The sequence below is a fragment of the Carcharhinus amblyrhynchos genome, chromosome 13, assembly GCF_965287045.1.
Source record: "Carcharhinus amblyrhynchos chromosome 13, sCarAmb.v2.hapA, whole genome shotgun sequence".
Taxonomy (NCBI): domain Eukaryota; kingdom Metazoa; phylum Chordata; class Chondrichthyes; order Carcharhiniformes; family Carcharhinidae; genus Carcharhinus; species Carcharhinus amblyrhynchos.
In genome coordinates this window covers 41287105-41431283 of record NC_137336.1, presented here as the reverse complement: position 1 = coordinate 41431283, position 144179 = coordinate 41287105, and positions in this window count along the sequence as shown.

Here is a 144179-nt window from a genome sequence, read left to right as displayed (position 1 = left end):
ACATTAAATGTGTTAGATAAATGCATATTGTTATTAACAAACAAACAAAAAATTAATAATATAATGCAATCATCTTTGAATGTAAATATATCTGTTAGATATAACAGTAGCTAATTGCAGACTTATGGGAAGAAGAAGGCAATGAGACTCTCCTGTCCTTGCCCTGCCGGCTGCAACTCGATAATATGCAAAGATCTTCTGATAGGTTTTTTTGCTTCAGTGACCCAAATTGCTTTTCAATGAAGTTTGATTTGACCAAATTAGCTCATTGAGTTTGCTCCCTCTTGCATGACTGGCACTGGTTTTATCGGTTGTAGCTACATAGGATATCCCATATCCCTGAAGACCCTGCCTTCTGGCCCCCATGTTAAGCAACATCATATATTGTCTTAGAATGAAAGAACTGTTGGTATTTCCTGGAAATCACGCTTTATGTTCTAATGGGAATCACACGTTGTGTTACATTGATCAGTCAAGGGCCCATTGGATTTAGGCAACCTTAGAATTTTTGAAATATACACAAATAGTGATGTGCATATGGTCTGTATCTTTACCCAGAGGGTGGTGAGGGATTGGAATGCCCTGCCTGCTGCAGTTGTAAATGCGCCTAGTTTGGGGGTGTTTAAGAGATCCATGGATAGGTTTATGGATGGAAAGAACATAAGAACATAAGAAATAGGAGCAGGAGTAGGTCATCTAGCCCTTCGAGCCTGCCCCGCCATTCAATAAGATCATGGCTGATCTGTCGTGGCTCAGTTCCACATTCCCGCCCTCTCCCCATAACCCTTAATCCCCTCTCTTATCAAAAGCCCATCAACCCGCGTCTTAAAAATATTTAGCGAGGTAGCCTCCACCACTTCAATGGGCAGAGAATTCCAGAGATTCACCACCCTTTGAGTGAAGAAGTTCTTCCTCAACTCCGTTCTAAACTGCCCCCCCCTTTACCTCGAGGCTGTGCCCCCTAGTCCTACTGTCCTTTCTGAGCGGGAAGAGTGGTTTAGGTTAGAGGGTCATTGCTTTTTAACTTGTTGGCGCAACATCGTGGGCTGAAGAGCCTGTTCTGCGCTGTAATGTTCTATGTTCTAATGTGAGGTGAAGGGAATACGGGGGAATAAGGGAATCCTCCCCTTTCCACCGGGATGATCTTCCGGTCCTGCTGAAGGTGCCCCCTTTGCAGTGGATTCCTCAGCAGCCAGATGGGTAAGCCACAATGTTATGGATAACATTGGAATAGTTTAGGTTAGAGGGTCATTAGATTGGTTCCACTGGTCGGCGCAACACCGAGGGCCGAAGGGCCTGTACTGCGCTGTAATGTTCTATGTTCTACTCCCCTCCAACTGCTCATCACCCAACTTCCATTCCTGGCTTCCATGTCAGCTTATATTGTTAGTGGGTCATTGTCCTCAAGTACTGTCTCCTACTCTTCAAATCATAAAATACATTAGTATTGAAATATCACTCTTTGGGTGGACTTTTCCTGTCCCGCCTGCCACGGGAATTGTAGGGGGCTGGACAGGAACATACAAATGTCTGTTGACCTTGGGCGGGATTTTCCAGTCTTGTGACAAATGCAGTCAGAAAATCTCGCCCTTTATCTTTTGACCTGACTGCAGCTTTGGACCTGATTGGCTACACCATCCTATTACACCTCACTGCCTTTGCCTGATTCTATTCTTCTGTTGAGTCATAGCCAGATGATCACTTGCTTCTCTTCCTACTCTTTCTCCAATACTGTTGCAGTCACCTTAGGATCTATCTTCTTTGTCCCCATGCTGTATCTTATCTCTGTGCTACCCTACACCAACATCATCTAATAGCACCAGATTATACACTGATGACATGTAGCTGAAATTCACCACTGATTTGTCATGCTACTTGTTGGACAACTGGATGAGCAGAAATTTCCTCCCGTTACATGTTGAGAAAGCAGAAGCCATTGTCACAATGGGCCAAATGGCCTCCTTTTGTGCTGTAACAATTCTGTGATTCTGTCTTCAGTTTTCTGGTCGCTGACCTCATTGACCTCTGGTTACAGTATGAGGCTAAACAGGATTTCTGTAACCTTGTCATGTTATGGGACTATGCCTCTTCATTTAAAAAAGATTTTTTGACTTTCAACTGATGGGAAATTGTGCAATTTGAACGGAGACAGAACAAACTGCTTAAAAATATAAGGCTGCAATCTGAGGTGAGTGTGAGGAAACAAAAAAAAATCACCTCAGGGGAGTGTGAAGAGAGAGACATTTCCTATAATCCAGACACTGATCAAAACTCATAACTGTTGAAGGTATAGGCATTAAAAATATAAAGTACTGGATATTGAAACAATGACTGCCACAGACAGACACATCCACAATCTCTTGAAAACATACAATGGATGAAGTATTTCAAGGCAAGACTGCTAGCCACGAGAGAGAGATTGTAACTGACACTAGTAGTGTCCAGAGATCCTCCAGCAAATGAAACAAGTTGAGGGTAGCTCGCTGTCTCCTTCTATTTTGGAATAAGTGGGTCACTTGGTTTGAGAAGCCAACTCTACCAGAAACCTACCAGCAAACATAGATCTTGTAATAATTGCAACATATCTTACATCTGACTGCATCCAAGAAACCAGCTAACCCAAATTGGCTGCAGTGTTTCAAAAAAGCAGCTCACACCATCTTCTCAAGGGCAACTAGAAATGGGCAATAAATGCTGGCCTAGCCAGTGACATCCACATCCTGTAAATTAATTTTTAAGAATCTATGTTTCAAGATTAATCAAGAACACTTAATGGTATTTTTTAATAATTGTATTGAACTTTAACTTCTATTATTTCTGATTTGTGAGCATGCCACTGTGTGTGTATGCATGCATACACGCGTATGTGCACAAGCCATAATCACTACATGAGGACCTAATGCACGATGTCATGTTTTTATTATTGGTTTAGGGGTTGATAAAATCATTTTTTTTTGACTCAAGAAAACCTTGTTTGATTGGCTCTTCATTGTTCAAAGCTTTGTTAAATACATTCTGATTTGGGAAAGAACATATCCTTTAGAAACAGAATCTTAAACCTTTGTTTTGAACAAACAAAAAACTTGGATAGAGGGGAGCCAACTCACCCATTTCTTACCTCGTCATAACAAATACTCTATTTGACCCTGTGATAAGCTTCTGACCAAATATCCATTCTATCACTAAGACTGCATACTTCACCTATGTAACATCACCAATCTCTGTGCCTGCCTCAGCTCATCAGGCAAAGTTTTGGTCTTTCTCAACTTGATTATTCCGGTGTTCTGGTTGACCACATATTCTCCACTCTCATGAAATTGAACTCATCCAAAACTCTGCTACCCATATCCCAACATGCAGCAAGTCTTGTTCAATCATTGCCCTTATGCTTTCTATGATATTCATTGGCTCCATGTCCTACAATTCCTTGATTTAAAAACACTCATCCTTATTTTCAAGTCCCTCCATAATCTGAACCCTCTCTGTCCCTGTTACCTCCTCGAGCCTCACAACCCTCTAAGATTTCTACAATCCTACAATTCTGGCCCCATGTGCATACCCGGCATTAAATGCCCCACCACTGGCAGCTGTCCCAGGCTCTGAAATTCCTTCCCAAGCTTATTCTACCTCTTACTTAAAGAGCTCTTTAAAGTATATCTTTTTGACTCCTAATATCCCTTTCAGGGGCTTTGTGCCAAATTTTGCTTGTTGAGACTCATGTAAAGCAGCTTAGCATGTCTTACTGCATAAAGGTGCAATATAAATGCAAGCTGTTGTTGATTCCCATGCCTTGAGAAACTGTCAGCCTAGTGAAACTGTATGAATTATATATTGGCTGGTGGGTAACAAAGCAGTTACTTCATTTGTGGAGAAATGGCTGGTAAGCAACTAATGGTGTGATGGAATTTGTGACAACTGAGGGCAGCTGTGATCACTGCTATTGACGTTGTAGCTGTCCTTTATCACACATCTTAACCACAGCTTTTCCGGCCATTCTGAATGTTCTGAGCCAGTCTTCCTTTGTCATAGCTAGATAGTTGGTACAGCAATATTAGTATTGGCATCTGTTTCAATCCCACGCCCTCTGAACTTTCAGGCTGTCCTCCACACTGGCTGCAATAATGGGCTGTAATACTGACAGACGCACACATGCTGAAGGGTTGAGAATTCCTTTGCTCACTCTCAGCAAAATTAATTGTCCAAAAAATAAGTCCCATTTCAATATACTATTCACCGTGTGGATGGAGTCAATGGTTGGGGGGCTGGTTTGTGTGATGGGCTGGTCTACATTCACAACCATTTGTAGTATTTTTAAAATTACAATATATATAATTTTTTCCCTATCTCTTAAATTTACATAATTTTACTGTGCTTTTTTAAAGTGCCTTTAATTGTCTTTAATTTAGTAAACATCCTAAGGTGCTTTATAGGTGTGCTAAAAAAGAAAACTTGATACCAAGTTGAATAAAGAGAAATGGGGGCAAGTAGTCAAAAACGTGGTCAAAGCCTCAGGTATTATGGAGTATTTTAAAGGAAAGAAGAGAGTTGTAAAGTAGGATGGTTAAAGGGGGAAGTCCCAAGCCTTCAAAGCCTGCTGGAGGGTGTTCTGCAAAGGTGCAATGAATTTTGAAGGGTTGTAGATCTGGAGAAGACAAAGGGCAGTAGTTTTCTTGCCAGAAATTACATTTTGACAAATTCTGCTAAGGTTCCTTCCCCCACTGACCTTGGTCTTTGAATAATTTCGTTGGACGAAATTTCAACACCTCCAGTACTGGATGTCAAACAAATAATCTGATCATTTAGAGGCATTGAGTGAACGTTGGTGGTGATAATGAGCTGGGTCCTGTCAGGTTACGTGTGGAACCTGATGTTATGGTTTCGCTAAGCGGCAGCCTGTGGATGAGCTTGTAAGAAGCCAAGAATAGGTCTTTAGTGAGGGGCAGGGTGGGAACGAGGAAGAGAAGCAATTGCATGCAATTCTCTGCCTATGATTACCTAGATAAGAATGGAATTAGATGAGTGTGGTTTTACCCAGCAAGATTTTGGTGGAGAGCTGTTGCGGTCAAGGATATCAAATATTTGTCAACTGCAAATAGGTGAGAGGGCATGGGATCTGAGGGCCTTTGGCCTTGTGGATCAAGAACTGGCTTGCCTGCAGAAGGCAGAGAGTGGTTGTGGATGGGTCTTTTTCTGAATGGAGGTCAGTCACCAGTGGAGTGCCCCAGGGATCTGTTCTGGGACCCTTGCTGTTTGTCATTTTCATAAATGACCTGGATGAGGAAGTGGAAGGATGGGTAAGTAAGTTCGCTGATGACACGAAGGTCGGTGGTGTTGTGGATGGTCTGGAAGGATGGCAAAAGTTGCAGCAGGACATAAATAGGATGCAGGACTGGGCGGAGAAGTGGCAGATGGACTTCAACGCGGATAAATGCGTAGTCGTCCATTTTGGCAGAACCAACGGGATGAACGAGTACACTATCAAGGGCAGGAGTCTTGGTAGTGTTGAGGAGCAGAAGGATCTTGGGTCCGGGTCCACAGGACTCTTAAATCGGCCTCGCAGGTGGAAGAGGTGGTCAAGAAGGCGTATGGTGTACTGGCCTTCATAAATCGAGGGATTGAGTTTAAGAGTCGGGAGGTAATGCTGCAACTTTATAAGACCCTTGTCAGGCCTCATTTGGAGTACTGTGCGCAGTTCTGGTCGCCTCACTATAGGAAAGACGTAGAAGCTATTGAAAGGGTACAGAGGAGATTTACAAGGATGTTGCCTGGACTGGGAGGCATGCCTTATGAAGTTAGGTTGAGGGAACCGGGTCTCTTTTCCCTGGAGAGACGTAGGTTGAGAGGCGACCTGATAGAGGTTTATAAAATGTTGAGAGGAATAGATAGGGTGGATTCTCAGAGGCTATTTCCCCGGGTTGAAATGGTCGCTACGAGAGGACACAGGTTTAAGGTGCGGGGAGGAAAGTACAGAAGTGATGTTAGGGGTAAGTTTTTCACTCAGAGGAATCGGCTGCCGTCAGTGGTGGTGGAGGCGAACTCGCTGGGGTCTTTTAAAAGACTTCTGGATGAGTATATGGGGTTTTATGGGATTGGGGGTTATAGATAGGTGTTGATGTGATCGGCGCAACTCGTGGGCCGAAGGGCCTGTTTGTGCTGTAGTGTTCTATGTTCTATGTTAGTAAACAGGTTCGGTACAGCGGTATTTTTTAAAATTTAAGTTATGCTGTTTGCTTAATTCTAAGTTTGAGTTCAGGACAAAGTTATTTTATGTCCCCCTTTCCCCACCTTATTCTGCACAAGTTTATCAGGATTGCTCTTTAACAGAAATAAAATGTTATGAGAACTAAGGACAGCACGACAAAAAGATGTGAAGTCTACTGGTTTAGCTCTGCTATTTACATACATATACGATTTATCGAAAAATGAATGCTCTGGGGAAATATCCCCCTATATTCTATAATAAGAAAGTGAAACACAATCCCAGCTTGCTTCTGAACTCATTTCAATTTTATATTAGAAGCAATAATGCATCAGCAATGAAATGAGTCATGCACAGAAACAAGTGACCAGTGTCTATGTAATGGCAGTAAAATGCCCAAAGGCACTTTACAGGATTCCTATCAGGTAAAGTTTAACACTGATTTACATCAGGGGACTTGAGGACAGGTGGCGAAATGCTTGGCAAAAGCAGTAGGCTCCATGGATTGCTTTATAAAGAGTTTAGGAAGGGAATTTCAAAGCTTATAGTCCAGACAGTTGAAGGCCACAGTCACCAATGGTGAGACAAAGAAAATCAGTGTTCTATAAGAGGTCTGAGTTGGGTGAAAGCAGCATGCAGTGGAGGATTTTCAGGCTGGAGGAGATTACTAAGATAGAAGCATAGAAATTAGAAACAGGAGTAGGCTATTCGGCCCTTGAGCCTGCTGCACCATTCATTTCGATCATGGATGGTCATCAAATTCAATATCCTGATCCCACCTTCTCCCCATATCTCTTGATCCCTCCAAAGGTGATCTTTTTATTTGAAATGTTAACTCCTTGGGTGGGACTTTCTAGCCTTCGCTGCTGCGTGTACCTCTGGAAAACACATTGCTGGGATTGGGGTGGGGTGGGTTGGGGGGTAGTGGGGAAAATCATAGGTCGTAAAATCCCATCTCTTGTTTCTGTGTTGTTTCCAGAATGATCAATGTCATATCAGAGGACTTTTGCACAGTCACTACCTTTAGTTTAGCTGCTAGCTTCTGATTTGTCTAACTTTTAGAATCATACCAGGAGGTGTGCACCTGCTGACATGCCCATCAAGGCCAGGGAAGTATGCAAGCAATCCACCACAAAAAGGCACGGCCACTGGGTGAGAAGCCCACTTGCTGACCATGTTAGCTGCAGGTGCCATGTGATTTGGGGATATCTGAGGGCTGAAAATAAGATAGCAAAAACTACAAGGATAATTTCTAAAAAGATAAACAACGTCATGACAATTGGAAGCCCTCTGAGGTTTAATCTAGTCAATGCACTGCCATTTTAAGGGTGGGATTTTCCAGCTGCACTCACCGCAAGACTGGGAAACTCTGCCTGAGCTCAATGGACCTGTGCATGGTCTGCCTCCCTCCTGCTACTACTCCCGTGGTGGGAGGGACGGGAAGATTCCAATGTAAGCAATGGTGCCCAAATTAGTGATTCTGAAGTCCAAACTTAAAATCAATCTCTAAATTGCAAGGCTTTTCAGTATTTCATTAGCTTTTGCTACAATTTGTCATTTTATTTTTAAAATCAAACTTATAATTCACTAAACTTTGACTTAAAATGGAGCAAATCGGTCTTTAATCAAGTTACACTCTATCTGTCCCAAGCCCGCTGACTTTAAATTCACATTGAATCATTAATAACTAATACCATATATAAATTTAATGGCAAGTTGAAAGTTTGAATCACTTCAAATTTCCATTCCAATAAAAATATATTTCGTTATTTTAAAAATTAAACCTGAGCTATGCTTTCCAGAGACTAAGGAATTAAAGGAATCTTTGTTTTAAACTGGTCCAACCAGCCTAACCACATTCAAATAAGATTGATTTGTGGTTGAAGGTCTCTGGTTGATTGATGCTTCACCCAAAAGGACCCTGCACAATCCACTAGACTCACTTTATATTCCTCTGCTGTAACGATTGGTACATGAACAAAAGCACTTTCACACAAATTTATTAGATCATCTTACTGCTGTCTCCACATTACTGTGGAATCAAATTTAATATTGCTGCCTTATTCTGACAAAGATGTGCGGGCACGCCAGATGCTGTTTGATATATCTGCCGAGGTTGAAAAGTCAATTAGTATTTGTTGAATAGATATAAAGTTAATTTCACAACAAGCAGAACCTCATGTTTCATTTCCACAATTTTACTTGAAATATTTCACGTTTTGAAATGGTCAAATAAGCATCATTACATTTTGCCGCCTCTATATATTCATCCTCTACTTGCCTGGGTAAGAGCAGGTCATTTGGTTTCAGCATCCCCGCGGGTCATCATTAAAGCTATTCCATTATCAAGGTAGAGAAATGGCTGGAAGAAGTCGACAAGGCTGTTGAGACTTCTGCAGAAGAGACTGGTCCATTTGAATTTCCTCCAGGAAATAGCAATGATATAGCTGGCTGGTTGGAAGTGGGTGAAAGAATCAATCCTGTTTTACCTGTGCACTGGTTCTGGGAAGCAGAATATTGCTTTTGAAACGTTGCCAAGACAAGTGTGCTTACATCTTGTTTAATCTTACAATGCATCTTAACAGCACTTTACTGTAAACGTGATGCAGCATCACAGACAGAAAATGCATCTGTTTTTTTCACTTAAGAAGAAGAAAAAGAAATATGGAAGAAAACTGATAAGCAACATCAAGTGGAATGGAAATTGTTTTTATGAACACAAAAGGCAAAAGCGTAGTTAAAAATGGATGGGATCACTTCAAGGTAAAGGAAGTGAATTGTGATTGCCAACAAATGTTAAATATGACTAGAATGTATTTTTTAAATGACGAAGATGTAATAAATGCTGTAATATTGGAATATGTGAAAAAGACACTGTTATGACCAATCACCAAAAGGATGCGCTGTTTAATATATAAAATCTAATGAAACTGGAAATGCAAAAGGCACCAAGCCCTCAGTATAATTCTCTACAGCGCTGAAGACAATTCTACAAAAATATCTTTTGAAATAGGTTTGTACCAAATGAGTGGTGGCTGGGAAATGTTCCCTTGTTCAGAAAAAGGTAAAATGACAAGCTGGGAAAATATAAGTGAATAAGTATTAACTTCCATGGTGGGCAAACCTTAAGTTCATTATATGGAATGAAGTTAATTGGAATGCCATTGCCAATCAGGAACAGATGCAGAAAAAATTGTGGTGTTGCTGTTTATCTGGAATCTCTGAAGCTGTTCCATGAGCCATCACATTGGAGTCTTTTCGCTGAAAAATAAGAAATAAACAATAAATTGTCTTAATAGAGCACCTTCAACATTGTAAACATCCCAAACTGGTTCACAAAAGTAGATGTTGGGGTGTGGAATGCACTGCCTGCTGTGATAGTGGAGTCGGATACTTTAGGAACGTTTAAGCGGTTACTGGATAGGCACATGGAACACACCAGAATGATAGGAAGTGGGATAGCTTGATGTTGGGTTTGGACATAGCTCGGCACAACATTGAGGGCCGAAGGGCCTGTATTATGCTGTACTGTTCTATGCTTCTACGTTCTATGTTCTAAACCAAAAGGAATGCCAAACTGAAGTTGTGACAGAGATGATCAAACTTTTGGCAATTATTGGACCTTATTGATGTTCTATAAGAACATAAGAGCATAAGAACTAGGAGCAGGAGTAGGCCATCTGGCCCCTCGAGCGTGCTCCGCCATTCAATAAGATCATGGCTGATCTTTTTGTGGACTCAGCTTCATTTACCCGCCAGCTCACCATAAACCTTAATTCCTTCACTGTTCAAAAATTTATCTATCCTTGCCTTAAAAGCATTGAATGAGGTAGCCTCAACTGCTTCACTGGGGCAGGGAATTCTACAGATTCACAACCCTTTGTGTGAAGAAGTTCCTCCTCAACTCAGTCCTAAATCTGCTTCCCCTTATTTTGAGGCTATGCTCCCTAGTTCTAGTTTCACCCACCAGTGGAAACAACTTCCCTGCTTCTATCTTATTTATTTCATTCACAATCTTATATGTTTCTATAAGATCTCCCCTCATTCTCCTGAATTCCAATGAGTATAGCCCCAGTATACTCAGTCTCTCCTCAGAAGCCAATCCTCTCAACTCCAGAATTAACCTAGTATTATGACCTAGAATCAACCTATACTAAGCAATAATACATACATGCAATAAGACATTCATACTTTGACAAAGGGTCATCTGGACTCAAAACGTTAGCTCTTTTCTCTCCTTACAGATGCTGTCAGACCTGCTGAGATTTTCCAGCATTTACTTTTTTGGAATACATTCAGGGACCTTTGAGGGAAAAGGAACATTAAAGATGGAGACAATACTTTTCAAGAACATGGGTCAAGAGTGTATTTGCTTCAGGAGGGTTTTGATGATAGCAATTTTGACATAGGAGAGGGCAAGATTGGATGAGAGGTAACTATTTAGAATATCAAGAATGGCTTCAGTGAAAGAGTTTGAGCTTTCAGAAATTAAGTGGGACTGGTCTTCAGGGAGCAAGAGTTGGGATTTCAGGGTATTGGAAAGGTAGAGACAAATGAGAGTCAAGAGTTTAGGGCAGGGAAAAAAAAACTTTGTTTAAGTGCGAAGGTAGAGGAATGACTGAACTGACATTTTCAAACTTGTAACTGAAAGAAATCCAAGGATTCCTTGAATTTGGCGACAGAAGTGGCCGTTGGTGTGGGGGAGCGGGGGTGCACTGGTGGGGAAAGGATTTAAGAAAGCAGATAGTTGTGAAGAAGAGGAAGCAAAGATTATCAACACTCTGAAATTTAATCCTAGAATAGGAAAAGTGTCTGGCTGTGGAAAGCAAGGTTTAGTACAGCTAGGTGTGATGAAGCCAGATCTAGTAATGTTTATACCAAGTTTGCACTCCTTAGGGTACTCTCATAAGTTCATGGAGCAATTGGCAAAATGTATGCCACACGAAGGCTACAAACGTGTTTTGGACTGGGATTTAAATGTACTTCTGTTAAAAGTACAAAAAGGCGTAAGTAGCTGCTACAATCCATTGGTTGACATGCAATCTGCTTTGAATTTTCTTCTTAATTTATTTGTTGGTGCTGACTGGCCATCATTTATTGCCCATCCCAATTTACCCTTGAACTGAGTTGCTTCTGAGCCATTTCAGAGGACAGGTGAGAGTCAACCACATTGCTGTGGCTCTGGAATCACATGTAGGCCAGACCAGGTAAAGACACCAGATTTCCTTCCCTACAGGACATTCGTGAACCAGATGGGTTTTTCTGACAGCCGGCAATGGTTTCATGGTCATCAGTAAATTCTTAATTCCTGATATTTTTTATTGAATTCAAATTCCATCCTCTGCTATGGTGGGATTCGAAACCAGGACTCCAGAACATTAATTGAGTTTTGGATTAATAGTCTAGCAATAATACATGGCCTCGCCAGATGGAAATGAAATACTACCTGCAGCTTATAAAGGGTATCTGGTTTTTCTGTTTCAATGGATTCCACTGTTTGCATTTCCAAGGGATTGTTTTAAAAGCTGGAGTTATGAATTCTTGGTTTAATTTCAAAGGATGCAGAATCATTTAGCTCAGCAGAGGACTGTGTTAGTTAAGGTTTATTTATTAGTCACGAGTAGGCTTACATTCATACCACAATGAAGTTATTGTGAAAATCCCCCTGGTTGCCAAATTCCAGCACCTATATAGGTGCACTGAGGGAAAATTTAGCATGGCCAATTAACCTGCATATCTTTTGGACTATGGGAAGAAACCAGACCACCCAGAGGAAACCCATGCAAACACAGGGAGAACGTGCAAACTCCACACAGACAGTGACCCGACCAGGAATTGAATCTGAGTCAATGGCACCGTGAGGCAGCAGTGCGAGCCACTGTGCCACTATGCTGCCTTATAAACCAAATCAAAACACGCAAGCACCACACAGACAGTCACCCAAGCTGGAATTGACCCTGGGTTCCTAGTGTTGTGAGGCAGTGCACACACACACACACACACACACACACACATATTCATGCTTGGCTGGCAGTTTTATCAGGGGATTAAAGGAATATTTGGTTTTGCTGTAGTAAGTGGGTAAGTGTTTATTTGATTTAAATCAAATTGACCACTTGAGGGGAGTTACATTTTCAGTTGCTTCTATGAATGAATGAGGTTCAGTAGGAAATATTTTGAATATAAAAGCTCAATTAGGTAATTTCGAAGATGTCTTGAGATTTGCCAGAGTGGATACTTGGTGCGTGCTTATTGAGGATATATGAGGGGCACCACCTTTGCTCTCTCTGTCCACCTCAGTAAAACAAGGATTTTCTTGACTTAACTCAGCTCCACTTTGCCAACATTTAGCCAGGATCTTTTAGAAACTTAGCACAGATTGTACACATCAGGATCAGATAATTATGGGTTGTGCATCAGAATAGAAAACAGATTAAATGATGAATGGTGCCAGAACTCACAAAAACACAGCCACTCCTCTGAATACATCATGTGGCCCTGTGTCCTATGTAATTTTCAATCATAATTCTGTTGTCAGATATCTATCTATAGGGCAGCAGGATGGCACAGTGCAAACACTATTGCCTCACAGTGCCAGGGACCTGGGTTCGATTTCCAGCTTGAGTTTGTACATTCTCCCCATGTCTGCATGGGTTTCCTCTGTTGATCTTTCCCACAGCCCAAAGATGTTCAGGTTAGGTGGATTGGCCTGTTAAATTGTCCCTTAGTATCAGGGAGATTAGCTACGGTAAATGCATAGGGTTATGGGTATATGGCCTAGGTGGGATTGTGATTGGTGCAGACTCAATGGGCCAAATGGCCTCCTTCTAAACTGTAGGATTCTATGATTCTATGTAGCACAAACAAAGGAAGAGATTTTGATAAAGCTGTACTGAAATAAAAAGTGTTAATGCATGGACCAATTAGATTTCAATCTTAAAGCAAATCTGTACTCCAGTTTCATTTAATCTCATTTTGAATAGAATAAATTCCAGATGTAGATGAATGTTTCACAAGGGACAATCCTCATTTTATTTCTATTCTCCTGAAAATGTTACACTTTTGCATGATATATGGATTAAATGTTAACAGAACAAAGGCAATGTTGAAATTGCTTATAGCAAAGTTATATTTTATCTAGTCATAGAGTCTTGGAGGTTTACAACATGGAAACCGGCCTTTTGGCCCAATTTGTCCATGCTGTCTTTTTTTTTTAAAACCCCTAAGCTAATCCCAATTGCCCGCATTTAGCCCATCTCCCTTTATACCTATCATACCCATGTAACAATCTAAATGCTTTTTAGAAGACAAAATTGTACCCACCTCTACTACTACCTCTGGCAACTTGTTCCAGACATTCACCACCCTTTGTGTGAAAAAATTGCCCCTCTGGACACTTTTGTATATCTCCCCTCTCACCTTAAACCCATGCGATCTAGTTTTATATTCCCCTACCTTTGGGAAAAGATATTGACTTTCTAGCTGACCTATGCCCCTCGTTATTTTATAGATCTCTATAAGATCATCCCTCAGCCTTCTACACGCCAGAGAAAGAAGTCCCGGTCTATCAAGCCTCTCTTTGTAACTCAAACCATCAAGTCCCAGTAACATTCTAGTAAATCTCTTCTGCATTCCTTCTAGTTTAATAATATGCTTTCTATAATAGGTTGACCGGAACTGTACACAGTATTCCAAGTGTGGCCTTACCAATATCTTGTAAAACTTCAACAAGACGTCCCAACTCCTGTATTCAATGTTCTGACCAATGAAACCAAGCATGCCGAATGCCTTCTTCACCATTCTGTCCACCTGTGATTCTACTTTCAAGGAGCTATGAACCCGTACCTCTACATTTCTTTGTTTTGTAACTCTCCCCAATGCCCGACCATTAACTGAGCAAGTCCTGCCCTAGTTCAATCTACCAAAGTGCATCACCTCACATTTATCTAAATTAATCTCAATCTGCCATTTGTCAGCCCACCAGCGCAATTGACCAGTAACAGAGCAAAGGGATCTAGGGATACATGTTCATAGCTCCTTAAAAGTGGAGTCTCAGGTGGACAGAGTGGTGAAGAAGGCATTCAGGAGAATAAAAATGGTGTAGTCTCTTTTATAGTTCATCCTTAAATATGTAGTCAGAGTTATATCTATGTTCACTAAAGTAAGTTATAACAGTGTTATGGCAGTGAGAGCATGTTCATTAAATAATGTGGTCTGCCAGGTTGATATTTCTGACAACCAGCAAGCTGTCAGATGAGAAACAAAACAATGGAAAATCTTCAGATTCATTAGAAAAATTATCAGCTGGATAAAGTGCTATACTGCATTGCACAATATGGAAAACGTTATCCAATATTATTTCCAGAGTTGATTATTTATACTCTCACCATGATTTAACTAAAATTTTAAAAGAACAGTTCAACCATCTATTTAATTGCTTCAAAACATTGACAGATGTCCAAGATTTTAGCTGTCTTCAAAGGTTCTAATGTACGCTGCTCTGCATAGTTTGTTTACACAAGTGATAAGAGGAATGTGAACCTGTTTATTTTGTCAGATTCATGAACTTCTGAAAAGGATACATGTTTTTACATGGCTTTTCAAGCAATGTCTGTGCATTTTGACAGATTTGTGAGATTTTCAAAGACTCCCAAATGAATTTACATGTACCTCAAGTTCTGCTTATGGTGGAACTGGGTGAATTATGAGGGCAGATAAGGGTATGAAAGGTGTTCGGAGTTGAACAGGATATGATGCGAAAACAAGGTGAGGAAGTGAGGAGGTAACAAGAGGTTAGGGGTGATGGAAGATAAAAGGGGTGAAGGGGGTAATGGAGGGTGATAGACAGGCGGGCTCCCAAATGATCTCAGTCGATGTGGGCCTTTTAACCTGCTCACTTTGGCATCACCCTACCTTTCTCTCCACCTCTGGCAGCAATGTCTTGCCATGCCTGCCTCTACCAGATGAAAATCCCATTGGCAGGTGGTACTGGGACTGAGGTGGGGTTGTGACGATGGGAAAACACTCGACATTCAATTCCTATTTGCATGATGAAAATCTGGCCTTAGGTCTTTGTATGGGAATTGATAAAATAGCTTAAAACACATGTAGTTTCGCACAGCTGTATTTGTGCAGTGTTCAAATTTGAACAGAACACACATACATCTGCAATTAAATATTATTTGTTATAAAGTCCCACTCAGCTTGATTCATAAATCCAGTGCAAAAATACCAACAAAGGGGCGAAGTCAAGATTGTTTGAGAGAGCACTTTGCAAACATCTCTGGGCCATACGTATACGCGTTTAATTTTGCATGGTAATGGCAGACGTGGTATTGATGGTTTTGTTGATGCGATATCAATAAAATATTTGACAACTGCAGTTACATTTTATAGTACAATTAAATTTACATCCAAGCTTATATTTGAAAACAAATTACATTTATTTCCAAAGTACAATTTTTTTTACAATTGTTAATATTTCATAATATAGTGTAAATAGTTGACAAGTTATTTAAATGTTAAGTATTAAAATCAAATTTCATAACACACAATACCCTCAGTTCAAACCTCTCACCCGTGACACAATTTTATACAGCTATTAATGCCCGCTCACATTTTCTTGTTGTACATAAGGACATTAACTATAGTATGCAGTTCATTATAACATGCAAATACCTCAGGTCTCAAGAGCAGCATTGTAATTAAGGTGAATTTTATAACACATATCGAAGTCAGAGCCACTAAGAATAAACAAGTCTGCACTCCCAAACACATTATTAGTATGATGTTTATTTTAAATGACTTGTTGACTTCAACCGAGTCCAGCCACTTCTAATCGCCTCCTATTAAGCGATAGTAATATTTTAATTCAGATTATTGGTGACTGGTGCCTAACTGCTATTGCTACTCTTGTTGAATTATTCCAGCATCATATCCTGTTGCTACAACACCAAAACATTGTGAATATTGGAAGAGTTCTTCTGGATCTTAAAACTCTTAACTTGTAAGACTTCACCCACTTAATATTAATTTTCCCTTCTGAATGCAGTAAGAGATAATCTGGTGTCAGAATATCAGGAGAAAATTATTAAACTACAAACTTTGCTCGCTGAACCCAAGTCTTGCTTCCCGATTAAACCTTGGGTGCAGGTGGACAAGAGGGTCTCCTCACTCTGTCACTTCTGATTCAGTAATCTCTTTATTATTCACAGCTGGATGTGCAGTCTCTCGTCTCTGCAGGTCTTCAGTTTCACATTCTGCATGAAGTGTTGCTGGCTGCTTCTGTCTTTTTAACTCTTTCTGATGCACTGCCCATACTAATGATCAATAATGTCCATGGACTCTGTTTAGCTCAGGCAGTGCGTGATCAGTTTCTAATTGTTTTCTTTAGAGGGTGGCAGTCACCTTATAGATGTCACTTCTTTTTGCTTCCCTGAGGTTTCAGTCACTTATGGAACAGAACTCCTTCTTACAACAGCACTTCCACTGACTATGGCATTGCTACAGACTACAAGATGAAGGCATGTAAAATCACCAGCATCAATGCACCCTGCCCTCACAATGAGCTCAACACATTATATGCCCATTTTGAGCAAGAGGTCAGCGAGAGCATGCCCTTCATCCCGGAAGTCTCGGATGAACCTATTCCCGAGGTCACCATCACAGACTTTAGAGCGGTCCCTCGAAAGTCAACCCACGGAAAGCAACTGGCCTAGATGGGGTACTTGGATGAGCACTCAGATCCTGCATGGACCAGCTGGTGTGGGTATTCACAAACATCGTTAACCTCTCTTTACACCAATCTGAGGTCTCACTCTGCTTCAAGAAGGCAATCATCATCTTGGTACCAAAACAAAGCCAGGCAATGTGCCTCAATGACTATCATCCGATGGCTCTGACATCCATCATTATGAAATGCTTCAAAAGGCTGGTCTTGGCATGAATCAACTCTGGCCTCCCAGATTTCCCAAATCCACTACAGTTTGCCCACCGCTGTAACAGGTCCACAGCAGGCGCCATCTCCCTGGCCCTGCACTCAACCCTGGAACAGCTTGGTAACAAAGACCCTTATGTTGGACTCTGTTTATTGGCTACAGCTGAGCTTTCAACACATTATTTCTACAAAACTCATCTCTGCACTGATCCCTGAGGCACACTGCTGGTCACAGACCTCCGGATTGAAAAACAACCCTCTACAACCACCTTTTGTCATCAAGCCAATTTTGTATTCCATTGGCTACCTCACCTGGACCCCATGAGATTTAATCTTATGCAATATTCTACTATGTGGTACCTTGTCAAAGGCCTTGCTAATGTCCTTGTAGACAACATTAACTGCACTGCCCTCAGATATCTTCTTGGTTACCCCTTCAAAAATTCATGAGGCATGATTTTCCATTCACAAAGCTGTGCTGACTGGTCGTATTCAGTCCTTGCATCTCTAAATGCCTGTAGACTCTGTTTCTCAGAATACCTTCTAACAATTTACCCACTACAGATGTTAGGCTCACTATTCTGTAGTCCCCAGGCTTTTCCCTGCAGCCTTTTTTAAACAAAGGCACAATATTTGCTATCCTCCACCCTTCAAGCATCTTACCTGTGGCTGTCAATGATCCAAATAATTCTGCTAGGGGACATGCATTTTCCTCCCTAGCCTCCCAAAACGTCCTGGGATACATTTTATCAGGTCCTGGGGATTTATCGACCTTGATGTGCTTTAAGACTTCCATCACCTCTTTCTCTGTAATATGTACACTGCTCAAGACACCACAGTTTCTTTTCCCAAGTTCCCTAACATCCATGCCTTTCTAGACAGTAAATACTGATGTGAAATATTCATTTAGGATCTCACCCAGCTCTTGTGGATACACACATAGATGACCTTGTTTATCCTTAAGATGCCCTACTCTCTCCCTAATTACTCTTTTGCCCTTTATGTATTTCTGAAGCTCTTTGGATTCTGCCTTATCTGCCAAGCAATCTCATGTCTTCTTTTTGCCTTCCTGATTTTTCTATTAACTCTATCCTGACAACCTCTATACTCTTTGTAAGATCCACTTGATCCCAGCTGCCTATGTATGTCATATACCTCCTTCTTCTTTTTGACCCAGGGTCTCAATATCCTGAAGCATCCAGGGTTCCTGGAGGTCCCTATCTGAGGTCCCTTATTCGGGTACCTAAGAGAAACCAAGCAGCGTGCCTCCATGATTATCGTCTGCTCTCTCTGACATCCATAATTATGAAGTGCTTCGAAAGGTTAGTCATGGCATGAATCAACTCTTAGCCTCCTGGATTATCTGGATCCATTACAGCTTGTCTACTGCTGCAAAAGGTCCTCAGCAGATGCCATCTCTCTGGCCCTGCACTCAACCCTGGAACATCTAGATAACAAAGATACCTATGTCAGACTTCTATTTATTGACACCAGCTCAGTTTTCAACTCCATATTTTGGGCCTCGAGTCCTCCCTCTGTGACTGGATCCTGAACTTCCTAACTCACAGACCATAATCAGTAAGGATAGGCAACAACATCCCCTCCACAATCATCCTCAACACCGGTGCCCCACAAAGCTGTGTTCTCAGCCCCCTGCTATACTCCTCACACACCTATGACTACGTGGCCAAATTCCCCTCCAATTTGATCTTCAAGTTTGCTCACAACTCCACCGCAGTGGAACAGATCTCAAACAATGACGAGACAGAGTATAGGAATGAAATAGGGAATCTGGTGGACTGGTGCGGTGACAATAGTCTCTCCTTCAATATCAACAAAACAAAGGAGATTGTCATCAATTTCAGAAAACTTAGAGGAGAACATGCCTCTGTCTAAATCAATGGGGATGAAGTAGAAAGGGTCGAGAGCTTCAAGTTTTTAGGTGTCCAGATCATCAACAATCTGTCCTGGTCCCCCTGTGCCAACACTGTAGTTAAGAAAGCCCACCAATGCCCCTACTTTCTCAAAAGACTAAGGAAATTTAGCATGTCAGCTATGACTCTCACCAACTTTTGCAGATGCACCATAGAAAGCATTCTTTCTGATTCTATCACAGCTTTGTGTGGCTCTTGCTCTGTTCAAGACCACAAGAAACTATGAAAGGTTATGAATGTAGCCCAATCCAGCATGCAAACCAACCTCCTATCCATTGGCTCTGTCTACACTTCTCACTGTCTTGGCAAAGCAGCCAGCATAATTAAGGACCCCACGCACCCCGGACATTCTCTCTTCCTCCTTCTTCCATCAGGAAAATGATACAAAAGTCTGCGGTCACGTACCAACTGAGTCAAGAACAGCTTCCTCCCTGCTGCCATCAGACTAAGCTGATCTTTCTTTACATCTTAGCTATGGCTGTAACATTACATTTTGCACTTTCGTTTCCTTCCTAATGAACGGTATGCTTTGTCTTATAGCATGCAAGAAACAATATTTTTCACTGTACGCTAATACATGTGACAATAATAAATCAAATCAAATCAAATCCCTACTTCTACCAGCCTTGCCCTTCACTCTCAAAGGTGTGAGCTTACCCTGAACCCTGGTTAACACACTTTTGAAAGGGTCCCACTTACCAGATGTCTCTTTGCCTGCCAAAAGACTCTCCCAATCAATTTTTTTGAAAGTTCCTGTCTAATACAATCAAAATTGGCCTTAACCCAATTTAGAATTTTAACTTTTGGGCCAGACCTAGCATTCTGCATTGCTATCTTAAAACTAATGGAATTATGGTCACAGATCCCAAAGTGATCCCTCACTAATACCTCTGTCAACTGCCCTTCCTTATTTCCCAAGAGGAGATCAAGTCTTACCCCTTCTCTAGTTGGGCCATCCACATTTTAATTGAAAAATTCCTGCTGAATACACTCAACAAATTTCTCTCCATCCAAGTCCCTAATACTATGGTTGTCACAGTCAATGTTGGGAAAGTTAAAATTCCCTACAATTACCACTCTTTTTCTTGGAGCATCTGTAATCTCCTCACATATTTGCTCCTCAATTTCCCTTTGCAGACCTGTAGTACAATCCTATCAAAGTGATCTCTCCCTTCTTATTTCTTAGTTCTACCCATATAGACTCAGTGGGTGAACCCTTGGATATATCCCCTCTCATTACTCTTGTGATGTTCTCTTAGACTTACTGGACCCATTCATTGAATTCTCCACAGTCTCTGTATTGTGTACTCTGGCCCTTCTTGATTTTTGTCTTTGGTTTCTCTGCCTTCCACTTTTCTTCCTACTGCCTTTTGTTTCTATCTCTACTTGACTTCCTTTTGACTTCCATCCACTTGCCACATTTATTTAAACCCTCACCTTTAGCACTAGTAAACACTGTCCCTCAGGCATTGGTACCAATTTGCCCCGGTGCAGACTGTCTGATTTGTACTGGTCCCACCTCCCCCTGAACTGGTTCTAATGTCCCAGGAATTTGAATCCCTCCTTCTTGCACCATCTCTCAAGCCGCATATTCATTTTGGCTACCCTGACTTTCCCACTCTGACGAGCACATGGCACAGGTAGCAATCCTGAGATTGCTACTTTTGAGATCCTACTTTTCAGTGCACCTCCTAACTCTATAAATTCAGCTTGTAGGACCTCATCCTGTTCTGATGAAAACAATTGCATTGTAAAATATTGCACTGTCTCTGTAAAGTCTAAAGCAAACTTAGGACTGAAATATTCCACAGTACAAATCTGTAAATTTTAGACCTGTAAATTTTAATGCTTGATTATTGTGACTTTTTTTCTTTGCCCAAGTAGGCCTTGTTTGGAGAGAGAAATTTATGTGGATGAAAAATATTTTTTCAGCGTGTTCTGCTCCTGGACCAGATCCCCAAATATTTGATACAGTCTAGTGAGGGACCAATCACATTTTGTTTAAAGTAGACAATGTTTGAGATTCAAGACACTGGATGGCACAGTGGCACAATGGTTAGCACTGCTGCCCCAAAGCACTAAGCAACTGGGTTTGATCCCTGGCTTGGGTCGCTGTCTGTGTGGAGTTTGCACATTCTCCCTGTGTTTGTGTGGGGTCCCTCCGATGATCCAGTTTCCTCCCACAGTCTGAAAGATGTGCTGGTTAGGTGCATTTACTCGAAAAGGTGCCAGAATGTGGCAACTAGGGAAATTTCACAGTAACTTCATTGCAGTCTTAATGTAAGGCTTACTTATGACTAATAAATAATCTTTAATTTCAAATGAATAAAACTACAAGGTTCCACAGGTTTTCAACAAGCAGAAATAAACTTTACAATACAAAGTCAGAAAGATAAAACAATTTACAATGTGCATCTTATATTCTAACATTTAGGATTAACATGAGGCACACATGAAGTAACGGGCAAATATGACCGAACACTCTACCTCACACACTAAAAAGCAAATGCAACAAAAAGATCCCTTGGATTTCGCAGCAACTCACCAGAGTTACTCATCAGTAAATAGTGTGCCAACCAATTGTGTTGGAATTCTGGCTCCCTCATGACAGAATCCAGTCTTCTGAAAGTCTGTGATTCCAAATAAACCTATTGGGCATTAAGTTGGTGTTTTGAGACTTCTTACCATGCTCACTCCAGTCCAACATCGGCATCTCCATGTCATAGTTTTCATTTAGCATGTACAAACTCATCTTTCATGTGTGAAAGCTGGTTCTCTGTATTGATCAGTTTTTCTTTAACAGAACCTAACTTCTAAAGTATCATAGAATCCATAGAATTATAGAAATGCAAGAGTGTAGAAGGAGGCCATTCGGCCCATTGAGTCTGCACCGGCCACAATCTCATGCCACCCAACCCCACAACCCAATGCATTCACCCTAGCCAGTTCCCCCTGACATTAAGGGGCAATTTAGCATGGCCAATCCATCTAACCCACACATCTTTGGACTGTGGGAGGAAACCGGAGCACCTGGAGGAAACCCACACAAACTCAGGGAGAATTTGCAAACTTCACACAGATAGTGACCCGGGAATCAAACCAGGGTCCCTGGCAATGTGAGGCATCAATGCTAACCACTGTGCCACTGTGCTGCCAAGTAGCCTTTGACGTTCTTGCATTTCTAATGTTAACTTTGCTTAGTCCCGGGCTAGTTCTTTTTCCCATTTCACCTGGTCTAGATTTGCAAGTTTGGGATTGAGCTATTGTGCAATCAAGAGACATCCCAGAATGTTCCTCTTGCAAAATCTCTGTTTCTCTCACTTTAACTTAGCGTCACAAAGACGCTAAGAATTTAAAACCTGCCAAGCCATTATCCATTATAAATCTACTCCTTCCGTGGATAAACTGGAAACAATTGTCCTAATAACAATTCTGTTTACTTAGTCATTTCATATACTGATTCTGCACAAAAGAACTTGTTCATAAATCTCATTAATACTCCCCATTGATACTTTTCCCTTCTTCAAACCATCTGGAACAAAAGTTGTATCATCAGTCATCATCAAGAACTGATGTGCTCCAGTGCTTCTCAAAATATTTACTGTTTATTTGTTTTCATGGGGGAATAAAGGAACAAGACAAAAGCTCTATAATCTCCAGGAACCTGGCATACTTCAGCAGAGAGAATTTGTTTGAATATCCTAAACTGCATTGCCCAGTCTAGTTGGCTCTGAGGCAATATATTTTACTTGCATCATTGTTACTGTTTTAACAGATTTCCTTTTCTGGTGCAGCTTTTTCTGAAGCCTTCGTAAACACTGGATGATGTAACTCAGGTGTACAAAATTATAAGGGCTCTAGACAGTGCAGGCAGCAATTATTTTTTCCCTTGCTGATGGGTCAATTGCCAAGAGGCATAGATTTAACATGCCTGGGAGAGGATTAGAGGAGATATGCAAAACAATATTTTCTTCCAGAGGGTGGAAGGCATCTGGAATTCACTGTCCAAGTTGCTAGTTGAGACTGAAATGCTCAACTGATTGGAATGGAAACTGGATCAGGTACCTAGATCTTCATCTGAAGCATTATAAGCAGCAATGCTACGGACCAAGTGTTGGAAAGTGCGATTAAAATGAGCAGTTTATCTCTATTTTTTCTCCTTTTTGATTAGCACAGGCATGGGGCCAGATTTTACCAATCAGAGACTAAGTGCCGGATCCAGACGTAAAACGGATCCGAGTGCGGACTCGTCGTTCCAGCGCGCCCAAACGCTTTTTGACAGCTCCAATCCAGTCCGTGCTGTGGGGCAGGGCTTAGCACTGCCGGAACGATCAGAGCTCTGAACTGGAAAAAAAAATGAAACAGCACACCCGGGCACGAAAGACAAAACAGAGACAGCCCGGGTGGGGGGTGTGGAGGATGAGCCATGATCAGGCCCCCCGGGAGGAAAGCACCCCCGGGAGATGCCCCCCGATCAGACCCCGCCCCCCCGACCTTGGGGGGCAGCCCCCTGGCAGACCTCCCCCCATGGTCAGATGCCCCCCTACCTGGTCAGAACCCCTCCCAGGAGGCAGGACCCCCCCCCCCTCACGTCGGCAGAGCACACCCCCAACCTACCTGGATTGCTGCTCTCCCTCCACCATCCTTTTGACCTGCACTCATTGATGTGGAGATGTTGGCGTTGCACTGGGGTGAACACAGGGAGAAGTCTCACAACACCAGGTTAAAGTCCTGTTGGAGTTTACTTCGTCATTTCATCCACTGATTCTGCACAAGAGAACATGTTCATAAATTTCATTAATACTCCCCATTGATACTTTTTCCTTCATCAAACCATCTGGTTTGACCTGGTGTTGTGAGACTTCTTACTGCAGTCGTTGGACAGCCTGCAGCGCCTCCCTGGCCTTCCGCTGGTGTCTGCCGGAGGAAGGGGGGACGCAGGCTCAGATGGATCTCTGATTGGGGAGGGGATGGTGGAGGATGGGGGGAGGATCGGCTTGGGGGAATCTCCACCACCCCACCCTCCCAACCAGAGATCCCTCTAAGCCCACCCCTCTCCCCAATCAGAGATCCATTTGAGCCTGCGCGCCCCCCCCCCCCACCACCTTTCTGGCAGATGCCAGCGGAAGGCCAGGAAGGTGCTGCAGGCTGTCCAACGACTGCAGTAAGAAGCCTCACAACACCAGTCCAACAGGACTTTAACCTAGTGTTGTGAGACTTCTTATTGTATTTACCCCAGTCCACAGCCGGCATCTCCACATCAACAAGTGCAGGTCAGAAGGATGGTGGAGGAACAGCAGCGATCCAGGTAGGTTGGGGGTGTGCTCTGTTGAGGGGGGAGGGCTTGCCTCCTGCGGGGTTGGGGGGGGGGTGTCTGATCGTGGGGGGGAGGGTCTGCTGGGGGGGCCTGCCTCCTGGGGGGTTCCGATCACGTGGGGAGGGGTCTGCCGTTGTGGGGGGGGGGTCTGCCTCCCAGGAGGTTTGGAACCCCAGGGGGGTGGGTTGGGGGGGGCGGTGTGGTGGTGTCTGCCAGGGTGGTTAGCGGGGAGTCTGCGAAGAGTGTTCGAGGAGGATGGGCTTCGAAGGTTCCCCTGCAGAATAGGAATCCGGTTCAGATTTTTATTCTGTAGGTTGGTAACAGCGCGGATCCGGAACGGATCGGAAGATGCTAAAATGGGATTTGGCAGTAGGGTTGGGCACGCGGTTCATTAAGTTGATTTAAATGCATGCTGATGCATTTAAATCGTCGGGTCACGCGATTGAGGCACAGACCGGATCCACGCCCAAATGGGGTGTTGGTAAAGGTGTGATCTGCTCGGGGTTGGGTGCAGATCAAATTATAGGCCCGACGCTCGAACTTACAGCGATTCCGCGCCCGAAAGCGGGCACGAATTTTTGGTAAAATTGGGCCAATGATGAGCTGAATGGCCTCTTTCTGCACCAAAATTTTTCTATGGTGTCCCCATCTTAGAAACCCAAAGGTTTTCCAGATATGACCTAATAGCCTTTGGGATACTCACCAAAAATCTCCGTCCTCGTTTACGACTTTGATTCTCTGGTGCCACTGAAAGAGAATGGAGATTTGGCTGGAACACCAAATTCTCTGATCTCACTTGCAGTGGGGCAACCACGGATGAGGTTGGAGAATTTGTTCTAGTTTTATTGATCCATTGGTCAAAGGTTGGAATTCTCCAGCCGTTCTGACCCGTGGGATTTTCTGGTCCCACTGCAGTGAATGGAGATTTGGCTGAGTGCTAAATTCCCTGTCCTTGCTTGTAGTGGCATTAGGGCATGAACGGCTGGAGAATTCTAGCCAATATCTCTTTTTGTCCAGTAAACTCTACAAAAGTGACATTCAGGGCCTGATTCTGCATGTTTTTCGGAGCGTCAGGTGGGAGATGTGCGTGTTGGCCATTTTGCAGGATACGCGCAAGCGTTCCTGACACATGCACACCTCCCACAGCCTAAGAGTGGGCGCAGTCGTGACTGCACTGGAAACCGGCGGGAAGACAAGGTAAGTGATTTAAATCTATTTTTAATCTATTTTAAATTCTCCAGGCCCGATAACATCTCCCACCCCGCCAGGAGTATTTCACTCTGGCAAGGTTAAGAGTAGTTCCCCCGTGGGAGACCCCGCTGGAGTGAAGGAGGGGCATTTGGGGTGGGGCCTATGGTGGGTGGGACAAGGGGATGGGGCCTATTGTGGGCAGGGGGGATGCCGTTGCCACTCTACAGATAGGATCGGTCAGGGCTGGAGGGAGGCCAGTGATTGGGATGGGCTTTGGGGGGGTGGTCTGCTGGAGGTCTACCTCCTTGGGCAGTGGTCTGCCTCCTGTGGAGGGGGTTTGTCACTGCTGTGGGGCGGGGAGGGGCTGGAGATTGCAGTGCTTCAGGACAGGGAGGTGGGGCTGGCCTGGGAATGCTTGTATGGGCCTTGACCATGCCATGGAGGGAGTTGGAGGGACAGCGCTGCTGGGATCTCGGGCTGATAAATGATCAGGCTAGTCAGCAAACTGCGCAGAGTCCCGGAACTGTCAGACTCTGCTGTGAATATGCCCCGCACCTCCGAGCTTTTAATGATATTGATATCCGATGATGCTAAAATGGGATTTGGCAGTAGGGTTGGGCACGCGGTTCATTAAGTTGATTTAAATGCATGCTAATGCATTTAAATCGCTGGGTCACCTGATTGGGGCACAGACCGGATCCGCGCCCAAATCGGGTGTCGGTAAAGGTGTGATCTGCTCGGGTTTGGGTGCAGATCACATTATAGGCCCGATGCTTGAATTTACAGCGATTCCGCATTGCACAGAGTGTGGGAGATTCGAGTCTGAACTCCTACTGAAAAAGCAATTGTGATTTTCACCAGTTTTCCTGCCAATTCAGCACTTAGAATTTTTCTGGGAGAATTGGGGCCTCAGTCTTTTCTTTATTGTCTGTATTTGCAACTGATATGTTTCAAAGATAAGCTCATGTGCATTCAACTCTGCACTTTAACTACCTCATGATTGGAGGATTGCTTTTCTGAAAGGATAGAATATTTACATTCATAGCTTTCCAAACCAAATTGCTTTACAAAGTGAGAGTCTTTATGCCTCTAGGCCACTTTAGCTTTGTAACCACCTTTTCAAACAAGATGAAGTATTTCTCAATTCTGTACTTCCTTGAAGTTAGACACTGTACAAAGATTCTTTGTTATATCAAAGCTTGGAGTGAGACACAATGACTTCTTCATCCGTACTGCTACACTCTCTTTCACCCCACGATCTAAGCTTTTCTTCAGCCAATTCATGCTGCTTGGTTTCTTCCCTCTTTGAAACTCAAGTTCAAGCTTTCACATTTCCATTTCTTTTGCTCTTTCCTATTATTTTTCAAGTTTTTGCTTTTCTTCATCTCTCTCTCTGTTTCAAGCTGCATCATTTCCTTCTTTTTGCCTTCAGATGCTTCATCTGCAATTGATTTCCAGCTTAGATAGTCTTTCGTAAATCAAAATTAGACAATCGGGTGAAGAGTTAAAAGATGCAATGACTGTGAATGAAAAACACAACTTTCCAAACAGATTGATAAAAGATTTACGACCTACTATGTAACGAAGAACAATAATGGGAGCGATTAGTTGGAAATGAAGGCAGTATACTTTATTCCTTTTCTGACTAGTTGGCTGATGGTTAATGAACATGAGTTTAATGTTGATGGAACAATGCCTATGGAACCCATTTCTTTTAAACTGAACAATTACAGGAGGTTTCTTTTATGTGTATTTCTTCTGCAATAACAGCATCCATGCTCAAACAAATCACCAGCAATAAAAATAAATGGCTGAAAACTTCCATGTCCTGCAGGCTTTATTTGCTATATTACTGCACACTTATCTTGCGATTTCACTATTATTGATACAACCATTTGACCTTTTTTGTGCCAAGTTTGTCTCAAATCAGTTAAGAGAAAACAAGGTTAGTTGTAAACAAATACCCTTTAAGGAAAACTGAGTGAATGCATTCTGAAGCCTTTGAGCAAAACAGCAAAAGTTTGATACGGTTAGTATTTCACATTTGGCGGTGAAACAATATTCTCCTTTTTCAATTTTCACCTGCCTTTATTCTACATTGCATATCTTGTCTCTAATGTTTATCAGAGTAACTGCTCAAAAGTATTTCTCCTATGATCCTTTACTCTCACAAATCTATTGAAGCTTAAGCAACATGTTATTTGCCACAGGGAAAAAAAATGGATAGGCTGGAAGATGCTTTCCACCTTTTTTTTGCCGAGAAGTGTTTGGAAGAAATTGGCCACAAATAATGATGTCCAGGAACTTAAGGCAAATCACTATGGATGCTGGAATCTGAAACAAAAACAGAAAATGCTGGAAAATCTAACAGGTCTGATGGCATCTGTGGAGGGAGAATATAGGTAACATTTTGAGTCTCGATAACCCATTGTCAAAGCTCTGTCCCACTGATGGTCAATATTGAACCAACGTCACAACTTTCTATTGTGTCCACATCGGAGACTAACATGAATGGAACAGCAATGTCTTAATAATGTCTATCCAGAGAATTGTTTTTCTGATGATTTAGGATAAACTTAGAGCTATGACAAAGGGTCATCCAGACTCGGTTGGCTCTATTCTCTCTCCACAGATGTTGTCAGACCCCTGAGGTTTTCCAGCATTTTCTATTTTTATGTCCAGGAACTTGTTTTTTTATTCAGCGATGATAAGGAGGTTACGAGCCCAAAAAAAAGCCAAAATCCCATCTCTGAACATGGTACTTCCTATTTTCAAGGGGACGAGACTGTAATGGACAGGGGTTCACACATACGTGGCTTATGGAGGCAACTGGTCATTTAAGTCACCAACTGCCTCTACTGTAGTGGGACTTTGGTAAGCCAGAAGTATAAAATTTTGAGTGTGCAGATAAGGCTGCAAGGGCTGGTCTGAACTTGGTGGATTTGTTTGGATATCCAGGGTACCTCCTCTGCTGATGTAAGGCAACATTTAGATAAGGTCCTGGGGCAGCTTTGAAGAGCCAAGGATCGCTTTAGGATAGGTCAGACATCCTTTTGGAGAGGTACGGCAGCCGTTGGATTTGTTAAAATGAAACATGATGGTGTGTATAAAAACTCATTGGAACTGTCAAAACCGTCAAAGAACTGTCATAGAATAGTCAAGCTGTCAAAGAGCCATCAAAGAACATTTGGTGAATTGGTATGGAGTGGATCAGGGTGATGGATGGGGAAATGGGGTAGCAGAAGCTTGCACTAAGTTTGCATAGAAGCAATAAAGGGCCATTGGGGATATGGAGGGCATAAAGATGAATGAGAGATGATGGTGTTGTGTGGAGGGCCATGAGTTGGTATTGGAGTATGAAGGGCTATAGAGGATGGATGGGGTCATTAAGTAAAATAGCTTGGAATAGGGAGCATGTGGAGGGATATGAGGTGGCGGGGTGGTACTTTATGTTTCAGTTTTTAAAAAAGTCAACAAAATGCCAGAATACAGTCAGGTATCTGCCTCCACACTCATTCAACAGGTCCAAATTCTAATTCAGTTTGCCGTGCCCCCAGAATGAAAATTAGAACTGTGGGTGGCCATTTTTAAAGGTCTTGGTCCTGATTAGGAGCAAAAATCTGGGCCTTTCTGTCAAATTTGATCAGAGGTACCTATATTCTGAATACATTTCTTTGTAACTGATTGACTCAATGCAAGTTTTGCACCACATTGTTTTTGCAAAGAGAATGGTCATCCATTACTTGGACTGTACAGCATAACTCCTTGACAATAAGAAATATGCAACACAGAAATTGAAGTGGCCGCAGATATGCTTAGAAGTAAAATCTGTAAGTATTTGCAAAAAATCAGCACATTTAATCCTGGGTTCTGACTGAAGAGAAATTTGACATCATGCTTCTCAAACCAAACAATTAATCACACATTGATTTGAGGATCTGTTTACTGAACAATTAGACTCCTATAGCTGCATCTTGCCAGCAGAATAGTGCTGTCTGTGTTACATGATATAGTACTCCATTCCTCATATAACAGCAATCCATCCAAATTACTATGAGTAATGCCCCAGGAAATCCATTAGTATTTATGTGTTTCATGTAAGCATGTATTTTGTTCATTGCACTGGGAAAGTCACTCTCCAGATGGGACTGATCGAGTCAGCATGATACAGTAAAATGCAAGTTTATCTTTCCTTATGTTATGAGATCACAAATACTTATATTTCCCTAAATGATTTTACCACAAGCTGTGGTATGAACTTCCTGAGTAAATATTAGACTATTCCAACTCAAATTATTGTTACAGGGATTCCAGCAAAAGAGGAAAATAGAAGGAAGGAGAAGGACTCCAAGAGTAATTAAGAACACTTGTGTTTCATATTGCTTATCCATTCGAATTTTGGAATAATTATTGTTAGCCTTGCAATGTAGCTGTGTAGCAACGTTACAATAAAAACGTACCTCTCCATTACCATCAAACCTCAATGTCTCCCATCAGCAGAAGGATAATGAAAACTCTCTATTCCTCATTTACTGCTGGTTTCTTTCCTCAATATTTATCCCTTTGTTTCTTTTTCAAGCAATTTCAAGACAAGCTGTCAAATGAATTTGAAAAGCTTTTGAGGATAAAGTTGTGCAGGAGAACCATGTACAGGTGCTTATTGACTTTACTTCAAAGGAAAATTATACAATGCCTTTCAGGACACCCCAAAATGCTCTATGACCATTCGTGTACTTTTGAAGCGTTGTCACTAATATAGCATATGAAATGCATCGGCAAATTATCATAGGATCATAGAATCCCTATAGTGCAGAAAGAGACTATTCGGTCCATCAAGCCTGCACTAATAACAATCCCAAACAGGCCCTATCCCTGTAAACTCGTGTATTTACCTTGCTAATACCCCTGACACTAAGGGCCAATTGAGCATGGCCAAACAGCCTAACCCACATATTTTTAGAGAAAATCAGAGCAACCGGAAGAAACACTAACTAAACTCGGGAAGAAAGTGTGAACTCCCCGTGGACAGTCACCCAAGGCTGGAATTGAACCCAGGTTCCTTGCGCTGTGAGTCATCAGTGCTAACGACTGTGTCACCATGCTGCCAATTTACACAGCAAGCTCCCAGAAACATAAGAACATAAGAAATAGGAAATAAGAAATAGGAGCAGGAGTAGGCCATCTAGCCCTTCGAGCCTGCCCCGCCATTCAATAAGATCATGGCTGATCTGTCGTGGCTCAGTTCCACATTCCCGCCCTCTCCCCATAACCCTTAATCCCCTCTCTTATCAAAAACCCGTCAACCTGCGTCTTAAAAATATTTAGCGAGGTAGCCTCAACCACTTCAACGGGCAGAGAATTCCAGAGATTCACCACCCTTTGAGTGAAGAAGTTCTTCCTCAACTCCGTTCTAAATCGCCCCCCCCCCTTTATCTTGAGGCTGTGCCCCCTAGTCCTACTGTCCTTTCTGAGCGGGAAGAGTCTCTCCACCTCTATCCTATCCATCCCATTCATCATCTTATATGTCTCAATGAGATCTCCCCACATTCTTCTAAACTCTAACGAGTACAAGCCTAGTTGATTCAGCCTCTCCACATAGTTCAACCCCCTCAACTCCGGTATCAGCCTAGTAAACCTCCTCTGCACTCCCTCCAAGGCCAAAATATCCTTGCGTAAGTACGGCGCCCAAAACTGCACACAGTACTCCAGCTGCGGCCTCACCAATGCCCTATACAGCCACAGCAAGACCTCCCTACTTTTATATTCAATCCCCCTCGCTATGAAGGCCAGCATCCCATTCGCCTTCCTGACCACCTGCTGCACCTGCAAGCTGGGTTTTTGCGACTCATGCACAAGGACCCCGAGGTCCCTCTGCACCGTCGCCTGCTGCAGTTTTTCGCCACGTAAGTAATAATCCTTCCTACCATTATTCCTACCAAAGTGGACCACCTCGCACTTGATAACTTTTTTTTGTGATTTTGTCTGAGGGATAGATGTTGTTCTTTCAGAAGGAACTTTTCAAATGCTGACAATAAAAATATAACAAAATTTACAAATTAAAACAAAGTTTTAATAAAGAAACTTCATTACTCCAAGCTTGGGGCTTTGTCCTGGGCCACTCCAAGCTTCCCACAATTCCCAATATGTTCTTATTTATACTAATTCAGCTGGTCAGCTGACCATCACATATTTTTGTAATTGTTTTCACGGTTTACTTTACCTTTACAGCTTGTTACCATTGGCCACATTACATCTGATACAAGGTTGTCACCGGTTACATTCTAACAGATATTCACCAGGGCATTAGGGATATCTCCTCTTTCCTTCTCTGAAATCGTGCTCTGAGATCTTTTATATCTGCCTGAAGGAAAACAGGGTCTCAGTTTAGTGCCTCATCCAAAGACAAAACTTCTGACATTGCAGCACACCCTCAGTGATGCCCTAGATTGTCAGCCTTGATTTTTATTCTCATGTCTCTGGAGTGGGACTTCAACTCAACCTTTTGACTCAGAGGGATGAGTGCTACCAACACAGCACTGGTGGGCTAGGGGAATAATGAGAGAGACTTTACAATATAAATTCATTAAGCGTAGCATAAAATAATCAGAATGCAAAAAGTGGTAAATGTATGAATCAAGCATGAGGAAAGGTAGTAAATAAGTTGAGAATGAGTAAGTAGTTAGAACATATTAAAGATACTGGGTGGAATACTCCCAAAAAGTTCTAAGTGCCAAATTTGCATAAAAACTGGAATAAATCCTGTTTTCAGTGGGACTTTCAAAGTGGATCTCTCACACTCAGTGTATCACAAAGTGCCCTAGTGTGGATCACGGTGAAAAGCTGTGAGCAGGGCCTATTCCCATTGGAGACGCTGGCAGCATAGCCACTGCGCATTCACCGATCAGTCATAGCTGAGATCAACATACGTGCAGTGGCCCTGCACTGCTGGCCCCCCGACTGCTGATCAGCTCGATCACTGGCCAGCATCGTGACCCCCTATCGCTGGCTTCCTGGACGTGTCTGGCTAGCCCCAACCCTCGCCCGTCCTGCTACCAGCAGCCCTGACCCCCACCCTGTGCAGTCCCAACCACCCTCCCCCCAGCAGTCTCAAACTCCCCCTCCCCATAGTCCCAATCCCCTTGGCAGGCTGACCGCATTCTGATGGGCAGTCCTGATCAGCCCTTCCCTCCCAATGCTCGTGATCCGGACTTCAGACTGGCAGCAGGGCCTCCCCCCACCAATCTCTCTCATAGACTCTGCCTCCATTTGGCCCCACTCTCTTCTGGCCCCAATCATGCGCTATCTCCACAGTTTACTGGTCTGTAAACAAACCCCACAAATGTTTTTTGTCCCTTGATGTTTCTTAACTTGATCCATACAGATTCCACATTGCCTGTGCTGATATTGTCCCTCAATATCGTATCAATGTGTTCTTTAGTCAGCAATCAACTCCACAACCTTTTCCTTTTTGACTGCCTTTCCTAAACACTGAATAGCCCTCAATGTTTAGTTCCCATCCTTGGTCACCTTGGACTCACATCTCCGCAATGCCAACTATATCACACCCCTTTGCATTTATTTGTGCAACTAATTCATTCATTCTTTTTCGAATGCTCCAAGCATTCAGGTACAAAACCTTAAAATGAGCACCCGTAACATTTCTTGTCCATTCCTATTATTTTTTACTGTGTCCTTGTATGACTTTGGCCCTTGATTTCTCTGACTATAACTTTTCTTATTCTCCTGCTGTCTTTTCCTCTTGTTCTTGATTCCTCCTGCTCTGAATTTTCAATTTTGTGATTGACAGTAAAATTGGCCTCCCATACTGAATGCAGGAATTTATTTATTTATGCGGTTGTGCTATTTATTCGCCTGTCTGAGAGAGATAGGGAGAACAGTATATATTTTCCCGAAACTTGCCAAAGTACCTTTGCTCCAATGTCTCTGAGATCTCTTGCAAATTCTATCAGTGAATTGTTTCATACGACTGACATGATTTCTTTCCACATGCCAATAATAAAGAAGGTGTGAGCTTTAACGCACTCTAGCAGATCATCCTCCTCAATTAAAAAAACATATTGGGGGTGAATTTACCATCATGCCGAATCCATTTACAGGTGCAATGCACTAGTAAAGTCAGGCATAAAGTGCTTAGCGCAATTGGCACCTGTTTTTGTGACCGGCACCATTTTACGAGCGCCGGATTTCCGGCGCAGTTAGCCTCTCACTGAAAATAGGAGACAGGCAGGTTACTGTATGGAAATTTACTATGATGGTGTTTTACATCTGCTTAGAGAGCCCGGCAGTCAATCGTCCTGGCCCGTTCCCCCTTTATGGCCTCAACGGGAAAGGGTCGCGCCACGAGGAATAGACACGCTCCCATGAATGGGGAGCAGTCGATTTGGCCTCAGTGGAACCAGAGGCCATTGAGGCCCTCCCAGGGGAGGCTGAGTGCAAGAGTGGGCTGCCCCTTGGCTAGTGCCAGACTGGCAGTGCCACCCTGGCACCTGGGCAGTGCCAGATTGGTAATTGGGCAATGTCCACAGGGCAGTGTTGGTTAGGGGCAAATGGGGGTGGGCCCTGTGGGTCAGGACCAGTGGGGGTGGGGCCAGTGGGGCAGGGCCAATTGGATGGGGCCAAAGGGGAAAGGACTAATGTGGGGGAGGCATGAAGGGGGAAGAATGCTGCTGTCACTCTAACAGTAGGGGGAGGGGCGAAGAGGGGGCCCACTGCCACTCTGCAGCTATTGGTGCGGGGAGGTCAGCAGGTCCGCAAACAATGGTGGAGGGTGGTCTGTGATTGGCCTGGATGGCAGGAAGGTTTGGCAGGAGTTATATCTTGGGCCATAGGACACCGTGATTGCGGGGGGGGGTGGGGGCAAAGCTGTTTCACACAGGTTGCACTATCAGGGGCCTGACTGCTCTCTCTCTTCTGTCAAATCCCTGAGACTGCTAATAAACATGTGCAGCATCAGAGACCTACACATACGCACTGTATTGTACCTTTCATGTCAATCGTACTTGTTGAAGCCGTGGAAGTATCTCCACACAGATACTGACCGAAGCCGGGAATTGAACACAAATCTCTGGTGCTAACCACTGTGCCCCCCTCAAATTCCTTATGTTTGCAGAGTATGTGCTCCTGTCTATGAGTGTATCTCACTTCAAACCAGCATAAATGAGCTCAACAGATTTTCTTAAGTTGGTTGTAAGTGCAGCTACAAGGGCACTTGGGATTGTTCAGTAAATGCTGCCCAATCGCATCTAACTATAGATGCTTTGTTTTGGGTTTTACAATTGTGGGCTGGTTGCAGATGATCTGTATTCTTCTGCCTATTCCAGTCAATCAAAGGAACATGTTGTTTGACTCAATCAGCTTATCATTGAGACTTACAGGCTAAGTACCTGGCATCACACTGACACTGGAATTCGTACACAATGCTGCTCGATTGTGTAGCAGGCAGGACATTTTTTTTGGAATCTCTCTTCAACAATATTCATGTTTCTAATCATAGAACATCATCGAACTATATATTCTGTTGAAGTGTGGAAAGCAGTTTATAGCTTCACTCATGCAAAAAGTGCAAAAAATAGCACAATTACTCATCACTGTCTATGTATTCCATAAGAAGAAGTAGCTTGAAGAATCCTAGAATCAGCAGTCAATGAGGAAATTCTGTTCTGCTTTGAGGAAAAACAGTTTTTAGCAGCCAGGTGCAGAGGTAAACAAAAATAATAGCCAAGGTGCTTTCATGTCCCAGTCTCCTGGTAAAGGCCTCCAATTGGACATTTCTGAGTTGATAAAATGTACTCACTTATCCAGGGATGTATTTGGTAAGAGTCAGTTCCTGGTAATTGTTCAAATATTGTCGAACCAAGTGATTGACATCAGGTAAGCACCAGCCTCTCGAAATAAGATATATAGAGGGATGTTTGTGAGGTTAGTGTTCAGCCTTCTTCAGATGTAGGAAGACCAAGGAAAGAGCTCTGAACACTTTGGCTAGAGAGCAGAAGGCAGCTACCACCAGTGACAAAGATCAACACTCACTCATCCTCCAGGACCAATGAATCGTTCTTACTTTAAAAGGACATTTTCTGTCTATTTAGCCTTTGGAAATATTTTAAACTGATGCTTCTTAATAATCAATTTAATAAACTACTTTAAAATCATAATGAGCCTGACCAACCTTTTGGGTAACCTGTTACTCCTGGACCTGAATCTTACAATCCATTCAAAGACAAACACAAGTTAAAGTGTTTTTGTGTCAAGCAATACGACAAGTTTGGTGGACCTGGACATGGTTGACACTGACAACTTATATGATACCTTTTCATTAAGAATAACTGTCAACTGTTGCTGTGAAATGTGTTGGAACTGAATGGTTCATACTGGCAATTTGATTGAGTATTGACACTTGAGCATCTGAATCATTTCCCATTAATTTAAGATTAAATCAATATGAGCAATCAGTTCAATGCATTTATTATCATAAAACCATTTCATCTCGTTAACATACTGTGTAATTAAGCTGCTTACCCAACAATGTTCAGGGGAGTTTTTCTGTGACCAATTGTGTTGTTATTCTTGTCTCTTTAAGGCACAGGTTCCACAACAGAAAAAAAAACAGCATTCACAGTGCTATTTCCATGTCTAGATATAAAATAATTGGTTTATTGGGTATTCAAAAGTGTTTCATATTGTGATAGCGTTATTAGCAGTATAAAGTTATTCTCTATTGGAACATGTCGTCCCATAGGAAATGTATCATATTTAAAATGATTAGATTATCTAAAAATGAAAAAACAAATCATATTTTCTCACGAGTGCCATCATTTTATTATCACTAGAGGCATGTCATGCACATTTGAAAATGAGGGATATTTTGGAAGCAATTGAAAGAGCTATTTTTCTAATTGAGATGGTGGATGGATTCCACACTGAAACTCAGTATTGTAGTCTTCCCTGAATTTACAACAGTATGGAAAATACTGAAAAGTATGGAAAGTAGCCCAGTCCGTCACGCAAATCAGCCTCCCATCCATCGGCTCTATTTACACTTCCTGCTGCCTCAGAAAAGCAGCCAGCATAATCAAGGACCTCAATGCATCCTGGACATATTCTCTTCCACCTTTTCCCTCAGGAAAAAGATACAAAAGTCTGAGATCATGTACCAACCAACTCAAGAACAGCTTCTTCCCTGCTACCATTAGACTTTTGAATGGACCTATCTTATAATAAGTTGATCTGTTTTTGCATTCTGGCTATGACTGTAATACTATATTTTGCACCATCTCATTTTCTTCTCCCCAATGTTTTCTACAAATGGTAATTTTTGATGGTATAGCATGCAAGAAACAATACTTTTCACCAATACATATGACAATAATAAATCAAATCAAATTTTTAAAAAATAGATTTCAAGGATGCTTTCGCACATTAGTGTAAGATCGTACTATCAACTCTACTAACTTCATTCAGAGTGCAAGTTACAGTCTAACTAAGGCAAAGGATTTAGTTTTAATTAATTTTCCTTTCCCTGCTATGTATTTAAATTTCAGAGCAATGTTGAGTATGGATTTGCAAGTAGTTTCACCTTTCAACTTAACTTACCAAGTAAACGCCATTTTAGTTTAATAGTGTAATTTGTTGAAGCTATGTCAGTTTTTAATGTCTCCAAGCAGGATTGGCCTGTGATAGAATTCCTGATAAGAATATCAAAGACAGCTACTTCAGCCAAGTCATTGATATTCCTATTTAAAGAGAAAAACCTTGCAGTCAGTCCGCCTTCAATGGACAAGTAAACCCAGAATTCTTTTATATAAATCATACAGCGTGAACAAGAACGGCAATGAAGTAAATAGAAACACATGCAAAATTCAAAAGGTTGAACTCCTGATACTTTTATAGGAGAAAAAGTTTATAATTTTTAGACAAAATAAAATGTTGCAGATGCTGGAAATCTGAAGTTAAAACAGAACATGATGGAAGTACTCAGTAGGTCACACAGCATCTAGGGAGAGAAAAGAAAAGTTTCAAATTGACAACCTTTAACTCTGATGAAAGGTCAATGACCTGAAACATTGGGCAGGATTTTCTGGTTCTTACCTTTGGTGAGATCTTCCTGTCCTGCTGAAGGCAGACCCACCCCTTCGTGGATTCCCTGACAACACGATGGGCAAGCCAAGCAAAACACCATTGCGATTGGCAGGACCGGAATATCCCACCGGAGCCCAATGAAGAGCCACCACCACCATCGGAAAACATGGTGCACAAGTGTGTGGGTGGGTGGAGGGGGAATCCCATCCCTTAACTTTGTTCCAACCTGCTGAGAATCACCACCACTTTCTGTTCTAATTTTTGCTCTTAATTTTTACATTTTATTCTCAAACTGGGAATGTTGAATCCAAATCATAAAATTTGCCTTACTCCATTTGAAAATTAATTAGAAAACAATGGCTGGGATTTGTTTTAATCACAGCAAAACAAAGTCCTGGTGTAGGATCTAACGTGGGTGGCCAAAAGGATGGGGACTTAAGTGACAGCATATTCTCAGGGCCATGCTGGAGTCAGCATGGGCTGGGGGGACGGGGGAGCAGTAAGCTGTGGGCAGTGAGCATGAGAGGTAGTGAGAGGGAAGGTAGCCAGCCAGTTAGGAGGCACAAGCAGGTGGAAGTGCTAGCTCAGAAAAGGCTGCATCACCTTCAAAAGGCCACCAGCAGTACTTTCGAAGGCCAGAGTGCTGGAGACAGCAGTGAGGGAGCGCTGGTGTTAAATTAGTGACATAGCAGCAGACAGAGGAAAGGTGGTGTGAAGTTTCACTCATGCCTCCCTGGAGATGTTCCTTCCAGCTGCATAGGCATGTATGGAGAAAGCAGAGGAGGCGGATGTTTCGACATACATAGCTGCAGTGACTATTGGAACGTGACTTTAAAGGAATGCAGCACAATCTCTCATGAGTCATTGGTGGCTTTATAGCATTATATAAAATGATAGTGTTGATAGAGGGTCAATTTTTTTGTTTATTCATTCGTGGGCTATGCACATTGCTGGCTGGTCAGCATTTATTGCCCATCTCTAGTTGCCCGAGGCAGTTGAGAGTCAACCTCATTGCTGTGGCTTTGGAGTCACATGTAGGTCAGACCAGGTAAAATGGCAGATGTCCTTCCCTAAAGGACATTAGGGAACCAGATGGGTTTTTCCAACAATTGACAATGGTTTCACGGTCACCTGTAGATGCTTAATTCCAATTTTTTTTATTGAATTCAAATTCTACCATCTACGGCGGCAAGATTCAAACCCGGGTCCCCAGAACATTAGCTAAGTTTCTGGGTTAATAGTCTAACGATAATACCACTAGGCCAGCGCCTCCCCTGATCTGATGAGATCTGGTGAGGTAAGTTCTGTACACAATGTAAAACTTATAGCCATAAAAATGTGACTGAGGCTGAATATGAAATTACAGAGGTGAGTTCCCATCCAAGCAGTGATGATGCCCTGGCTGTGAGGTGCAAGTTAACTTTTTTGTGGTGGACTAATGGACTGCGTGCAGCAAGAATCCCTGCGACGCCATGGTAGACACAATAGGCCACTACCAGAGACATAGTGCATGTTTTTAATGGGGGAGTAACATGGCTTATATGCTTTCAGATGCACACAATAGGAGAGGAAGATCATTAACAAGTCATGGCATGCCATACTTGGGCAATCTTCACACCAATGAAAGAATAGGCAATGGGGCTGGGAAGCATGTGGTGGCAGGGCAAACTATAGAGCTGGTTGTAGAGCTACAGAAGTGTGAGTGGCTCAGTGGATGGGCACGGTAGACCCATATAGCGCTTATGTGTTCAGCACTGGACACAAGGAACTCCTGATGATGAATAATCAGAAGGACAGGTTGGAAATCACATTGCACTCCCAACACTCTTTTTTCTCTCACACGTCATGATCAAATTCAGCCAGTTGCATAGCCAGCAGATCAGCCTTCTACCTCTTGAATTTCACGGGGTTGGTAAGGCTCTAGAACACCATTTGAAAAATCACAAAACAAGCTGGTAAAATCAACGCTAATTGCCTACTTAGCTGACTTAATTGTCTTCCTGTCACACTCAAATGCGGCCTCCTCCTGCCAGATTGACTCCTCCTATGAGTTTCCCTGACCAACTTAACTCTCCAGGCTTCCCCCCTGATGCTACTTATTGACATTTTCCCATGCTTCTCAGCCCATCCATTCTCTGCTGTGTTGACAATATTCTGGCCAAGCATCTCCCTTAGGAACATACATACCACTGCCCTTCCTAAAGCTTATATTTTCTCTTTTCCTCAGATGCTGTTCCTTTCTGGAGAGTAGCTGTTGCCTTAAGAGATTCTTTTTCCCTTTGATTCATCTGACCTGGGCCTCTTAAAAAGTCCCATCCAAAGGCAGTGTTTGTGTGAACTGCCATCCTCCTCAGTCTCTTTATAATCTTGACAGTTGTGGAATTTATAAAAATCTCCAAAGACCAAGGAACATAGTTCATTCAAGTTTGCTTTTCTTCCATTTCTCCATTTATTCACCTCTGAAAACAATATTGAAAATGACTGGCAGAACATTGCTTAGTTCATTATCTTCTGACCTCTTTAGTAGGTTTCGATATGTTGTGTAGCCAGCTTAGGTTTTTCTTGCAGTAAGGGGATTAAGCATACAGCGCTCTAAGGAATGCATACGTTATATACAGAACACAGTACCAGTAATTATCCTCTATTGAAAGATCACTGACCTGGAATAGTAACTGTTTCCCACAACTGCTGCATGACCTGCTCAATGCATTCACCATTTAATGCTTTTATTTCAGATTTCCAGCCTGCACAGTGTTTTGCTGTTGTACCTGTCTCGTCCTTTTTTAGTGTCTGGAATAGCAACTGTAATTTCCGTGACAATTCTATATATAAGCATCAAAATTATGCTGGTTATTCTGTGATCATCTATCTCATCCTTGGCCAGAAGAATGTTACCTGAGCATCCTTCTAGCATAACACATCCTGCTCCAGGAAATGCATTAACTGACGTGCAATCACTGCTTCAGAGATACCCCACATAATGAAATGTGACAACTTGCGCCATGAATAGGAAGGAGAAATTCAGTCAAACCAAATGTAATGGACAAAGGATCCCCATGAAGGGAAAAAAAGACTTTTAATGGGAACTGCATCTGAAATAATGTTGCTTCAAGGTGAGGCACATGTAAAATTTAAGATTGAATCACTGAAAGTGTTCAGAGATCACAGATTGGTCCCCTCCGTCAAAAAGATTGCCTAATTCCACCTCCATTACATTGCCTGCCTCCACCCAGGCATCGGCCCAATTACTGTGGAACCTTTTGTTAATTCTGGGTTTGGCTGGACAGTCTCCCATTTTCTACACTGTTGGTAATTCGTAACCCAGTTTTCTATCCTCCATCAAATATGCTCACTCATGATTTTCTGACCTACATTTGTTCCTGAAACCTCAGCTGCTCCAATTTAAAATCCTCTGTTTGAGGTTGTTCCTGATCTTTCCTTTCCAAATCTTTCTGACTGCCTCTAAGGCTTCACTGACACTTTGCCCTCCCTACCCCACACCTCTCAAGAACTCTTTGGGTGAGAAATTGCACAGGGACAAAAAAATACATTAATTTCCCCATGAATTTTCCTGCACCAGAGGAGTGGGCAGCTGAAATATGTCCAACACCACATTACATATGTTAATGAGATGCTTCATGCTAGTTTCAAGGTGCCTCCAAAAATATAAGATTAAACTAAGCATGTACTGTAACATTCCGCTCAGGAATTTGGATTCTTCTGTGGACTAACCAGTGATCCTTAAAGGGACTGCTGGAAGCTGAAGCTAACATGTTACATCAATTTTTAAAAAAATTTACCTTTGTGTTGAGGGGTGTGCGGGGTGGGGGCCGGGGGGGGGGTGGGGGAGTGGTAGTGGTGTTCAGAATTCATTGAGTTGAAGTGTGTGGTGGAAGGTGAAGGGTGTGTCTGTGGGTGAATTCTCCTCTGGGCTTGACACTGTTTCTCAGGATTTCCCTGAGGGTCAAATATACTCTTCAAACTGATGAACACCCTACAGACACCAGATTTTATACAGAAATATGCTGATGATGCCCAAGGCTCAGTTGAGCTTTCAGTCTCTGGCAGACCCTGCCAGCATTCCACCGTTCTGCACCTGAAATTAGGTGAAAAAAGTTTCTAACCTTTTTGATTCTGTACTCTAACTTTTCATCTATTCTTCCCTTCCTTCCTTTAGCCTACCAGTGGCCGTTGCACATTCACCTGTTAAAGTCCTGTGTTCTGAAATTTCCTTTAAGCCCTTCTGCTTCTGCACTTCCATCTCCTCAGACTCTACTTGAAACTGAACCCTTTATTCCGTCTTCCCTATAGCCAGGATTTTCCAGTCCAACCCCTGGAGGGAATTAGCATGGGTGGGATTGGAAAATTTGTAACAGTCAAAAATGCATTAACTTTGGGTGGAAATTTTCAATCCTGCTTCTGGTTGTGGTGATTGTCCCTTTAAGGCAACACAGCAGAGTAAGGATCACCTGACCTGGATGATCTCTTAGGACCCAGAGTCCAGAATCGAACTGGGGGAGACAATTATAGAAAAATGTGCAAATATTTATTCACGGACATAATACCAGCAGAATTTAGTGAGAAAAGCTCCGAGGCAGAGACATTTTGGGAGCTGGCTACAGCACTGCGGCTGCTGTATAATTCTTATCAATAAATATCTTCTGCGTTCACTGATGAAGTCTGTGAAAGTGTATCTTTACACTGGCAGACTGAATCCTTCCTTGGTACATGCAGTATCATACCTTAATTTGATATATTTAACAATATGTATATAAAAATGTATGAAAAATATCATTTGAACTTAACTTGAAGTGATGTGAAAGTGATAGGTTACAACTGACAAGAGTTGGGACCAATGAGAAAGTTAACTAGAGATAGGTAGGAGAGTTTAACTAATATGGTAAGATGAACAAAGGGCAAGAAGTAAGGATGGGCAAGCAAGCTTTAGGCATGTAAGTAATGTGATAAAAAGCCTGTAAGAGTTTAAACAGGCTATAATGTTAAAAAGCATAAAATAAGGAAGGCTGTTGAATGATCAAAGGGAAGTTAAAAAAAAGAGGGAATTAGAGCAATTAATTCAAATTTTAAGATGATAAGTATAGCTTTAAAAACTGCATCTGGGTCAAGTCTGGCTGTTAAAAATTCCTGAGTTCAAATGTTCAGAAAAGTTGGAATTTTTCACCATAACAAGCACATAATAAATAATGAAACTGTGGAAATGAACTGGGGGAGGCAATTATAGAAAAATGTGGAAATATTTATTCACAGGTAATTATAATACCAGCAGAATTTAGTTATCCAAAAATAGACTAGAAGAGAAAACTGTAAGTAGAGGATATTAATTTTAAAAAATGCTTTACCAATCAGTGTGTTGTTACTTCAACAAGGAAGGGAATATCATCTAATATAGGTAGATAATAAACAGCATAGAAAGGTGCGGTAAGAGTAGGATAACAGTTGGGAATAGTAACTGGAATGGGCTGGAACTTTTGAGGAATAGTAATCAGAGTCAGAATGCCATCCATTCCTTTTAACTTGCCTTTGTTGGAGCTGCAAATTTCTCACTCGGCTTTCTGACTCAGGCCTGGTGAGAAACAACAACTCCTGGGAGTCAAGAGGCTGTTTAGAAGGTAAGAGCCTTAGTGTTGGGGATAGTATATTAGGATGGATAGAGAATCAGTTAACTGGTGGAAGGCACAGAGTTGGGATAACAGGGGCATTTTCAAGATGGAAACCTGTAACGAGTGGAGTTCCACGGGAATCAGTGCTGGACTATTTACAATACGTATTAGTAACTTGATGAGAGAAGTGAATGTACTGATTCACTTTATTTATAAAGTTTATAAACAGTGCCAAAAATAGGTGGGAAGGCAAATAGACAAGAAGTCAAGAGGTGAGAACTCTTGGATATCCCTAAATCACTGAATATCTCCTGGTGCAAGGTCACATTCATTTTCCACATGTTCCCCAACATATTTAACCCAAAATAAACTAATATGTTTTGTAACAGGAAGGGATTCCACTCTCAGAAAGTTTGGCTGCTCTGTAATCTCAGGGCTTGTACCAGTGCTTTTAGAAAGATCTTCCAACAATGACTGACTGGAAGCAGAATCTATTGATTTGTCACATGTTTTACAACAAATACTAATGTGTTATGAAACTTTCTTAGTGACCTATCTAAGAATAGGAAAGAATACACTCTCTGATGCAAAAACATTTAGGCTAATAGGTGGAAGTGAAATACTTTCAAGCCAATATATATTGTATTTCTTTGAGTGATGTCTTATCAGAACAGTTAAGTCATTAACAAGGTGTCACCATCAGTTTTCCAGTTACTCAATACTTTCCTCTTGACATTTTCCACATGAAATAGTGCTTTAAATATTCTGGCATGAATTGATTTCTTAATTGTCATAAAAATGCAATGATGGAGTAATTCAATTTGTTCAGTCTTCATATTTGAACAGTGAGAAGGAAAGTCAATGCAACAAAAATAAAGTAACTAAAGATATGCAAATACATCAAAAAATGAATGTGATTATCTCAGGGTCAATTCTTACCATTACAAACTGATATTCTTACACTTTTGATTAAACAACTGTAGTGGTAAATGTTACATAAATTTTACCAACTCCCCTTTTTCCAAAACCTGATCAATAATTTCATTAATGGGCATATTGTCACTTTTGCTACTTGTAGAGGCTGGTCTATGTGAATTGTGAAACTCTCTTCCCTAGAGACCAGTAGAGGCTGGGTCATTGAATATACTCAGGGCAGAGATAGATAGATTTTTGATGGAGTGATAGTATAGGATGGTTCAGATTCCGAGGACATTGGGTGTAATTCTGAGGTAAGTGGGAGCTGTCTAAGATGGATGTTTTGTAGCTGCATAGGCCCAGAATTGATTTCCTTGCTGACTGTCCTTCCATCATAAAGTCAGAATTGGGGATATGTGTTCATGGTTGCACCATTCCTGACTCATCAGATACTGAAGCAGTCCCTGTCCAAGTGCAGCTAAATCTGGACAATATCCAAGATTGGGCTGACAAGTGGCAAGTAACATTCGCACCAAACAAATATCTAGCAATGACCGTCTCCAACAACAGAGCGTCTATCCATGACAATCAAAGGCATTACCATCATTGAAGGCTAGAGAGATTAAATGACAAAAGTGATGGTGTTGCAAGGCAAAAAGGAAACAGTACGATAACAAGTGAAGAAACAAAAGGAGAGTCTTGAGTATAACAATTCTAACCAACAGCTACAACGTGAAAATAAGTAAGCGGTGGTTATGATCTGGAGTTGAAGTCAATTGTTGAGATCAGAAGATTTAAAAGTACCTAACTGGAAGATTAGGCACTTTTCATCAAGTGGAATTTCTTCTTCATTGGAATAATGCAGCAAGCTAATGACAAAGAGGTCAGAGGGGATTGGGGTGGGTAGTAAAATGATAAGGGATCAGAAGCTGGATGTAACAAAATGCGATCTGCAAAGTGATCACACAATCTGCATTTGACCTCACCATTGTGGAGAAGACCACATCGTGAACAGTGAATACGGCGAATTAACCTGAGAGAAATGTGAATAATTCCAATTAGCCGAACTGTCTGGGATTTTGGAATGTGGGAACTGAGGAAGGAAAAGGCAAGGGAAGGTTGCGTGGGAAAGGGAGAAAGTTAAGAGTGGTGATTGAGGGCAGGACCAGGTTGTCACAAAGACAATGGTCCCTTTGGGATGGTGATGGAGAAAGCAAGGGATGGTGACAGAAATAGCGGAGGATGATCTGCTGAATGTGGAGGTCAGTGGGATGGAAGATGAGGTCAAAGAAAACAATCTTGGTTCTAAGAGGAAAAGGAAGACATGAGAGAATTGCAGGAAATGGAAAAAATAGAGTTGAGTTAACGACAGTGGAACAATCTGAAAAGATCAGAAGGGAAATGATGCTTTTCACCAAGTGGCTTATTAAGGAATGAAAGCATTGTGGAAGGAGATTCAATAAGGTCTTTCAAAAGCTTTATAGAACACTAATTTAAAGTTGGCTTATAATATTCAAATTTTAGGATAATGAATAGTTTCATAACAAAGAACAGTACAGCACAGGAACAAGCCCTTCAGCCCTCCCAGCTTGTACCGATCATGTTTACCTATCTAGAACAGCCGCTTATATCCCTCTATTCCCCATTTGTTCATATGCTTATCAAGACAAGTCTTAAATGTGGCTAACGTATCTGCCTCAACCACCTCGTTTGGCAGTGCATCCCAGGCCCCTTTGTAGTTGTCATTTCTTCCCTGGAAAAAAGCTTCCAACTTATACCTCAGTATAAGTACCTAACATTTACTTGAGTCTAATTGAAAAGAACGTCAATATCCATTTGCATGCCTGTATCATATTTACTTTTTGAGATTTTCATAAATCAAAAAATCTCTAAGACCACTTTGTAGAAAGACATCATTTCAAGCTTGTTCCTAAGAGGATGTGCAGTCAGCAGATTCATTACTTTGAAAACAATTCCGTCATCTTAAATGATATTCTCTAAAAAAAGACCAACAAAGCATGCATCAATTTTGGTAAGAGAACATATTGATGTTTACTGTGTTTTTCTTAGAGCTCAAAAGCAAAAATAAGAAAGCAGTTGCAAAAGTTTCCAGTAATTTATTGTTACACGGTATGAAGTTAAAGTATTAAACACAGGATGATTTATTCTTTATCCAGTGTATGCATCACTGGGATAACACCCCCGGGATATCTGTCCCCCTCCTCATATGCTTTTTAGGCTGTAGTAAATCATCACAACTGCAGCACCAGATTTCTGTTGGTACAGCAAGTGACAGTTAATCAATCCTTTAGCATAGTCACTGTTCCACAAACCTGCACTGAAAATCCCCTGCTCCATCTGCCTTTATGTCAGCTTTCCTCATGCCATTGTGGTCTCTGACTTTTTCTTCAACTAGGCATGGATATCTAACATTAGCAGTCCTTAATGTCTGCAGAATCAACCTCGTCCTCTTAAGCAACAAGCTCCAACTAGGTTTCTCCAGCACCACACCCCTCTCTATTTTGCCACAACAGTCAATGTTTTAGAGAACAGAATTAATGCAAGTAATTTACTGCCACCTTCACCACCCACGACCCCCCCCTCCCCTCCCCACCCCCTGGCAGGAGGCGAATTTGGAGACTAGGAGAAGGAGGGGGGTGCCTGATTGGGCAGGAGGGTACATAATGAGCAAAACTGATGTGGATCAGGGTAACTGTCTGAGCAGATAATCTCAAAAATGATTGGTAAAATGTCCTTGTCGTTTTTCAATTCTTTTTCACAATAGATATATAAAATCCATGTGTAAAACAAATTATGGCACTAATACTTCAAGATTTTGAGCCTGTAATTTCAAATATGGACTTGTTGTGGAACTTGCGACTACTAACCTTTCTGCAGGATTGCTGTGGTATTTCCAGATAGTAGTTAATTCGAATATCAGATCCCTGGCCCTTGCCAGACAGTCAAAACTAATTGAAGGGCCTGTCACTTTGGCAGCAATAAGCAAGTGCATGATTTTTTTTTAACTGCTGCTGATGGGACCTGTACACAAATATTGTTTGAAAAACTTGCATAGAACTCCATAAACATACAATGTGGAAACAGGCGGTAGGGTGGCACAGCTGCTTCACAGTGATAGGGACCCTCCTGAGGCCCATCTTTCAAAACCTGTCTCAAACCCACCTCTGGCGACCACATAATGCTGAAGGCATGGAGCCTGACTGTCAACCCCAATATCCAGTGTTCAGTTGCTGCAGGCAGTGAGGAATATGGCAGAGGCTGTATGCTCAGATTGTTAATTATTTATTTCTTCCTGTGCCTTCCCACATATAAGCTGTATCTTTTAGGTCACTGGATGCAACCACCAAACAAACACAGAGATATTGTTGGGTGTTCAGTGGAGCGTTTCTCTGTTCGCATCCACCCCCGGTCACTCGAAAATTGGCAGGGGCAGGTGAAAAAAGCTAGGCTGTGTGTTTGTTATCTGTGATTAAACTAATTAACGAAATGTGGAAAATTATCCATTTAAAACCAACATCTTAATGAGCGTTTTTGAGAACAAGTGGAAGGTGGATGGCCTCTGTTAGTGATGTGAATCTCTAAATACTATAACGAGTTGTTACCATAGGTGTGTTTCACAATATAGACTGAAGTCTTTACCACTTCAATTTCAGATGCATCACTTCTTTTATAAAATAAACTAATTTTCTGTGCTCACATCCATTCACAACATAAGCTTATAAGCTTAAGTTGATATTGGAATTTAAATTAAAAATAGGGGCTCAGACTTGCCTTATTTCACCTTTCTGCATGGAGAGGACATATTTAATAAAATATACTTAGCCATCTCAAGTTATTTAGGTGCAAATGGGAAAAGGAATACTTTTGAGAAAAGAAAAGTAATCTGTGAGTATATAATGGAATTGATGATCAAGTTGGAAGTTTTCGGCTAGACACAAACTATTGAATTTATTTGATTATAATATGCTATGGCTAAGAATCAAAGATCTTCTAAAATGAAAAAGAAACATGTTATACAGATCATAATGCAAAAATTCAGACAGTTATTGCACATTCCTTCGAATTATATATATAATTTATATTCATTCATGAAATTTGAGCATCACTGGCTAGGCCAATATTTTTTGACTATCCTTAATTGCTGGATAAGGTGGCGATGGATTGGTTGCTTGAATATAATGGAGTGGCTTGTTAAGCCGTTTTCGAGGACAGTAAAAAAAAAATTTGTTATGAGTCTGGAGTCACATATCGCCCATGCCAAGTAAGGCTGGCAGATTTCCTTCTAGAGGAAACTGCCCAAACTGTGAACCAGATGGACTTTTACTCCCATCTAGTAGTTTCATGGTCACCATTACTGATGCTAGCCTCTTATTCCCCATATTGGTATTTTGAATTCATGTCATCAGTCGAGACCTCTAGACACTCATGGAGTAACTTAACCAATATACTAAATGCTATAATGTTTTTTATAAACTGAAATGTTTGTATGATATTGCATGATAGAAATGCCTTTGGATTGTTATTCTGTCTGATTTAGTATGCAACCTGTGGTGATTGGACACATTGCTCTGATTTCATTCAAATTATCATCAAAGCTCCTTGTATTGTTGGATTCCTAGTCAGTGGCTTGCTTGCAGATTTCAGCTTTGTGCAATTTTGGTAGTTAATTTATTTGTTGCCCTTGGGCCTTTTCTTAATTTACGTATTTTAAAAACTGTTTAGCCGCTTTTATTTCCCACCGTGTTTGATTTCCACTCTACCTAAATATGCTGGTTCCGATATGGCTCGTAGTTTGATTAATGCAAGTCATGCATCAGTTGAATTGAACAAGCGTTCAAAAGTATCCCATTGTGAATTGCCTGCTATACTCTTTTCCTTTCCTACCAGTAGTGACACCTCATTGGTGGGACATCATACAGTGTTATTTTACTTTGAAAAGTGCAGCTGAGAGCGTGTGCAAAACATCGGCAATATATCTAGACTCTCAATGAATATACACAAGCAGAAATAACTTTGTGTTCTTCTTAATAAGTTGGTTTATACAAATGGCTTCATTTCTATGTCTGCTATTTCAGAAACAAAATAGGTCAATTACTGCATTCACAGGCTAAAATAGTCCTTTCATCAAAGCACATTATTTGCTAAAATAAATTTCCAAACAACTAACTGAACATGAAATTATATCGTCAAAATCTTCTACATGCTTGGGGTTATATTTGTGAATCCCCATGATATTTCAGGAGAGTCTAACACCCAGTTTTTCACTTTGCTGCAGCACAGTTCCACAGATGGCTACAGTTTCCTGCTATCTCACAGCTTTAATGTGTGAGCAGATAGAATATACTATTGCAGATAATCTGGCCTGTGAGAGGCAATGTTGCTAATCTCTTTCAAGAGACGTCTGATCCTCACGTCTCTCAGTACTTCCTGGGCCACCTGCCTGCCACTATTTCAACTCTTTTTTTTCTATTTATAAAAGGCTCTCATTCCAGGTGAATGGTATTAATACCTCAAAATCACACTCTGATCATGTCATACACACTCCTCATACATAAATAGCAGAAGCCTTGGCTAGTCCTGGATTCAGCACTTAAATCTGGTGGGATCGGTGTCTAACAGCTCCTGAGATTGCACAGAAGGATCATAGAAACATAGAAACTAGAAGCAGGAGTAGGTCATTCGGTCCTTCGAGCCTGCCCCGCCCTTCATTTTGGTCATGGCTAATCTTCAAATTCAATATCCTAATCCCCCCTTCCTCCCATATCGCTTGATCCCTTTAGCCCCAAGAACTATATCTAATTTCTTCTTGAAATCCAACATTTTGGTCTCAACTACATTCTGTGGTAGTGAATTCTACATATTCACCACCCTCTGAGTGAAGAACTTTCTCCTCACCTCAGTTCTAAAAGGTTTACCCCTAATCCTCAAACTATGGCTCCTAGTTCTGGACTCCCCCACCATTGGGGACATTTTTTCTGAATCTATCCTGTCTAATCCTTTAAAATTTTATAAGTTTCTGTGAGATCCCCTCTCACTCTTCAAAACTCCAGTGAATATAGTCCTAACTGACTTAGTCTCTCCTCATATGACAGACCTGCTGTCCCAGGAATCAGCCTGGTAAACCTTTGCTGCTCTCCCTCCATATCATTCCTCAGATAAGGACACCAAAACTGCACGCAATAATTAAAGGATTGTTTGCCGCCTGGGTTGCTGGAAAGTTTCTAGATTGCTAGTTGCACACTTTGACCTAATAACTCTTTTGCAACATTGTTATAGATGAAGCAAGGCTTGGAGAAATAAGTGGCCTCAACCTAATGTCATGAACTACATAGGAGTTATCTGCGAGGTTGTCCCAACTGGTTGGTGGTAATGTATAGTTTTGTTTTTGGAATAATGCAAGGAGTCACATGAAACTCCAGTGAGAATAACCAGTCCAATCATCATCTACCAATTATTAGAGGCTATCTATCAAATTAAAGAAAGAAAAATACACATTAACAGGACTACAATACTCAGAGACAATTAAGTATATAAATTACTAAACACATCCGCAATTATGTATTAATTACCCCTTGTTCCAAAATATATCTGGAATGCCTTAACCCCTTAAGGCTTCCTCCTTCCCAAACAACATCCACATTAAAATAAATCTATAAATCAAATATAGCTTATAGTTACAACACACTACAGCTGAGGATCAAGTCTGGGAAATGTCTTTTCCTGGTGCAGCGAAAATATTTATATTGTCTTTATGAAGGTTTCTGCACTGCCTCAGCTCTAAGACTTAGATGCGTGCCTAGCCTCCGGGTTATGAGTTGTGGACTGGTCTCTGGGCTGCTAGATGTGAGCTGGTCTGCCTGCTTCTGACTGTGCTGGCAATTATACTATTCCCCTCTTTGGATATTCATTCTGTGTGTTTGGCTGTCTCCACCTCTCAGATTCCTTGAGTCTCAAAATTAGCATGTGTATACATCCATTGACCGCTCGGTGGCCTCCTTTGTGTGTTCCAATTTTCTTCCATAGTCCAAAGATATGCAGGTTAGGTGGATTGGCCGTGTTAAATTGCTCCTTAGTGTCCCTAGACAAGTGGGTTAGGTGTAGAATCACAGAATGGTTACGGCATAGAAGGAAAGCATTCAACCCATTGTTACTGTGCTGGGTCTCTGGAGGAACAATTGATCTGGTGCCATTCTTCCACAATCTCCCTGTAGCCCTATGCATTCTTTCTTTTCAGATAATACTCCAATTGCCTCTTGAATACTTCAGTTGAACCTGTCCCCAATGTACTCACAGACAGTGCATTCCAGATTATAACCACTTGGACTGTGAAAAAAGTTCTCCTCATATTTCTATTTTGCTTCTTTTGCCAATTACCTTGAATCTGTTACCTCTGGTTCTCAATCCTTCCACAAAAGGGAACAGTTTCACCCAGTCTACTCTGTCAAGATCCCTCATGATTTTGAATACCTCTAATAAATCTCCTGTCAACTTTTTCTTCTCCGTTGGCACAATTCAATTGTGAACTCTCTACTGAAACTCAGAGCTCCCAAACATTAGTCTCTGTTAAAGATGAGGCAACATAATTTCTTCCTAAGGACACTCTGTGGAAATGGACTCCTGTTGAGAGGCCTTCATCTTTTCCTTCTCACAGTAGTCACAGTTTGTTCAGCTCTGCATGGCCTCTACCCATCTTCCTAAACATGCTTAATTCCGAGAGGAAGGTCTCCCATGCCTGGAAGCAACTTCTTTCAGGACAGGCTTTCAAAATACCTCAGGAATATTTCAGTACCAACTAGCTGAATACTACTGAAACTTTAGGCAAGTACAGGAATGTTGAAACATATAGAATTGCATCAACATCCAGAAGATATAATCTAGAAGCTAACTGTAGGTAAATTGTAATCCTGATAGTGGATCCTTTATGACATTTTACATTATGTTTAGTTGTGCAAGGTTAAGATATGGCATAGGCTGGAGATGATGTACAAAATGGCACTGCTGGTGTCAAATCAACTGGGGATGATAGGATCGCCCTGTCTACAGGTGACAGATTGTTGATAGATGCATGCAAACCCACTTTACCCAGTTGTTATTAACTTATTTTCTATTAGAAGTGCGTCTCCACATCTCAGACAACATCTTAGAGCATTTGAAGATTGATTGGCACCTAAAAGGTGGACACCAATAACCCCAGTTTCTGTCCTCTTGTCTTTAAAGAAGTTTTCTTATATTTAAAGATCATTTGAAGGACTTTCTGCTTACTGTGAAACAAACAAATCCTTAAGATGCTTGATCCCCTTGTGACTTACTCCTTAAGATCTATGTATTTGATTCATTATTTCTCCATTCTAGAGCCTTGTGGCTATTTGAACTGTATGAAAGCTGCAAAATGTGCACACGTAAACTCCTGTTGTAAACTACACAATGCAGCATCTCTGGAGGTGACCACATTCTCCATGGCTGACTGCAAATAAGTTGTCTTTTGTTCCTCTGAAGACTTTTTTTCTCACTGTATTCAGTGATCCTTGGGCCACAGGCCAGGATGTTGAGTAACCTTACCTGAGCATCAGAAAATGGATTTTGGTTGATAGAAATAATCCTTGATGAGTGGCAGTTGGGAAGACACAGTCAAAAGACATGTAAACAACTTGGATATTGTGAAGTCTGCAAGGCCTTGCAGTGCCTGTGAGAAGAATTGATAAGAACTGAGACTTGTTTTGAACAAGCACTGTAGCAGGCCTCAGAAGGCTGGAAAGGAGGCAGAAATTTGGCTTAATGGGGCACTGCTTTGAGGACTTGCTGCTGCTGCCATAGTGAAATAATCATCACTGACAATGGGAGCAAGGGTCAGTAAAGGGGTGACTGACTAGCTCCTATTTGTAAGGTAACCCAATGACTTGGCAATGCACGCACCCAGGGTTGATAATGTCTTCACCAGTTTGAGGAGCTGATATGGAACAAACCAATTTGGGTTATTGTTTGTGCTTTAGGGAAATCTGCCTTTCTTCTTTTCTCCTTTCAATAAAGTTATGTTTCTTACGTCTTACTTCATTTCCTCTTTGTTTATTATTAGCAATTATAATTGTCATTTTATGATAATCATTGTTCACTATTCAATATAATTATTGTTTTAACACACTACTTGTCATAGTCACTCACTCCCATTATTCCACAGTACAGCTCCTAACCTCATTAAAGTTAAAGTTTATTTATTCGTCACAGGTAAGGCTTATATTAACACTGCAATAAAGTTACTGTGAAATTCCCCTAGTCGCTACACTCTGGCACCTGTTTGGATGCATCGAGGGAAAATTTAGCATGGCCAATGCATCTAACCAGCACATCTTTCGGACTGTGGGAGGAAACCAGAGCACCTCGAGGAAACCCACACAGTCACAGGGAGAACGTGCAAACTCCACACAGACAGTGATCCGAGGCTGGAATCGAACATAGGTCCTTAGCCCTGTGAGACAGAAGTGCTAACGACTATGCCACCTTGCAAAGGTGAAACACCAGAAAGGTCTGTCATATCTGACTCCTTACAGCACAGAAATTTGTTAGTACAGCTTCCAACACCTCACAGAATTGTGCGTGTGAGGCCAGGTGTTTTCTTATGGCTAGATCCTTGAGTTCCTCATCTCCTTAGCAGAACATTGGCAAGAGTTTTTCTGCTTGCAATGCAAGTTGTGTGTTTAGCCCACATGCAGACCTCTCTACTACTCCATGTGAAGTATCAGTGTCTTTGCTGATACTCTGGAGGCATAGATGTTGCCTCTCAGAAGGATTGTCTTCACCTGAGAGGATAATTATTGCAGGAATCTTGTGCTGCAGAGTCAAATTTTAGATAAAGAGATAAGAGAGGAGTGTTAGTATAGAAGGTAGAACTGAAGATTAGCAGTTGCCATCTTGAGAATGTTCATGAAAATTGTTAAGCTTGCTGCATATTGTGCTGAGTTGGATAAAGCAATGTAAATACTATTCAGATGTCACCAGCCTCCACTTATTTCCTACTCGTGATTCTGCCTGAACAAATGATTTTCGGAGCTTCTTCCTGTCAAAGTCCTAGCGATTTCATTGATAAGGTTGTTACTGTTGATTACATTGCTAAGGTTAAGAGAAACAGGTAATGGGTATTGATTGTCTTTGAGTGCATATAAATGGCGATAGCTGGGTTGTGTAGAAGGAAATCTGAATGACCAAACAAGTGAATAAACTCACTCAATGAAGAAAAGCCCTTTGTCTTTGTTTCTGCTTCACCAACTAGTTTGAATCCAGCCCATAGTGAATTATCATGGAGAGTGTAAGGGTAAAGGGTGGTTGGTGAAGTATTAGTTAGCACTCAATCTGCATAGGGCCATAAAGGGTTATGAGATGGGTAGCGCAGAGTTCGCATGGAGTATGAGGTTCCATGGGTCTGGGAGTATAGGTTGACATAGTGGGGTATGAGGAGCCAGAGTGTTGGGGGAATATGATAGTATAGCGGGTATGCTAGAGTTACATGAGTTGCATGAGGGGGGCATGGCGAGTGTATGGGAGGTTGAGGGTGTATGAAGAGTGAGGGCTAGGGGACTGTTTTTGGCTTTATGTTATTTTCTTTAAAGTCTTGGAGTACTGGAGCTAGCTTTTCATACAACCACCTTTGTTCTTGGCACCCCCTGTGGCTGCCTCTGCATTGTCTTTGGTGGCAGTGGTCCCGACTCCTGTTAATTCCTATCTCCCCCAGGAACAAAAATGAGAACTTCTGGGGCACTTTTTCCTGAGTCAGGTTTTGCAGAGTTGGGAATTTTCCTGACTTTGCATTCCCAACTCGGTAATGAGCATTCAAATCTAATCGGCCACTAGATGTTTAAATACGAGGTACTTGGTAGATCCCTGCTACCTCTCTCCAAACTTCAAATCATTCAATTAGCCCTCTTCAGCTAACTTTGTCCAATTTCAATAGTCACAAGTCGGCAATCCTCTTCCATGTCTCCACGCCAAGGGGGCAAGCAGCGTGAATGAGGAAGCCAGGCAGAAAAACACACTTTTCAAGGTCTGTCAAAAATACCAACCTTTCAAATCACATTCGCAAAAGCGCAAGTGAGACTCAATTTTATAGATTTTTCATGGTTACATCTTGAGAGTTGGCATATCTCAAACCTAATCAGAAAAGTGACTGCTAAAGTGAGGCTACTTAAATGGGCACTCAGTAAATTTTTGTTGTTTTATTCCATACTTGTATGACTAAGCTCTGGTGATTGCAGTGATGTATATTCTCAAGGATAATGACTTTTCTTTGCATTTAGCAGTCTCCAGCTTCAAAAAAGTGAAACCTCTTTAGCATAGGAGTTATTCTGGCAACTCTGATCTGGATGCCCTAATAGAATCACTGCTTGGTCACTTTTGATCTTTGAAGTATCTTTGCCCACTTATTTCTTTCCTTGATATCCATACTCATGTCTCTCCCCGGTTGTGATCAGTTATCTCAGACTGCAAATTGGTCCTGATTTTCCTTTGATGTTTCAGAAATAATGTTTGAATATGTTGATAAAACAAATTGGGGTCTAAATTTGTCTTAGTCAGCAGAGCAAAATGAGCAATGATTAATCTGCAGCCTATTTTGCATTCTGCCGAATTCTCTATCACCTTTAGCGCTACCAGCTAAATTGAATTTATACTCCACTATCCCTTTTCTTTTAAAGCCAGTGATATGAATTCATCATTATTAAGTCAAAATAGCCTAAAGCCAAGAAGCTGTTATAGCATTTCAATGCACTATCTATCTGATCACCAACTTGGTTTCAGGGCAAACTAGTCAATCTGTAACACTCTGCATTTCACGGATTGAGAAATGGAATGATTTTCTCATTACCCAGTGACTCTCAATATTACCAGAGTTTTTGATAGAGTATGACATCCCACTTTCATTGAGAAGCTGACACGTCTGGTAGCTCTAACTGCATAAATTACTTTCATTGTAAACAGACATTTATCTTCTTATCACAAAGCCTTCACTGAGGTTGCGCTGCTCAATTTCTGCTCTTTATCAAAGATCTGGTGGATGCCAGAAAAAATTATCCTTATTGATGCGTTTTGTCCTGTCGAGTTGTTAATTCTTCTCTTATGAGCAAGCTGTCGTGAAGCACCCGCAGACGAGTGAATTGCAGAATGAGACTATGAGCAAACACATCAGGGTCAAATTTTCATTCCTGGTGCCAAATTGGCACCGGGTGGCAAAGCTTTTGAATTGCCTACTGATATCTACTCTCAGCAATCACACATGAAAAATAACCACTCAAGCAAGGCATTTGCGAGTGACTGGCACCGCTGAAATTGTACCTTGGCAACTTGGCAACAATTTCGAGAGTGATTGGGAGGAGATTATAGCTGAACAAAATTAATATGGTGGGAAAAGGCTCATTACTGAGCTGTTCAACTATATAGAGGCACCCTAATTTTATTGTGTAAACTGCTATTGACTATAAGAGTACATTATGTTGTGATACCATTGGATAATTTGGCGCTCAGGAGACAAGTATAAGTTTATCATTCGTTGAGGAAATTACATACAATTTCTCAAAGAAAGAAAGCTGGAATTCAGCTTTCCACACTTTTTTGGTTGTGGCTTTGGTTCACAGAGATCACAAGATAATCATAGTCGAGAAAGGCCATTTAGCTTGTGGAGGTTCGTTGATTCAGGACTAGCTTCCACTCTGTCCCTGCCTCCTGTCAGATGATCTGTTTTGGAAGGCATGGGTAGCATTTCTGCACCTTTGAAGATGTAAATCTCAAACTCTGACAAGCTCTTCATGAACTTTTCAACAGCCTTAATTGGCTTCAATTGGGCAGAGCAGGGTTCTTGTCCCACACCATAAATTATTGCTGATACCGGGTTTGGTGCCTTGAAATTGATACTAGTATTTTTGTAGTTTCCACCTCCACCCAGATGCGCTGCTCCACGCTCCCCACCCCACCCCCCCCCACTGCCCACCCCCCACCCTCCCACCACCACCACCACAACCACTCCTCTCCCTCCACACCCCAACCTCTCTTCCTGCTTTTGGAGGAGTGGGAAGGGTGCAAAATACAGCCTATAAAGTCGATAGGTGAGGTGTTAATCACTTATTCTTATAAATTAAAAATTAAATGTAAATGAATAATGTACTAAAATAGAAGAGGCAAACAGGAAAGAAACTAAAAAGGAAAATAAGGGAACAGTGTTGTGATTGACAGTAATCTTTAATTACAATTGCCTGTTAATGTTTATTTGAATAAGATTAACATGAACATTTCAACGTTTTTATTATTTTAAGGCCAAAGTTTACTCCATACGATTAACTGAAATTGTTAAAGACTGTCCAGTCAATGGAATGCAATGAAGCTGCCAGCAGTCTAAATGTTAAAGTGATAATCCTGTAATAGTCTTCTGAATGTATTGTGCTTCTATTAAAAAATTTAAAAGTGAAAATTGACTACAAATTTGAAATATGAATGTGCATGTGGGACTGACATGTGAAAGATTTGTGTCTTGGCCTTTGAGCAATGCTTGATGGAATTCAGTTTCTCGTAATAAAATGAAGATAACTGTGCTATATGTCAGTTCTATGGTTGAAGTAGAAGTAATAGTGACCACAGTTTTGGACTTCAGGATGGAGTTTTAGTTTGTGGCATTGTGAGTGTGATTTTCAAGCTGGATATGGAGCAGAAAATGCTAACAGTCGATAGTCATGATGTGGAGATGCCAGCATTGGTCTGGGGTAAACACAGTAGGAAGTCTCACAAGCTAGTGGCTTTTGCTACCAAATAAACCTGTTGGACTTTAACCTGGTGTTGTGAGACTTCTTACTGTGTGTAGTCGATTGTGACAGATCAAGGACTCAAGAGCTCCAGGGCCACAGAAATGTTGCTGATAGTCTTTCCGCTTATAGCTAGATAAGATATTAGGACCTGACATTGAGACCGCTGTGGATGCTTTAAACTGTTGATGTAGATTTAGCAATAAAACACTTAAGATTTAATCAGGAGGAGCACAGCAGTGAATAAAATATGCAAATTGATTTCAATCTCATATATTGCAGAAAAATTAAAGTGTATCTGAATTCCTCAAACTTCTAATTGAGCAGTTATGCAGTTACTAATTTTCATTTTATGCTTCATATCTGAATCTTCAAAATGTAATAATTGCAATGGCATCCTTTTGAGTCCAGGAAGATAGCAATAGTTATTCAATATAGAAAAATCTTGATAAATTGGATCAAATTCAATTGAACTTAATCATCGCACTAAGACCAATACCTTCAACCCTCAGTAGATACAGTAAAGATTGCCTTTATAGAGTTTCAAACTGTTCAGATTTTAACTCGGGACATGAGTATAGTATGAATTTAACTCCAGTTTAACTCCTAGGATTCACTGCCATCTTTCAGGCTGCAGTTCTGCTCAAAATACATTGGAATGATGAAATTATTGGGTCCCAGATGCAAGATTTCACACATCTGAGCTTTCATGGTCTTGAGGGAATGGACATGGGTGTTATATCCCAGGGAGCCAGTTAGTGAACAACAGAACTGGAGCAAATCTTTACATACATCAATATTTATTTTCAGAGGTACACATTACAAGCACACACCATCTGACCCAACAACCACAGCTTTAGTCTGTGTCTACTTGTAGGAATTCAAGTGAATTACAATTTAAAGCACACAACCTGTATATAATTAAACATTAATAACATACAATTAATAATGGGCACTAATGTACCAGTGAGGGATAATGGTCAAGTAGGGGTCATGAGGGAAGAAAGCAAGCATGGCGTTAAAGAGCACGTTTGTTCCTTCTTGCCCAGAAGGACACCAGAAAACTGTTAGAAGCAAAATATTGTGGATGTTGCATATCTGAAATAAGAACAGAAAATGCTGCAAAATGCAACAGGTCTGGCAGTATCTGTGGAGGGAGAAGCAATGTTAATGTCATGAGTTTGTATAACTCTATATTGAAAAATGTCAAACCTATCTGATCCTTTTCTCACCACACTCCTGCTTACCCATTGGTTATGGCAGTTCAGATCCGAGTTTGAATAATGACATCGGATCCCTGTATTTAATTTTTCTAAAACCTTTTCTCATCTGTGGGGAACTGGCCCAACATTGCAGAAAACCTGACAGTTAAAATAACAGTGGCCGCAAATGCATTGGTAACACAACGTGAAGTGTCCAACTGCAGGTCTGTCTGACCTGTCTTGTTGGGAACCATCTGTCTGACCTGTTCTTGCTAGGAAGTAAGAACTAATATTGGCCCTATAGTGTTGTTTACTAAGTCTAACTCAGCTGATATCATCCATTCATCTTTGGAAGTTGGCTCCTGTTTTAAACATAATTACTGTCACCCACTTTAGTGATGTTTTCTCTTTTCGTTTATTTTCTTTCATGGAATGTGAATGCCACTGGTGAGGCCAGCATCTGTCACTCTTCTCTAATTGCATTTGATAAGGTGATGGTGAGCTGCCCTCTTGAGCCACTGCAGTCCATATGATGTAGGTTCACCTGTTGTACTGTTCAGAAAGAAATTGGTGGAAGAGGATTGTAGCTAGGGACCCATAGAAAGAATCACCTAGGGGGCACAGAGAAGCCAATCTACAGGGGAGATGGTAGCGTAGTAGTAATATGACTGAATTAATAATCCAGAGGCCCAGCCTAGTTCTTTGGGGCTATGGGTTCAAATCCCACCACTGGTGAAATTTAAATTCAGTTCATATGTCTGGAATATATTTGGGGCAGCATGGTGGCATAGTGGTTCGCACCGCTGCCTCACAGCACCAGGAACATGGGTTTGATTCCCGGCTTGGGTCACTGTCTGTGTGGAGTTTGCACATTCTCCCCATGCCAACACGGGTTTCCTCTGGGTGCTCTGGTTTCTGACCACAGTCCAAACATGTGCGGGTTACATGGATTGGGCCGTGCTAAATTGTCCCTTAGTATTAGGGGGACTAGCTAGGTTAAATGAGTGGGATTATGGGGTTAGGGCCTGGGTGGGATTGTGGTTGGTGCAGACTCAATGGGCTGAATGGCCTCCTTCTGCACTGTAGGATTCTGTGATTCCATGATAAATCTGTTATCAGTAATGGTGATCAAGCTATCATTGATTGTTTTAACAACCCATCTAGTTCACTAATGTCCTTCAAGAAACAATATCTGCCATCCTCACTTGGTCTGGCCTATATGTGACACCAGACTCACAGCAATAAACCTACAAGAAAATGCAAAGGGTGGCCAGCATTTTATAGCCAAGAGAATAATAATTCAGAGAAAAAAAGGCAACACAATCTTGGGAGATGGTTCTCTCGGTCTACTAGTTTTGCAAATTCATAGACCAGTCTAGAAATTAAAGCGTTTATGCCAATTCTCCCATGTGTCAATAGCAACACTACAGTCAAAGGAGAGGAGAGGACAGCGATGATTGTAGCACCGTGAGAGTCTATGAACAGAGAATTTAATTGACTCTCTCAAGCAACTTGTATAACAATGGAGGCAAAATTAATCAACTTCTCAACATGCTCAATTCAATGTAAGGAACGACAAACGCAAAAAAACGTCAATAATTGTATAAAAGCTATTTAGAATTAGGATGGTTAAGAAATTACTCTCCAATGAATGTATAGCCTTTGTTTCATTGCAAGAGAAGAAAAACATGGAAAAAGACAAGATGAAAAAATGTTTGCATTGTAGTTCGAAGCTCAAAGACACCAGTTCTCACTGAGAAAGAATTAAAGTTGATTTATTATTGTCCTAAGTAGGCTTACATCAATATTACAACGAATTTACTGTGAAAATCCCCTTGTCGCCACACTCTGGTACTTGTTCAACTTGTTCAGGTATACTGAGGGAGAACTTAGCATGGCCAATGCAAGTAACCAGCATGTCTCTCTGACTGTGGGAGGAAACAGGGAGATGTGTATAATTCTTCATTTGGACTTATGGTGAGTGAGTTTTCTGTTCTTGGTCCTCAAGGGATAGCAATGGCTAATGAGGGCTCATCAGATGTGTGACTGTCTGATTTTCCCAACTGATAATGTCTCAAACCAGTGTTCCACATTTCTTTCATGGCAGTATTTGTATCATTACATGGTGTAAGGAGTGTCTAACCTCGATTTGTGTTCCTGTTCTTCCTTGCTGAACTTCAAGTTGACAGAATGAGCACATTATCAGGACACTGATGACTACAGCTAAGATCTAATTCTAGTGATTCATGAGCTCTTAAAGCCCAAATGTGAATGCAGGACCTGTCCTCTCAGTGACTATTACCTCACAAATCACAAAATTACTTGGAGGGCTTGAGGAGATACTTGCTGATGATTGAACTTGCCGTTACTCCTCTTGGAACCTTTCAGCCATGAGGCATCATGGACATGCCTCAAATATCGCACTCTCAAAATGGCATCAGTACTCTCATGTCCTCCCTCAGCACCCCCAGGTCTTCCTGTACTATCTTCATCTTCCAAAGGGGGCTTCTCTTGCAGTTCACCCTCTGGCAAGGCCTCAGCTCTCCACACTGCAAAATGCAATCATGTGACAAACCCAGTGCAGTGCAGAGAGCCACTTAGGCAGTCCAGGCATCTGAATTGCATCTTCAGAAGTCAGAAGATCTACTCTATGTGGAAGCATGTTGTGGCATGAGCAGCATTGTATCTTTCTTTGGCTGGAGTCATTGGTCAGTGTTTAATTGGGCAGCCTTTATCTCCCAGCAACCATTGCTGCAGACATTCTGGGCCTTTGAAGATCCAAGGCACCTGGGAGTGACTGAGGATGTAGGAGACATGGAAACTTCCAGAGAACCATGCACACGTGTGTAGGATTTGCTTTCGATAGTCGTTCACCAACTGCACTTTGATGGAATGGAAGCCCTTGCGGTTGATGAACAACATTGACAGCTGGCAGGGATACTATATAACCACATAGGTACAGTCTATGGCATCCTGCACTCTGAGGAATCCTGTGACAGCTGCAAAACCATGACCCTGGGTATCCTCATTCACAACAAGTTCACATAATAATGGCTCTATTGTAAAGGACATTGGTCACCCCTTGAATGCACCAACGTGTTGCTGACTGTGAAATGCACACTGGTGCCCAGTTGAACCTGGAAAGACTCAGAGGCAAAGAAATTGAGTGAAGCCTTCACCTTTAGGGTCACTGTCAAGGAGAAGCCTCCCAACATACGTGGCATCAGTTCTTCTGAGAGCATTTGGCATATATGGTGGATGAGATATCTGGAGAATGTCAGCTTTGTCCTGCACTGCCTTTCACTCATGCGTAGGTAGAAGACTTGTGAAAAGTAGACTCTCCATGTGGTGAGTAATTTCTGCTGTCTGGGTCTCTACTCCTCAGCCTCCTATTGATACTTATGCTCAGCCTGGCCATGCCCCCATGCAGTGTTTGGACCATTAGATCATTATCACTCGTGCCTCCTCTCTGAAAAGATATATTGAAGATAAAAATAGTTAAAGGGTGCTGAAGATACAAATGTGAGATCTATGGGAAAAGAGGGCCAGCTAATCTTTGCCACCTTAGATAACATTCTTTGGCAAATGATGCCTCTTAAATATCAGGATATTCAAAAAATCATAATGGGATCAGAGAGTCAATGTGGTTTCGTGAAATGGAAATTGTGTTTTCTAATACAATCAAGATTTAGTCTCATTAATTACTAGACTTAACTAATTTGTTAGAGTTTTTGACTATGTATTAACCTAAGTGGAAAAAGATGAATCTGTAGGTGTGGTGTATTTGGATTTGCAAAAGGCTTTTGATAAGGCACCACATCAAAATTTATGACACAAAGTAAGGGATCATGGTGTAGGAGCAAATATATGAGCATGCATAAATAATTTGTCAGCTAACAGGATACAGAGTGTAGGGATAAAAGGATCTTTTTCAGGTTGGAAGCCTTAACTAGTGAAGAGCCACCAGGATCAATGCTGGGAGCTCAACTATTGACATTTTATATCAATTACTTTGAGAAAGGGGCTGAGTACATGGAAGCTAAATTTGCCAATGACACCAACATAGGTAGGAAAGTAAGTTGCCAAATGGACATAAATGGCACGATCTTACTGACTGTTCACGACATGCCCCCACTACAGCAAGGTCGGAGAATTTGGCGTCCAGCCAAATCTCTGTTCACTGCAGTGGGATGGGAAAATCCCAATGGTACGAATGGCCTAACATTCCGGCCAAACAGTCCAGAAACGAATGTAGACAGGTTAAGAGAGTGGGCAAAAATTGGTAGCTGGAGTAATGTGGACAAATGTAAACTTGTCCACTTTGCCAGGAAGAATAGAAAAATACTATTTATATGATGAGAGATTGCGGAGCTCGGAGGTATATAAGGATCTAGGTGCGTGTCCCGTCATGGAGTGGCGTCCTGTCCCGACTGTAACCTGCCTAGTGCCCAGTGTCTTTGGGAAAAGTTCTGACTCCCTGCGACTCTGAACTGGAGTAAGCAATGAAGTGAAGTGGCTACAGAATGTAATGAAGTTGGTATAATGCTGATGAATGGAGAGAAATCAAGTACTATTAGAATGCTTGGCAGTTATTTGACTATTCCTTTTGTAATTTAACATTATGGCAGGAAATATACTTCATAGTTTCCAATATCTTGGAATATCATCAATTATTTCCGAATAATACTTGCTAAATTTTATGCAGTGCCACCAAGAGCCGTGAACATCATTAGCCATTTGTGGTGTGCGTCAACTGTGTTCGAAGATCAGAATCAAATTTGTTTTATGTAAACATTGTAATAAAGGAGCAATGTACACTGGCAGCTCTAACCCTTTGACTATCCCATCAACTTGATCGTTATGATGTATCCTGATGAATATCAATCTGGGTGCTTCATCTGTAATGAGAATTTGTCTCCTTTGCAGTTAATCATCTTAATCAGCAATGTTAATGCCCTCCTGGTCACCACAGTTCCTGCAACTGCAAAATCCAATCATCTTAGGTGGTAATTAATTCAATTACCTTTGTTAGCTCCAACAAAGCAAAGACGTGGTGCTTGTGCTAATTTGTCGATTTAGAAACATATCCGTACTACCGTGTTGGTTGCGCTCTGTTACCTGGATGATATATGAAAACGTCTTGTTTTCAAAGGCATTCAGAACGCATAGCCATTTAGTTTCTCTTAAAATATTTTCTGCTTCTCAACACCATTTTTAAAAAATCTATTAAGCTGTATTTCATTTTGACATTACAGGTAATATACATGGCATTGTGCCGTAAATTTAAAAAAAATTCTAACAAGGAAGTGGAAATAACTGGCTTATATTGCCCGCCCTAATTGCCCATGAAGCTGGTGGTAAACCACATGCTTGAACTGCTGCAGTCCCTATGGTGTAGGTACACCCACAGTGCTGTTAGGAAGTGAGATCCAAGATTCTGAGCTAGTGACAGTGAAAGAATGGTGATATAGGTGCAAGTCAGAATGCTATGTGATTTAAGGACAACTTGTAGGTATTGATGTTCCCACGCATCAAGTCGTTCTAGATGGTGGAGGTCACGGACGTGACTTTCCTGGCCTGTTACACTCAAGTATGACAGTGGGCTGAGAAATGCCAAAGGTCCATCTTTTACAATATAATCAGACTCATGCTGGGAACAGCGCGAGGCTGATTACCATATACAGAATAAAAGCAAATTACTGCAGATGCTGGAATCTGAAACTAAAAGAGAAAACGCTGGAAATTCTCAGCAGGTCTGGCAGCATCTGTAAGGAGAGAAAAGGGCTGACGTTTCGAGTCCAGATGGCTCTTTGACAATTCGACAAAGGGTCATCTGGACTCAAAATATCAGCTGTTTTCTCTCCTTATAAATGCTGCCAGACTTGCTGAGACTTCCCAGCGTTTTCTTATTTGGTACCATATACAGAAGCTCCTCTGCATTTATTTAGCGAGTGCCAGTGAGGTCCACACCGACAGGCATCACATATGGCCCCCATCAATGGGGACCAGGTGCCATGGCCTCACTGGTGGCATAAGAGATCATGAGACCCCATGGGAGATCAGGGTAGGGGGGATGTATCCCTTGGGCAGCACCAGCCTGGCACACTGGTACTGCCCAGAGAATAGTGGGCAGTGCTAAGAGGGTGGGGCTGACGGAGCAGGCCCCACCAAGGGTACAAGGAGGAAGGAGTGAAGGGAATGGATAAACTCCCATATTCCACCCATTGTGCATTTAGTTTTTTTATTGGGGAAATCACGCTGTACGGGTTTAGAAGAGCTATTGGAGGAACCTTTCTGAGTTGCTACGTAAACCTTATAGATGAAAGATATTGCTGCCAGTAGGAGAGAATGAATGTTAGACGTGGTGGATGAGGTGCCAATCAAGCTGCTTTGTCCTGGATGGGTTCAAGCTTCTTGAGTGTTGCTGGTGCTGCTCTCATCCAGACAAGTGGAGAATACTTAATCTCACGCTTGCCATGTTGTTCATGGACAAGGTTTGGGGAGTCAGGAGGTGAGTTACACACCACAGAATTCCCAGCCTCTGACCAGCTCTTATAACCAGGATAAATATATGGCTGGTCCAGTTCAGGTTCTGGTCAATAGTAACCCCCCGTAAGTTGATAGTAGGGGATTCAGCCTGGTAATGCCATTGAATGTCAAGGGCAGATGGCTGGATTTCTTACGTTTGAGATAGTCATTACCACGTACCTATGTGACAAAACTGTTACTTTCTGCTTATCAGACCAAGACCGAATGTTGTCCAGGTCTTGCTACACTTGGAAATGGACTGCTTCAGTATCTGAGGAGCCACAAATGGTGCTGAACATTTTGCAATCAACTGAGAACATCCCCACTTCTAACCTTATGACGAAGGAAGGTCATTGAAGCAGCTGAAGCTGACAGTTCCATGAGGAACCCCCGCAGTAATGTCCTACAGCTGAGATGGTTGACCTCCAACCACAACAACCATATTCCTTTGTACCAGGTATGATTCCAAACAGCGGAGAGCTTTCCCCTGATTTCCATTGACTCTAGTTTTGCCAGGGCTCCTTGATACCACACTCTGTCAAATGGTGCTTTGATGTTAGCTCAGCTCTTTTGTCTGTGATTGGGCTGAGGCTGCAATGAACTCAGGAGCTGAGTGACCCTGGCAGAACCCAAACTGAGCTTCACTGAGCAGGTTATTGCTGAGTAAGTGTCACTTCACAGCAATTTCAATGGCCCCTTCCATCACTTTACTGATGATTGAGAGTAGACTGATGGGGCAGCAATTGGTCAGATTAGATTTGTCCTGCTTTTGTGGGCAGGACATATGTGGGCAGTTCTTCACATTGTCAATTAGATGTTAGTGTTGTAACTATCCTGGGGTAGCTTTGCCAAGGGTGTAGCTAGTCCTGGAACACAAGTCTTCAGTACTATAACTGGAATATTGTCAAAGCCCATAGCCTTTACAACATGCAGTTTGGGATGAATCAACTTGGCTGAAGACCAGCATCTGTGATGCTAGGGAGCTCTGGAGACATTGAGATGAATCATCCACTTGACATTTCTAGCTGAAGATGATTGCAAATGCTTCAGCATTGTCTTTTGCACGGATGGGTTCGCTTCCCCCATCATTGATGACAGGGATATTGGTGCCTCCTACTCACCATTCATGACTGCATGTGGCAGGACTGCAGAGCTTAGATCTGATCCATTAGTTCTGGAATCATTCTGTCTATCGCATGTTGCTTTCATTGTTTGGTGTGCAAATAGTCTTTTGTTGTAGCTTCACCACATTGACACCTCATTGAAGATGAGGTTAGAGATTGTGGCACTGTGCAAAATTGCGTATCACCAAAATCTGTAATGCCATGGCACGGCATATCCCTCACTCCATCATTATCATCAAACTGGGGTATCAGCCCTGGTTCAATGAAGAGTACAGGGGTGCATGTCAGGAGCAGCACCAGACATACCTAAAAATGAGATGTCAACCTAGTGGAATTACAACACAGGACTACATACATGCCAGCAGCATAATTAGCAAGTGATACACAGGGCGGGGTGATCCCAGAACCAATGGATCAGGTCTAAGCTCTGCAGGCCTGCTTGCTGTGAACAGCAGAGGACAATTAAACAGCAGGAGGAGGATGTTCCGCAAATATCCCCAACTTCAATGATTGGAGGAGCCCAGCCCATCAGTGCCCAGGACAAGGTTGAAACATTTGCAATTATGTTTAGCCAGAAGTGCCGAGTGGATGATCCATCTCACTCTCCTGAGATCTCAGCATCACAGATGCCAGTCTTCAGTCTTCAGCCAATTCAATTCACTCCATGTGGTACAAAGAAATGGCAAAAAGCACTGGATACTAATGGAAGAGTTAATATGGAGCAACAAAGTTGAATAAGAACTTGGAGAGTTGCAAAACTTAATGATACAAATGGATTTTGTTTGTTTTAAAGAAAAGAATATTTTAGAGAGAAAATGAATATCAGGATGTTATTAGCACTATATGAAAAAAAAATTCTGTTACCAAAGTTTTAAGATTTTATTGGGAGATATATTATTGAAGATATCTGCCAACAGTGACAGACCATTAATGACTAACACTATTTTATGGATTTCTATGTCTCTGAAAATGCTATAATTAACAGCAATAAAAAGATGACAGGAAAGGCTGATTTTCACTTGTTAATGCATTGGTAAGGTCATTATTCCATGTTAAACCTAATGTTGGTGATGTGCAAACTCAAAATTTTTGCTCATTTTGTCAGTGTGAAATAGGTGTAGTGATAGCAAATTTAGCAGAATAGAAACCACAACTAAATAGGTTGGGTATTTTTTTCAAGTAACCCTATTGACATCGAATAACCCTTCTGACATCAGGTAACAACACTATTAACATCAGGTAACACTGCTAACATCAGGTAACCCTACTGACAGCAGGTAGCCTATTGACAGTAGGTAACCCTATTGACATCAGTGAACTAATGACATCAGCTAACCTGATTGACATTATTAACATCAGCTAGCAACTATTGACATCAGGTCACTCTGTTGACAACATCATATAAGTGCAGGGCTTCCTTCAATATTGAATGAAGTGTTGTGGCCAATTTTGACCAAGTGAAGTAATTTTATTTAAACTCATCAACTTGATGCTCTTGACTGTCACTAGTGTGTCTTCTCATCATTCTTGATTGCCCTCCAACACTTACATCCTCAGCAATGGATGAAATCAATTTGCCCCCAAAAGGCAATCTGTAACAAGGTGCCTGATTAGCCCTTGCAGCAAACTTTAATTAAGATGATAGTAAGACTAAAGGATGAATTTTGAACAGAACAGGGCTCTTCACCACACATATTATTGGTACAAGTAATGTTCAACCTACATTTTCAAGTGTTCCACTCAGAATTCACAAATCACCCTTTTAAAATGTTACTGTCAATGCCAAACTGTTGTCTGTTCACACAAAATTAACATGCATATAGCTACGTTTATTCTGTCAATGAATTATTGAATCCCTACAGTGCAGAAGGAGGCTGTTCGAGTTTGCACCAAACCCCTGACACAGCACCTTACCCAGGCCCACCCCATGCTCTATCTCCACAGGGCTATGTATTTACTCCACTAATCCCCCCATCTTACATATCTTGGGATACCAAGGATCAATTAATCCATCTAATCTGCACATCTTTGGACTGTGAGAGGAAACCAGAGTGCCTGGAGGAAATCTACGCAGACATAGGCAAAATGTACAAACTCCACAGAAACAGTTACCAGAGGCTGGAATTGAACCTATGTCCCTATGCTGTGAAGGAGCAGCTTTGATCGCTGTTCCATTGTGCCTTGCCATATCTGAGTATTGTAATGAGGCTCATTGTAATCTTTCTCAGCATGATCAGAGTTGCACTTGTAAATGGAGGCGAAGCATTTGGAGAAGCAAATACATGAGGGATTTTCTGGCCTTGCTGTTACTTGGATTGTCTAGTTCTTCCGAAAGTCAATGGACTTTTGGATGGGCAGTCGAATCATCCGCAGTGGAGCCCACCACAACAGGTGTTGGTAAATCCTGGCCATGGGGTTTGTGTTTTGTCTACTCAATGTCCAGGTGGTTAAACCTTAACTGAGGAAAGAAGAGATTTCCATAACTATGACAGTGGATGTGATGAAGATAGAAGAACTGAAAGAAAAGAAACTAATCTTCTCGGGAAATATAATCAGAGATAGCACAGTCCAGGTAATTGTGGGAGTCATCGGACTTAATAAATATTTCTGCAAATCAATTTCCAGATGTAGAAGTCCAGGGAAGGAATTATCAGGAGTAGACCACATGAAGATGAGCAATTGGTGGCAATTTAGTTAATGATATTCTGAAGACCCAGGCAAGTACAGCAAATGGTGCCATTAAAAAAAGTGCCTGAAATGGTCTCTTAGGAGCCTGAGTAGGACGGGAACAAAGAGCCTTCCGTATACATCTTACGAAAAGGCAGAGATCACTGGAACCAGTGTTTATTTCCATGCTGGTTCCCATAGCAATACATTGGATGTGGAGAAAGTAAGTGGAGCAAAAAGAGAAATTTTCAAATGTCAGAGAAAGTTCAACAAAATGGTGGACAATGAGTTGAAGCACTTTTTTTAAAAAAAGTGGAAGCTCGAGTGTATGTCCTGGTGAGGGCTGGAGATGTAGAGTAACTACAATCCCATTATAAAGACAAGGTGACCGGAGCCCGTGGAGAATTCCATTTCCTCATATGCTTCTTTATTGGGCAGTTATTTGATTTGACATATCTTTTATGATTCAGTAGTGATTTACAGTAATACATTCCCTCTTGCATTAACATCTTGCAGGAAAAGAATCTTCTCACCTCCCCTTTTTATGTTTTTAATATAAATTTTAAATGTATGGTCTCTTCTGACCAATGCATCAAAAAATTAAATACGTGTTCACTATTTATCATCTCAAATCCTTATATCCTTCTAACATGGAATCATTGAATCCCTATAATGCAGAATAAGGTCTTTTGGTCCATCAAGCCTACACCAACAACAATCCAACCAAAGCCCTATCCCTGTAGCCTCACATATTTACCCTACTAATCCTCCTGACAGTAAGGGGCAATTTAACATGGCCAATTAATCTAACCTGTCAATCACTCCTTCACATTATCTTCTCTCATGAGTACTGCCCTACATTTTCAAGATCTTTTCATAACTTTCATCCAGAGAATCAACTCTGTAGATCTGCAGCACAAATTTTTGAAGACCACTAATCATGGATGAGGAAGACCATTCATTCAGCCCATTTTAGTTCACTCTTCCAGAAAGATATTACAGTGCTCCACAATTCAGTAACTAATTTGTTACTTAAATGGTTCCAAGATTTTTGCTTTTATGGAGGTATCTGGAAGTTCATTCCAAATGTTAAACATCAATGTTAAAAGTCTTCTTGATATACTAGCCCTAAAGTTAGCTTTTATTCCTTTGAATCTTTGGCTGTGGTTTAACTGTCACACATTACCCAGAGGTGCGATTCCTGCAATGGCCGCTAAATCTTCTGAGATGCTAAAAACACAATTCCTGACTAGTTTGCAATCTTCCTAGCCCCCCTTCTAATGAATAATCAAGTTCACGCCTAAGAAGAGTGTGAGTTTGATTTGCATGCATTATTATCTCATTAGCCGGCATCATGACACACTGTCTACCCTCGGATCTTCCCATTTAACTAATGTGATGTCACATCAGTGCAAATCATTACTGCCCTTGAAAAACAAAAGCCTGGTGCCATGACATCCTGAGAGGGAAGAGGGATGTGACTGTAGATGTCACTGCTATCCAACAGGGAGTCCAAGGATAGAGAGGGCACTGGACAGGTCTAGAGGAGTGGGTGGGGGGGGTGGGATTAGGATGAGGGTAGCTGTCAACAGTCTGTGATTGACCTCACAGGGATCTGTAAGTCCATTCACAGGAGTCTGTAATTCCTTTCGCAGTGGTCTTTGGGGTCAGGAGGATGCCTGGAGATTATGGAGAAGGCTTGTAAGTCCATTGACAGAGGTCTGTGAGGTTGGGCTGGGGCAGTCAGTGGGAAGGCTCTGAGGTGAGGTGGGGGGAATCTGTGAGGTCAGGGGAAGGATCTTGTTCTTTGTCATGCAGCCTGGCCAGCTGGGCTGGATGGATGAGTGCGCACCCACATGACAATGCTTGTTGCAGTCCCCTGCTTGGGCAGGAAGGGCAGTGTTGTTGGATGCCGCTGAGGATTTACTATCCAGTAATTTTATTATGGAGGGATGACAGCAATGAGCTCCCTGATGGCTGCCGCTTGAGTTACCTACTAGCACAGTGTAGCACTGAGGGAGGAACTGATAATGCCAGTTAGGAAGCTGAGATTTATGCTTGTGACATTGATTAGCTCTCAGCTCCCTACAGCGCGACATCCAAGGCTGAGCCTTAGCTTTCAATAAGAGGCCTGGCGTACCTAGTGCCCCAGAAAAAGAGGCCAAGGGGTTCACACTCCCCAGGCTCCCCAGCTTCTGCATTAATGGTCCTATTGGACCCCCTTTTCCACCACCCAACAGTGACTGGTTTTAGGTTTTACATTAAACAATTTGTGAATGTTCACATGGCCAGTGTCTACTATCCCAAGAACTATCTGCCTTACTTATGTCTCTTTGGTTCCTTGTAGCATTCTCTCCAGTGCTTGTTGCTAGCAGATTTTGGCCTTTCACTACTTGTTTTGTCTGCTAATTCAGCAAGCTACTGATATGGGCCTGAAACTTTACTGGTAATACTTAGTTACGTACACATAGCAGTGTCTGTCTTTTGCCACATCAACATGTTAGCTGGGCGATGCTATGCCTAACCTCTGTAATACTGCACTATATAATTTTGAAAACCCCCTAAAAAGTCTCTTCAGTAAATTACCAGTTCCTTTTGATTGTAATCCTTTGACCCTTCGGATGCCTTAATAAAACATGATTGTTGTCTGTCCTAATAAATTGCAGTTGTAATATTCCATATGTATTAGTCTCCCTCTCACAAGGAACAATTTGATTAGATACTTTGCAGCCATCTGAATTTAACATTGAATTTAGCAATTGTAGATGATAATATCTATCCCCATTTTGCTTGAACAATGGTTGCTGTTCCTATTTACACCTCCTCTAGACCCATGCTTTGTTATTTCATTTGCCCCATTACCATTTTCTTTTGCCACTGCACCATCATCCCTTTTGTCACTTCATCTCTCCCACCCGATCACAGATCTTTTGTTTTGTTTTCTCTCTTTTCTCTGACTCCACTCACTCAAAACCTGTTACATCTCTAACTTTCTCCAGATATCTGAGCTGGGGAAAGTTGAAATTTGTTTCCATCTCCACAGATGCTTCGTAATCCACTGAGCATTTCCAGCTTTTGACGTTTTTATTAAAGGAATCTGTTTTTTGTTTTGGGACGTTTGCTGCTGTCTTTGTTTTGGTAATGAAATGCATTCTTTACAATCAACAATGCGGCTTCCTGCAATTTTCTTAGCTGGTCATTAGCTTCAACTTAAAATTGTGGAGCACTGAAATGTCAACTTCTAATTTGTTTTATTTCTGCAAAGGTCTTTTACAGCACTTAGCTGTTTTTGCTGCAAGCCTAAAAGATGCAGTTTGCATAGTAAACCTTCATGGTAAATTATGTGCCTCAGTCACTATCTTTTACCTTTTTTTAATTCTTCAGATTTACATATTCATTGAAGTTATGTGCAGCCTTTTTATATACCTAAATATACTACCATTTTTCAAGTAGGTGCTGCCAAATAACATGTCTAAGTTGAACGTCTGTTTGATGCAAAAGGATAACAAAAGCCTATTTTATTTTTGGTGAGTGCACATGCTAAATAGCCCTCATCATTTCAGCTTTATGTCAGGAGTTTGTGATTGATGGGTTCTAATGTGTTGCCTTGGTAACTAAGGTTTCATCAGACCTCAAATTATCAAGATCTTGGCAATCAACAGCTTCTCCATAAAACTCCAAACTATCTCGACTGATTCCAAATGCTAAGTAATTGCCACAACATTTTGCACTTCTGGGCAAATGCGCTGCCTAGTTCCCTTGCTTATCGTTAAAGTAAGACAAGCTGGGGCTGGAACTTTTAAAAATAAAATCATTAAATGGATAAGCGCACAGAGGAATTAATTTCATGATAGATTAATTATGGGCTATAGTCAGTTATATTGTATTACATTACCATATTACATCATTATATATCTTCTCTGTTTGTTTGGACAATATGCAGGATCTGGTGACATTGAGTGGTAGTTTGAGAAATCCTTTGGGATTACGATGATAACATTTCAGCAAATAAATCAAGACAGCATTTGAAATTGATTAAAAAATGGATTGGGTTAGAAAAACAGTAATCAACTTTGCAGAAGCAGAATTTTTAATCATTGAAACCTTTTTAACGTTCTGATTAAAACAACTCATGAAGAACAGTATTATTCCTGATCGGTATCACCACTATTTAAAATGAGTTCTCCAAAACATCATTACATTAACATTAAGACAACAGGGATGATTCTCCCATCCTGCCACATTAATTTTCTAGCTTAGAAGTCTGGGAGAATCCCTTGGCGGACAATGCATGGTATTTGTGCAAACAAACCATCGTGATAGCATCGCCCAGTGTCTGATTTCTGGCAGCGTCTAATTTTAATATAATTAAATGCAATTAATGGGCCCGGCACTTAAGTGTCCAGGTCCAATAGCCTCTCCACTCTCGCCAACACATCCCCACTCCCCACAGTCGCCCCCCACCCCTTCCCCCCACAGCAGGACTATTTCACATCAGTAGGTTTATAGTAGCTCCCCACTTTCGGAGAATCACCAGCCCAACCCTGCTGGTGTGAAGGAAGGGGAATCTGGCTTCCCTCAAAGGGTTGATTGGTGGGGGGTGCCCCCTGGGCATTCACACCCTAATGGTGCCAGCCTCTGCCCCTTGGCATTGCCCAAGGGGCAAAGTGTCAATGCCCAGGAGTCACCTTGGCACTGCCCCCTGGCATGGGATAGTCCCATGGGGTGGAGAATATGTGGGTAAGGTCTATGGGGGCAGTGCCTGATGGGGGTGGGTCTAAGGATGATCAGTGGGGTGGGGGTGTTCCGCTGCCACTCTGCAGTCAGGATCAGTGGAGGAAAGAGGGAGGTCAGTGCTGAGTGTGGGGGGTCAGCTGGAAGGTGGGGGGCAGGTGGTCAAGCTGCTGGGAGGGACGGGACTGCAGGAGGGCTGGATATTGCTGCAGGGGTTTTGGGGCTGGGCCCGGGAATGGTTGGGGAGGGCAGCAATTGGGTTGTGGGGGAGGGGGGAGGGTGGGTGTGGAGAGTCAGCATTGTTGGGGTCACACAGCTGGCCAACGATCAAGCTGGCCAGAAATCGGGGGGTCATCAGTATGAGGCCACTGTGCATGCAACAATCTCAGCACTAACAGATCGATGCATGTGCAGTGGCCCGCTCAGTGCGCTGGTTTCAGCCTCTCCAGTGGTGATTAGCCGCGCCCACTGAAATTTAATGATATTCACGCTGGTGACCTCTGCAGTGCACGGAGTGTGGGAGCTTCTTCTCTGAATTCTCATTGAAAAAAGTGTGTAAATTACTCCAGTTTTCATGCAAATTCGCCACTTAGAATATTTTTGGGAGAATTGTGTCATTCATCTTTTTCTCTTTTATTCAAGAGTTTACACCTATCAGAATCAAACCTTACTAAGGTCCTTCAACAAATGTCAAACTGAATTGATTAATGGTTAGGATACAACTTGTGACAAAAATATTAAAAATGGTTATTTCTCATGTTGATCCATGAAGCGATTCTACACAATCATTTATTTATTTTACTCTGCAGACAAGTCCTTGGCTCGTTATTTGCTTATGCTTCATCCTGAGCCATTTCTGTTGATAGTTTTTGTCAGCAGTGCTTTGCAATTGCCTTCCATTCTCAGATATGGGGAGAGGAAACAGGACCCAAGTTTACCTCAGCTGTAACAAGAATCAAACCCTCGCTGTTGGTGTGATTCCAAATTCCATACCAGCTAAACCAACTGAGACCCAAAAGCATGGAACTGAATCTAAAATCCATTTTGGTTGTTCATATTGAAATTGTATCACTGTGCCACCATCTCACTGGGGTGGCATGGTGGCAGTGTTAGCACTGCTACCTGACAGCTCCTGGGACCCGTTTCAATACCAGCCATGGGTAATTGGCTGTGTAGAATTTGTGCATTCTCCCTGTTGTCTGCATGGGTTACCTCTGAGTGCGCCGGTTTCCTCTCACAGTCCAAAGAAATGCGGGTTAAGTTGATTGATCGTGCTAAATTGCCCCTTAGTGTCGGGGGATTAGGAGAGTAAATATATGGGGTTATGGGGATAGGACCTGGGTAGGATTGTTGTTGATGCAGGCTCAATGGGCCAAATGGCCTCCTTCTGCACTGTAGATTCCATGGACTATATTAGTTTATTTGTTGTGATGTTATTTGTTAGCACATTTTCTGGAGGTTCTGCTATTGGTGCATTTGTGCTTCAGGATATGTACTGCCCAATATTTTGTCCACTATATCTGATGTCTGATTTACCTAATGTAATCTGTGATTAGATGAATGTAGAAAGTTTATTGCACAGTCTGTTCAAATAATACTGAAATCACATGCATAAGTACAGAGAGGAACACTAAATAACTTACTCATTGCTCTGTTTTTTAAAAAAAATTTATATTCTGAGTTAAGGAAAATTCACAAGGGAAGGTCAATGATGCTGACCTTGCCCTCAGTCATGCTGTGGTATTATTGATTACTTTATAACAAGAAGCACTGCTAAGCTACATTGCCACTAAGTATTTTTATGAGCCAGCTTAACTTCGTTAATATGCATCAGTTTTTAATGTAGTGGCTCTAATGAGACATCAGCAATAATGTGGTCAGTTGGCAACATGCTAAATGACTAAACAAGTCAAATACTTTGTGATGCAACTTAAGGGCTGTTCATTAATTACAAAAGTATGGAAAGGGATTGAAAATGTACATCAAGGATTGAGGGGGGAGGGACGGTGGAGGTGGGCAGTATAGGAGGTTGTCAAAACACATTAGGATGTACATGTTCTCTCCATCTAGGATTTTCATAAATCTCTGTTCTATCCAAAATTGGGAAGGGGAAGGTATTGAGACTCCTACTCTTTGGGTAGGAGTGTCAAAAATGTTATTTTCAGCAAATATGGATGGCTCCTTACTGTTTATACTCGATGTGTAGAGAGTGTTATGGAGCAAAATGAACTATTTCGAAGCATTAGCGTGCTCCTGTGTAGTTACATGGAATCTGCATGGTAACTGGTCTTCATGAACAATGGGATACGATGGATGTGAAATTATTTTTACTGCACTGAGCTCTCTCAAAAGCAAAAAAAAACTGAAATAAAGAAGACACAATTAATAGCTACTTGCTTAAGTAAATTTATAGGAAATGGAGTTGAATATGGGGAAAATGCAAGGTAATCCATATTGGACCTAAAAAGATAAATCAGAATACTTTTTAAATGATCAGAAGTTTTGAATTGTGGAGGAGTAGCGAGAAGGCATGGGCACAGGTTAATTATACATCCCAGTCCCTGCGCCTTTATTCAGGTCTGATCCAAGTTTTCCCTCATTGCCTCTCAATTAAACTAAAACAGGTAAATTAGGTTGCAACATTCATGTTTTAACAGTGAAGGAGGAAAGGAATATTCCAGGGAATTAACAGGTTTGAAATTTCCTGTTGTTTTCTGGAACAGCAATGTTTCAGCAGCTTAGGAAGGATTGCTAATGATGGTTTTATCGATCTCTTTCTTCTCTGTGAACAACACCAGCTCGTCCCACAGGGGACATTCTGAGCCACTATGCAGTCCAGTCATATATGAAAGGAAACTATACGCTCTTTGGAAATGTTGGCCCCTTTTTCAAACACATTAGTAGGTGGCCTGAGAAGAGAATCAAAAGTGAAATTGAATTTTTGCAATCAATTTATGGTGAACATTCACTGGTAATTGATGTGAAAAGACTACGAAGGTATGAAGCACATTAAAATGTTTCCCATGAAAGTTTTTGAATAAAGGTGTTTTGCAATTCAGCAAGGCTAGAAAAAAGAAGGATCAATACATGGCTTGAGGCCTGATACAGGGGAGAGGGCTTCAGATTCTTGATGATTGTGACCAGTTTTGGGCTGCACTTCAGTAGGACTGGGACCAATGTCTTCTTAGGGAGATTCTCGAGAATTTCATTACACCAAATCAACAAGGAGATAGACACTAACGTACAGAAGTAGAGATAAGATGAAGGTACATAGTGGAGTGAGATTGTCAGATCGTACTAGAGAGAATGTGCCATATTAGATAGGTGAGGATTCATAGGATTGAGGAATATATAGGCATGTTTAGAATATTGCAAACCCAAGAAGTGTGGTGAATAAAATTGGTGATTTGTGAGCACAAATAGTTGTGTGGGAATATGATGTAATGACAATAATGGAAATGTGTCTTTAAAATGGTGGGTACTGGATGCTTAACATTAACAGATGCAAATCAGAGTGTTCAGGAAAGATGGGGAAGGAAGAAAGGGAGTTGGGAGTAATGATTAGGGAAGTGTTGGAAAGAGAGGATGTCCTTGATGGAGCAAGAACAGAATCCATTTGATTAGAGTTGAGAAGCTAAAAGAATATGACAATGCACTTGGCATATTCTGTAGGTCTCCAAATAATGCAAAAAAGATGGATGGAAAAATCTGCAGGAAAAGCGAGGGGATTAAGGGTTATGGGGAGAGGGCGGGAATGTGGAACTGAGCCAAGACAGATCAGCCATGATCTTATTGAATGGTGGGGCAGGCTCGAAGGGCTAGATGGCCTACTCCTGCTCCTATTTCTTATGTTCTTATGTTCTTATTAGTAATGAAGATGAATGAGAAACAATCTAAAGTATAAATTCTATTCTGGAAAAGGGCTAACTCCAATTGGAAGAGAAGGGATCTAGTCAGAGGAAAATGGAGCCAGAGTTTGACTGGAACAGGGTGGGATTTTCTGGCCACGTGAGCCCCAAGAACAGAAACTCTTACCCGAGCTCAATGGAGCTTTAAATGATTCACCAGGTCTTCTGTCTCACCCGCTTTGAATCCCACAGCGGGCAGGATGGGAAAGTTTCTGGCTAATTATAATAATGATGTGGATATGCTGGCGTTGGACTGGGGTGAACACAGTAAAAAGTCTGACAACACCAGGTTTAAGTCCAACCGATTTATTTAATAGTATACTATCAAATAAATCGGTTGGACTTAAACCTGGTGTTGTCAGACTTTTTACTGTAATTATAATAAAACAATGATTGTCATCAACAAAGCAACGATTCACGTACAATAATGATAATAATAGAAAATGCTGGAAACATTCAGTAGGCCTGGAAGCATCTGCACATTGAAAAACAGACTTAACATTTCAAACAGTACCATTTGTGATCTTTAACATTTGTGATCCTTCATCACAACTGCACTTATATCCTGATCATGGAAGACTAAGGCAGAAGCAGAAAGGGCAAATGCAGGTAGCAGCCCAATACCAAATACAGTGCTATTAGTTGAAGGTTATTTTAATGTCTTCATAGGAAGAGGTAAAATGTCAGCTTCATTCCAGGAAGTGACATGCAATAAGCCAGTTGCCTCATTTCCTTCTCTCCACAGGCTGGCATTGAGAGTGCAAGATTAATTCGCAGCATACAATCATAGCACAAAGTCAAAAAGGGGAAGAACTGAGGGAATACAATTTAAACTGAGAACACAACAACCATTGTTGGAGAAATAAAAGATTAAAATTGCATTTCCACTGTGAGCAGAGAGTTAATTTCTATTGGGATGATTTCTGCAGCAAGAGATAAATGGTAGAGTGTGGTCAAGCAGAGAATAATGTGAGCATTTATGCTTTAGCTCATTGGCAACACGTATTTAGCAATGTTTGTGTTGGGTAATATTAATGTTAATTGAAAAAATGTATATTAGATGTTGCTGGATTTATTTTTGTGTTTTTTGTCTTCATTGCTGTGCTGAAACAAACAACCGTTTCATCGCCTGAGCTTTATTATCAGTATTTACATAATGACCCTTTACTTCCACCAGCTGCATGTTTATTCTTTTAAGAACAAAATTGTGCAGATTACAGAAAAACATCATTGTGGATACCTCTGTGGGCTATAGAATGGCACATGCCTATCTGAATGATGAGAGCACTGTTGTTTTCATTATCAAAATTCTGAGAGAAGTCATTACAGTCATTCTGACTGCATAATGGGTAGAGGAAGAACCACTCAAGAGGAACAGGAGAAGAACATCCAGCAGAGGAAACAGAGAGGCTTCACCGAGGAGCATTCTGGGAGAAGACGCCACAGTAACCCTGACTGTGGGGAGACGAAGAACAGGTGTCAAAGGTTGAAACTAAAGTCCTTGGAAAGGTACTTGCTAGAGTGATTGGGGAGGGTTTCAATTAAAATGGCAGGGGGATAGGAACCTTTGCGAGAAGACTTATCTGGATAGTCACATGAGCAGACTGGGAACGGAGGGATACAGAAAAATGGTCTAGTTGGACCAACGAGCGGCGCAGGCTTGGAGGGCCGAAGGGCCTGTTTCCTGTGCTGTATTGTTCTTTGTTCTTTAATTCAGAGCAGGGGGAATTAAAAACAGGAGGAAAAATCAGTAAGGTGAATAAAGAAAGTGATAGGTAGAGAAATCAAGGGCCAGAGTCAGATAAGGACTGAATAAAAAATATTAGGAGCAGGAAAAGAAATGTTAAAAGTGCCCACCCTAAGGTTTTGTACCTGAGTATTTGGTGTTTTGTACCTGAGTATTCTGGGAGTATTCAAAACAAAATGGATGAATTAGTTGCACAGTTAAAGGCAAAGGGATAGGATATAGTTGGCATTATGGAGACGTAGCTCCAAGGTGAGCAAGGATGGGAACTAAACATTGAAGGCTATTTAGTGTTTAGGAAGGACAGACAGAAAGGAAATGGTGGTGGGGTTGCATTGTTGGTTTGAGATTATACTAATACGATACTGAGGGAAGATGTTAGCATAGATGATGTGGAATCTCTATGGGTCGAGTAAAGAAACAACAAAGAGCAAAAAACATTGGTGGGTGTGGTTGTGAGAGAACCCTTGGGGGTGGGTGACCATAAAATGGTAGAATTATTTGTCAAGGTGGATAGTGATGTATTTGATTCTGAGACCAGGGTCCTGAACCTCAATAAAGGTAACTATGATAAGGTATGAATTGTCCATGATGGGCTGGAAAACATTAGTGAAAGAAAAGGCAGTGGACAGGCATTTTAAAGAATGAATGGGTGAACTCCAAAAGTTGTTTATTCCTGTTTAGCACAAGAGCGGAAAGGGAATTGTGGTCAAACCATGGCTCACAAAGGAAATTAGAGATAGTACCAGGTTCAAGGAAGAAGCACACAAGTTGGTAAGACAAAGCAATAGGTCTGAGGATTGGGAGCAGTTTAAAATTCAGCAAAGGCGGGCCAGGGGATTGATTAAGAAGGGAAAAATAGAGTACTAAAGTAAGCTAGCAGGGAACATAAAAACTGACTGTAAAAGTTTCTATAGATATGGAAGAGAAAAAGATTAACAAAAATGTATGTAGGCCCCCTTGCAGTTAGAAATGGGAGAACTCACAACAGGGAATAAAAATGGCTGAGGAATTAAATTTGTTCTTTACTTCAGTCTTCACAAAGGAAGACATGAGTAATGTACCAGAAGAAAACATGTTTTAGTGTGGAACTGAAGGAAATCAACGTTAGTTAGAGAAATGGTTTTGGAGAAATTGATGGGATAGAAGATAGATTAATACCCAGGTCTTGATTATCTTCATCACAGAGTACTTAAGGAAGTGGCCCTGGAAATAGTGGGTTCATTGGTGGTTATTTTCCAAAATTCTTTGGACTCTGGAATAGTTCCTACAGATTGGAGGGTAGATAATGTAACCCACTATTCACAAAGGGAGATAGAAAGAAAACAGGGAACTATAGACCAATGAGTCCAACATTGGTACAGGGGAAGTTGCCAGAGTTTATTATCAAGAATATCATAATTCAGCATTTGGAAGGCAGTGGTCTAATCAAAGTCAGTGCAGATTGACAAAAAGGAAATCATACTTGATGAATCTACTGGAATTTTTTGAGGATGTAACTCATAGATTTTTTGGGGATGTAACTAGACTGAAGATAACCAGTGGGTGTGGTTTATTTAGACTTTCAGAAGGCTTTCAACATGGTCTCACATAGCAGGCTACTAGCTAAAGTTAAAGCACATGGAATTGCAAGTAATGTCTTGAGATGGATAGATAGCTGGTTAGCAGGTAGGAAGCAAAGAGCTGGTATAAATGGGTCTTTTTCTGATTGGCAGTCAATCAGGGGTTCAGGAGGAATCTGTGCTAGGATCACAATTGTTCACATTATATATTAATGATTTGGAAGAAGGAACTTAATGTATTATCTCCAAATTTGAAGATGGTACAAAGGTGGGCGGGATACAGAGATGATTCAGTGTGATTTGGACTGGCTTGAGTGTGTCAGCATCTACATGGCAGATGCAGTAAAATGTGAGGTTATCCAATTTGATAGCAATAATAGGGAGACAGATTATTACTTGGATAGGTGTAAATTCAGAGAGGTGGATATTCAATGAGACCTTGAAGTCCTTGTGTATCAGTCACTAAAAGTGAGCACGCAGTTATAGCAGGCCATAAAGAAGGCAAATGGTATGTTGGCCTTCATGACAAGAGGATTTAAGTACAAGGATAGGGACGTTTTGCTGCAATTGTTCAGGAATGGTGAGGCCACATCTGGAGTGTTGTGTGCAGTTTTGGTGTCCGTATCTGAGGAAGAAGGTCCTTGCTATAGAGGGAGTCCGGCGAATGTTTATCAGGCTGAGTCCTGGGATGGTAGGTCTGTCATATGAGGAGAGATTAAGTTGGCTGGGATTATATTCACTGGAGTTTAGAAGACTGAGGGGGATCTCACAGAAACTTATAAAATTCCAGCAAGGTTAGGGAGAGTAGATTCAGAAAGAATGTTCCCAATGGTGGGGGAATCCAGAACTAAGGGTCAAAGTTTGAGGATAAGGGGTAAACCTTTTAGAACTGAGTTGAGGAGAAATTTCTTCACCCAGAGGCTAGTGAATGCATGGAATTCACTACCAAACAATATAGTTGATGTCAAAACATTGACTGAATTCAAGAAGAAATTAGATATAACTCTTGGGGTTAAAGCGATATGGGGGAATGGGAGATTCGGATATTGAATTTGATGATCAGCCATGATCAAAATGAATGACAGAACAGGCTCGAGAGGCCAAATTGCCTACTCCTGCTTCTAGTTTCTATGTTTAAAATTACATTCAAGCAATGTGTATCCTTCTTCCTATTATAGATGACAATATTGGTTTGTGCCTTGGAGAGCATAATTGCAACAATTTTCACTCCCAGCAGGTCAAGTAGAATAAAATGTTAAACGCCTTGCTGATTGAGGATAGCAAAACAGAGTATTTCTGACCGGTAGATTTTACTTACGGATAAGGACAATTAGGGAATAAAGATTCTCATGTGCTAATAAACCCAATTGCCTTCTCTATGCTGTTGCAGTATTTCTGAAATTTCTTCATTACCTCTATGTAGGGTAGACAGATTGTGAAGTCAAACAGTACGTAACATTGATTTGATGCCAGCTGTGCCATTTTGGAGCTCAATGCTTCAACTAATGCCATCTCTTAAACATGCTCAGCTGAACATGTATTCAGCAGCAGGAAGGAACCCTATTAGTGTCATTTGAAAGGATTATCAACTGCTTTCAGACTTGCTTCTGATTGATTTCTACTGTTGCTGCTGAATTTGAAGACACTTTAGGTGGATTACACTGTTACTTAAAGTTGTCGATGCTTACAAGGAGTGGTATGGCAAGTTTTGAAGAACTTGGTCCCGACTTCAAGGATGCTGTACGGAATAATCACTTCTAGACATGGGTGCAGTAGTTTGCATCTGTTTTATTTGACAGCATAAGAGAGGAGGACAAGATGCTTGAAGAGAGGAGAGGAGGGATGAGGGCAAAGAGGAACTCTCAGGGGGAGATCACATTCATGCAAGATCTTCAGGGAGCAATTGTCTGACTTCAAACTCATTGAGGAGTTGTGCATCCATCATTTTTGCTTCATTAAGGAGGTGCTCACTGAAGTTTGTGGCCTATTACAGTTGGAACTACAATAGCAAAACAGGGCGAGGACAGAGGGAGGAATTCTCCCAAAGGAATTTTAAGTGTTGAATGGCCAGCCCCGTGATCCCTGCAATGCCATCTCTCTGCTCTCTGCCCTCCCATGACCTGATTGAAAGCCTTCTAACTATTTCCGGGCCCCTCTGACCCATTGTGATCTCTAGTCCCCCGCCACCAATTTTCCACCCCTCCTCAACAGTTACTCCCGCTGCAGTGCCGACCCCCCAGCAGGCTGATCCCTCCACCCCCTTCTCCCAGTTGACCTCCCACACCCCTTCAGCCCACCCCAATCGCTGCCTTTCCTCTTTCCCCCACCGATCCTTACTGCAGAGTGGCAGTGGGAGCTCCAACCCCACGATCGCCCCAGGCCCTTCTCCCATGCCCGATAGCAGTACCAAGATGTTCCCTGGGCAATGGCACTTTGCTCCTTAGGCAGTGCCAGGGAGTAGAGGCTGGCATTGTCAGGGTGCCAGTGACTGGGGCTTTCCCCCCACCCGATCCTCTGGACACCCTGATTGCCCTCCTTCACTCCGGCGGGGTCAGGCCGTGCATTCCTCATTAGTATGGGGCTAGTGTAATCCCTGCTGGAGTGAACCATTCTGGCTGGGGTGTGGCGGGGAGGGGGCTGGTGTGGGGAGCGGGGGGGAAGGGATGCTATTGGGCCTGGAGACTTCAGTCCCAGGCCCACTAATCTCATTTACCTGGGACCGAGGTTCGAATCCTGCCATGGCAGATGGTGGAATTTGAATCCAATGAGGAAATATCTGGAATTAAGAATCTACTGATGACCGTGAAATTATTGTTGATTGTCAGAAAAATCTATCTGATTCACTAATGTCCTTCAGGGAAGGAAATCTACTGTCTTTCCCTGGCCTGGCCTACATGTGACTCCCAGAGTCACAGCACTGTAGTTGTCTACCAATTGCCCTCAGGCAACTACAGTTGGACAATAAATGTTGGCCAGCCAGTAATACCTATGTCCCATAAATGAAAAAAAAATCCACTGCCTCAACTTGCAGGTGTTTGTAACCATGCTCAGTATATCAGGCAGGTCAATGCCCAGCATCCTGGCAACACTCATGAAACCTTCAATCTGCAGCAGGATCATCTTTTTTGAGCCACAATAACAACATAAGAGCATAAGAACATAAGAAGTAGGAGCAGGAGTAGGCCATCTAGCCCTTCGAGCCTGATCTGTCGTGGCTCAGTTCCACATTTCCGCCCTCTCCCCATAACCCTTAATCCCCTCGCTTGTCAAAAACCCATCAAGCCGCTTCTTAAAAATATTTAGCGAGGTAGCCTCCACCACTTCAACGGGCAGAGAATTCCAGAGATTCACCACCCTTTGAGTGAAGAAGTTCCTCCTCAACTCCGTTCTAAACCGCCTCCCCTTTATCTTGAGGCTGTGCCCCCTAGTCCTACTGTCCTTTCTGAGCGGGAAGAGTCTCTCCACCTCTATCCTATCCATCCCATTCATCATCTTATACGTCTCAATGAGATCTCCCCTCATTCTTCTAAACTCTAACGAGTACAAGCCTAGTTTATTCAGCCTCTCCTCATAGCTCCACCCCCTCAACTCTGGTATCAGCCTAGTAAACCTCCTCTGAACTCCCTCCAAGGCCAAAATATCCTTGTGTAAGTGCGGCGACCAAAACTGCACACAGTACTCCAGCTGCAGCCTCACCAATGCCCTATGCAGCTGCAACAAGACCTCCCTACTTTTATATTCAATCCCCCTCGCTATGAAGGCCAGCATCCCATTCGCCTTCCTGACCACCTGCTGCACCTGCAAGCTGGGTTTTTGCGACTCATGCACAAGGACCCCGAGGTCCCTCTGTACCGTCGCCTGCTGCAGTTTTTTGCCATGTAAGTAATAGTCCTTTCTACCATTATTCCTACCAAAGTGGACCACCTCGCACTTGCCAACATTAAATTCCATTTGCCAGTTCCTGGCCCATTCGCCTAGCCTATCTAGATCCTTCTGCAGACTCGCCACACCGTCCGCGCAATTTGCCGTTCCACCAATCTTTGTGTCATCAGCAAATTTCGACACCATACACTCGGTTCCCTCCTCCAGATCATCTATATAAATGGTAAATAGCTGAGGCCCCAGCACCGACCCCTGGGGCACTCCACTAGTCACCAACCGCCAATCCGAATACTACCCATTGACACCCACTCTCTGCCTCCTATTTGACAACCAATCCTCTATCCACGCCAACACCCTACCCCCAACTCCATGCCCCCTCACCTTCTGCAATAACCTCTTGTGAGGTACCTTGTCAAACGCCTTCTGAAAATCAAGAAAGACCACGTCCACCGGCTCTCCTCTATCCACCGCCCTAGACACGTCCTCATAGAACTCCAATAAATTTGTCAGACACGACTTCCTCTTAACGAAACCGTGCTGCGTCTGCTCTATCAAGCAATTCCCTTCAAGATGCCTCGCTATTTCCTCCTTGATGACGGATTCTAACATTTTACCTACAACAGACGTTAAACTAACCGGCCTATAATTCCCTGCCTTTTGCCTGCCACCCTTCTTAAACAACGGCGTAACATTAGCCGTTTTCCAATCTTCCGGCACTTCCCCAGAATCCAGCGACGTTTGTAAAATAACCACCAAGGCATCCACTATCACCTCCGCCATTTCTTTCAGAACCCTCGGATGCATTCCATCCGGTCCTGGGGACTTGTCCACAATCAGTCCCCCCAGTCTGCCGAGCACCGCCTCTCTAGTAACAATAATGTCATTGAGACCCTCCAGTCCTACCACCTTTTCATCTCTAACACCCGCAAATTATTCACGTCCTCCTCCGTGAAGACCGAAACAAAAACGTTATTCAAGACCTTAGCCATTTCCCCATCCCCTACCACTAGGTCCCCTTTCTCATCCTCTAAGGGTCCAACGTTCACCCTAGCCAGCCTCTTCCTTTTTATATATTTATAAAAACTCTTGCTATCCTTTTTTATATTAAGCGCTAGCCCAGCTTCATAGTTTCTCCTACCCTTCTTTATCAACTTCTTTGTCAATCTTTGTTGACATTTAAACCTCTCCCAATCCTCTTCTCGCCCACTACTCTCAGCTACTCTAAACGCCTCCGCTTTTAATTTAACACTTTCCTTCACCTCCTTCGTTATCCACGGCTTATTACCTCTCCTCCTATGGTCCTTTTTAACCATCGGAATAAATTTCTGCTGAGCACCAAGAAAGATCTCCTTAAAGATCCTCCACTGCTCCTCAGCAGACCTACCTTCCAACGCGCTCCCCTAGTCAACATTCGCCAATCCTTCTCTCATCCTACCGTACTCCCCTCTGTTCAAACAAAGGACGCATGTCCGGGAACCCACTTTCTCCTCCTCCATCTGAATCAGAAGCTGGCTGCTGGCTAGTGAAGAGTGTGCACTCACCACATGGTTCATAACTCCAACACACAGCCCACTCGTACGCGGGCAGCTTGTCTACAATGAAAGCTGTGATGCATGGATCATTGGGGTGCTTAATACTTCAAGCGTCTGACCACTCCGGTGTCCTTCAGTAGTTGGCAGAGTGCATTTCATGAATAGCTGAGGGAGGGGGAAAAGGAGGAAGAGACATCAAGTGCAGCCTTGTCTGGTTGGGTTGTCCATGATCAAATCATCTGACCATGGTACCAATGAATACAACCCCATTCACCAGCAGTTCCACAGCTTACCTTCCCACTGTTTCTCATCATCTCAACCACAATTTATAATTATAAGCCACCAGAAAGCACACATTCCGAATCAAATTCATAGATCAAATCAATCAATAGTATATAGAAAAATCAACTGGTCACTTTTGCATTTTCTCTTGGTCTCTGTCCTCAATCTGCCTTTGCTTTTCTCAATGATATTACACAGAGATATCCCAGTGGTTACAGCATGAAAATGCAGAATGTAGTATAAAGAGTTAATAGCTATTATGCTGGTAGACAATATACACCATCAGTTATATAAGTTCACGTGTGACTTGAGCCTAGTGAGCAATAGTTCTGGAAGGAGCCTCATGCATATATTGTATGTATAGTTAACAAATGTTTGACAGTTCCTAAATCCTTTGTCCATGTTAAACACACCCTGCAACCATTTGCAACAATACTTGATGGTGGCAGCAGTAAACCTATTGAATAACACAGATGGCAAGAAAATAAAGCCAGAAATGAGAAGGCAGACAGAATATGATTGTGGCTGAGATTTAGGGGGAAAAGTTTCAATGGAATCCCATTGCAGTTGACTAAAAGTAAGAATCACATTGGTTCATAGAATGTCATACCTCTACCCAAATTCTTTGACCATGTGGGAGGGCCAACCAAGCGGCACATTGACAAAGCTGGCATCACAGATTCAACAGTTATAAGACTGCTTTTGGATTAGCATAGCAGCATATTCCTCTATTGCATTGTCAACAGTGCAGATTACATTTTAATAAGACAGGCTGTTAATGAAGGCACAGCAATCTATGAAAATATTCTTAAAGTCTTTGATTCAGTCTTTGGAGGAACACTAATAAAGACTGAGTGAGGTTTAACAGGTGCAGTCAGGAATCCAAAAAAAGTATTGACCTTTTCATTAATGACTTGTATTGCTTGTCTGATAGTTGTGAATATGGGGCTCTAAAGGATGACCTTGTTCAAGACCGTACTGTGGTTGGAGTGTTTGATGAAGCCTTATTGATTTTCTGCAGTCCAGAGAGGATCTAATGTTGTCATGGCAGTGAAATTAGTGAGACAGCCTGAATATGGAAGCAGCACTGATTTTTAATCTAGGGTGATAAAAGAAAGTTTGTGTAGTCAGACTACTGACTCAGTGTAGCTTGTGAGCAACAGGGGTACCAGCACAACCATTAAAAATGCAGAGCCAGAATGAAGAGGGAGCAGTCTCTGCCATTACCCATTGCTCCTGCTGTGGCAGAAGGAAACCCCATAGACATAAAGATTGCCATAATGTAGAATGTTATCCATGCAGGAGACAGGGCCATTTTAAAGTGGTATACTTTCAAAAAATTACAGAGAGATAGATCTGGTCAACCAGTATCCAAGAAGTATAAGATACTAACAAACATGAAGTATCTTTCTTGGCTAAGGTTGCAAAGCCCAAGGAGAAGTTTTTGAGTCTGGGCATCATGGTCAACAGTCACAAGATGGACAGTAGTGTGAGTTATTTCTCACGCTAACTTGCATTCATACCTTCTTTTCCCTTTCTTTATCAGGTTCTTTTTCTGGACTTTAAATTGCTCCCAATCAAGCAGAGCACTTTTTCTGGCAATTTTAGAGGCCACTTCCTTGATTTAATGTAATCTTTAACCTGTTTTGTTAGCCACAGTTCATTTCCTTTTCCTGATAGGTTTTTGTGTCTGAGAAGAATGTTGATTTGTTGTTGACCATGTAATATTTCTTTCAATAATATCTATGGTCAAGCCTTTTAATGTGTTTTCCCAATCCACCATAGTCAACTTATCCCTCAGGCCCTCATAGTTTCACAGTAGTATGGCTGAACCTTAGTTTCTCCAACCATCTACCATTCAATTCCACGGCCCAGGGGGCAAATCACTGAAGGTGCAAGGGCAGATTACTGCTACACTTAAATGTAATGGAAGGGCACTTACCGTCATTGTATATTATTCACAATCAAGATTGCCCTTTACTGAGTTGAGGAACTTGCATAGAGTTGCAGCTGCTTTATTCACCAATTGTATTAGAAACCAAGTTGAAACCAACTATAGTCACAGTCAGAAAATTAGAACTGCATAATTTTGTTTGTTTAGCGTACCTTTAAACCCACACTGCTTTTTACCCTTTGGGGAATAGTGGGAGAAGTGATGAAAGGATTTCCAAGCTGATTATCAGCTTTTTGAACTGTGTTGAATTCTTCTCCCGTGACTAACAAGTCCAGGCATTGAACATGATCCCAGAGCTTATGATCCAATGGTAGGGTCACACTGTGCCAAAAGGCCTCCTGCCATAATAGAGGAAATACATTATTAATTGAGTGAGTTGAATTTACATATAGACTGGGTAAACCTAATTAGCACTAATGCTGTGGAGGATGAATTCCTGGAGTGTGTACAAAATGGGTTTTTGAAGCAATACATTAAAAAAAACTAGGTATCTGGCAGTTTAGATTTAGTATTATGTAATGAGCAAGTATGAATTGATAATCTTCTGTGAAGGAGCTCTTAGGAAATAGTGACCACTATATGATAGAATGTTACATTAAATTTGGAAATGATTTAGAGTTCGTTCTGAAACTAGGGACTTAAATTTAGAAACTATGAGAGTCTAAGGCAAAAGTTGGCTATGTTTCATTGGGAAAACACATTAACAGACTTGATCATAGACAATATTAAAAGAAGTATTACATGATCTAGAACAAATTTACATTCTTCTCAAACACAAAAACCCAACAAGAAAAGGAAATGAACTGTGGCTAACAAAACAGGTTAAAGATTGCATTGAATTGAAGCAAGTGGCTTCTAAGATTGCCAAAAAAATTGCTATGCCTAATTGAGAGCAATCTAGAGTCCAGCAAAAGAAACTGATAAAGAAAGGAAAAAGAGGATATGAATGTAAGTTAGCGAGAAAAAAAACCAGATTATTAAAGTTTCTTCAGGTATTTGAAAAGAAAAAGATTATCAAGGACAAATGCGAGTTCATTGCAGGCAGAGAAAGGATAATTTCCCACAGAGAACAGGGAAATGGTGGAGAAGCTAAACAATTACTTTGGGTGGGATTTTCCTGCTGCATTCACCCCAAAACCAGAAAATTCCACCTGAGGTCAATGGACCTTTGCATGGTCCGTGTCCCACCTGCTACGATTCCCATGGCAGGCAGGACGAGAAAACGTCACACTTTGTGTCTGTTTTCACAGAAGAAGATACAGAAAATCTCCAAGAAACATTAGGCAATAAGTGACTTGTAAAAGTAAGAAACTGAAATAAATTAGTCATAATAAAGACAGGGCACTCAAAAAAATTAATTGAAGGTTGCTAAATCTCAGGGACCAAATGAGCCTCATCCCAGTGTTGTGAAGATGATAGCTATAGAGGCAATGGACGCAATTTTGAGCCTGTATTAGCCATTTACAATGCAGACCCAAAATTGCTCACATTGCTTCTCATTCTAGGTACAGGGATCATTGAATTCACTTAAGCAACCTATACTTTTGCCAAGCAGTGGACTTGCAGAAGTGGAAGGTAGCAGACCGACTATAACTGATAAATACCAGGAGAAGCTAACAAAGTCTTATTCCTTTGAGAAGGAGCAACTTCTACCATAATGCCAAAAGGCAGTTCCAGAAAGAAAAGGAAAAACCAGAGATCATCCATTCCTTAACTTTCCACAGCAAAACAGAAGTCTACTGAGTACATTCCTGGAAGAACTTACACATCTTCACAGAGAGCTGAGAACACAATTGGAAATTAATGCTGACGCCACAAGAGATTCAGGAATGTATCTCTGAATGTAAGTAACCTGCAGCTGTTTAATGGATGGCATTAAAGACTTGGCAGAATATATAATATAAAGGACTAGTAGCTTTTCTGCTATTGGCTAATACACATCATCATGTCAGAACACATGTAACTATAGCTCAGGGAAAGGTGGTTCTAGAAGGAGACTTGTGTTTTTCTATCCCTGTATGTAGTTCTATATAGTTAATAACTGTTTTAAAGTTCCTAAAGACTTCACCAGTTTATGTTAAACGCCCCCATGGGACCACTTGTGATGTGACTTTATGTTCAAATGTAACCAATGAAAACATTGGATCTGTTATAGTGACCAATGGTAAGTCAGCTGATTTAGTAAACTATGTAACCAGACCAGCTAACTCAATATAAATAAGAAGCTGCTTCAGTTTGTGGGAGCTTGGAATAGACTAGGTGAGGATCCAAGTGTTGGAGTAATGATGTTTCTTTATTAAACCATTTTTCTTTGATTTACAAGTTGGCATAAGTTTTGTTTCATCTTATTGCCAATAACTGAAGACTTCCTTCTGCTGGATGAAAACTTCAGAGGGACTGCAGATGGCCTTGAAGAATGGACTCAAACAGCTCTGGCCCTCAACAGCCCAGTTTCAGATTGCAGCATTTTGAAATAAGCTGCAGCAGTCTGGATTAGTCGTCTGATCAGCAGCAACAGCAAGAGCACTGGTGGAGTAGCAGTGGTGGGAGGATGAATGCTGTTATCACTGGTTTCTGCACCAGTGTGTCACTATCATGTGGTAATGCCTCGATAATCCTAGAAGTTTGTTAGAGGATGGTTTGCTGAACTGCAGGCCCCTTTGAACACTTGCTCCTTTGGCAATGATAGCGGCAGTCTGAGTCTTAAGCTGAGTTTGATATGTCTTCAGTCTGAACTTCCACTGAAGTACAAAGGTGTTTGCTGCCTTCTGCTTATGCTGGAATAGAAGTTACAACATGAGACATTAAATGTTATATCATGGATGAATGCACAAGCATTCTTATGGATTTGACCACTATGTCCTTGCTGGAGGAGATGGGCTGGTTCCAAGCTCTGTGCCAAGGTTTGTTGGTGCTTCATGCTCCTTGCCATTGATGGCAGGTTTTTCAGAACGTCTGTCAATGCAGCAAGGTTTTGTTTGTATACTTTCCCTTCAAAATCCTCAATTGAATCCTCTGCAGCAGAACCTGTAAGTGAGCTCACTATCCAGTGGGCTGGCATCTGTGCAAACTTTATCCTGGCTGTAAGCCGTTCATGCACAATGTCTTACCACATGCCAGTTTCGTGCTGACCTTACCTCTAAGTTATGTACGGGATCTTGTTCTGAGCTAGTGGTTGCAAACTTGAGAACAAGGGAAAATATTTCATCACTGTCATTTTCCTACTCTTCCACCTCTTTCTTGCTTCCACCACTGCCTCTTCAGATTGTAGTTATTGGGTATTAGAAAGGAGAAAGGCACAAAAAATATGGCTGTTTGGAGGATTAGGGATGTGAAGGGAAAGCAATTTAAGCATCAGCGATTTGGAAGACAGAAAAGATTTTGGAAGAACGGAGCAGTGGAATTAAAAATGAGCATTCTGTTTTCTTCAGACTTCAGCCCCACTGCTGGCCATGGCCTCAGTCATAGTTGCTCCAATGATGGCATAGATCATTTCTGCAAAAATACCTGTCTCCTGAGGTTAGGGACTACTGCTTCTGGTTATGTTCCATCTTACCCTTCAAGGGAGTGCATCAATGATTGTGATGCAATGTGTTTTGAGGTGTTGTGCCTCCTTATTGAATATCTGGTTGTGTGTACAAGCTGTGAGTTGTGACTGTGAGGTTTGCTGCAGTTCTGAGTACATGATGGGAAAAATGAAGCTTTGAATGTGTGGTATGAGTCATGATTGGGAGATTGATAGTAGATGCGATGGGGTTATAGTGAATTAAGAAGTTAAAATTTGAGGCTAGTAGAACAGAATTGTAGAATCCTACAGTGCAGAAGGAGGCCATTTGGATCTGAACAGACCACAGTCTGACCCAGTCCCTATCCCCACAACCCCATGCATATACTGTAGCTAGTCCCCCTGACAGTACAGGGCATTGTATCATGGCAAATCCACCTGACCTGCACATCTTTGGAGTGTGGGAGGAAACCAGATCACCTAGAGGAAACCTATGCAGACGTGGGGAGAATGTGCAAACTCCACATAGACAGTGACCCAAACCGGGAATGGAACCCAGGTCCCTGCAGCTGTGAGGCAGCAGTGCTAATCACTGTTCCACGGTGCTGTCCACCATGATGTTGCTAGTCTTCAAATATGGCATTTGAAGATAAATTTATTACCTTGACCACTTGTTTGAAATGCTTGAACTTGCAGCATTCAGCTAAGTTCTTGGAGCTAGATTTCCTGCATGGACCAACTGGTTCCTTTCCAATTTATACTTGTAACTCATGACTTTCTGTCCTACCACCTGAATGCTGAACTAGAAAATCTGTGCAACTATAAATATTTTTGAAATCTTTCATCTACAAGCATCCATCATAATAACAATGGATTTACAAAGTCAGTTTTATATGTAAGTTCCTAAGTTGGCTGAAACTCTATACTTCGCCCGCCATGAAATCGGCACATGTGAGGGTCCAGCAATGGAAATCTCCACTGACTTCGGGCGGGAATTTCCAGTCTCGCTTGAGCAAGGCCGTAAAATGCCGCCCATTATTTTTAAACCACTTTAATTATTAGTTACGTGAGAAAAACTGTTTACATTGCACTTGTCTATTCCTAACTCTGCTGTTATTTTTTTCTGCAGGATCATTTCTCTTCTGATTATTACACAGCATTACATAGGATATAAGATGGCACAGAAACAGCCATTCAGCCCAACCACTATGTGGCAGTGCTTATGCTCCGCTCGAGCCTCTTCCCATCTTTTCTCATCTCAGTCTCCCATCATGAATATTTATTCCGTACTCCCTCGTAAGTTTGTCTGTTTTGTCCTTAAATACATCTATACTATTTCCTTCAATGTGGTAGATAGTTTCACATTTCCACCACCCTTTGGATGAAGAGGTTTTTTCTGAATTCGTTATTGGATTTTTTGGTGACTATCTTATATTGATGGGTCTCTAGTTATGCTCTTCTGTCTGGGCCCATTCTATCAAAGCCTTTCATGACTTTTAAAAACCTCTGTTAGGTCACCATTCAGTCATCTTTCTCAGGAGAGAAGAGACCTAAGGTGGAACTTTCACATCCGTCATGGAATCATAGGAGGAGACCCATTACATGCAAAGATCCATTGACCTTGGGTGGGATTTTCTGGTCTTGGGACGAGTGTGGCTGGAAAATCCCATGCCCTTGTCTGTTAATCTCTTCCTGATTATGTATACTTACCCATTTCTGATGGTACCCTTGTATATCTTCTCTGCACCTCTCCATTGTCTCTATATCCCCATCATAATCAAAACATAGAAAATAGGTGCAGAAATAGGCCATTCGGCCCTTTGAGCCTGCACAACCATTCAATATGACCTTGGCCAATCATGCACTTTTAGTTTTCCACTCCCACTTTCTCCCCATAGTCCTTGATCTCTTTAGCCACAAGGACCATGTCCAGCTCCCTCTTGAACATATCTAACGAACTTGCACCAACAGCTTTCTGTGGTAGAAAATTCCACAGATTCACAGCTCTCTGAGTGAAAAAGTTCTTCCTTATCTCAGTCCTGAATTGCTTACCACATATTCTTAGACTGTCACCCCTGGTTCTGGACTTTTCCAACATAATATACAGACCAGAATGACACACTGCTCAGTGTGTAGTCTAATTAAGGTTTGATACAGATTTAGCTTTACTACCTCCTTTGCAATTCTATCCTTCGAGCAATAAATCCTAATGCTTTGCTTGTTGATTCTTTTTATGGTCTTGCAAACCTGTGAAATGTGTTTATTAAATTTATTAGAGTTCTTTAAGGAAGTATCAAGCAGTGGGGTATAAAAGAGGAAACAGTAATTTCTAAAAGGCATTTGATAAGCTGCCATACAATAGGTTACTGCACAAGATGGTATTGGGATGATATGTTAGCATGGGCAGAGAATTGACTAAATATCACAAAGCAGACAGTTGGGATAAATGGATCATTTTCAAGTGAGTGGGCAAACATTTGACAAATGGGACATGAAGTACAAGAATGTGAGATTGCTCGCTTCAGCAAGTAGTATAGAAAAATAGGGTATCATTTACTTGGAAAGAGTCAGCCGAATGTTGCAGTACAGAGGGATTCGGGTGTCCTTGTACATGAATCACAAAAGGTAAGCCTGCGGTTACAGGAAGTAATTAGGAAGGCAACTGGAATGTTAGCCTTTACTGCATGATGGACTAAGGATAAATGTATGATAACTCTTACTATAGCTGAAACTGAAACCGTATCTGGGGAGGCGATGGCATAATGGTATTGTTGCTGGACTATTAATCCAGAAACTCAGCTAATGTTCTGGGGACCCGGGTTCAAGCCCCGCCATGGCAGAGGGTGGAATTTGAATTCAATAAAAAGTATCTGGAATGAAGAATTGACTGATGACCATGAAACCATTGTCGATTGTTGGAAAAATCCATCTGGTTCACTAATGTCCTTTAGGGAAGGAAATTTACAGTCCTTACTTGGCCTGGCCTACATGTGACTCCAGAGCCACAGCAATGTGGTTGACTCTCAACTACCCTCCAAGGGCAACTAGGGATGGGCAAAAAATGCTGGCCAGCCAGCAATGCCCATGTCCCACAAATGAATAAAAACAAAACCCGAAGTATAGTAGAAAGCTTTAGTTTCCTTATTATTTGAAGCAGGTCAAACAAGCCTCATTGGACTGATTCCTGGGATGAAGGTGTTGTCTAATGAGAAAATTGAGCAGCTTTGGCATATGCTCATTGCAGTTTAGAAGAATGAGAGGTGATCTTATTAAAACATACAAGATTATGAGGCGTTTTTCCAGGGTAGATGTTGAGAGGTAATTTTCCCCTCATGAAGAATCTAGAACCAGAGGACACAATTTAAAGATATGGGGTCTCCCATTTAAGATGGGCATGAGGAGGAATTTCTTCTCTGATGGTCATTTTGACTTTGGAATTCTCTTCCACAGAGAGCAGCGGAAGTTGGATCATTGAATGCATTCAAGACTGAGTTGGACAGATTTTTGATCAACAAAAAATTTTATTACAATTAGCAGGCTTACATATTAATTGATGGCTACCGCTCTGGGTGGGAACCTGATTGGGGTCAGCTTGACAGGTCAACTGAATCGTGATAACCCTCACACCCAGCGGATTTTTAGCCCTGATGTCCAATTCAGCCGGCAATCAGAGTCCCACCATCTGCAAACAGAGCTATTGAATTCCCCCCCTTCCTCTGATGTGTCTGTGAAATATTTTATTATTTGTTTGATGTTCCTGAATTAAATTAATTTTGTAGTTCCTCTTTTTTCCTAACTCCTTATGTTCTCTCATATGATTAACTCCTCTGCTGTCTGTACACTTAATGCATGACTTTTTTCAAACTCTTGCCTTTATTCATCCATGGAGTCTTGTTAGTATTTAATCTATTCTTTTCTTTTAACAAGACATATTTTCCTGCCTCTGTTGAATACTCTTAAATATTTTCCTTTGTTGTTCAACATCATTATTTACCATTATAATTGTATATTTTATTTTCCCAAGCCTTGGTTCCTCAAAATCAACTTTTCTCCAATCCAGTAACTTGGTTTCTGTCATATTTATGCCCTCCTCTGTCATCATTTTTAAAACATATTATATTATGGTCACTATTGCCTAGATGTTTTCCGGCTTCTACTTTCCTTATTTGTCTTTTTCATTCCCATTGCTAGCTTCAATAATTAGTCTTCCCTTGTTGGACTTTTTATATATTGAGTGGCACACAAAGATCTGTGATCACCATAAATGAAGCTGGCACTAAGGTTGAGAAGTATGTCCTAATGGTAATAATAATCATAACCCTGTAATCATCATTGCAAGCCACAATCTGTTTCCTGTAAACAGATTTATGAAACTGACATCCACTGCCTTTTCCTTCAGGAAAATAATCCTGAACACATTGTAAGGATCCCATTCCCTTACCCTCATAACCTACCTTTTCCATACAATTAATACAAGAATAGTTGATGTCCCATAATTATTATTTATATTTTTTAACCCAATTTCCTAATTAATCTGAATATTTCATTCTGTGTAGATGCCACCTATGTGTCTGATCATTTATTATCTTTTATCTTTAACCATATGGATTGTACTTTTTATCATGCTGATAACTGCATCCCTTTTCTCTACCATTAATCTATTATCCCTAATAAACACAGCTACTCCATATCCCTGTTCTGCCTATCTTTCTTAAATATGTTATACTTTGCAATGTTTAATTCCCAGTTCTGATTTTTCTGTGGTCATGTTTCAGTAATCCCTACTTTGTCTAGTCTCTTCCAATGCATTGTGTCCAGCTCCTCTGTTTTATATGGATGCCGTACAGACATTTTTAAACTCATTTTTAATAGTATCACTTCTCATTTTATGTTTAACTGTCTTCATAGGCTCCTGTTCTGTAACTCCATGTATTCCCTTGCCATCAATGTCCTTCCCTTACTTTATTCTTTCCAGTGGTTCTATGCCCTATTCTGTTTACATTCACACTGCTTAAATTTCTTGTCGATTCTTCCATCCCTTGTTGTGTTTAGAATCTTAAATATACTGAGAAGTCTGTACTCTTGTTACCATTATTGCTCGTTATATGTTAGCTTCAGTAATTATAATGCAAGAAAACAAGATCAAAGCCATATCTCATTATTCTAACTATTTCCCTGTTAGATTCAATTATCCAGTTTATTACACCTTCAACACTGTGCCCAAATCATATTTCAAGCTTGTGAAATAATTCCCAGAAGAGAGGTTGACAGCACATTTAAACAAGACATTGTCTATCATTGTTCATTCTCTACCCAGTTCTTGCCCTCCATAGTTATGCATAAAAGCACATTAGTAAGCTTTTAATCAGATGAACAGCTGTAGTTTCTTGAATATTAATTTTATGGTACCAGATGTTGTTAGGTATGACAAGGCAACACTTTAATATAGTTCAGCCTTAATTGATTAAAGTGAATATGGGATGCATACCTGAAACTCATTCCCTGTTAGAGTTGCGAGACTAGCCTGAATGAGATGACTATATGTTAACTCACTTACATAGGTTGCAAAGATGACCATAGTTGAATAGCACTTCATTGGCTGTAAACCATTTTAAGCAACTTGAGATCATGAAAGGTGTTATAAAAATGCAAGTCTGTCTTTCTTTTGCTCCTTCATTTTCATCTGAGAGTCCAGAGTGCCATTATTCAATCATTGATGTGTTTTTGTTGTGTCATACCAAAGCACATTGTTGTATTGCATGCATAATGGTCAGTTACTCCATTGCATCAGCTGCAGTTTTTATCAGCATTGACAGTACATTGTTCACAGTGAGTTATCTATTTCATGAGTTTCAGTGGAGATGACAGATTTGAACAAAAATGTATTTTAGCTGCTCAACAGTAGCTTAGATCTGAAGACAAAGAACTCTAGTCAATTTAAAACATAATAGGGTAAAATTTTGATTTTGCACCATAGTTTCACTCCAAGATTGTTGGAAAACTTGGGAAGAGAGCCATTTACAACATTTTTTTTCATGATTTTGACCAGAGTTAATGCAGAAGATCAGGAGAAGCCATACAGTTATTCCAAGTAGTAAATCCACTGTGACATGTTTTGGTCAATTATGTGTATTACTTATGACAGTGAATGCCTATTTGCATGAGGGCATTTGTACCTTTGAGTTCCTAAATGGTGTGTTTCCAATGTTAGCTGGGCTTTTGAGGGAAAAATCCAGCCACTTTACATTGAGGAAAGAGAGGGAATGACCATGAGGCAAACTGCACTGCTCTCATAGCTCCTGGAGTAAGTTCCAGAACTAGATTAACACTTACCACAGGCCCTGAAATAACTCCACAGAAGCCAATGTCCCTTCACTAGATTCCCTTTATTTACAAAATTAAGTGCACTCTAAAGAGTACTTCAAGTACAGAATCTGAATCCAGAGTGCAGTGGACATGACACTCCCATTTTTATATATAGGTGAGGCTCCCTAATTGTGTCGGCAATAATGATATCACAGTAAGAAGTTTTCACAACACCAGGTTAAAGTCCAACAGGTTTATTTGGTAGCAAACGCCACTAGCTTTCGGTGCTCTGCCCCTTTGTCAAGTGACCTGACATTACCTGACGAAGGGGCAGAGCCCTGAAAGCTAGTGGCGATTGCTACCAAATAAACCTGTTGGACTTTAACCTGGTGTTGTGAGACTTCTTACTGCGTTTACCCCAGTCCAACGCTGGCATCTCCACATCAATAATGATATCAACCAGGGAGCTCATACTCCAACAGGCCAACCTCATGTACCTTGTTGAAGTCATTACAGGGCCAGCATCTATTTTTTTACCTAATGTTTTGCAGCAGTGAAGAAGTTAAAAAAAAGGCAGTCATCTTCATTTGTTTGATTAGCAAATTGGCTATTTTATGGCCATATAAAAAATAGTTCTTCTGACAATCATACTTCATGAAATTTGCAACGGCATTGTATAATTATTTAAAATGATTCCCTGTTCATATTAATGACGTTTTGACAACTGTATGACTTCATTAAATAAGGGAGGCTGTTGACATGCAAAGCATGGACTTGCAATGCCTTTTAAGTGGAAACAAACAGCTATAATTACTGAAGTGCGTAATACATTCTAATGTGCTTCTTAAGAGGCATACAAAGATCTGTGATCGCCATAAATGAAGCTGGCACTAAGGTTGAGAAGTATGTCCCAATGGTAATAACAATCATAACCTTGTAATCATCATTGCAAGCCACAATCTGTTTCCTGTAAACAGATTTACGAAACTGACATCCACTGCCTTTTCCTTTATTGATTTCCTGATTGAATCTGGCACTTTGAAAATCAAACATAAGATGGACCAATGAGCACATTTTTCTAACCACATTGTGTAGCTGAAATGGCTGGTGAAGCAAGGATATATCTGTTTGTTTAAGGCCAACCTGTGACAAATAGTCAATTCCTTCTTAGAGCATCACAGATGAAAACCACAGACTTCAGTAACATTTTTTCACATGGATTATTGTTACGTTGAAGGATGGAATTTTTACGATTTATGTGAGATAGGCAGACAACATCGTAGAATTGTTTTGTGTTTAAAATTTTCTGGGGCAAACTCATTGGGTGGAATTTTACGACCTTTTTGTGGTGGGAAATATTGTAAAAGCGGCTAGCATGAATGGCACCCAGTTTCGTGCCTGTCAAGATTTTACAACATCCAGTTTTCCTGCACGGTCAGCCTCTTGCTGGAAATGAGTGAGAGGCTGATTAATTTATTGAAGTTTATGTAAATATTGATTTCCATGTGTTTAGTGAGCATGGCGCTCATTCATCCGGGCTGGCTTGCCTTTATAGCCTCGCCAGGAGATTTTTTCTCTGGCGAAGAAAACATCTGCTCCCCATGAATGGGGAACAGTTGTGTTGGCCTCACTGGTGGAAACAGGGCATTGAGGCCACTCCCGGGGCCCCACCAATGCAATGGGAGGAATGGGGGCCCACTGACACTCTGTCTGCAATTGGAGGAGGAGGAATAGGGGTAAGGGGGCCTGCTGCCAATCTGCTTACAATTGGTGTGGGAGCTGCGATTGGTCTGGGTGATGGGGGCTGCATCTCAGGCCATGAGCCATTACTATTACATGGGGTTGTGGTGGAGGGGGGGGGGGGCGTGCTAGTTGAAACTGCCTGTAGTAGCAGGGGCCTGTCAGTGGTCTCTCTGTCAGTCAGACACCTGCTACTGATAATGCGCATGTGCAGCATCAGAGGTCTGCACATGTGCAATCCCTCCCTCTACAGGCTATCTGGTGAGTTAAGTCCTGCCTACAGCTTCTCTGGCCAGAAACTGACTAGCCCACCTTTTCAGAGGAAGTGCAGAAGATTGGGCATGAAAACTCACCCAAAAAATGGATCTGCAACTTTTCCCTTTTCAGATGAACTGGACTAGATAAAATACATTTCTGTTCAAATCTGTCATCTTTAAAATTCCACCTATTATGTGGCTAGAGACGTAAGTGAGTTACAGGAGTTTAACATAATTTCCATTACCTTTTTTGAATAATAATCAAATGCTTGATTAGTTTAATTATCAAAAATGACTTCCTTTCCATTTAATCCTCTTATGTTGCCACTGCTTCCCAAGTAGGCCTGACATACACTATACATTTTACTGGGATAATGCGTTAATGGATAGAACAATAATAAAAGTAAGCTGAGAATCACATGATTAATGGCCTTACCTTTCTTCAAAATTGCAATTATTTTTGAAGGAATTAGAGTGAATACTCAAATTTCATAAAATCAGAATATTCTGTTAAACTTTGGTTAGGTATGCCTTTTGGAATATTCTAATTGAAAATGATAAATTACATTGGTTATTTTCTTCATGAAGAAGGCAATTGATGCCCACAAGGAACTTTTGGGTGAGGTAAGTATTTCGAGGCAAAACATTTCAGAATCGTTTAAGAGGCAGTTAGAGTTGGGGGTGGAGTTTTTCACCAAAATGCCAACGAAACTATGGGAATATTTAATCTAAAGAGAAAATGCTGGAAAACCTCAGCAGCTTTGTCAAAGCTTTGATAAAGAGTCATTTGGACTCGAAACATCAGCTCTTATCTCTCCTTACAGATTCTGCCAGACCTGCTGAGATTTTCCAGCATTTTCTCTTTTAGTTTCAGATTCCAGCATCCGCAGTAATTTGCTTTTATATGGGAATATTTATTAGTCCATACAATGCATGATAATGTTATTTCTTTTAAAGAATTACAGAAATGAATAACTAAAGTTTAAAATGTTTATTTTATTAGTGTCACAAGTCCACTTACATTGACACTGCAATGAAGTTATTGTGAAAGTCCCCTAGTCGCCACACTCCAGTGCCTGTTCGGGTACACTGAGGGAGAATTTAGCATGGCCAATGCACCTAACCAGCACGTCTTTCAGATTGTGGAAGAAAACTGGAGCACCCGCACAAAACCTACGCAGACAAAGAGAGCAAGTGCAAAATCTGCACAATGGCCCAGGCCACGGATCAAACCCAGATCCCTAGCATTGTGAAGTAACAGTGCTGTGCCATCCAAACTGCCAATCACAAGTACCTATGACAATTGTCCTTTAATTACTCCTAAATAGTAAGAGGTAGATTTTAAAGTGGGAGAGAAGTCGGTTAGCAAAAATATTTATAAGAATTCTGGAACACAGGGCATGGTTGATGAAGGCCCTCCTACCAATAGTTGAGGGGAGTTATACAATACATAGAAGTGGAACAATAGAGGATGGGAGCTCTAGTGTATAAACGCAGAAGAATACAGAATCAAATCGGAAAAGTTGTTTGAACATCAGGACATGAATTTCTGCAATCTACCCTACTAAAACTGACAGTTTCCACCAGCAGTGTAGCAACTGAAGAGATTGCACTGTGCAGAACCAGGCCACGCAAAGGCTCCTCCAATTCAGGCACTAGGTTTAACGCAGGAAGAAATAGTTCAGTTTAGTTGTATGCATTATTGGATGTACTGTCAGATAAAATTGTTCAGGCAATCTTTTTGTTTGTGTTTTCTATTGCAGTATTTTGACCAAGAAGGCTTTGTGATGGGACATCACAGATAATTGGGAAGTTGAGAAATTGTGGAAAAATCGTGGTGAAGAGATGACTTCTTAAAGGAAGTGGAGTTTCAGTAAGCACTCATGAACATCCTATCCTGAGGAAAGAAATTCCAGATACCGCCTCCTTTTCCTCACCTTTTCTTTTCATGACAGTCTGCCTAGTATCAATGATTGCCCCCTGATAATAACAAGCTTTTGAAGGACACAGCAGACCATGATGAACTTAGAGATATGCTCAGAAATGTGCAGAGCTCACCCTGAGCAATCTAAACAATGGAACTTGAGTACACCAGTAGTGGAAGCATGGCTCAGGCTGTGGGCCAGTTATTCTTGCTTAGTTCAATAGTTAAAAGGAGTCTTCACCTGTGTGTCTAGGAAAATGGGGGGGAGAGGGGGTATGGTGTATCACTTGTGCCCAAGCAGCCAGTCTTTCTTTATAGTGGCCTGAATATAGCTGAAACTGCAGAGCGCCTCAGCATGGAGGATAAGTGGCCATCAGTGTTTGGGCATTGTCACACATTAATGTAATGGAATACTTCCTGCTCCTATACCTCTCCCCATTTATATCTCACAGAATCATGCGGGTGCTGTTCATAGCTCCCCATATTGGAAATCCTGCTACCCTGGCAAACCTAAATCCTTGTTCATCCTTCTCGCTGTTTAGAAAACAAACAATACATTCTCCTTTCCATCTGTACAGAGCCTTGGCCACCGCCTAGATGTAGTAGTGTGGGTGAGCTGAAATATTTATGTTCAAAGGTGTGGTATTGCACTTTAATCACCTCCATGGTGAACCTCAGGTATTGGTCCTGGCTGAGGGGGGCGGCAGGGGAAATGCTCTCTGAAAACCTTTGGTGTGCAGGGACTTCTGTGATTGCCTTATCACTCTCTCTACACCTTTCCTCCTCCAAAGCACACCACAGTAATTCCATACTTTTGCTGTGGAATGGTTCCTCCTAACACGGGCGGCATGGTAGCACAGTGGTTAGCACTGCTGCTTCATAGCTCCGGGGTCCTGGGTTCGTTTCCTGGCTCGGGTCACTGTCTGTGTGGATTCTCTTCGTGTCTGTGTGGGTTTCCTCCTACAGTCCAAAGATGTGCAGGTTAGGTTGATTGGCCATGCTAAGAAATTGCCCCTTAGTATCCAGGGATATGTAGGTTAGAGGGGTTAGTGGGTATAATATGTAGGAATATAGGGGTAGGGCCTGGGTAGGATTGTGATCGGTGCAGGCTCGATGGGCCAAAAGGCCTCTCTCTGCACTGTAGGGTTCTATGATTCTAACAGTGCTAGTGTGAAGGTTTCTCCCCTGTTCAGCTGCAAGCAGTTAGTGCAGGTCATTCACTGGACTTGTGCAGTCTGACAGGTCATTTGCTGTCCTGGTCTTCCCAATGCAAAAAGCTTTCAGTGTGTCAGCATCTTTCCTAACTTGAAGTGTCGAGTGGTTCGCACTGAAAGTGGCTAAAAGTGCTATATCCACCATTCTGGGGGCCTCTGGCTTCTGTGTGAATGAAGGGTGGCACAGTGGTTAGCACTGCTGTCTCACAGCGCCAGGGACCCAGGTTCAATTCTGGCCTCAGACCACTGTCTGTGTGTGGTTTTCACGTTCTCCCTGTATTTGCGTGGGTTTCTTTTGAATGCTCTGGTTTCCTTCCACACTCCAAAGATGTGTGGGCTAGGCTGATTGGCCATGCTAAGTTGACCCTGTGTGTCAGGGGGATTAGCAGGGTAAATATGTGAAGTTACAGGGATAGGGTGGGATTGTTATCAATGGAGGGTCAATGGGCTGAATAGCCTCCTTTTGCCCTGTAGGGATACCACAATTCCAAGTTTGCAGCTACAGTGCTCTAATTTTCTCAAAGAAGAGAACGAAATAGTGTTAGGGGTTTGAGTTAGTGCTGACAGCTCCTAAGCCTCTCAAACAGCATCTGCAGTAGATCTGCCACAGTGCAGTAAATTCTACAAGTTCACACTCTCAGTGCAGAGCTTGCCACACCAGGAGTACTGATTGAGATCAAGAGATCAGTGTTCGCACAGGATTATTCTACCCTTTTATTTTGTGGAGTTTGCATCTTCTCCTGTGTCTGCATGGGTTTCCTCTAGGTGCTCCGGTTTCCTCCCATAGTCCAAAGATGTGCGGATTAGGTTGATTGGCCATGCTAAATTGCCCCTTAGTGTTCAGGGGGACTAGCAGGGTAAATACATGACGTTAGGAGGATATGGACTGGGTGGATTGTAGTCAGTGCAGACTCAATGGGCTGAATGGCCTCTTTCTGCACTGTTGCAGTCTATGATTTATTGGATGGAAAGTTCTATGGAGTTAACTGACGTCTGTGCCCAAAATCTCAGTATGAATCCATGGTTCTGAAATTATAAAATCCTCAGTCATTTCAAGGAGAAATAATGATAAAATGTCATTTTCCCAGGGCTTCATTGCACTCCCACTGAAATTGCAATGGACAGGTGGAAGAAATCAGTGAAAATTTGTGCCAATTATTTTGTCAATGTTTATTGACTTTCCGTACGGTCTGTAAGTTTAAAAATAGATTTCAGCGTCCTATTTCTGGCTTGTTTGAAGAACACTTCAACAGATGGTTTTCACTCTGAAGTCAAATTTGAATGTGGAAATTATCGATTGGTTCACCTCACATCTGCAGCGATGAAGATATTCAGTTGCAGTTTACAAAATACCAACAGTGTTTATCTCAAGAACATTGACACCACGAGAATGAATCAGTATTTATTTTGGAGACTGTTGAACGTTTTAAAGGAAAATAATCGAACGAGTTCAAATCTAGTGAATATAATTTTCTTAGATTTTTAGAAGTCACTTTGGTGGGGGAGTTAAGTTTGTGGGGGAGTTAAATTTTACCTCCCAAAACGGATATAGGAATTGCAATGCAATGTAGGCAGCACGCCAACTTCATGCCGCCTTCTGTTTTAAAGGATTTCAGCATCCTGCCAGCACTAAATGTACTATTGATTTGGCTGGATGCCTGAGCAAAGGGCAAATATCGTTAAGTGTTGAGCAGCAGTTGAAGCTAACCTGCACACTTAAAACCAAAACAAAATGCTGGAAAAACTCAGCAGATCTGGCAGTGTCCACGGAGAGAGACAAACAGAGTTGATGTTTTGATCCAATATGGCTCTTCTTCAGAAACAAGAGCAGCTCTGTACCACTTAAAGTTGAGGTGTAACGTGGCCAGAGCTGGAGGGATTGCCCAGCATGTCACTGGGCTAACACCGCCACCCCTCCCTTCACCTCCCAAATGCTATGCTGGGGAGCCAGGAAGTTATGGTCCAATATTGTTACTTTTGATCTCTTCAGTGGAAGACTCTCCAAGGTAATTTACATTTTAATGCCTTTCCGGAGGAATGATCAAGTGTATATATCTTTATCTCTACATGTAGATAAAGACATATAGCTGACCCTCTGGACTCTAATTTGTCAAGAAAACTGTCCATATTCTGTGTTTTAAAAACCTTCGTCTTCATGGAAATTCAGTGCGAGAGTGACTTAGTGACTGTGCGGATTTGTGTTCAGAAGCTCATCTCAATGTTCAATATAACACCAAGGTTATGAACAGACTGGTCCAGTCTCAGACAATTGCCAGCGAGACGGATGGAGTAGATAGCTGCAATTCGGTGTTTGTAGTGGGGACCAATGACAAAATCTTCAGTCTTCCAATATTTAATTGGAGAAGGTTTCTGTTGATCCATTACTGGATGTCTGACAAGCAGGCTGATAATTTAGAGATAGCGGAGGAGTCGAGGGATGTGGTAGTGAAGTAGAGAAGTGTTATCAGCATACATGACAGCCAACATGATACTACTTTGTCTAACACTGAAATACATCCAATTTACTGAAATAATTAAATTGTTTGTGCTCTACATTTCATGGGAAATCTGTTTATCTTGTTGAAGCTGCTGTATGACACTGCCCTTTGATTTTTATACTGCTAATATTTAAATAGAATGTGTGCAGTTCACTATAGTTTAATTTTTTTTCCACCTGGTTGTCACAGTGCTCTGATTATTATAATTCTATAAAAGCAGAGTGAGAAAAAACACACAAGGCACATTTCTCTATGCCTGTCGGTAAAACTCTGTCTTTCTCTTTCTGTCCCATCCACTCTGTATAATGCCTGCCCTTTTTTAATTGTCTGTAGCGTGATGTGCCTTGTCATGTGGACTCAAGGAATTGTATTGTAAATACACCAATTCCACTGACGTACCGCTCACATGTACTTGAAAAATTTGCCTATGGCGAAAGAAGATACTAAATTATGCAGTAGACTCGAGACATTAAGAACCAGGAAACAGGTCTCGACTGAATTTGGATTGACTGGGGAAGTGGGTTGAATATTGGAAAACATCCTTCAATGTAATTAAGTATGTAGTTTTGCAGACATGCACAATGTTTGAGAGGAATGCCCCAGGCATCCATTTTGCGGACCCGTCTATTTCTAACTCTGGTACATATTCATGAGAAAAACATTGGTCTGCTTTTCACTTGGTTGGGGAAGAGGGTTGTAGGGAGTGAGAGTTGTGGGGGAAAGGAGCTTCAGATGAGAAACCCAGAAATAAGAGTTTGCTATAAGTACTTCAAAAATTAAATGCAGGATTTCAATTTTTTTTGATGGGCTTCCCATTCACTACCATTTTGACAGGCAGGCTGCCTGCCTGGTAGGAAAGTAGCTGGTAAGTGGAAGCTGAGTAAATCTGACATCAGATTAACTGGAGGGGGTTTATCAGAAATTGAGGGAGAATTGGGTGTAGAGTCTGGCTGATTGTAGAGATTGCATTCCTGTGAAGGTAAGCTTGTTAGAGCTGGAAGAAACATTCCTGATCCCCCGGATCCACAAGCATTTCAATAAAGACAATTACCTCACAGATTCACCTTTCTTGCTATTTTTACCAAACTATCAGCAAACTAACCAGCCTTCAGGAGAATAGTGACCATGACACCACATAGCCCTGCCACAGCAACCTCTGCAAGACGTGCCGGATCATCAATATGGATGCCATCATCTCACAAGAGAACACCATCCACCAGGTACACGGTACATATACTTGCAACTCGGCCAATGTTGTCTACCTGATACGTTGCAAGAAAGGATGCCCCGAGGCATGGTACATTGGGGAGACCATGCAGATGCTACGACAACTGATGAATAAACGTTGCTCGACAATCGTCAGGCAAAACCGCTCTCTTCCGTTTGGGGAACACTTCGGCCTCTGATCTTCAGGTAAACATTCTCCAAGGCAGCCTTCACGACACACGATAGCGCAGAGTCACTGAGCAGAGACTGATAGCCAAGTTCCGCACAGATGAGGATGGCCTCAACCGGGATGTTGGGTTCATGTCACACTATCTGTAACCCTCACGACTTGCCTGGACTTGTAAAATCTCACTAACTTGCCTGTCTGGAGACAATACACATCTCTTTAACCTGTGCTTAATGGTCTCCCCACTCACATTGTCTGTACCTTTAAGACTAGATTATCTGTAAAGACTCGCATTCCAATCATTATTCTATAAACTGTGTGTGCCTTTACATGCCCAGTTTGTGATCAGAACTCCCCACTCACCTGATGAAGGAGCAGCGCTCCAAAAACTAGTGGCATTTGCTACCAAATAAACCTGTTGGACTTTAACCTGGTGCTCTGAGACTTCTTACTGTATTTTTACTAAAGAAGAGATGCTGACTTCCATAAGTTAAATAAAAGTGCAGTTCAGAGATTTAAATAACTGACTCACCTTCTCAGAGCAGAATGTTTGCCCAGTCTCTCTCTCACACACACGTACACACGCGCACACACACCTCCATTAGATCTAGAAATGGATTCATTGAAGTAGGTTGGTGTCAGGTTTGAAAATTCTTACTTGCCTATTCCCCCCCTCCCCCCAATCCACCCACTCACCACTGGGGGTTAGATTTCCCCTCTACCCACTGTCTAAGAAAATTGGCAATGAGTCAGGATTTTGTTTCACTAAGAACATTAAAAAAATCCTAAATAGAGAAAAATACATTGGGGGTCCATGCATTTTGAAAATCAGAAAGCTGGCAAAATCAATAATTGGATTAAACAGTGAAAGGCCAGCAATGGGAGACCAAGTAAAGAAAAAAGAGGAAAAAATTATTGGGGGCGATTCTCCGAAAAAAATTCCACTGCTGAATTTGTGTACAAACTGAAGTAAATCATATTGCTTTTTTCAGCAGGAGTTTCAAAACAAATCCCCACAACTCTGTGCACTGCTGAGTGCACCAGTGTGAATCAGTTCACAAATCAGTGGGCAGGGCCTATACCTGCTGGAGTGGCTGGCAGCATAGCGCTGAGTGGGCCACTGCACATGTGCCAATCTGTCACTGCACATGTGCCCCCCTGTCTGTTGGCTCCCGATTGCTGGTCAGCTCAATTGCTGGCCAGCCCCACAACACTCCCATTGCTGGCAGTGTGATCTCCCCACCACGTTTCAATTGCTGGTCCCCCAAACATACCTGAGCCAGTCTCGACCCCCGCCCCCTCCTTCCCGCAGCCTTGATCTCCTGGATCCCCCCTCCAACTAGCAGGCTGATCCCCCCACCACATTGGCCCGTCCTGATCGCTAGCCTCCCTCTCTCTGTCACTCAGCCCAAAGTCCAGAGTGGCAGTGGGACCACCCGTGCCCACAGATCACGGCCCCCACCCCCATTAGGCCCTGTCCCCTTGGCACTGTCCAATACCCAATGGGCAGTGCGAAGATGCCCCTGGCATTGGCATTTTGCCCCTTGGACAATGCCAGGGAGCCCAGGTGGCCATTGCCAAGGTGACTATGTCCAGAGTTACTCCGCCAGCGCCCAACACTCTGGGAGGGCCTGTACTGCCCCTGTTCACTGCCGTGGAGTCGGACCACCAGCTCCCTGCATGTGGAGAGCTATGTTAAACCCTGCTGAAGTGAAATACTCCTAGCAGGCAGGACAGGCTAGTGGCCTGGAGATTTCAGTCCTGCCTCCGCTAATGGGATTTAAATATATTGAAATGCTTGTTTAAATAATTTAAGTGGAGATGCATGGAGACCGTGGCACACAGCAAAGAGTTCGCATAACGAGCTCTGTTAGATCCTCTGGGCCCACTGCTGTACAAAAGAAGCACAGCAGGATGGGAGAATCACCCACATTGTGTTTCTTACTGTGTAAAAAATTGGCTAAGCTGCGGGGTCTGTACAGTGTGTAATGGCAGAACAGGAGACTTAACATGCAGGTGAAAAAGATGGAAGTTCTCTATGGTTTTTAAAAGATGAGGTTGTTCCGATCTGAGAAGGGTGAGATTCCAAGAAACATTTGGCATATTTGTAAAGCAGGAAAGCTCTGCTGTGTGTCTAGGACCATTAGAGATAAAAAAAAATACACCAAGTCTCCAGAGCAAAAATGTGATTATTGGGCAGTAAAAAAATCTGTATGAGCAGTGTTGAATCAGCAGTGCCTGCAAGAGAAATGGTGGGTCAATTAGGATCCATGGGTCATTTCAATGAAGGAAATGAATCATGCAGTTGCTATGAAGAGTACTTTCAGTACCGTCTGTAACTTTGGATAACATTGCAAATGAGTTTCTCATGCCAACTTTTCTCAGTGTAATAGGAATTAAAACCTTCAATTTGCTCTGGAACTTGGTTCATCCAGCAAAACCAGGAACCAAACCTTAAGATGACTTGACAAAGATCCTTGAAGAGCATCAACTATTGCTTACCATCATTACTCAGAAAGGCATTTTTGTTATAAATGATTGCCTTTTGGAATAACATCCACATCTGACCTATTCCAAAGATCGATGGATCATTTTTCTCTGGTGTTACTTGGATGATACTGTAATTATAGAGTCCAGTGAATAAGAGCACTTGAATAATTTAGAAGCAACATTGGAACATCTTCAAGCATATGATCTACGTATCAAGAAAGAAAAGTATGATTTTTTCTAGACACCCGTCCAGTATTTAGGTCACGTTATTGATAATAAAAGTCAACAAAATGTACCTAATTAGATGGAAACTATTTTAGAAGCATCACCTTGGATGAATGTGATGAAATTGAGCTCCCTTCTAGAATTAGTAAATTATTATGGAAATGTGTTCCTAACCTAGCTACATTATTGAAGCCATTGTATAATTTACTATGTGTGAAATAGTGATGGGACTGGACAACAGAATGTGAAAAAGCACACAAGGGTGTCAAAAATGATTTGCAAAAGTCTGAAGTATTGGTTCATTTTAATCCAAAGCTATCATTACTGTTCACTTGCGATGTTTTGTCTTGTGGAGTAGGGGCAGCAGCTTCACATGTTATCTCTTCAAAAGAAGAACAACCAATAGCTTTTGCTTTGCATACATTAACTACTGCTGAATCTAACAATGCTTAGTTGAAAAGAGACTCATTGAGTTTACTTTTTGGCATACAAAGGTTTCATGGTTATTTATACAGTCATTGTTTCACATTATTGATTGCTTATCGAGCCTTGACTACTATTTTTGGGCCAGATAAAGACATACCTTCATTATCTGCTAGCTAATTGCAAAGGTGCTCACTGACCTTATCTGCACACTCCTACAACATAAAGTATCATCAATCAGAGTGCAATGTTAATACTGATGCATTCTCACACTTTACCTAGTGAGTAATCCCACCAACTATATTTGCTCTTTTTTTTGTCATAGTAGACCATTTGCCTGAGACAGCTTCTCAAGCTCAGAGACATTGCAGAAATGATCCCATGTTGGGAATGGTGATGGATATGGTATTGAAAGGAATGATAGCTTGAATATATCATATGCATCCTGATTTGAAACCATTTGTGTCAAAAAATCTTGAGTTGAATGTTCAAGATGGGGAATCATTGTGATCATTCCTGCTAGTCTACATGGAAAAGTTCTTGAACAAATACATAAAGGACAAACTGGTATAATCTGGATGAAGAAATTAGCAGGTAGTTATTTTTCATGGCCGGATCTGGATGTGCCAATTAAAGAAAAGGTGTGACAGTGTCAATCCTGTGCATGAATAAGAAATACACCACCATTGTCTCTTTTACACCCTTGGGAGTGGCCTAAAATCCATGGCAACAATTGCATGTAAATTTTGCTGGTCCGTTTAAGGGTTACATGTTCTTAATCAAAATTGATGTACACTCAAAGTGGCCAGAAGTTGTTATCATGAGATTTACTACATCTGAAAAGACCTTTGAAAATTTTGATGAAATTTTTTGCTGGATTTGGTAAACCAGAACAGACTGTTAATGATGATGGTTCACAATTTACTTCACAAGAGTTTGGGAATGATTAATGTTGCGTAGTAATGTGTCCAGAGTATTATTGATCTGATGTATATAATTATAGTAATTTGATCAAAGACATAAAGGGGGAGGTATGTTATATGTTTAACTGGTTGCATGCTTACTTCAAGAGTCAGTCACATGATTGGGGCATTTCATAGTCCCCTGCTTTAGTTTCATTTTCTGCTCGGTGCAGGCAATGCAATAGTTCCTGCAATAAGTCTGTTGTCATTTTGAATCTACAGGCCCAATTTTACCATCAAGTTGTGCCTGTTTTCAGGCGCGAAAACTTGATAAAGTCAGGCATGAGGCCACTAGTGCAATCTGCCCCCACTTCAGCGCTAGTTCCTCCTTTACCAAGGGCCAAAAATGGCCACCATTGGGGCAGAGCCTGAAATGGGCGCGACATCAATTTAAATGCATGCCCAAACTTACTGGCACTTCCCCCTTTACCACCGTGTTTGTCCATCCAGATTCAACGCGAAACAGACATGATCCTCAAGGGTCCCATTTGGGCGCTCCAGCTTCTGACGAGGTAAGTTCAGAGCTTCCAGCGGCACTCTGCTTCAGATCAGGGAGGGGGGGGTGGGGGTGTGGGGGGGGAGGTGGGTCAAATGGCTCTTTGGTGAGGGGAGGGAGGTGGGTCAGATGGCTCTCTGGTGGAGAGTATGGAGGTGGGTCAGATGGCTCTCTGGTTTGGGGGAGGAAGGTGGGTTAGATGGCTCTCTGTTGGGGAAAGGGAGGTGGGTGAGATGGCTCTCTGATGGGGAGGAGGGAGGTGGTTCAGATGGCTCTCTGGTAGGGGGGGAGGGAGGTAGGTAAGATGGCTCTGTGCAATAGATCAGTCGGGGAGGGGAGGTGGGGTGGTTCAGGTGGTTCTATGCAACAGATTGGTGGGGGGGGTGAGGTGGGTCAGATGGCTCTGTGTGACAGATTGGTGGGCCCTACATGTGCAAACCACAGCTTTTTCATTTTGTTTAAAACCACGACCCCAGATATAGTGAAGATATTACACTGTCTCATTGCAAATTTGTTCAATTTGCAGATGAAACCAAGTCAGTAGTGATTATGGATACAAACGAAACAGTCAAGATTATGCAAAGAGAACTCAGTATCATTTTCATGGATAAATTTCATTGTGAACAAAAGTAAAAATAGAATGGCCCTGTGTGGGGGATAAAGCTTGTAAGGAGAAAGTTGAAAAAGGCAAGATCACTTGTGTTGACATCTTTAAAGAATATGAGGATGACAATCAAAGGAGTAAACAAAATGTTAGTTTACAAAGTCTAATGGGTTTCACACAACTCCCAATGGGTCAAACTAAAATTTGCACTATATCATGGTCAGGCCATTGCACAGTTGTGATCACCACAACATAAAAGTTACTGAAGGCAGTGTAGAAGAGACAAATGAGATTGATTCAGGTGTAACAGAGAGGCAATCAGATAAACAGCTTGAAAAATTAGGTATTTTCAGTCTCAGAAAAAGATCTCAGGAAGGAACTTTTAGAAATAAAATTAAGAAAGCCAACGAGAAAGGAAAAGTAAGTTTGAAACAAGACTTCAAGGTACTCCAGCACAGCAGGACAAGAGGTCATTAGTTCATGTTGTCCAGGGAAACTCTGGACAAATGTCAGGAAATGTTTATTTACATAGACAGTAAATGATACCCTGAATCAGCTGCCAATAAGGCCAGGACTTGAGACTGACTTAAGATAGAGTTAGATACGGTATCAGAAAGATAATGAGGATACTTTTCTGGAACAATAGAATCAAATGAGTTCAAGGGCTTTTTTCTTTTAAACCTCTGTTCTGATATTGAGATAACCTTCTGCAGCATCAAAGGGAAACATCAGTCTCACGCCTGTGTAAAGACCCAGCCCAGATACCTATTTATTCCTCTGGTGTAAACTTATGGTGATGTATAGCTAGAAGAGGCTACATTGAACCATATATCATCTGCAATGTCTGTAATAATCCCAATCATTACATTACTGAGTTCCTGAGTTGTCACGGAAAATATAGAGTGGACATGAAATTGCCACTCACACAATGCACTAGATATATAGTAAACAAGAAATGACTTCAGATCAATAATCTATTTTTCACAAAGCTGTCGGGTGACCTGAGTATGTAGTGTATATAGTTACACCAATTCATTCAATTTATATATGAGGCAGGTCATCAGTAACATCATGTGAATTCAACTGTATGTTTTCTTGATGTTAATTAAACAGAAAATATATTTCTTGTAGCTCTAATCAAAAATACTTCACAATGGGCTCACCATGAATATGAGGCCGATATGCAAATACTTCTCAAGTAATGCAGAGTGTTTGTGTACTAGTACATTTCATTGTAACAAGCCATTCCTGCACAGATTTCAGAGACACTTGTGAAGGCAAGGCAAGGCCACTGAAGATGAAAATTCCAAACATTCATGTTAAACAATCATCTGTGTGGAAGTTCTTGGGCGGGATTTTCTAGCCGCATTCACCCCAAAATTGGAAATTCCCTCCCGAGGTCAACGTAACTTTCCATGGATCGCCCCTCGCCCGCTACGATTCCCATGGTGGACAGCATAAGGAAATCCGTCCCTATCTCCATAAAGTATCAGAATTTTTTTTCAAACTTATTCTAGATAATAGTCACCATTGCTTCTATTATTAGAAGCTGTGTATTATTATTGCATTGCCAAATAATGGGTGAAAAAAAATTGAATCAATCATTATTTTCCGGCCTTGTGTGGATGGATTGTATGAGTAATCACTCCCCAAATACCTTTTGGCTGTGATCGATGTAAAGTTTAGTTGTATTTAGAAAATCATTGTTGCCACTGGTGAGCACAAACAAAAGCATTCCTTCAACCTCATCCCATCTCTGTAGACAGGAAGATATTAAAAATCACCATTTCAGAATTTAATAAAGGTCCTCCAAAGTGCTACAACTAAATTAAAGGTAAGTTTAAAAAAAAGTGTCCTTTAAACAGTAAATTAAAAGTCACTTTGAAAAAACATAATGGGGGGCAATCTTACTGGAGTTTGGCAAAGCATTGGTTCTGGTGAGAAAAATGGAATGAATCCCGGTGACGGCTCCAGTGTCATTTTTTTTCTTTTCGTTAAAGGCTGTTGCATCATTCAATTAGTGCCAGGAATGATTGAATATACAAAGGTACCATGTTAATCTAAGTCTTGAAATTTTCAACCAAACTTTTTGGCAGAGTGCGTTTGATGTTTCCACAGCCCTTTATGTGAAAATATGTTAATTGACGTCACTGCTACCTGGTTGTGCTCAATTTATAAGATTATGGCCCCCTGCTCTCAATTCCTTCACCAGAGGAAACAGTTCCTTGGTGGTGGAGGGGAAATTTTCCTGTCGCACCAATCCCAGCACCGAAAATTCCCAAGGTCAACTGATCGTTTGCTAGTCCGTCAAATTATCCATATCGTTTGCATTGATTCCCATGTAGGATCGGAGTATTTAGCCTTCATATCTAACCTGTCCAATCCTTTATATTAGTCTAAAATACGTTGATCGGAACATCTCTCAGTCTTCTGTACTCAAGAAGATACAAGACAACTTAATGCAACCTGTTCTCAGAACTTAACCCTTTGTGGACTGCAATCATCTGGTGAATCTGCCTTGTCCCCTTCGAGGCTAATATATCTTTCCTGAGATTCGATCCTCAAAACAGAACACAGCGCTGCAAATGAGATCTGGCCAAGGCATGCGACTGAAACATTGGCATCCTCACTTTTGTATTACAATCCCCTTGAGATAAAGGCCAGCATTCCATTAGCCTTTTTGATTGCTTTTTGTACCTGGTGAACTACTTTTTAATGATTTGTGTTCATGGACACCTAAACCCATTTGCTGCTCCACAGCCCCCAGTCTTTCACCATTATGAAAATATTTTGATTTGTCTTTCTGCTCTCCAAAATGAACAATGTCACATTTACCCCTATTGGGATCGAGCTGCGATATTTTTGCACACTCCTAGGCTGGATTTTCGGGGCTCCATCAAGGATGTGAAAGGAGATGAACAGACCCCGAAAATACTACTCCACACTCGTCAGCTGTTCCCTGACCCCATTCAGAGCACCAGTTATTTTAGTCGAGGGGTAATCAGGGTCTACAAGGCTAACCAACCCCTGCCCCCGCCTCCCCCACTGCTGCCTTCATCCTTCCAATGTAAGAAATAAAAATTAATAAAGGTTTTTCTTTCTTACTCTTTTTTTTTCCCTTCCTGTTGCTTCCTCGATCCAAGGGGAAGGAAAGGAAATTCCCAAATCAAACTCTAGAGCTCCCAGCTCCTATTCCCTGACAGTAGAAACCTCAGAGACAGCTCTTGCAGAAGCTCCTCAAGTCTTTTGAACTGAAACCAATGAAACCAAATTAAATAAACTGAGGGACAAAGGAAGAAGGGTAGCCCCTTGAAGGGGAGCTGCCCGAAACAAAACAAAGCATAAGAGAAACTTAAAACATTAAATTGAAAGGTGATTAAAAGGGTCAGTAACACACTCCAGACCCTGTGGTGACCAATGTTTGTGGAAGGCCTTGACAGCACTCACGGATACCACATTCTCTCTCCCCAGACTGCGAAATGTAGCCGAAGTGGCAGAACAGACACTTAGGTTGGACAACCCCCTCAGTCACCCTCTGCCTGGACCTATTAAAGGCAAGTTTGGCAGCATGACTTTGTATGGGGAAGGTCATGTCTCACCAGCTTGATTGAGTTTTTTGAATAGGTGACAAAGGTAATTGATGAGGGAAGGGCTGTTGTTCATATGGAGTTTAGTAAGGTGTTTGACAGGGTCCCACATGGCAGACTGGTACAAAAACTAAAATCACATAGGATTCGGGGTGTGTTGGCTAAATTAACTGCCTTGGTTGTAGAAGACAGAGAGTAAGATTGGAAGGATATTTTTCAGAATGGAGACCTGTGCTCTGCAGGGCGCAGTGCTGGCACCTCTGTTATTTGTTGTATATATAAATGATCTGGAGGAAAATGTAGAGGGTCTGATCAGTGTGTTTGAAGATGACACAAAGATTGATGGAGTTGCTGATAGCGTCGGGGATTGTCCGAGGATACAGCAGGAAATGATGGATTGGAGCCTTACGCACAGAAATGGCAGATAAAGTTTAATCTAAATTTAGGCGTGACTTATGCTGTAAATGGCAGAATCCTTAGGAACAGTAACATACCAAAGTCATGCAGGTCCACTGTTCCCTAAAAGTGGCAACACAGGTGGCCAAGGTGATTAAGAAAGAATGTGGCATACTCACCTTTATCAGCTGGGGCATTGAATACTGGAGTTAGAAAATCATGGCCACGATTCTCTCAAAAGTGCTGAATTGGCAGGGAAACTGTTCTAGACACCGACTATTTTGTCAGTTCAACTTTCACTCAAATCTCCCCGCTCTGTGCACTGAAGAGGCCCCAGTCATGAATCTCATTAAAAACCCAGGGGAACAGGGCCTATTCGTGCTGGAGTCTAACACTTCTGGAAATCTGTCAGACTTCCTGTTTGCTGGCCAGCTTTATCGCTGGCAGCCAGGGATCCCTGCAGGACTGCCCCTCCGACCACCCCATGGCCTCAGCGTGGCCCCCACAACAATTCCCAGGCCAGCCCTGATGAATACCCCCCCCCCCCCCCCCGCCCCACCTGCCCCGGAGCACCCTGATGCACAGTGCACTCCCCCCCAGCAGTGGCAATCCCTCCACCTTCTCACCCAGGCAGACCCCTACCCCCAGCTGCCACCTCCCCTCCCCCCCACCCCCGACCCCCGAGTCAGACCCACTCCCAGGAGGCTGGCCACCCACTACCCCAACAAACCACCCCACCCCCCACCCCCCCAGCCTGCCCCAATCATGCCCTCCCCCCTCACCAATTGCCCTAGGCCCCCCACAATAGGCCCCCTTGGCACTGCCATTGCCTGGTGGGCAGTGCCATGTTGCTTCCATGCATGGACACTTTGCCTCTCGGGCAATGTCGGGGGCACAGGCTGGCACTGCCAGGGTGCCCATGCCCAGGGGCACTGCGCCCCAGCCACCCAATCTTGTTGGGTGCCCTGATTGCCCCCCCCTTCATTCCGGTGACGTCTCCCACTAGTTCCTCGAATGTTCTGCCAGAATGAAGTGTTCTTGGCGAGGTGGGTGATTCAATTGGGACCAGAAAGTTCCCGATAATGAAATGTAAAAGCCATTTAAAACATATTAAAAACAGATTTGATTGTTTGCTGGCTCTGAGAGATGTGCATGCATTCCTGGCGCCGTGTGCAAATCCTGGAACGAGGCCGACGACGTGCATCTCTGACCCCGACCCGCCAGAAAAGTTGTGGGTCAGGTTGGGAGAATTGCAGCCCATGTTGCAGCTATATAAAACCTTGGTTAGGCTGCATTTGGAGTATTGGGTGCAGTTCTGGTCACCACATGATCAGAAGGTTATAGAAGACTTGGAGAGATTGAAAAGAAGGTTCACCAGGTGGTTGCCTGGTCTCAAGGGCGTTGGCTATGAGGAGAAGTTGAATATACTATGATTTTTTTCACTGGAAAGATAGAGGCTGAGGGGAGACCTGATAGCAGTCTACAAAATTATAAAAGGCATAGACAGGGTGGATAGTCAGAGGCTTTTTCCTAGGGTGAAAGGGGGTACAATTCAAGGTGAGGAGGGAGGGTGGAGAAGTTGAAGGAAGTTGTATGGGGGGAGCTTTTCACGCAGAATGTGGTGTGTGCCTGGAACATGCTACCAGAGTTGGTGATGGAAGCAGGCACATTAACAACATTTAAGATGCATCTGGATGGGCACATGAATAGGGAGGGAATGGAGAGATATGGACCGAGTGAGGGCGGAAGGTTTCTTTTCATTTAGTTAGGGCATCATGATTGGTACAGGCTTGGAGTTTCTGTGCTATACTTTTCTTTCTTTGCTATTATTAAACATGAAGGAATCTGGCTGGGATTTTCCAGTCATCCTTCAATTTCTTGATCTGATTGGGGAGAGCAGCGTAATTGACTGGAAGTGGGCACCTAGTGACATGCCAAATGTTGTCCTGTAGAGACACCACCTCTCCGCAATCCATACAATGGTGGCATGGCTGATTCTTTTTTTAAGTTTTATGGCTGAATTTTTTGGGCCATGCTGAATGATTTGATTTGATTTATTATTGTCACATGGACTAAAATACAGTGAAAAGAATTGTTTCTTACACGCTATACAGACAAAACATACTGTTCATTGGGCAGGAAACGAGAGAGTGCAGAATGTAGTGTTACAGTCATAGCTAGGGTGTAGAGAAAGATCAACATAATGCAATATTTGTACCTGATACTCTTATTACATTTCAACTTTCTAGATACTAGGTCAGGGGATAACCATTGTATTTTAGTTTCTATAAATATCCAGACAAATTAACTGTAAATCCTACAAACAATCCTGCATCCTGACATCCCATCAATGGAAAGCCCTCTAAAAAGGACATTTACATTTTAATGACTTTCCAGAGGCAAGTTCAAACATGAAGGGATCTTGGATAAAGGCAAATTAGTGCGGATGCTGGAATCTGAAACAAGAGAAAATGTTGGAAAATGCTTGAAATCTTTGACAAAGAATCATCTATACTCAAAACGTCAGCTCTTTTCTCCCCTTACAGATGCTGCCAGAACTGTTAAGATCTTCCAGCATTTTCTTGTTTGATGATAGAATCCTTGTCTGTATAGAAAATATGAAAGAAGTCTTCCGATTTTCTGAAGTCCATTTTGTCAAGGTGATGTTTTCTGCTGCCTATTAAAAGTAAAGCGGCCACCTTGCTCATGTATTTCACTGGAAATATGGCACAATTGTGGCACGTTCAGCTTGGAAGAAGGTTGGAAGATTTTCACACTTATCACCAATGAAGGATACAAATAAGCCCTGAGACTTTCCCCTCCATTTGACCAGAACCCTGATCTCTTTTACCACCACTTCCCATTTTTTTCTGTCAGACCACCAGTCAAAGGAATCTCAAATGTGTGAAGTGCACTTATTTATAAAATTGTAAGAAAGAGAAATAGTGCACATAAACAACAAAACGATGCCCCACTGGTCCATTCTGTGCTACAGTGTCCCATCTGACCTTTGTATTTAAATTGAATTAATGAACTGTCCACCCAACTTTATCAGCATTTCCCCTTTACCACTGCATTCACGCGTCCAGATTGGACGTGAAACAGACCTGTTCGGCAAAGGTCTGGTTCGGTGCTCCAGCTGTTGAAGAGGTAAGTTCAGAGCTTCCAGTGGCTCTCCAACTCAGATCGGTGGTGGAGAGGGGTAGGGAGGTGGACCAGATCATTCAGTGGTGGGTGGGGAGAGGGTGAGGGGGGCAGGAGAAGTGAGACCCTGATCAATCTCGGGTGGGGGGTGGGGGAAGGAGAAGGCAGATCAGATGTATCTCTGGTGGATGGAGGGGTGGGAGGAAGGCCCGATCATTGTCTGGTGAGGGGTTTGGGGGGGGGGTTGGGGTTTGTGGCGGGGGGAGGGCAGAGGGAGGCCAAATTGTTGTCTGGTGGTGGTGGGGGGTGGGGGGGGGGGGGAGGCAGGCCTGTTCTTTCCTGGTGGGGGAAAGGGAAGAGGAGGTGGGTCAGATGTATCTCTGATAGGGAGGAACAGAGGTAGGCCCAATCAATGTCTGGTGGGATTGGGGTGGAAGCCAAATCGTTGTCTGGGGGGGGGGGGGGGGGGGGGGGGGGGAGGCCCAAACTTTCTCGTGAGAGTGGGTGGGGAAGGTCCAATCATTCTCTGGTGGGGATGGGGAAGGGGGAATTCATTCTACCCCCTCACATTTCTGTTTCTGACTATTCCTGTTGTAAATGCTACTTAGATTATATTTCACTTGCCATGAATGATATTTTTTTGCCCCTACACCAGCAAGTTCAAAAGAAGTAGAAAGTATCTTACTACCATTTCCCAAATTATCTTCTAAACTTGAAAATGCAGCTCTTAGAATTCACTGTTAGTTGGCTGTTGCTAAACAAAATTGAGAAGGTTGTTGAATCAAGCCATGGTTATTTGTACATACACCTATATGTTTCATTACACAACTTCAATAAAGGCCTGGATATGTACCTCAATGGATTTTGCAAGTACAGGCAGCAGAGACAAGGGATTCCACAGCTATAACAGTGCACGTACACTTAATGAGTGAAACTGTCAAAGTACTTGGCTGTATGTGAAATATATTGGGAGGGAGATCAGATGGATCTCTGGTGGGGTAGGGGGAGGGAGAGTGGGGAGGGACTGGGGGGGGCGTAGATGGAGGGAGGCTGGATGGATCCCTGGTGGGGGGCGGGGATGTCCTCTGTTACTCTGCGGGTGATCAATAGGGGGGAAAGGGGGCAGAGGGGTCACGATTGGTTTGGGTAGCAGAGGGGTGGGTGGATAAGGGGGACAGTTATGTTGTGGGGGTGTGGGGATGTCTGTGTGGGGGCCATCGCTCCTGGTTTTTGCTCCCAGGCCTGGGAGCGATGTGACAGCTTTCTGCGGCCTGGGAGCGATGTGACAGTGGCATGATTTTCAATTTTTTTTCTTGGGCATGTACAGTTCAGAGCTCCGATCATTTCAGGCATGATAAGCCCCGCCTACAGTGCGATTCAGACCCGCGTTTTTTTTCAGGCTAAGTGTGTATGAGGGTGCCTGAAAGCAGATTCCCAAGTCAGATCTGATTCAACACTTAGAATGAAAATGGTAAAATCAGGCCCTTAGTTTCCACATGTGGAGACCATATCCAAAAATACATTTCCACCATAAGAATCAGTATATTTTCAGAGATTTGCCTTCAAAACATTACGCTCCTTCGGATACATTGGGCAGGATTTTCCAATTTTCCCCAAAGCTGGAAAATCCCATTCATGCTATGTTGGACCAACTGTTTTTTTCCTTGCCTGATAATGTTTATATCTGTACATTAACATTTTACTGATTCCACCAATTCCACAGAATTAACACTGGTGCGATCCCAAATGGAAACACAAGGATTAATGCTTGCGGACATATCTTCATTCACCGTATCACAATTACACTCACTGTATTACAATTCCACTCACTGTATCACAAGTCCACCCACTATATTAAAGATATCAGATAGGTTCAGTGTATCACAAAAACATTCATTTTGAAAACCTAAACACAAGAGTAGATATTGTTCTGCAGCTGAATGACCAGGTTGAGAACATGCTAATTTTGACCTTTATTCTATCTTAATAAGAACATTCAGCTATAAAATTATTTTGCACAGTGGGCCCTTTTAGGCCTTTTACTGAATTAGGCAAATATATCAAAGTCAAACAAATCCTGTCATTAATAACAATAAATCTGTGAAACATCTGCTCCATTTAATTGTAATACTTTGTTTTATTAATAAATAAAATCTCTCTATGTTAGTGAGGAGTCAAATGTTGAAATAGCCATTATAATGATTTGAAACCACTTTCAGGCCTAATTTATTTTTTTACTAAACTGATTGTAATATATGTAACTGTGCTATTTCCTTATCTTTTTCTGTAATTGGATTCATAACACAATTTGTTTAAAAATAGAACTTGTTAAATGTTCCACAACATAAATGTGGTATTATAGTAGAATTAATTATATTATTTACAATGAACTTTCCCTGTAAAACTAAATACCATGGCAAATTCCTGATGAAAATCAGGGTTTAATTTATTTAGCGATAGATTGTATGGCAATGAAGAGTAAATTTGTGAGTTGCATTAATTTTATATTTAGCACACACTCATGAAATTACCCCATGATTAAAAAAAACTCACAAACCTAGTTTTCCAGATTCATTGCTAGTTACATAACAAAAGAGAAATAAACTACAAAATTCTATATATTAACTACTTATTGCACAAATTCTTTAATCTCATTCAAGACCATAGTTGGAGTAGTTCTGGGAGCCGTTAGACTGGTGAAAGGAATTGCACATAGCTTTCAGACATTGATAATAAGACATGTTAAATTGCACGGGTGCAGAATTAATATTATGGGCTGGACATGATGGAGGATTGGACCAAAACCATGGTTAGGGAGCTAACACTACTCTTCACCATAAAAGCATTTAGCAAATACATAGGGCAGCAGGTAAGAGAAACAAATCTTTTCAGATGTGTGGTATTTGCTCAGTTCAAGAAAAAATGGTTATACTTAGATATACCTTTGCGAAAAGAATATGTGGTCAGTTTATTATTAAATAAAATCTCTCTATGTTAGTGAGGAGTCAAATGTTGAAATAGCCATTATAATAATTTGAAACCACTTTCAGGCCTAATTTTTTTTTCACTTAAAAAAAATGCAATTACTAATTATGCGAGTGCTCAGCTTCCAGCCATATAGCTTCAAAGAACAATACAGCACAGGAACAGACCCTTCGGCCTGTATGTACCCCTCTGTTTGTCTCCTCTTCATTCGTCTATCAAGATATGCCTTGAAAGTTGCTAACATTCCTGCTTCCGCTACCTCCACTGGTAGTGCATTCCAGGCACCCACTACCTTCTGCATGGAAAGCTATTCCCACACTTCTCCCCTAAACTTATATCGTCTCACCTGTGCCCTCTTGTAGTTGACCTTTCCATCCTGGGAAAAAGCTTCTGACTATCTATCATGTCTATGCCTCTCATAATTTTGCAGACCTCTATAAGATCGACTCTCAGCCTCTGTCTTTCCAGCGAAAACCATCTGAGTTTCTCCAACCTCTCCTCATACCTGAAACACTCCAGACCATGCAACATCCTGGTAAACCTTCTTTGCACCCTCTCCAAAGCATTTGCATCCTTTTATTGGTGTGGCAATAGTACCGCATGCAATATTCCAAATGTGGCCTAACTGAAGTTTTATACAGCTGTGACATAACTTGCCAACTTTTATACTTGATGCCCTGACTAATGAAGGCAAGCATATTATAACTCTTCTTGACCACCTTATCCACTTTCAGTGATCTGTGGACCTCTACAACTGGATCCCTCTGTGTGTCAATGCTCCTAAGGCTTCTGCAATTTATTTCAGTCTGAAAATTGATATAAAATAGGCTCACGTGAAACATGGGTTACCCTCTCAAAACATGTTGGCAATTACTCTGTGGAGTACTATTGGTGTATTATAGAGGAAACATTACTGAACTTATCTTTGGACTATGAAGCAGCATTTCAGATGTTTAGAAAATAATAATATTTTACTGTATTTGCTCAGAACTGTGTATGGGGCAGTAATGGTATGGTTACATGCTTAAAAGAACTTAACGTATCAGGCTCAAGGCACACAACAGACTGAAGATGAGGAGGGCTTTAATCCTTCTGAGGAGAGCAATCAATTAACATAAATGTTTCAGATAAGCCTGGGTCTCTCATCAACACCTGTATGCAGAAAACACTTTTCTCCAATTAGTTCAAATCTGTGCCTTCTCATTCTCGATTCCTTCAAGACTTGGGACAGTTTCTCTTTACCTACTCTGTCCAGATCCCTCATAATTTTGAATATCTCTATCAAATCTTTTCCAGTCTTTTCTTCTCCAAGGAAAATAGTCCAACCTTCTCCAATCTATTCTATTAGTTGAAATTCCTCACCCTTGAAACTATCCTCATGAATCTGTTCTTCATTCTCTGTTCAATGCTCCACATCTTTCCTAAGGGTGGCAGGGTGGCACAATGGTTAGCATTGCTGCCTCATAGCTTCAGGGACCCGGGTTTGATTCCCAACTTGAATGCAGAATCTGTATGTTTTCCCCTTACCTGTATGGGTTTCCTCCCATAATCCAAAACACGTGCTGGTTAGGTGCATTGGCCATGCTAAATTCTCCCTCAGCATACCTGTATAGGTGCTAGAGTGTGGCAACTAAGGTATTCTCATAGTAACTTAATTGCAGTGTTACTGTAAACCTACTTGTGACATTAATAAATAAAGTTAAACTAAGTGCAATGCCCAGAACTGGACACAATACTCCCTGCTGAGGACTTCTACACATTCAGCACAATTTTCTTGCTCTTGAGCTCTATGCCTCTATTAATAAAGCTTAGGATGCTTTCTGTCTTATTGAACACTCTCACTACCTGTCCTCCAACAAGAATAACTTAAGCACATATAAGGCCAGGCCCCTCTTCTCCTGTGTCCCCTTTAAATTTATACCTTTTATTTTCTATACTCTCCATCTTCCAAAATTAATCACTTCACATTTCTCCGCATTCAACTTCATCCGTCAGTTGTCCGCCTATTCCACCAACTCCTCCATTTACTCTGGTATTATGAATCATAGAACCCTGACAATGCATAAAGAGGCCATTCAGTCCATCAATACTGCACTGACAACAGTCCCACACAGGCCCTATTCCCATAACCTCACATAATTACCCCTCTAATCCCCCTGACATTAAGGGGAAATTGAGCATGGCCAATCCACCTAACCTGAACATCATTGAAGAGTGTATGTGGGGTATATCTGTCAATACCTTGTTGGGGAGAAGGTGACCTCTGAGACTGATGTTTGTTCTGCTCCTCGTTCAGTTGGTGAAATTATCTCTTCCTCATCAGCTGCCTGATATCAACGAGCAGATTCTCCGGTTGCGCAGATATGTCTGCAATTACAACAATCTCACTGGTCATTACTTTCAACGTGTATGATTGAGGCAACAACTGCTTTATACAGGTTTCAAGTTGCCAAGTGGGCTGACTTTTGTTGAGTGTTTTCACTGTGACCAGCTCTCCAACACTCAAAATCTTATCAAAATGAATGTACTACTTCAGTACGAGAGGAGTTCTGAATGGAACAAAACACTGCAATCATCAGAAAATATCCCTACTTCTGATTTAATTTTGGAGGGAAGGACATTGATGAGGAGGCTGAAGATGTTTGGTTAAGGACACAATCCTGAGGAACTCCTGTAGTGATGTCTTGAGGCTAAGATGATTGGCCGCCAACAGCCACAACCATCTTCCTTAGCGCTAGTTATGACTCCAACCAGTGGTGAATGTTCCTTCTGATTTCTATTGACTTCAAGCATCCCAGGGCTCCTTGATGCCATACTTGGTCACATGTTCTCTTTTATGTCAAGGGCAGTCACTCTCACTTCATTTCTCGAATTAGATTTATTTTGTCCATATTGGATCCAAGGCTGTAATGAAATCAGGAGCCAGGCAAACTTGGTGGAACCCAATCTAAGCATCAGTGAGCAGATTATTGTTGAGGAATTATCGCCTGATTGCATAATCAAGGACATCTTCATCGCTTATCTGATGATCAACAGTAGACTGACGAGACATAATTGGCCAGATTGGATTCATTCTGCTCATTGTGGGCAACACCTACCTGGGCAATTTTTCACATTATCAGATAGCTGCCAATGTTATAGCTGGCTGGAACAGCTAAGTTAATGACACAGCTAGTTCTGGAGTAATTCATTAAGCTCTTTAAATCACCTCGAAGGACAAGCATAGGAACACAAACACCTGCAGGTTCTCTTTCAAGCCCCACATCAGATTGATCTGGACCGATATTTGCCATTCTTTCACTGTTGCTAGGTCAAAATCCTGTAACTTCCCTCTAAGCAGCACGGTGGGTGTATTTACACCACATGCACTTCAGCAGCTCAAGAAGGTATCTCACTGCTACCTTTTCAAGGGCAATAATGGATAGGCAACAATTGCTGGCCTTGTTAGCAATCCTCACATCCCATGAAAAGATAAATAAAATTGTCAGTACTACAACTGGGCTGTTGTCAGACTATTATGTTATTTGATTCTCTTTTCAATATTGACAGCTAATTCTTAATAAGACATGGAGTGAATTGAATTGGCTGAAAGTTTGCATTTATGATGGTGGTGAACTCTTGAAAAACTCAAGTTTGATCGTCCACTTGATCCTTCTGGCAAATTCTTGGTGTTTGCTGGTCTCCATAATTGAGGAGAGGGATAGTTTTGGAGCCTCCTCATCCAGTTAATTGTTTAATTGTTCATTATTATTCATGACTAGATGTGGCAGGACTGCAGAGCTTTGATCTGATCCATTGATTTCTTGCTTCAAGTGAAAAGATGACACTGTTGTGGTACAGATTAACACTTCCTGTTGGAAAGAAACACCGTTGTGATGAAGTAAGGAATGTTGATTGGTTTTTCCCTTTTCCCACTCCTTAGTTAGTTGCAACAGGGTATATTTTTAAAAGATACGCTTGCCAGTACAATGAGTGCTGAATTGTTTACGTGTTATGATTACAAACTTTTACGGCCAGTCCGCAGGTGAACCTCCCTAATGTGTTAATCCAGGTGAGATCCTTCAATTTATTACTGTCTGGCTGGAATACCTGAAGCTGTTCTGCCGCAGGTGAGGGGGGTAGTTAACCTGACAAAACTTTGCTGGTCACACAAGATTAATCTAAAAAGGATCCTTCTCTTCGCAAATCCCCTTTCCCATTCCCAATATTTATGTTTGAAAAGGAAACAATTTAACCGGGATGTTTTGAGTGAGTTAAGCAAGAAAATAATAAAACATGCACATGCATTCATACAGATTAGAAGTGAGAATTGAGTCCAAAGTAAATATGTTTTACTGTGGTCTTTGCTGATTTTGCTTATTTCAAAAACAAGACAGAGAGAGAGAGATAGGGATATATCTGCAACTGGCTTCTGCAGGGGTGCTGCTGCTTCTGGCTGGATTTTGTTTCTGTATCACAGTCTCTGCCACCCCAGCACTGGTATACACATGTACGCATCCATATACACTCTCGCATAGACATATACACACACACACACACACACAAACACACACGCACACATGGATAGGCAAGATTAGCAGATAGGATTCAAACCTCCAGTTGGATGGAGGGAGGGAGAGAGAAACATGCATAGGCACACAACGTCTCAATTGCTTCTCCTGGCCTGCAGAGAAAACAGGTGCTTAATGTCACAAAGGCTTAGTTGACTTGTCCATGATCCCCTCTCCCCAACTGTCCAGTTACCCCAAATATGGTTGTGGTATAGCGGATTGCAGGTGCACGGCTTATATGATTCAATAATGCCGGCACAAATTCCTTTTACAGCCAGAGTTCCATTGTCCAAGTTATTATGTCCAATTGTTAGCCTCCACCAGTTGAGTGCCCAACCAATCATCTGAATGTTTTGTCAGTGAGTAGGAGATCATTCTCATTCATAATCCATCAAGACAATTTTTCCAGGTGCAGACTGTCACACTTTCAATTTCTTTGCAATGCAGAGGACATAGTGATGCACCTTTGACTTTGATTTCAAGACATTGAAATGTGGGTTTAGGCTTTTTAAAAATTCAATTAGCTGTTTCCAGCCAGGAAATGTATAGTATTTTTATAAAGCATCACTTTGTAACAATAGTTACCAACTGAATATTTAAAGTTTGACCATAAGGAGAGACATGAAGGCTGCACTAGTTATGTTCTATGTTGCTAGTGAGTTGTGAAGTGAAATAGCTTTGGAACAGCAAGCCTTGAATCAAAAGAATTCATACATATTTTTCTCAGCAACATCTTGGCATTTATTTTTCATAGCAGATGCTTCTCCAATCTCTTTACTGTCTATTTTTGTGCTACTCTTTATATCATGCTAAAGTCAATTTAAAAGTATTTACTGAAACGCATCAGCGAAGAATGCCTACCACCTGCTATCTCCTTGCCTTTCGACTGATATTATTGTTTAGCAATGCTCTATTGGCTAGTTATGTTATTACAAATTCAACCCTTATGTTGTTGAGAAACAAAATATTTTATCCTTCCACAAAAGATATATATACTTTCTTTGGAAATCTCTGGAAATTAAGCATCATCTCCCTAATGCCTCCCATATCTTCTATAGGAATATAAATAGTAAAGGGATAGTAAAAGGAGGGCCAATTAGGGGCCATAAAGGGGATCTATATATGACAGGAGAGGACATAACTAAGGAACTAATTGAGTACTTTTGCATTTGCCTTTGCCAAGGAAGAACATGCTGCCGAAGTTATGGTGAAAGAAGTTGTAGTTGTGATATTGCATAGGATAAATATTGATAAAGAGCAGGTATTAGAAAGGCCAGCTGTACTTAAATGTGATTTAGTCACTCAGAACAAATGGGATGCATCCATGTACACTGAGTGAAGTTAAAACTTCATGGCTGTAATAGTGGAATCCATCTTTAGATATAGCTGTAGTGCCAGGGAACTGGAGAATTTCAAGAATTACAGAGGCAATTCCTCCTGGCCAGCTGTGTTGCTCGACTAGTTTAGCAGGCTGGGAGAAATCAGTGGGGGGCCTGTAGTGGGACTTGTCACCGGCATCTGGCTAATCACTGGTCTCCCAAGCCATACTTTCTGATGTAATCACTACAATTTATATGTATTATTTTTATATCTGTTATCTATATATTATATATTACAATGCAGAAATACACAAGCGTGGGAGCTATGGAGGCCATGGGGGCTGCTTTCCCTGCCCACATCCCCATTTTGCTTCAAAAGATCTTGGGGGCAATTCTCCCATCCTAAAAAAATCCACAAACAGACTGGGAGGTTTAAGCTTGGCCAGATTAGCATGATCCACGCTGGGCACTCGGCCCTGAGCCAACTTCCCAGCTCCAGATTTCCAGCACTGTCAGCTCGCACCGGAAATAGGCACAGAGCTGCATAATGCATCCACATGGTACTTTTAATATCATTGAAATATAATTAGTGGGACTGAAGTCTTGGGGCATACTAGCCTCTCCCACCTTACCAGAAGTATTTCACTCCAGCAGGATTTACACTTGTGGGGAGCTAGCAGCTTGACCCTGCTAGAGTGAAGGGGGACAATTGGGACCCACCCCCCCCTACAGATTTGGGGGTTACCTCCTGGGAATTGGCACCAATTCCTGGCCCCCTGGCACTGCCCAAGGGGAAAAGTGCTAACAGCCAGGGGGCAGTTTGGCATTGCCCACCGGGCATGGGGCAGTTCCAAGGGATTGGTACCTAATGAGTGCGTGGCCTGATGGAGTAGTGGTCTAATGGGGTGGGGTCTCATGGGGGCAGGGCCTGTTGGGGGGAGTGATCAATGTGGGTTGGGGGTTCTGCTGCCATTCTGCAGTCAGCAATGGTCAGGATTGGTGATGAAGGGAGAGAGGCCAGTGATCAGAGCTGGCCATCGGGGTGGAGGGGGTGGGTGGGTACAGCCAGTTGCGGGGAGGGGGACAGTTGTGGCTGCAGGAGGTGGGGTGGGCACTTTGGAGGGGTTCAGCACTGTGGGTGGGCTTCAGGACTGCCAGTGGGGAGGATTGGGGTTGGGGGGTTGCTGGATATCGGGGCAGGGTGGAGGTGTGGGGTGGGTGGGGGGCTGGATCAGGGTTGGCCCTGGCATCGTCAGGGGGGCCACCAATCAGATTATGGGAGGTGGTGAGACAGCCAGCATTGCGGGGGTCACGGGGCTGGCTAGTGATCAGACTGGCCAGCGATTGGAGGTCGGCAAACTGAGGCCACTGAGCATGTGCCAATCTCGGCACTGACATGTCGGCGCATGCACAGTGGTCCGCTCAGCGCTACGCAACCGGCCTCTCCTGTAGAAATAGGCCTTGCCTACTGATTTTTAATAGGATCTTCATAGCTGCAAAGAGCTTTTCATATCTATCTGTGCCTTACTGCATTCATAACTTCTCTAATGTGCTCATTTTATAACTGCAATAGCATCTTATGTGCCAAGTCTGATTATTAGTGAATGATGACAGCAAAATTGTATTGTTGATGTTTTTCGTGCTGGGTTCTTTTGTTGGTACTGATCCACAACATACCATAATTAACCCATGGCTTAGAGTTTTGCTGGTATATTCTGAATATGCTTCTTAAAAAGAAAGTAAATTTAGTTCTCATTTAACTCACTGCCAACAGACTAAAAGTAAATTGGATCCTCTCGTTTCCAACCCAATATAAATGGAAATGTTCTATTTGCAGGGTACATAAGTTTCCTTTATCTGATTCATTCATGCAAAATTCAAAACCATTATTGCCACAACACTATAATCAAATGCACAGTTCCTTGTCACCACCTTTCTAAAATTGTATAGAAGATCCATTATATATACTGGCTTTTACATTTTAACTGAAATATTAAGACACTTGAACCGAGCTATCTCGTGTAATTCACAAAGGTAAAACCTTTTGTTTTGTTGCTGTTAAACTGCCCAATGCAAGACAGATTTAGATTACAAATGGCAACATAATGACACCGTATTTAAAAATAATATACTGCTTTTTGTAAGTGAATAATCAACACCGAGTGCTCCAACACATTCAAAATAAAAATCAAAAATCCAATAGATAATACAATGTAATTTTTGTCAAGCGCAATAAGCATGATCAAAGCCGTCTCCCTATTCTTACACTGGTAAATAAAAGCATAAATCAGTTTCCGTAATCCTGTTGCAAGTTAGAGTGCCACTAATTCCCTGTCATTTCCCCTCATTATTTCAACACAAATCAATACCTTCAGCAGAGAATGCATTACAGCCCTGACCCCCTCTCGTTCCTGACCTAATTTTCCAATTCTGTCCCTTAAAACTAATTGTGTTTTGATTGAGGCACTTTATCGTAGAAAAACACGCATAGATAAAGGTAATAGCTTAATCTGCTTTCCAGTGTTATATTTGATTGTTTCAAAGATTTACCTTTCCTCTTGCTCAATTGCCTAATTCTTCACTGCTGTTTTACTTGACCTTAAATGTGCTACTTACAGCGCAGTAAAATCACCCAGCTGCTGCAGGTTCATCAAAAGAGCTAGGAAAACTGAAGGGCCACTCATTCTATGCAATCTCCGATTCATACGCTTGTGATTACATTTGTGCTTCATCAGTTTGATGGAAGGCCACTGGCAGAGGTGCAATCAACTTTTAGTGTTTTTTTCCCCCATGCTATGAGGAATACTTATGAACACAGTACTTCCACAATCCCATTATATCTTTTCTTTTAAGTTTCAGCTGATTAATCACTACAAGCTTTGATTGCTATTGCCTTTCATATTTTTCCTTCAAAGTTTTTTTTATATTTTCCATTTCCATGTTTATTCTTGCATCTATTTTCTAAAAATAGCTGTTATTTCCCAATGGAGGCAGGCTCAGCGTCTTTTCTGTGTAAGTGGCAGTGTCATCGCAATGACAGACTCATGGAGATGTGGATCTGTCACCTTGTAGTACTTGTTACACAAACTCCATTTATTAAAACAAACCCAGGATTTTGGAATTGTCATTGACTTTCTTGGAGTTTACAGTGTATGAGTTGAGCATGCATGGAGGAAATCTGGTCTGTTGGATCCAGATTCCCATATTACGTTACTGGGAGAATTTTCCTCTCCAGTTTGCAGTGGATGTCATGGCAGGCGGGACTGGAAAATTCAGAGATCTGTCAAAAATTTGAAACCTGCCAGCGGGAAAACATTTTGTCATTTTCCCCTCACCACTTTTGTGGCAATCTGATGGCAGCATGATGTGGAGATGCCGGCATGGACTGGGGTAAAGATAGTAAGAAGACTCACACCACCGGGTTAAAGTCCAACAGGTTTATTTGGTAGCAAACACCACTAGCTTTCAGGGCTTTGCCCCTTCATCAGGTGAGTGGGGGCAAAGCCCCGAAAGCTACTGGCATTTGCTACCAAATAAACCTGTTGGACTTTAACCCAGTGTCGTGAGACTTCTTACAAAGCTGCTGGTAGACAGGTTTTTGCTGATCTGTGGTAGCAACATCATTTGCCGGTATTACTGGGCCATTAATGCTCATTATAAATGCCATTTATCAGAATCACATTGACCTTCCAAATATAGCGTCGCATCAGCAGGATATTAGACAGGCCTAAATGTCAACAAATGAAAGGGGATTGTCATCAACTTCAGGAAGCGTGAATGAGAACATGCCCCTGTCTACATCAATAGGAATGAAGTAGAAAGGGTCGAGAGCTTCAAGTTTTTAGGTGTCCAGATCACCAACAACCTGTCCTAGCCCATCCATGCCAATACTATAATTAAGAAAGCCCACCATCACCTCTACTTTCTCAGACGACTAAGGGAATTTGGCATGTCAGCTATGACTCTCACCAACTTTTACATATGCACCATAGAAGGCATTCTTTGATTTTATCACAGATTGGTATGGCTCTTGCTCTGCCCAAGACTACAAGTAACTACGAAAGGTCATGAATGTAGCCTAATCCATATTGCAAACAAGTCTAACATCCATTGACTCTATGTAAACTTCCCGCTGCCTTGGCATGCGAGGGCCTGCCAGAGCCGAGGATTCAGCTGGCCCTAGGCTGCATGCTGGGCCTTTGAGATCACTTCTCCCTCAGCTGCTGGAAATACAGCAACAGAGCCAGGAGGAACTGACAGCCACACTGGACCAACTGTGAGGCTCTTGGGAGGAATCCCAAAGCTTTCAAATGGACCAGTTATTATCTGTCTTGTTTGGTTCCCAGGCCAACACTGCAAGGCTGGCATCCATGGTGAAAAGCCAAAGGCAGGAAATCCTCACCATGAGAGGCAGATTCCAAGTAATGGCCAAATCACAGTAGGCCACAATGGAGTCCCAGTGGACCATGGCCGAGTCACAGCAAGCCACAACGAGGGCCTCAACAAACTTCTCGAGGTCCTACGGCCCATGACTGAGAAGCTCAAGGGCTTGCAGAAGACCCAGTGGGACAGTGCTGAGGCACTGAGGGCTCTGGCTGCAGCTTTTGAGAAAGTGGCCAGTCACAGACGGCCTTGACTAAGAGGATAGAGAGCTTGCAGGAGACCCAGCGGAACAGCACCGAGACACAGCGGGCTATGGCAGCAGTCTTTGAAAATGTGGCCCAGTCGCAGAGGGCCATGGCTGAGGGACTGCAGAGCGTGGCCCAGTCTTAGAGGGCACTTGCTGCTGCCATTGACAGGTGGCCCCCAGCTCAGGTGGCCATTGCAGAGATTTCCCGCTGCCATCATATTTGACATTGCCGTTTCCAGAGGTGCACCATTATACTTGTATTCATTGGCTGCCTATTCTCCAGCAGTCTTCTGTGTGCCAGAGACTGGGCTGTCACTGCACCGACTGCTATGGAGATGTGTGATCTTCCTGGAGTGTGTCTCTGAGTCAACTCTATAACTAGATCACTCTGAGGTGTGCATTTCTGAGCTGGTGGGGGGTGCGGTTCAATGCATTGATGAGTCTTCTTCGAATAGATCGTCAGCTTTCTCACCTGAGGTATCCAGGTTTTGGGACTTACATTGCGTCTAAAGGTGTTTCTGGACATCCTGCTCCTGTAAGAGAGAGCAAGTAGATATAGTTTGTGACCAGACTGAATACAACATTGCATGTCACTCACTGAGAACATCAGGATGTGATCAACTATAGATGGTTCATCCATACTGGTTTGTTGGTAAAAGGGCTGATCTAACTTTTCCCTCAGGAGCCGTCCCTCTCCTTCCTTGCCACTCAAAGATCAAAGAATAACACAGCACGGGAAACAGGCCCTTCGGCCCAACGAGCCCGCGCCGCCATTTTAACATTGTGAGTGCCCTCCTCTACCTATGACCTTTGTCTACGCCTATTGGGGAAGATTGAGGGAAGACTAATTTAGGGACAATTTGTTACACCAATCAGCCTAACAGCACGTTTTTGGGGTGTGGGAGGAAACCAGAGCACCCAGAGAAAACCCACGCAATCACAGGGAGAATGTGCAAACTCCCGCAGACACTGGCCCAAATCCATGTATCTGCACAGCAAACAGTGATAGTCACTGAGCTGTCATGTTGCCCGTCAGATTGTCCAGTTTAAGCGTACACTCATGACGTGAAGCACTTGGCAAATCTCAAAGCAACATCCAAGAGCAGCCCTCGCACGACCCACCTCGTGTACGCCCCTTGTTGGACAACAAGGCAGACCGAATCACCTGTGAAGTAAAAGAAAAGACATCAATAAACATGCACAACTTAGACAGACATTTATGGAATCCCCAGAAGCGCAGAAGTAAGACAAGTGAGCCATGAAATATGTTGGAAGGTCCATAGGAATCAATTGATTCCCAGGGACATCCCAAGGCTCTTGATCTTTATTTAGAACAGTCTCCTGTATCCCTCCATCTCTAGTCCGCTCATTTGCCTAAGTAAGCCTTAAACAACTCTAGCGTGCCTGCCTCCACCACCCTACTTGGCAGTGCATTCCAGGCCTCCACCACCCTCTGTGTGAAAAACCTCCCTCTAACATCCGAATTATATCTCACACCCCTCACCCTAAGCCCTTGGCCCCTCATAATTTTTGTATCCAACCCAGGAAAAAGCTTACCTCTGTTCACTCTATCTATACCCTTCATAATCTTATACACCTCTATTAGACCTCCCCTCATTCTCCGCCTTTCTAAGGAGAACAGCCCCAATTCGCCCAATCTCTCCTCATAGCTCAGTCCTTCCATACCAGGCAACATCCTGGTAAACTTCCTCTGCACTCTCTCCAGGGTCTCCACGTCCAAATGCGGGTTAACCAATGTTCTATACAACTGCAACATTAGACGCCAGCTTTTATACTCTATACCCCTCCCTATAAAGGCAAGCATACCATAGGCCTTCTTCGCCACCTTCTCTACCTGTACTGCCACCTTCAAGGACTTGTGTACTTGCACCCCCAGGTCCCTCTGTGTGTCTATACTCTTAATAGGTCTACCATTTATCATGTAATTCCCCCCTACATTATTTCTTCCAAAATGCATCACCTCGCATTTATCTGGATTAAATTCCATCTGCCATTTCTCTGCCCAATCTACCAGCCTATCTATATCCCGCTGTATTGCCTGACATTGCTCCTCTCTATCAGCAAGTCCAGCCTTCTTTGTGTCATCTGCAAACTTGCTGATCACACCACTTACTCCCTCTTCCAAATCATTTATGCATATATCAAATAGCAAAGGTCCCAGTACTGAGCCCTGCGGCACACCACTAGTTACAGACCTCCAGCTAGAAAAGGACCCTTCCACTACTACTCTCTGTCTCCTGTTACCAAGCCAGTTCTCAATCCATCTAGACACCTGTCCTTGTATCCCATGAGCCTTAACCTTTTCCACCAACCTACCATGAGGGACTTTGTCACTGAAATCCATGTAGACATCCACGGCTCGTCCTTCGTTGACCATTTTTGTCATCTCCTGAAAAAATTCTACCAGATTCGTAAGGCATGACTTCCCCTTTACAAATCCATGCTGCCTATCACTAATCAAATTGCCACACTCTAAATGCGTATACATCCTATCCCTAAGAATCCTTTCCAACAACTTCCCTACCGCTGACGTCAAACTCACCGGCTTATAATTACCTGGGTTATCCCTACTACCCTTTTTAAACAACGGTACCACGTTTGCTATCCTCCAGTCCTCTGGGACCTCACCTGTGTCCAAAGAAGAGACAAAAATTTGCGTCAGAGGCCCAGCAATTTCATCTCTCGTCTCCCTAAGCAGCCTAGGATAAATGCCATCAAGACCTAGAGATTTATCAGTTTTAATACTACCTAAAAACCCCAACACTTCCTCCCTCGTAATAGATATTTCCTCCAACGAGTCTACAACTCCCTCCAAGACAGTACTGGACAACAAGTCCCTCTCCTTCATGAATACTGACGCAAAGTATTTATTCAGGTTCTCCACCATTCCCTCGGACTCTAAGCATAGTTCCCCTCCTCTGTCCCTAAGAGGACCGATTTTTCCTCTAACCGCCCTTTTGTTCCTAACATAGGGGTAAAATGCCTTTGGATTTTCTTTAACCTTGTCTGCCAAGACCACTTCATGCCCCCTTTACGCCCTTCTAACTCCCTGTTTGAGCTCCCTCCTACTCTCTCTGTATTCTTCCAAAGCTCTCTCCGTTCCCAGTTGCTTAGACCTAACAAATGCATCTCTTTTCTTCCTGACCAATGCCTCAATCTCCCTAGTTATCCACAGCTCTCTAATCATACTTTTCCCATCCTTCCTCTTAACCAGCACATGTCTTTCCTGCAACCTTATCAGTTGTCCCTTAAAAGACTCCCACATGCCACACGTGGACTTACCCTCAAACAACCTCTCCCAATCAGTATCTGTAAGTTCCTGCATAATCCGGCCGTATCTAGCCTTCCCCCAGTTTAGCACCCTCCCCTTCGGACAGCACTCATCTTTTTCCATTAGTATCCTGAAGTAGACAGAATTGTGGTCACTGTTTGCCACATGTTCCTCTCCTGCAACCTTGACCACCTGACCAGGCTCATTTCCAAGAACTAAATCCAGTATAGCCTCCTCTCTAGTCGGGCTAGCTACATACTGCTCCAAAGACCCTTCCAGTACACATTTTACAAATTCCTCCCCGTCCGGACCCCCAGCCCTTCCAATCCACCCCAGGGAGATTAAAGTCTCCCACTACAACAACCCTATTTTTTCTACACCTATCCAGAATTTCTTTACATATACTTTCTTCAACTTCCCGCAGGCTATTGGGCAGCCTATAGTATACCCCTAGCATAGTGATTGCTCCCTTCCTATTCCTGAACTCCACCCACAGCGACTCATTTCCCGACTCCTCTAAATTATCCTCCCTCTGCACCGCTGTAATGTGCTCCCTAACTAACAAGGCCACTCCCCCCACTCTTTTTGACCCTCCGCTGTCACGCCTGAAACACTTATACCCCGGAATATTTAGCTGCCAGTCCTGCTCTTCTTTTAACTACGTCTCTGCCACTGCAACCACATCTAAATTCCTTGCAAACATTAAGGCCTTAAATTCATCTGTTTTACCCATTACGCTCCTCGTGTTAAAACAGATACACTCCAGACCTCCAGGCCCACTCTGATCCTCCTTTTCCCAGATGATTTTCCTCTACTGTAATCTTACGCTGTTACCCAATTCGTTCCCCAATCCCAGTGCCTACTGAGCTATCGGTTTCATTCCCACCCCCCCTCCACGTAAGTTTAAACCCTGCCGAAACAGTACAGCTAACCTCCCAGCTAAGATATTCGTGCCCTTCCCATTTAAGTGCTCCCCATCCCTCCTATACACGTGCCCTTCTCTCACGAATGCTTCCCAGTGATTAACGAATGTAAAGCCCTTCGTCTTGCACCAATCCTTCAGCCGCGCATTCAGTTGAAGGATCTCAGTATTCCTAGCCCACTCAGCAGCATGCTCCTCAAAGTTGGTGAGCTCCACGATACAGCCCTTTCATCATTGGCCTGGCATCTCTCTCTTATACACATACTTGTCCTGGTTGAAGACAAATTGATGAAATGTGAGAAGAGATGGAGGAGTGTGGTATGCCTGCTGTGTGATGATTCCTTCCCCCTGAGGTGCGAAGATGGAGTTTATGCAGCATGATTGGTGAGACGCTGGTTATGTTATAGTGCCCATAAAACAACAAATTGTAATGTGTCTCCCGTTAATATTGTGTAACCTTTTTAGTGCGTGATGGCATTATGAGAGTGTAAGATTGGAATGAAAAGGCTGACTTACCCTGGTGGAGCAAATGAGATGAATCATCCTCTTCCTACGTTGAATGGGTATTTCTAAAGTGGTTGCCCAATGCGCTGATCGTCCCGACAATGATGTGGAGTTGCTGATGTTGGAAAGGGGCGGGCACTGTAAGTAGTCTCACAACAACAGGTTAAAGGCCAACATGATTATTTGGTGGCACAAGTTGTTGGACCACTGCTCCTCCATCACCTGATGAAGAGGCAGTTCTCCGAAAGCTTGTGCTACCAAATAAACCTGTTGGAATTTAACCTGCTGTTGTGAGACTTCCTATCCTGGTAATGTCTTCCCAAGCCAACAAGGTGAGGCTGGTGGGCTTCCTAAACTATCCCTGTGTTAATGGATATTCTGATGTTATCAGACACCATTGATGAGTGCCTCCAGGCAGTCATTGTTATACATTAGAGCAGCTCTTTTCTTTGCTGCAGCTATTTTGAGATGTCTTCTCAAAGCAGGGCTGGAGAGACTAAGGGTGATGTTTAATTATGGTATTGGGTTTTTGAGCCCCCTGTGGTGATGGTGGGGCAAACAAATCAGTTCCTGACCCTGTAATGAATTCAATCAGCTCATTGAGGTTGTCCTATTGGAGTACAAACTCCCTGATTAAGGATACAATTGATGGGCTCATCAGGGAGTCTTTTCTTTGTATTGAACCAGGAGAGTCAGTTCCTCTGACAACACCCAAAGATAGACTGCTAACTACTAGCACTCTGTGTATTGCTGTTAGAGTTTGTAAATAAAGGGATTTTGATGAAAGGACTTCTGCCTCTGAAGACTTATGACAGACCCATCAGGTGATTCAGAGAAACTTGCCTCTGTAAAATTAATGAGCTTCCGAGTGCAAAATTAGGCCCAGTGGCAAATGCACCATGACACTTGCCTGCCACCGCATTTAGAAATAGAAAATTCTGTCCATTGTTATTGTCAACTCTCAGCTAACCTGCAATGTCAGCCTGGCTCTGATCTGAAAGCTTCATCCTTCGAAAAATAGTCTTGGATATGTTCCCCATCAAAATGACCTAGATTGCAGCTCTCCCTCTTCAACATAATGAGCCATCTAGCATGCACCAAGACAAGTTTATGCAGAGTGGTTTGGACTGAGACAGAGTGAGAGGGGATGAGATCCACTAACCCCTCTTAATGTATTGAAGTGACTCTGGTGTATTTTGCAGGGAACAGAACCCTTTTTCATTTAGCATTTTTGATTTACTGATAATGTGGAATGGTGCATCTTTGTTAAAGCCTCCTCAATTTGTGTAAATTGACAAAGCCCAGCTATGAAGCAAGTTCCACTTGTCTGCATTGCATCCATGGGACAGAAGTGTATTAGTGAACCTCCAATGACCTCAGCCACACAGAGTAACTACATGAATAACAAGCAGCAAAACCTGAAGGAAATAACCAGATATGAAAACTAGACTGTATTACTTTTTCCTCTGTATCCTCGTTGGTTATGTATGGAATTCAAGAAATAAAAACATTTGCCTTTGCAAGGAAATTGAGTCCATGTCCAATATGAAATTGCTTTATCTGAATGAGAATTTTCTGAAGTTTGATATGTATTCAGTTTTCTGAAAAGTGAATATGTGCTACATATTTAAGATGCTTTGTATTGGAAGGATAGATTGGGAAACTAGATTAAAGCTTATGACAGTGGATAGGCAATGGCAAGATATAATTCATAATTGGCAATGGGTATGCATTCTATTAAGGAATAAAAACCACATGGAAGGAATGGCCAGCAATATAGGGTTGAAAGAGTTGATGTACAAGATTAAGCAGTTTGTGCTTATACTTGCTGGAGTTTAGAAAGATGAAAGGGGATTTTATCAAGTTACATAAAATTTTAGAAGGGATTGATGAAGTAAATGTAGACCAAATGTTTCCTCTTATGGGACAATCTAGAACAAGAGATCACCAGTATTGGTTGAGAGGTGGTAGATTTAAAACTGAGATGAGGAGGGTCTACTTCTCGCAGAGGGTAGTGAATTTGTGGAACTTGCTGCCCAATAACACAGTGGAGTCTGAATTGTTGAATGGTTTCATGAAAGAGATAGATATATCTTAAATGTTTAAAAAGGGGAAAAAGGATATGGAACAGATGGAGAGGTGGGTTTGAGACCAGGGAGTGATCAACAATGATCTGATTAAATGGCAGAGCAGGCTCAAAGGGTTGAATTTGCCAAATTCTGCTCGTAATTCCAATGTTCCTATGTTCCTAAGATCAGCCACATTTTTATTGAGTGGGAAAGCAGTCTCATAGAGCCAGATAACCTATTCCTGCTCCCTATGGATGTTCTTAGGGGAGGAACAATAACAAGGCACTTACTGAGAATAAGAGAAGATACAGCATCTGAACAGAGGAGGTCTGAATTCAGATAGAGGGAGTAAAATGTTAACTGGTGTAAAATAAAATTTATTTATAAATTATGTACAACCTGAATGCAAGATTGAACCATGTTTAAAAGGAATGGAAATAGATCAGGGAAATATAATGCAATGCCTTAGACTTCCATATTTATAACGATTATGTCAGTATATTAGCCTTTTCCAATATTGGCATCTGAAAAAATGAACTAACCTTTGCAATGCTTACTTAGCTCAATGCAGCTCAATTTCATAAAGATTTGAACAAATCTTCTGCAAAAGCATTTGATGAATGTTTTGTAGTGGCATTTTGAGCACCAGTCTTCTGATGTACCACTGCCCAAATCTTATATTTCAAATGCAGGTTTGGAGCTGCATATCCACATGCCTTGCTTCAATATAGATATTAGTTCTTTCAAATAGTGTGTAAATCTGTAAATTAATATGAGCATCTAAAAGCTTTTACATGCTATCATTAATTTACAGATCTACACACTATTTGATGCAGAAGACAGCAAACGTGATTATCCTGTTGTGTTTCTGTTTTTGGTCATTGCTAATCCATTTTGTTTACTTTTACACATTTTCTGAATGTCAGTTGCTGGGAAATTTACTACCTGAAAATTATTTTCTTAAATAATTAAATGGACAACGGGAGAAGTTGATATAGAAAGGTACATTATCATTCCTCAAAACCTAGTTCTCAACCACCATCACTCTCCCACAACATGCAGAGGCATGGAGGGAAAAAAGAACAATAGAATGAAAGAACAAAGGAAGACTAACCAAAGTCCCATATGAAGAGAATAAGCTTAGTCAACAGAATGAAAATTGTTGTCGGCAAACAAATGAATCACGTAATTAGAATTCCCCTGCAGTAAAATACATATGACAAGTTTAATTACAAGAAGTTATCTAGTTGACGGTAGGAAGCATTTTTTTTATCCTCTCCACGTGGATTTGATTTGGTTTGATTTATCATTGTCACGTGTATTAGTATACAGTGAAAAGTATTCTCCCAAGAAAAGTCTCTAATTTGCATGTAAATCGCACCGTTTCTTTCAGCAGGAATTTCAAAATGAATCTCCCATGTCCTGTGCTCTGCAGGAGGCAGTAGCATGAATCATTCTGAAAAGTGGTGGGCAGGACCTATTCCTGCTGAAGGGGCTGAAATCAGTGCGCTGAGCAGGACCCTGCAAATGTGCACATCTCTGTGAGATCGCTAAACAAGTCTTCCCAGCTTTGAAATCGCTGGCCTCAACCCCTCACAGATATTGCTGGCCACTCACCCCCCTCCACTCCAGAAAAGATTTGCTGGCCTCCCAATCCCCCACTGACCTGGATATCACTGGCCTTCCCATCCTCCATAGACCCAGACATTGCTGGCCTCCCCATCCTCCACTGATCTGGACTTTGCTGGCCTCCCCATCCTCCACTGGCCCGGATATTGCTGGCCTCTTGGCCTCCCATTACACACCACCGCATTTCCCCCCCCCACCGCACTCCCCCCCACCCCCAACACACTTCACACACAGAATGTTGTTCTGCCATGCATACCCCCTGCCTGCGAGCATTTCCCCTCGTTGAGCAAGACCCTTGAACATTGCAGCCCTACCCACCCCCCACCCCTGGACACAATAACCTGTACAGTGAGAGCCTTGGGCATTGCACCCCACCCTGGACACAGGATCTTGTTGAGTTAACCCAATTAGCACCTTTGGAGATGGTTCACTCTCTATTACATACATATAACCAGGTTGTATGTATGTAATTCTCGAGGAAATTTACCTAACGAGCCCAGGAGTGGTCCAAACTGATTGCATCCCCTTAACAAGCCAGAGCTGTATATAAACTACAATAAATGGCATACAGGCAGTGATGCCAGGAAGATGGCCTGAAAGAAAGTGCACCGATATTTGTGGAGAGTGAGCAGGCCCGCCTGCTAGGTGGGGTGGAGGAGAGGCACCAGCTGCTGTACCCCATTCAGGCCTGTCACCCAAGGGGTCGCGCAGCAAACGCGTTATGGGAGATGTTACCACCATCGGTAAATGTCAAGACACTGACTCCTGTCTGGAGAGCAACAAAGTGGATAATCTTCTTTGGGTGTGCTTCCCACTCTGAAACCTGTACATATGCTGTGCCTTAAATGTCCAACAGTAGCCGTTAATGCCCAAACCCCTAGTACTGCTTCCAACCCCTGTGGCAACAACCCCCTCTCCCCTCCCCACCACCCTCCCACCCAATTCAGCCCCACTCCAGTGAGGATCAAGTTTCTAGAAGCGGCCACCAAGCTTCTCAACCCCAACACACATTGCACCTCATGCCCTTCGTTGCATCATGCTTTCAATCCCCCTCATGTCCCCACAGGAGAAGAATGCACACAATCACCATGAGACGGAGAAGATTGGTGGGGGTGTCTCAGAGCTGTGGATGTTTACTGTGTCCCTGGGGCTAGCAGCGGGGGTGGGGGGTGGTGGGTGGTGGAGGAGTGCTCCTAGATGTTCAACCGGCAGCCAGGTTGGTGACTGGCATGCAAGTGAGCATCAGCTGAACCCTATTCCTAAGTCTTCTGTGAGTAACATGCTACAAAGGCTACTTTCTTTCCCTTCCTCTAATGTGTGCTCTTTTTTAACTTGCTCAACCCTGATGCACTGGGCCCTTTGGGTGTCAGCTTCCGCTCCTGAACACAGCTCCCTGGGCATCTCGTACAACACCTTGGAGGAAGGCCCTGAAAATTCCTCCGAGGACAGCACCAGTGAATCTGCTCTGGCATCAACCACACAATTTACCAACACAGAGACTATCATGATGGAGGGTCATGTTGGTACTGAGGCTTCCGGGCCACTTACTAGTGAGCTCATCACAGCCAATGATGAACATCGGGTGAGGGTGGCAACGTCCAAGGGTTAGGGCACATGGACGTCTGCTGGAGGTGAGGAATCAACTGGCCCCAAGCCAAGTGCTGGGCCTCAGGTTTCATTTGTCCCTAAGCTGGTGGGGATGCATCAGAAAACCTGGGGAGTTGTGGATGGGCTACCATGCTGTGACTGCAAGGCTGTTTAGAGGAGTCAAGCAGAGCGCTGTTGCAAGAGGTGGTGCTGACACAGTGTGTTAACCAGGCAAGGGTGGTGTTTACAGAGGGATCTGGCCTCCTGGGTGATAGATTCCAGGCCATTCTGGAGATACAACAGACCATGGCAGGGACACAGCGGGCCATGGCCACGGGTGTCACCGGTATCTTGGAGGCATATCGGTCTGTGGCCATGGGTGTCAGGAGTACATTGGACACACT